The sequence below is a fragment of the Enhydra lutris genome, unplaced genomic scaffold (genome assembly GCF_002288905.1).
Source record: "Enhydra lutris kenyoni isolate GAN:26980312 unplaced genomic scaffold, ASM228890v2 scaffoldscaffold18, whole genome shotgun sequence".
Lineage (NCBI taxonomy): Eukaryota > Metazoa > Chordata > Mammalia > Carnivora > Mustelidae > Enhydra > Enhydra lutris.
The window spans coordinates 7803458-7946533 of NW_019154102.1; the positions used below are offsets into that span (position 1 = coordinate 7803458).

Consider the following 143076-nt stretch of genomic DNA (forward strand, 5'->3'; position numbering starts at 1 on the left):
CTGAGGCCACATTCAGCTCAGGGTTCATTGATGGCAAACTCCTGGACTATACCTTAGCTTTTATTTGTTTGTTTTTAAACATCTCCTTTTAACAGTTAGGTTGTTTGCATTTTCACTACGTCAACCAATGCCATAGTTAAAAATCCCACCACTTGTGTTTTTGTTCGTGTGTGCCAACAGAATCTTAGAAGTAGAATTAATAATTTAAGTATATTTGTATTTAGCTCTAAGACAGGCACTGCCAAATTACCCTCTGTAATTGTTGTATCAGTTACACTTCCAGTAATAGTGTATGAAATTGTTTTCCCCTATACCTTTGTAAATCTTGATATTATGAAACTTTAAAAATTTTGCCCATCTGATGGGTAAAAAATAGTGTCTCACTTTTAAAAGTAATATTTTCTTCATTCCTAGTGATGCTAGGAATCTTTTCATATATTTATGAGATGCTTAAATACATTTTCTGTGAAATTTCCTATTAGTTTGCCTTTTTGTCCTTTGTTATTAATTTGTAGGAATTCTCATTAATCTTTCCTCTGCTTTATATGTCACAGAATTTTCAACTATTTTGTCACTTGTCTTTTAACACTGTTTAAAAAGTTTCGTATTTATATTTTTGGCCAACTAAAATTTTTACTTTGTGAATTCTGGAGTGTTGTGTCTTGTTTTAGATGTCTTCACTCTCAGGTTAGATGTGTGTTCCTTTTAATAGTATGCTTGACTAAATTTCTATCAGAATTTGAAAATAAGGTTTATGAGGAAAATAATGGTTTCTTTCTAACAAGTTATATGATTTTTTTGTCTTAATTTTCTGGCAACAGCTAAATCCGTGGTTCAAGTGTGGTAACTATCCTACTACTTATGCTCTTCAGTAGTTACTACAAGCTGTCAATGCTAAAATGGTAGCTCTACACCTAAAAACTGACACTGGGTTTAAGCTGGGCAAGTTTGAAAGACTAGCACTAGCATCTGAATAGAATTCCAAGGCAGAAAAATAGGTCATGAGGAGACTTCAAATATGAGTGAGACATCTTTGAGAATCTGAATTTGGGAGACATATTTTACCAGCAATATTGGTGTGTTAGTGGGGAAACAGGCCTGGAAATGGGAACAGATACACCCAGTCTGGGGGAATCTATAGTCACAGTTTTCGATCCTGTGAGATTATAACTTCTGTAGGTTCACAGTCCTTTACAGCAATTCTGAAATCCAGAAACCTCTGCACACCTGACTTAAAAAAAAATTATTATTGAAATATGACCTAAATGGCTGCGAGACTGTATTGAAAGTCTTTATCCCACTTAGTTTGAAAATGTTTTTCTGAATAAATAACGATGTAGTTGATTTTAAGTTGTTCTGGAGGGTATTGTATAGTATCTGGTATGTGTGCCTCCTTATCTCTTTACTTTCCTAAAATCCAAAAAATTCTGAATTCTGAAACCTATCCAGTCACAAAGATTTCTGTTGAGGGATTGTGAACTTGTAATAAATATCTTACCTGAAGGCCCCAGGTGGGATCATCTTTCTTTTCGTCTCTTTATGGTTTTGGTTTCACTTTCTAACATTATTTTTAACAATAATACATTTAATAAATGCATATGTATTTTTACTATATGGTCTCAATTTTTTTCATGATAGGGATATAGAAGATAACCTTCAAGAGGACCCATAGTAATCCTTGCCCTTGTATAATTTTCCCCTATATTAACTCAGAGCTGCCCTATGTATGCATAGAGAATATGGTGACATGTGACTTCTGAAGCTAGGCCATAAAAGACATTTCAGCTTCTGCCTTGGTTTCTTGGATTCTTGGCTCTGGAGGAAGCCAGCAGTCATGGCATGAAGACATACAAAGAGCTACAAGAAGAGACCCAGATGAGGAGGAATCAACTTGTCAACCATGTGGGTGACACACCTTGGAAGTGACTTCTCCAGCTCCAATTGAGCCTGTAGATGACTGCAGCCTTGGTCAACACCTCCACTGGAACCTCATGAGACACTGAGCTCACAGCTGCCCAACTAAGCTTCTCCCACATACACAACCCACAGAAACTGAGAGAATAATAAATAACTGTTGTTGTTTTTTTAACTGCTAAGTTTTTGGGTGATTGGTTATGCAGAAATAGATCAATCACTAAGGCAATGAATGTTAACCAATGAATAATTAATTAATTCCAAAACATCTACTGTTTGGAAATTGTTTTCTGCAGGGCCTCACACCAATGAATAGACTTACTGTGGTATTTGATCCCTGATGACATTTCCTTCATAATCGTATATGGACAAAATCTGGGATTTTATAATTTATCATACATAGTATTTAAATTTTTTCCCACTGTTCTTTCCCTTTTCCTCTTTGAGAGAACTGCTGATATAATCTTATTTTCATGAAACTCCTATTGTGTGACTAGTCTGATGGTTAGTAAGTAGTTTCGCATCAGTGACCTACTGCTGTGTAACAAATCACTCAAAAACTCAGTGTTTTAAAACAATGACAATTTATAGATGGTCCCTTTATGATGTTTTGACTTAAGGACTTTTTTATTTTATGATGGTGTGATAGAAATAGGGATTCAGTAGAAGCTGTACTTTAATTTTTGAATTTTGAATTTTTTTCCCTGAGCTGTGATATGATACTCTTGTGATGCTGGGTAGTGGCAGCCAGGCATGGCTCCCCATCAGCAACAGAATCACGAGGGTAAATGACCGATACTTACAACCTTTCTGTTCCCACCCAACCATTCTGTCCTTTACATTCAGTCTAGCATTAGAAAAATTACATGAGGGGTGTCTGGGTGGCTCAGTCATTAAACGTCTACCTTCGGCTCAGGTCATCATCCCTGGGTTCTGTGATTGAGCCCTGCATCAGGCTCTCTGCCCAGCAGGAAGCCTGCTTCTCCTTCTCCTTCTCCCCCTACTTGTGTTCTTTCTCTCACTGTCTCTCTCTGTCAAATAAATAAAATATTTTTAAAAAATTACATGAGATATTCAACACTTTATTATAAAATAGGCTTTGTGTTAAATGAGTTCGTCCAACTGTAGGCTAAGGCAAGTGTTCTGAGAGTGTTTTAGGTAGGCAAGGCTAAGCTAGGATGTTTGGTAGGTTAGGTATGTTAACTGCATTTTTAATTTATGGTACTTTCAACTTACAATAGATTTATTGGGAGTAACTCTATTGTAAGTTGAGGAAGATATGTACTGTTTCTCATGATTCTGTGGGCTGGCTGGGTCCATTCTCTGCTATTGGCTAGATTTCCGCATGGAGCTTTGTTTATCTGTGGGGTCTGCTGGAACTGAAGAGTCTAGATGGTCCAGTGTCATGTTTGGGACCTCAGCAGTGATAGTTGGAAAACTGAGACCTCTGTCTTCACATGATCTCTCATCAGTATCTGAACCCAAGCTTTTTCCCATGGTGGCTAAGAACACAGGTGGAAGCTACAAGGATTCTTGAGATCTCAGCTTCGGAACTTTCACAGTATCACTTCTATCACGTTCTAAAGGTGAAAGCAAATCGCCAGACCAGCTTAGATTCAAAGGAGTGGAGAAAGAGCCCCAGGTCTTTACTGAAGAAAGAGCAATATCGCACTACAAAAGAAACACAGTCTCAGGGAGAAGTGATTCCTTGGGAGACATTTTTATAATGATATACCACATGCTTCCTTAGGAAGAATTATGAATATTAATTTACAAGATTCCAGCAGCCTGGGTTCCTGAATATAGAGTCAGAAGATCCAGGATGAGCCATTCATCAACCATATATAAATTAAAAATCTACCTTGTGTTGGCCCTAGGGAATAAAAATATGTAATCCCTTACTTGAAGTAAGAAACAGATTTTCTTTTTTTTGTCTCTTCAAATTCAGTCCTTTAGAATTAGAAAGTGAGTATCTACATAGATAAAACACAGCAACAGGTATTTCTCAAGTGCCTTCTGTGCTTAGAATTCTGCTATTATCCCTGAGGCGCTTTGCTAGGAGATAAATACAGCAGCCTGTGTGAGTTATTGATGCTCTCTGCAGATGTGCCTATGGATCCCATACTCTTGGCCATAACATCTGCCCTTAGGGTATTTGATAGGGCATCTGAGTCCTATTTGGCTCCACCTGCCTTTCTGTTATACACTCTACCATATGGCAAAAATGGTAGGATTGAACTCTCATGCCTTAAAATAATTGGAGTAGGTGTCAGAAGGAGGTTATGGTATTATCTGTCTGTATTTTATGTGCAGAACAAAGTATTGAGCATTAGATTACAATGATCTGAATAAGATATGACATAGAATCATAAAACAGGAAGAAAGAAACACAAATCATCTAGCCATCCCTCTCATCTGACAGTTAAGAAAATTGAGACTTGGAGACATTAAATGACACACTCATGCTAAAATATCTATTTAGCAATAGACCTGAAAGTACAGTCTAAGAATTCTGACTTTCTATCTGATGTTCTTTTTTCTGGTGCCTTCCATTTTAAGACCTTATATCAGGTCTTAAAGGTCGCCTGGGTGGCTCGGTGGGTTAAGCCTCTGCCTTTGGCTCAGGTCATGATCTCAGGGTCCTGGGTCTCAGGGTCATTGGGCTCTCTGCTCAGCAGGGAGCCTGCTTCCCCCTCTCTCTCTGCCTGCCTCTCTGCTTCGTTGTGACCTCTCTCTCTCTCTCTGTCAAATAAATAAATAAAAAATGAAAAAAAAGACCTTATATCCGTAAGGAAGATTAGTGACAATATCTAAAATTGATGAAGAATTAACTTAATGTATGTCAAACATGGTGCTAAACTTGGAGTTTCTTAATGAATCCTCACAACAACTGAAAGAGTGGGTATTGTTAGTACTTCCATTTATAAAGGAGGAGAGCTTAAGTAACTTTCTCAAATTCTAAGAATAATAATTTCAGAGGCAGTTTCTTATTCAGGCATTCTTACCTTAGACACCATGCTCATAATCACTGTGCTAGTCCTACTGTGTGAATGAGGCTGACAATAATGTAAAATCTAGGTTATATGGGGGGCGCCTGGGTGGCTCAGTGGGTTAAGCCGCTGCCTTCGGCTCAGGTCATGATCTCAGGGTCCTGGGATCGAGTCCCGCATCGGGCTCTCTGCTCAGCGGGGAGCCTGCTTCCCTCTCTCTCTCTGCCTGCCTCTCTGTCTACTCGTGATCTCTCTCTGTCAAATAAATAAAATTAAAAAAAAATAAAAAAAAAATCTTTAAAAAAAAAAATCTAGGTTATATGGGAAATCTTTAGGTCCTGAGTAAGATACTAAGCTAGAGACAGAGGACATGCAGATGTTGGGTGTAGAACACAGAGCCTGGCTCATGGTAGAAGCCTAGGCTGAGTTTGAATGAATGTCCAAATATCCTATGTCCTGGTGAACTGACAAGTCAGTAGATTATACATTATGATTAGAATTTTTCTCTTGCACCGAAGATATGGCTGGTGATAGTCTGGTCATAAATTAATTAAGTATAGCTATTGTATGGGAAGGATAATAAATCTTCTTTTTCATATTCCACTTTATAAATGATTATATTTGTGGTCCATTCACTTATTCATTCACTTATTGTTTCATTCAAGAAATTGAGCATCAGTTTTGTGCAAGACATTGTATTAGACACTGAGCCACTTCAGGGTCACCTTTGGAAGCTGTAGAGATAATGGCTAAATCATGAAATAAGTTTGTTTTTACTCCTGTAAAATCCCAAATGGGTGTTTCTTGTAAATAGGTGGATCTTTTCCAAGTAATAGTTCATACTTCTAGCTCCTCTCAAGGCAGTTGCATGCATCCACATCAAGCTCCAGAAGGTGGAAGAGTATGGAGGATGTCACACATGTGAGACTTTCATGGGCTAGACATGGAAGTGGCACCTATATCTCAACTAACATTCATTGGACTAGAACTCAGATACGTGGTCAAAACCTAAGTGTGAGAGAGCCTAGAAAAAGTACATCACTGTATGTCCAGAGAACGGAGGGAATAGTGGAAAATGGGGAAAAAGACTGCAAAACCTTCTGACTTAACTCCACTTCTCTCTTAATTCATCAGCCCTTCTTTAAACGTATCCATTTTCTTGAATTTCACATAAATATTTATAAATTTGTTTTTTATTTTATAAAATTAAAAAGTTCTATTGTCAAATTTCTTTTGAAATCACATTCAACTCTTATTTTATAGATGAGAAATATGAGGTCCAGAGAGGTTAAATAACTTGTCTACCTTCCCACAGCTTGTAGATGACAGAGCTAAGATTACAGCTTGGGAGTTTCTTGATTTTCTAATGTATTTTTTAAAGATTTTATTCATTTATTTGGGAGACAGAGAATGAGATAGAGAGAGAGCATGAGAGAGGGGAAGGTCAGAGGGAGAAGAAGACTCCCTGCTGAGCAGGGAGCCAGATGAGGAACTCCATCCTGGGATTCCAGGATCATGACCTGAGCTGAAGGCAGTCACCCAACCAACTGAGTCACACAGGCACCCCCCATTCTGTACTTTTAAATAATATCAATATCTTTCCAAGTTATTATTATCTGTTTTATATTTTCACTTCCCACAGAACAGTTTGAATTCGTTTTGTAGAGAGCTCGATATGAAAATTATTTATTTATTTCACTTATTTTGTATTTCATTTTATTTTTCTTGTTCAAAGTGGTTCTCAATATAGCCTTTAGGTGGCATAAGTTAGCTAATCCAAGGCTGTCGTGCAGCTACAATAATTAGAGAAGGTTCAAGTAAAGTTTATGGAAAACAGGAGCTTTGAAGAAGTTATTGATTGGCTTATGCTATTTATTGTGGATCTCCATAGCATTTGCTAATGCTGTTTGCCTCACTAGGGTGTTCTGAAGACCTATACATTGATGTCTGGAAAGTATTTTATGTACCACCATAGGATGGTATTGCAGCACGATGCTTTGCCTTTGTTAGGGCAATAACAATGATTTTGAAATTGAATTTTCCCACTTGCTTTCCTTTTTCTCATTCTTATCCCTGGAGGGGTTGTAAACTCCTTTCCCAAGGTGTCAAGGAGAAGTGGCATTTACCTCGTGCTTCTTATGTTGACCGGCACTCTGGCAGTCAGTGTGAGGAATCCTAGGAAAATCTATTCTTTCTTGAGATTTAATTCAGTTCTGAAGACAATATTTAGCTAAGAAAAAAAAAATCACAGAAAAAGCAATTTCAAATCAAAACACTGAGTGATTATGTGAATAATTAGTCCCTCTGCTGTGAATATGTACAAACAGTCATCATACACCACGTTGGTGAAAATGTGTTGAATTGAGAAAGGAGATGATAAAATTTTCCTCTACTGTTCACCTAGAGTGCGCTCTTTGTCTTTACCCTCTCTGATCTTCCAAGTTCTGTGATTCCGTAAAGAGTATTGGAACCTGAATTGGAGTTTGAATACACTAACTTCATTTCTTCTGACAATGTCAGTTGCTAGGTTTATCTAATAATACGAAGTAGGCAAAGCTAACTGTTGATGTTCTTGGATTCAGCATTGTGGGTCCTTTCTCATTTTGGGTGGTATTCTTCCCCTCAGCTCATACCCGGCACCTAAAGTTTTTTTGTTGTCTTCCCATTATTCCTCACAAAATCCACTCTCTCAACCTTCACAATAAAGCATATGTAAGTGATGCCAACCTCAATTGTTCCTGATATCCACCAACTTTTAAATTTTAACTTATCTCAATCACTTTGTAAAAATGTACACACGGGCATTATAAAAAATCAAATGATAGATAAGAACATCCTAATTTCCATTTCCTGAGGTTTCCACTGTAAACACTTTCATGAAAATTCTTCCTTATACATTATATATGCATACATATGCACAAAAATGGGATATGAAGTTTTGTGGTGAAATTGAAGTCCTCCAGAGATTAGCCTAGTCCACCAACTATGTAATTTGCTTTGCTACTGGTAAGATACCTTGCATTACAGGCTCAGGAACTTAAAATACATTGTATCCAGGGACGCTTGGGTGGCTCAGTCCATTAAGCAGCTGAGTCAGTTAAGCGGTTGCCTTCCGGTCAGGTCATGATCCCAGGGTTCTGGGATTGAGCCCCGCATCAGGTTCCTTGCTCAGCAGGGAGCCTGCTTCTCCCTCTTTCTCTGCCTGCCACTCTGCCTGCTTGTGCTCTCATTCTCTCTCTTTCTGACAAATAAATAGATAAATAAATATTTAAAAATGCATTATGTGAAATTATCCTTTGTGAGTTAATGATATATCTATCTTTCAAATATTCCAAAATGTGAAAGATTATTTCTGATGCTCCATTTCTATTTTGGTATATCTTACTGTACAATGACACCTGCATTTGGTTTTTAGTGCCCCATTAGGAAAACTCACAAGTATGGTTCCTATTGACTGCATGAGGGAAAAGGGTTAGAAATTTTTGGGTATGAGTCAGTGAAAAAATGATTAAAAACATTTTGATTCTAGTCCATTGGTTTAGTCACTATTATGTCTTCTAGAACAAAGTTCGGCATCTTTTTTTTAATGACTATTTATTTGACAGAGAGAGACACAGCAAGAATGGGAATGAGAGTGGGAGATGGGGAGTGGGGGAGTGGGAGAGGGAGAAGCAGGCTTCCTGCTGAGCAGGGAGCCCAATGTGGGGCTTGATTCTAGGATCCTGGGATCATGACCTAAGCCAAAGGCAGACACTTAACAACTGAGCCTCCCAGACACCCCCAAACTTTGATATCTTGAGACTAAATTATGACTTCACTATTCCCCTATTAAATTTCAAAACTTTATTTAAATTTGTATATGGAAATATCTTCTATAGAATAGAATCCTGTACACTTGATCTCTTGAATACTTTTCTCCCATTCCAAATACCTGCCAATCATTTTTTTTTTTTTTTTTTTTTATCTTTTAGGTTTAGATTTTTCTTTCCTCTTGTTCTTATTCTAATCTGGACCAGCATTTTTTTCTTCTTATTTCCATTCTGAAGAATAGGGTTTTTCATCCAAGATAAACCATTAACTAATTAAACAGGTAAGCTTTTTAATAGTGTGCCTAGTACATTTCCAGGTGCTGTGAAGGTTATGGGAAGAGACAGTGTTGTTTGGCTGTTTAGCACTTGATCTTCAACTCAGGTTGTAGGGGTTTGTACATCTGTTTTACTAGCTGTGAGAATATGGGCACCTTTTCTTCTGTGGAGATGACAGTATGAGGAATTCCATCAAAGATTGTTTATATAATTAATAGAAATAATCTACCTAAACCATTGATCCCAGTTCCTGGTACATAATAGCCAATAGATGTTATTATTTTTACTTATAATTCTTATCCTTCATTATTATTAAAAGGTGTTTAACATGAAGACTATCTCAAGGAAATACATGGTTTAGCTGAATTAATATTCATATATAAAGACACAGAGAACAGGGGCACCTGAGTGGCTCAGTAGGTTAAAGCCTCTGCCTTCGGCTCAGGTCATGATCCCGGGGTCCTGGGATCGAGCCCCGCATCAGGTTCTCTGCTCAGTGGGGAGCCTGCTTCCCCCTCTCTCTCTGCCTGCTTCTCTGCCTACTTGTGATCTCTGTCTGTCAAATAAATAAATAAAATCTTAAAAAAAACCCACAAAGAACAGAATAAAATAACAAAATTGAGTGACATAGATTGTGAAATTGTCAGTAAGAACTCTAACTAAGGAGGAGTTCATGAAGAATGCAGGGAGTTAGCTGAAACTTAAAGGTAGGTTTAAGTCTGCAAAGAAGATAGACAAAATGCCTTTTTGTAGACAATATATGTTAAGGTTAGTTTTTCTTGAATATCAAGACTTGGGATCCTTCCATCTTTTACGGATAAGCTACTTATAGTTGTAGATTCTGGCAAGACCAAGAACACTGTAGCTTCAAGGCCCCAGGGTTTGATGAATATGTGCTGTGGGGATTAATAGAGCAGATGAATGAGTAACAGAAATGGTAATTAAGCAATATGATAGGACAGACTGTGGCATAACAATGATTAATGGGATGTCTCAGGTGAGCACTGAGGCACAAGGCAGAATTGAGAGCTCTTGGTGTACCAGAGAAGTGTCATTAATCAGCATTACATCATGCTTGAGAGTAGTTTATTGAAATTATAAAATAGGTACTTAAAATAACATTAAAAGCACAATTTTAAACATGCACAATTGATTCTAGTGAAATCCTACGCCAGAAATGAATTCCAACATTTCAGAGGACTGTACCCCAAGAAAAAGAAAAAAAAAACACCTATGCTTCTCAAAGCTGAAAGTAACCCATCGACACGGTGTGGCCCTGCCAACTTTACCTTCTTAAAACCATTCTTTTCATTGGAAACTACAGTAGAGACCAGCAAAAACAGAAACGAAATTTTGGCAGTGCTTCTTCCTCCCTCATGTGCCTTGTAATGTCGCCCAAGCTGTCAGCCAAGACTGGCTGTTTCTTCCACACCAGATCGCCAGGGAGTGTGTAAAGGAAGGGGTTCTGGACAATGAACAAGCATCTGTTGAATTTGGGACAATCTATTGCAACTACACATCAAAGAAAAAAGATGGAGTTTGGGGATTGATGGTCCATGAAAGAGATCAGGTCTTTCACCTTGAGCTGCTATTGTGGGTTCATCCCAGTAGGAGTACAACTCAGCATCTAGCATTGATAATCAAGTGGTTAGACAAGAGGTCAACACCCAGAGTCAGATTTGGGTTGCTACTTAGGAACTCAGGATCCAGAGAAGAGCTAGAGTTTGGAGAAGGCTTTTGGACAGAGAAGGGAAGAAGAAGCAATGTAGTACAAAGTTGATGGCACTTGATTTGGACCAAAGAGGGGGCTAGAATATTAGGCCGTCAGAAGCTAGGAAAGAGGCATGAATATGTTCTCCCTCAGAACAACCAGAGGTAACCAGACCTTGATGTTGCCTTGATTTTGGACTTATGGCTTCCAGAACTGAGAGAATAAATTTCTATAGTTTAAAGCTATCAAGTCTGAGGTAATTTTGTTATAACAGCAACAGAGAACTAACAGCCTGTAGAGCTTGCCTCAAGAAGTAATTTTGAGTTAAGGGGTTCAGAAACTTGCTAACTTGCTGAACTCAGTACCCAGTAATAAGTCTCTACATTTCATTCTGGCAGTCTGGGTTTGTGAGGCCAAAGCAGAAAGGTTTGATATGGATGAATGGATGGATCACTCTGCCAGTTTTATTGCAGATCATTTTTTTTTTCTTTCTGAAATGGGTGGAAGGCTTTTATTTCACAACTCATGCCTATCAGCTTGCTTTGATAGCTGTCAAATTGGATGAGTTTAAATACTTTGATGAATAGTTAAAATACCAACTTAAATGCAAAATTTTTTTTTCATCTGTTAAAAGAACACAATTCTAGAAACCACAGACAAGGGCTTGGAGCTCTGGTTTCATTAATTTATTCATTAAAGTATATAATAGGCATACTCAAGGGCTCTGTCTTCTTGGGATTCGCATTTCATGCGATGAAACTAAACTTCCATTTAGTACAGTAAACTTCATTTACTTAGTTTACTCTTCCTTCAAGTTCCCCTCAGTTGATGTATAAAGATTCAGGCTTGTAAAATGGATAAGGAGGACAATGATTTTAAAGAAGTATACTTTGCTCCATGAAAAGATTAAATCCATGGTTCATTCATTTATTTAGCGAGTATTTATTGAGAAGCCTTGTGGCAGACACCTTTTAATGCACTGAGGGTACAAGAGTGAACAAGGCAAACCTCCCTCATCAAGCTTAATTTCTATTGGGAGAGAAAGACACTGAACAGATAAACCAATGACAGGTTGTTTCTAACATTTATGACTTTTTTTCCCCCTAAGGAACCTGGTTCCTCTAAAGGCAACAACTTCCATTTGAATTCCTCCTTTCCACTCTTGAATGCAAATCTGTCCTTCATCCAACAACCAAAGTGATATTTCTAAAGCACAAACCAAGTCATTTCCCCCCTGACTTTGCCTGTCAGGGGCATCTCTTGCACTTAGAATGGAATCCAGACTCCTGCAAAGTTTTGCATTATCTGGCCCTGCCAACCTGTAACTTTTTTTCATGCCAGTTGCCCCTCTGCTCACTTGTTCAGCCACATTGCTTTTCTCTCTTTTCCTTGGGTACCCACCCACACAGGTAACTTCCTCTATCGGCAATGCTTTTCATTCCTTCCTCTTTCAAAAGGTCCCTCCTGTTATTCTCTATCATAGCATCTATTACAGACTGGAAATATATTTTTATTTGTTTTGTACTTGCTCCCTGCCAGTCTTCCTCTGATTTTGCTTATTTGAAACTCCCTGAGGGTCTGGGATTACAGTTGTGTACCAGAACCTAGCCCAGCACTTGAGACATAGAAACTATAGGGAAATATTTGTTGGATGAATTAAAAAAATGAGAAATGTAGTAGTGACTAGGCACCAATCTTTTAAGAAATCAACCCATTGCAGAGTTACTTAGATTATTTTTATATTAAATGTGTTGCTTTATACAATTGTTATCTTCTAGTCCTTTTGTGCCTATGGTTGTAGGTCCAGAAAGGAGAAAGTTTACTGGGGGTTAGGTGATTTGTTGCCTTCAGACATACTTTTATGTTCCTTCACAGTGACAATATATTGGTTAACAAATTGAAGACAGCCGTCTAATAAATACAGCTGGCTATTGACTATATGTATCACCAATAAAATAGGAGATAAATGAGATAATTCTTCAATATGTTCCAGTAAGCAGGTCTCCAGTTTATGAGCATTCAATCTACCCATGACCTTTGTACACTAAAGATTACTGACCCATTTTTGAACAATGACGGTTCATCTTCCTTCCCACTATGGAAACTTTAGGTGCTCTTAATGCTGCTTGAAGGAAGAGATGCTCACAAAGCCAAGTCCTCTCTATATAAGATCAAAGTTAGAAATCACTATTGCTTCACGTCCAATACGCACCAGCGCTGGTGGCTCAGAAGTGACCAGTGAAATCTCTGTCTCTTAGAAGAAGACTAGAGTCTGGTGGCTTGGTGTCATAGCTTTACCCATAGGGTACTGTACCCAAGGTCCTATATTTCAGGACTCTTCTACATTAAGTAGAATTTTGTGGGCTGATCTGGCAACCTAATAACCCTTCATGACATTGTTTTAAAGGAAGAATGCAACTGGAGTGCCAGATAATAAATCTTCAAGGAAAAATTTAGAACTTAATTCACCCACAAATAAGAATGAACTTCATTTTTTTTTTATTCTCTGGAGAGAATCTGAAACCAATTGTTTTGGAGTTACTGGGCCAGTTTAGCTAATTTGGAGTTACTTAGCCAAGAACACTTGATTTTTCTATTTTCTGAATTTTCGATAATGAATTATCCTTTTTATTAAGAAAAAATATTTTTTTGAAAGAGCAAAGACGTATAGGGAATACAATGACATAAATATCATAAATGACATAAGGATCCATCCCAGGGGAGGTGAGGATAGGAAATGTGCACATTGCTGGGAATCACTCACACATGATGCTGGGAATCTGTGGTGGAGCTCTCAGTCTCAGCCTGAAGAGGAATGGACCTGAATGAGCAGATTTGAAACGAGAGTTTACACTGATGTGAACAGCTTCTGTTTGAAATTTTGGTTTCCATTCTTGATCGCAAATCTATCCTTCATCCAGCAGCCAAAGTGATATTTCTAAAGCATAAACCAGGTCACTTCCCCCTTGGCTTTGGCCTCAGCTTTGATCCTTCTCTTTGGAAGATGAGTCTAACTCTTGAAAGCATATTATATTCTCTGTTAGACAATGTAGAGGGTGGCCAGAGGATGAGCTTGCAGTAAGACTTAGAAATTGTCAAGTTGTCATGTGAAAACCAACCTGGACCCACTTTCTTCTCCTCATTTCTGTTCTGGGGCTGCTAAAGTCCAGATATTGCCAGTTTATACTAGGCTTCTCTTCTTTCCATCATTTATTCTAGATATTCAGAGAAGGAGTATAAGTATGTCACATAAAATGTAAAGGATTAAGAACATTTTTAATAGTTTGTGTATGTTCAGCACTTTATAATCTACCAGGTGTTTTCTTTTTAGGAATTTAAGAAAAGTAAGTGTGGTAAATACACATAACAAAAAATTTTTCATCTAACCAGTTTTAGGTGTAGGGTCTAGTCAATATCAAATAGATTCCAATTCTTGTGCAGCCATCACCACCCTCCATCTCTACAAATTTTCTCATCTTGCAGCACGGGAACCCTGCACCCATTAAACAACAATTTACCAAGTGTTTCCTTTTCTTGTGTATTATTTCATTTTTCATGCTCTTCTCTCTAGCCCTGAAAGTGAGAGGGAAGGTAATACTAGCTCTGTAGAGCACAGTGGCTAATGGGGAAGGCCCTGGAGTCAGGTTATCTGGCTTAAACTTCACTCATTAAGTATTAACTGTTAACAGTACAGAACCTGTGTTATGAGATTGTTGTGAGGATTACACAGGGTTATTCGTAAAGTGTTTAGAACATTGTAAACACAGAAATGCTGTCTATAATCACCCACATTTTGCAGATAAGAAAAGATTCAGGGGTGCCTTGCTGGCTTATTCAGTTGAGTGTCCAGCTCTTGGTTTTGGCTCAGGTCATGATCTCAGGGTTGTGAGATCAAGCCCACTGATGGACTCTGTACTGGGCATGGAGCCTGGTTAAGATTCTCTCTCCCTACTTGCATTCTCTCTCTCAAATAAATGAATAAAAAATCGTTTAAAAAAAAAAAGTAAGACCCAGAGAACTTATCTAACTAAAGCAATTTACCTAACTAAACCCACAAAATTAATAAATAGCAAGTGGACCCCTAAACTGTGGTTGATTTAGTGTTCTTTCCTTTCTCTCAGTCAATAATTAATCAAGTCCTAGCTCAAAACCAACACAGGCAGCATGCAATAGTCCAGATTTTAGGCTAGCAAAAGGAAATGATTTCACTTGAGCCTTATTTTATGATTTTTTAAAAAAGTAGGTTCCACACCCAGCATGGAGCACCAACTGAGTGAGCCAGGCACCCTTATGTTTTGACTTTAGAGTCAAGGCCTTGCAAACTTCCTTATCAGCCTTGGAATTCCATTGGAGGTACTACACATGACCTTAAGGCATGTTGGGAATCCAGGAGAGCAAAAGCTGGAGATGGGGAAATTAGAGAAAAGGTGGATGAAGATCAAATAGGAGTGAGGTAAATTTAGTCCAGTTCTAAGCTAGGTGCTAGAGGCCCAAGGGGAGCTTCTTTTGAGGGGACTGGCATTAGGGAATGCTTTTGAATTGCAGAAAAGCAACGGTGAAGGAATCATGCAAAGCTATGTTAAGAAATATTTCTCAAAGTAAAGTGAGAAATAGGATAGATTCCAGACCTAGGCACAGGTGTGTGTGTGTGTGTGTGTGTGTGTGTGTGTATGCGCGTGCGCACCCAGGATTTAAGGCAGGATTGTCTCCTCACCTTCCTGCCCCACTCAGTACAAGTGCCCTGGGAATGAGGGGGAAACAGCAGAACCCTTCCTAGGCAGGCAGAAATGGGCAGAAAAGGGAACTGGTCATCTTATAGTTTAGGAATTGCTGAGGGTGAGAAAGAAGTTCTGTGATTAATAACATGATGAAAGAACCTGAGGCTTGGCTTTAAGTCATAAGATCCCTACCATTTATTTCCAGATTCCACTAGTGCACGAATTAAAGGCTCTTAGTTTTAGTGTTTCTGGCAGCAAGGTGGGGGAGTCTTTGTACAGGTGGATGCATCCTTCAGAACTGGCAAGAGGCTAGGACAGGGCAGAAGATAATATGGGTAAGATTTGCAAGATAAGCTACATACTTCCTTATGCTATTTCTTGTTTTTCCCTTAGGGCCCACCACACCTCCCTTTTCTCTAGTACTTCCAACCTCTTCTCCATGGCACATTTTTTTGTGTATAAGCATGTTCAAGTTTCTCATATAACTAAAAATCAAAGAAATAAAACCAACAAAATAGCCCCTCATCTTTAGCTCTCTGTTTCCTCTGGTTGCTGTTCTTGATTCTTGACTGTCTTCATTATCACATATGCTTCTAACCTCTTCATTCCAGGAAACTGTTGCTACAAAAAGCCACACAGTTCTCTGCAATCCTGAATCCCATGGCCACCATTTCTCCTTTTGATGATAATGACCAGGTCTCTGTTTGCTTTTCACTGCTCTTTCCTCATTACCCAGTAGCACACACCTGGCACATAGTACATGCTTGATAAATATTTGTTGAATCAAATCGACCTCTCTGTGGCATCTTATACTTTATCATTCTCTCTGTTCTTCATCAGGCTTCTTTCTTGCTTTCCTTCCCATGTGTACCTCAAAGTCAACATTTTCTGAGTTGAATTCATTCTCTCTGTCCCCAACCTGCTTCTCCTGTGATTCCTTAGCTCAGTGAGTAGCACCCACCATGCACCCAACTGTTTAAGCCAGAAACCTGGAACTGGGCTCATTCTTTGTTCTTCCTCATCTCTCACTCTTAAATCATGAAATCCTACCAATTTTAACTCCTTAATAGCTCTCAGATCCATCTTTTTTTCTCTAACACCATTGCCATCGGCAAAGTCCAGGTCACTGTCATCTCCCCCTCCATTATTGTGGTGGCTTCCTCATTGTTCTTTTTGGCCTCTGGCCTTTTCAGACTCTTTGTCTCATCTTTATCCTGAATGAATAACTTACAGTCATCCCTCAGCATCACTTCCTTTAGGAAACTTCTCTAAGTCCACCCTACCCCTTTGTGTTAAGATATGTTGAGTGTGTCTATTATGTGTGTTCCAAGCACTTAATCTTCCTGTTATAATTTTTTATTTAATTGCTCAATTATCTAACTAACCTACTAGATTGTAAATGCTCTGTTTTGCGCTGCTGTACTTTTAGTACCTAGTGCGGAGCCTACAGTGCATAGTATGTAGTAGCACTTAGCACATAATAGATACTGAACAAGTATTTGTCCAATGAATCAGGGAAAAGATCCTCTAAACTGAAGAAGTACCATTTTGTACTTCATCTAAAAATAAACAAGATCAGTAGTTTAGCAAATAAATCTATGGTTGTGTGCAAACCTCCCCCTCTCAGTTCATGGGGTTGATGAACCTCAACTATGTAAGTTAAACCTTATTTTCCAAAGAAAAATATTCAGTGTGAATTGCAGTGTCCTAATTTTTGGTGCTCCTGGCAACCAGCAGCTGCAACAAACAAAATTAGCAAGGAAACAAAGGTAACAAAACCTCATTTATCTACTGGAATCTTTTCCGTTTAAATCCGTAGTCTTAGTTCAATAATTAAACTACAAATTTGTTAAGATTCGTTGCTTTCCAAGTCCATCACATGCTTAGGCTGATTTGCTTGTCTCTTTCTGCTGGGAAACTATCTGTCTCTAGAGTGGCCCAGAAAACAAATCTTTTCCACGTTAATTACTCAATGATTACAAAAGGTAAAATAAGAGTTATGTAATAGAGGGCTTGTTTTCCTCCTGGACTACTTGGTAGTGAGCATGCATACTTTTCCTTGGGAATGCTTACAATGATGTTATTTTACGAATGGTAGAGTTTCTTCCTGTGGTCCTGTGAATAAGGTACTAATTTCCACCTTCCTATCTCCATCAATTAATTAAATTTGTCCAAATCCTTCTGTACCTATAATTAAAATTTTGGACTATTTGCTATGTTTACAGGATGTGAGAATTGCCAAAGCAGTAGGAGTTGTATTCTAGGTCCTCAGTACTTTTGGGAGCATGGGATCCAAACCCTCATGAAGCACGTGGGATGGGTTGTGAGGAAGTAATTGTAACCAAAACCTCATAGGCAGGGTACCTTCCTACTAACCATCACCCAGTAAATATTGAATATTTCAACTCTAAGAGTGAGTTTCTTACAAACTGAAAAGTTTTTTTCTACTTGAGTTACAATCTCTAGAACTGTGGTTGCATCTTTAAAATACTTTTATAATTTTTAAAATACTATAGCATGTATAGATATCTAGTTTAAAAGGAATAATTTGATTCTTTTCTCCCCCCTTTCTTTTCTTTTCTTTTTTTTTTTTTTAAGATTTTATATATTTATTTGACAGAGATCACAAGTAGGCAGAGATGCAGGCAGAGAGAGAGGGGGAAGCAGGTTCCCCGCTGAGCAGAGAGCCTGATGCGGGACTTGATCCCAGGACACCGAGGTCATGACCTGAGCCGAAGGCAGATGCTTAACCCACTGAGCCACCAAGGCGCCCCCCCCTTCTTTTCTTTCATAAAAAATTAATAGTGTCCTGGGATGCCTGGGTGGCTCTTTGTTCTCCCTCTGCCTGCTGCTTTCCCCCACTTTTGCTCTCTCTTTGACAAATAAATAAGTAAAATCTTTAAAAAATAGCTAAAAATAAATTAATAATGTCCTTTTTTTCATCAACATAATATGAGCACACAGTTTGAAAAGTCAAATAATATTATTAAAGTCTTAGAGAAAACCCAGTTATTTTCTTAATTCCTCCGGGCTTCATTGTCTCTTGTCCATCGGGGTGCTCCTGCCTCTCTCCAATAACTATTTTCAAAATCTTCAGCCTTTTAATTCAGTATTTATTTCTAATATCAAAATACTTTGCAGATACTGCTATTGTTTGATATAATATTTTTAGGTATTTCTTATTTTGGCTTTAAAAAAAAAGATTTTATTTATTTACTTATTTGAGAGAGTGAAAGTGGGAGGAGGAGCAGAGGGAGAGGGACAAGCAAACTCTGTGCTGAGCATGGAGCCCAATGTGGGGCCTAATCTTATGACCCAGAGATCATGACCTGAGCTGAAATCAAGAGTTGGACATTTAACTGACCAAGTCACCCAGGTGTTTCCCCCCACCTTTTTTTTTTTTTTAAGAGAGAGAGAGAGAGAGAGCAAGAGAGTGTGGGGTGGAGGAGCAGAGGGAGAAGGACAAGCAGCAAGAGTAATGATGGGGGCAGAGGGAGAGGAGAGAGAGAGAATCTCAAGTAGACTACCCACAGAGTATGGAGCTTGACCTGGGGCTCGAACCTATAGCCCTAAGATCATGACTTCATTTGAAATCAAGAATAGGATGCTTAACTGACTTAGTCATCCAAGCACGCCTTGGCTTTCTTACAGCTCCTATCTCCATTCTATACCTTCCAAAATAGTAAAAATCACAATTTTTGGCTGAATCAATATTCAGTGATTTTTTTTATAACTGTTATGTAGTTATATTTGTATGTAATTGGTATGTATCTCCTATATAGTTTATATTGTGTATAGATAATAGTATAGTCACACTATGTATAGTTTATACTATATATATTGTATTTAGTACAATATCTGTATATATTTTGTACTAATATGTAGATTATACTATAAACTATATTACATATACTATACATAGTATATATATGCTATACAGTTTAAACATACTAAAATATAGTATATATATATATATATGTATATATAGTATATATCTGTTCTTTATACTATAATTGCTCTTATAAAATTTTTAAGTTTTTTTGCAGTTAATGTTTCCTTTATATTTTGATTTGCTTAGTTTTTACATTTTTTAATCTATGGTTTATTCTTTCCTCATGAAGTGGCTCTCAATACAGCTTTACACATGATAAAATCTGTAAGATAACCTACAAGTTCCATTTGTTTCCTAGGAAAACCCATCCAACCACCTTTCATGTTCCTTTTCCAATCAGGATTGGTTGATTTTTAAACCTATTGTACATCTGGTTACTAGAACTTGTTTTGACACCATCTCAAGAATTCCTTCTCAAGAAATTTTCTCTGTACTATGCTGAATCATCCTTTTTCTTGGTTTATTCCAGCATTTTAGAGGAACACATTTCTCAGGAGCTTCCAGAGAAAGTGTGCCTAGGAGTTTGCATGAGACTTTGTAAGTCTGGAATTCGTTTTATTTTAACCTCATGTAGTTTGATGTTGAAAATTATTTTTTTTTCCAGAATTTGTCTTTTATTAAAATTAGAACTTTTCTTCAAATATCTGGCAATTCTTGGCAATTATTCTTGGTTTTTGTTTATATGGTTTTCTGTGGGACAAGCTCCTTCCTTCCTTCCTTTTTTCTCTCCCCCCTTTTTTCCCTTCCTCCCTTCCTTCCTTCCCTCTGTCTTCATTCCCATTTTCTCTCTTTTTCTCACTCTTTCTTTCCAATGTTATTTATTACTTTGACAATTAAAATTGGTTTTAAAAAATAAATCAATTTGAAGGAGAGGAAAAAGACCTGATCACATAAATTTACAGCTATATTTAAAAAAAATATTTTTTTTAAGATTTTTTTTATTTATTCATTCAACAGAGAGAGATCACAAGTAGGCAGAGAGGCAGGCAGAGAGAGAGAGGAGGAAGCAGGCTCCTCACCAAGGAGAGAGCCCGATGCGGGGCTCGATCCCAGGACCCTGGGATCATGACTTGAGCTGAAGGCAGAGGCTTTAACCCTCTGAGCCACCCAGGCACCCCTAAAAAAATATTTTTAAGTTATATATACACACACATGCATGCAAATATACAAATATACACACAAATGTCTATATATGCATGTAAATGTGTATACATATACATCTATATAATATTTTTCACATATAGTAAAATGCAAGATCTTTTTTTTTTAGATTATTTATTTATTTATTTCGACAAAGAGACAGCGAGAGAGGGAACACAATCAGGGAGAGTGGGAGAGGGAGAAGCAGTCTTCCCTCCGAGCAGGGAGACTGACAGGGAGAGAAAGAGAGAGAAGGGGAGAGAGAGAAAACACAAGCAAGGGGAGAAGCAGACATCCACTGAGTGAGGAACCTGTTGCGGGACTTGATCCCAAGACTCTGGGATCCATGACCTGAGCCCAAGGCAGACATTTAACAACTGAGCCACCCAGGTGCCCCAAAAAACAAGATCTTAAATGGACAATTGATGAGTTATGACAAAAGTATACCGTGTACAACTAACACCTCAATTAAGAAATAGCATATTTCCATGAACCCAGAAGTAGCCTTCGGTTTGGGAGCTTTTAAAGACAAAGTTGAAGGGTGCCTGGGTGGCTCAGTTGGTTAAGTGTCCGCCTTTGGCTCAGGTCATGATCCTTGGGTCCTGGGACTGAGCCATATGATGAGTTCCCTGATCAGCAGGGGGTCCGCTGTTCCCCTTCTCCCTCTGCCCTTTCCCCCACTTGTGCTCTCTGTCTCTCTCAAATAAATAAATAAAATCTTAAAAAATAATAAAGACAAAGTTGGAAAATAATTTTAACTAAATATATTTAGCTTTATCACTCTTCTTTTTGAAAACAGCATTGGGGCGCCTGGGTGATTTAGTTGGTTGAGTGTCCAACTCTTGGTTTCAGCTCAGGTCATGATCTCAGAGTCATGAGATTGAGCCCTGTGTCAGGCTCCACACTTGGGCTTGGGGGCTCTGCTTGAGATTCTCTCCTTCTTCCTATGCCCGCCCCCCACTCCTCTCACATGCTTTCTCTCAAATAAATAAATAAATCTTTAAAATAAAGAAAAATAAAACAGCATTAACAAAGATATACAGGGGCACCTGGGTGGCTCAGCTGGGCATCTGCCTTCCACTCAGGTCACGATCCCTACATCCTGGGATCGAGTCCTGCATCAGGCTCTCTGTTCAGTGTGGAGTCTGCTACTCCCTCTGCCTCTGTCTTTTCCCTTACTCATTCTCTCTCTCTCTCTCTCTCTCAAATAAATAAATAAAATAAAAAAAACAAAGAAATACAGAAATGTTTTTAAAAAACAATAAATTATATAGCTAAATAAACTTTTAAATGCTTAATAGAAGAGATATGACATTGTTTTATTTAGACATTATTTTTTCTTTATACCTTAGAGTTAACATAAAAGATTACCAAATTCACTAACTGACTTTGTATTGATTGTATTCTATTAATATTGTATCCACTTATTCTCAAATTTCTGTCATCTTTTTTGTATTCATTAATTTTGGGGGGAGGAGGTTGATTTTTTTTAATATAGGGATTTAACAATTCTATACATTACTCAGTGCTGATCAAGATAAGTGTACTCTTAATTCTTTTCACCTATTTCATCCATTGCCCCAACCACCTCCCCTCTGGTAACCATCTCCATAGTTTTCCATAGTTCTTTATAGTTAAGAATCGCTTTTAGTTTGTCCCTTTTTTTCCTGTATTCATTTGTTCTGTTTCTTAAATTCCACATTTGAGTGAGATCATTTGGTATTGGTCTTTCTCTGAATAACTTATTTCCCTTAGTGTTATAACCCCCAGCTCCATCCATGTTGCAAATGGCAAGATTTCACTTTTTTATGGCTGAGTAATATTCCACTGTGTGTATGCATGCATGTGCGCATGTGTGTGTGTGCACACATTCCTTTTTATCCATTCAGCTATTGGTGGACACTTGGATTGCTTCCATAATTTGGCTATTGTAAATAATGCTGAAATAAACATGGGGGTGCATATATTTTTTCAAATTAGTGTTTTTATATTCTTTGGGTAAATAATAGTAGAATAACTAGATTATATGGCAATTCTATTTTTAATTTTTTGAGAAACCCCTATACTGTCTTCCACGGGCTGTACCAGTTTGCATTCCCCCCAAACGGTGTATGAGGGTTCCTTTTCTTTTACATCTTTGCCAACACTTGTTTTATTTTTTTGATTTTAGCCATTCTGACAGGTATAAGGTGAGATCTCCTTGTGGTTTCGATTTGCATTTCTCTGATGATGAGTGATATTGAACATCTTTTCATGTGTCTGTTGGTCATCAATGTTTTCTTTGGAGAAATATCTGTTCACGTCTTCTGCCCATTTCAATTGGGTTATTTGTATTTTGATGTGTTGGGTTGTATAAGTTCTTTATATATTTTCGGTATTAACCCCTTCATTGATTTTTTTTTTTTTTGCATTATTATTGTTGGTGTGGGACTCTGTTGACACTTTGTTTTAGGTCTGCAGTCATTTGAGATTTTTTTTCTTTCTCATTTCAAAGAGAAAAGTTAATTTGGGTAGTTACTACATTTCTGGTTAGAATTCCGTTTTTCTTGGAGAGGATGTTCAAGAGACCTGATTTGTTTCTCTTACTCCAAGTGCTTTATCTTACATGATTATGTTAATTGTCTTATGGGGCAGGATTTTTGTACTCATTCTGTAGAGTACAACAGAGTAAATGAAACCGAAGTCACAAGACCAATGCCACTGGGTTTTAACTCAGGTCTTTTCAACTCTCGGACCTTTGCTTTCCCATTGGAAAATTCAACTCTCTGACCTTTGCTTTTCCCATTGGAAAATTTGGAATTGTCTAAAATGTCAGTAGTGCTAAGATTGAGAAATCACAGCTTAAATGCTTTAGGAAGTTTAGGGCAGTCAGTTTCCTTAGGTGAATAATATTTCCAGCATACGTCATGCAGGTTCTCATCAGAGATTCATTTTGAAGACTTCCTTTTTAATTTTCTTCAGTGACTGTCCAAAATTACACCTGAACATTTTTTCTTTTTGATAGAACACAAAAGACAGAAGCCCCCTTTTATAGTTACAGGTATTTACTTTGGCATTTAAAACAAGGTGTTCATTTTTGAGGCAGTTCCGATAGTACGTTATTTGTAAATCTTAACTATCATTTTTTTTCCTGTTTATTCAAGGGACTTCATAAATCAGTGAATAAAGAAAGGTGATCACATTTATAAAGCTAACACAATAGACTTGTACTTAACTTGAATCTTTTTTTTTCCAAAATGCTTTTGGATGAAAAATATATTCTCAGCAAAGTCTTTTTAAAACTTGACTATTTTAAAGAGATTCTCAGCATGAACACAACACAACATTTGTTCAAGAACTGATCCAGCATATATGCCGAAAACTCTCAAGTTGAGAAACTCAACTAGATCAATTTTTCATTCCCTCTAGTTGAACTTCAAGTACTAATAAACACTATAGCATGAAAACATGAGGCTATTTTAGGTTAGGAGTTGCTTTGTAGTCTTGGTGAAAGGTTTTATTATGTTATTTTTTTCTCGTACTTAGGGTTTAAACTAAGATTAAAAAAAAAAATAAAAGAAGGAGGAGAGCTGATGCTTTGTTCTGAAGATTTAAAAAGAGAAAAGGGAGGATTTGTGTCCACTCTGTACTTGCTGATTAATGCATCTTAAACTCCAACCAAGCAGATGACTTCCAGACATCCTGAGAAGAACTGGAGTCTCTGTAACCTTCTCATGTTGCCTATGCATATGGCCTTTAGAACATGGGAGTGCATTCTATTATTATTTAAATCAAATATTTATTGGCTACATATTCCCCATAAGGTGTGGGAAATACGGAGAATGATAAGATGAAATCTTTGCATTTAAGGGATGCATACATTAAAATATAGTCACTTTCCAAACTAGAACCTAATAACTGCAGAAAGAACAGGACAGGCAGTTTCTGTTCCTGACATCCTCTTTCATTTTCTCATGTAGTCTGTCCTGCTTTGAGCTGTGGGGTAAATTCTATTCTCCCAGGAATGTGCTCTGCATGACCATCTTGCTTCTGGTGTGCTAGAAACACACTCTAGCTCTTGCATATCCACATGGACACTGGGGTTTTGTGTCTGTGGCTAGGCTTCCTTGACTTGGTGATTGATGCAGACCATCTTTTCTGGATTACTGACCTCTGTAGTTTGCCTATCTCTACAGCCTGGCTTAATTTTGTTCCTTAGCAGCTTCTGGAAGATGACAGCCTAAATTGGGCCCACAGCACCCCTACCAGTGCTGAGAAGCTGACACTTCCTGATAATCCTTTCTCCTACTTTTGTCACACTTTTGCTCCTGCCGGGAAGGAGGTAGGACTTCAACTGAACCTTCTGCAAAATAGAGATTTGAAAAAAAATTAATCTGAGAGAGTCATGCACACTGTGGAGTAAAGATGGGGAGATTTCATAGAAGTTTTGCTGTAGCCCAGGATCACGAGATGAAATCCAAATTGGTGGCAATAAAAGAGATTGATGGTAGAGATGTTACTAAGAAAGAATTATTTATGAGGCCCTTGGGTGGTTCAGTTAGTTAAGTGTCAACTCTTGGTTTTGACTCAAGGGTTGTGGGATAGAGTCCCCTGCTCCTGGCTCAGCATAGTCTGTTTGGGATTGTCTTCCTCTCCCTCTACCCTGACCCTTGCTCACTCTCTCTCTCAAATAAATAAATTAATTGATAAATATCTTTAAAAATTAAATTTAAAAGAAAGGAAAGAATGATCTAGACTGGATGGAAGGAGAAAAAGAGAAGTTTTTGAATTGTTGGGAATGCTAGATGTAAAAATAAAAAATTTTGCTCTGAAGGTTAAAACTAATCCCCTAGAGAAAACATGAGAAACTTCTGAGGGATTATACCCCACTAGGGTGAAAAATGTCCCAACTTGCCTAGTACTGAGAAGGTTCTCTAGAAATGCAACTTCAGGTTTCAAAACCAAGATGGTCCTTGGCACAACAGGATGAGTTGGCTACCCTATCCCCAACCAGTGTCAACATCACATAGCGTGGTGTTGAATAATAACTTTTATCTTTTTTTTTTTTTTTTTTTTTTGGTGTGGGCTCTTTTTACATTCCAAGTCAACTTTATATGGGTCATCTTGCACAGGCATTTCAAACAGCTGTTGGGAATTTAGTCAAAAAATTGTGGGATTTTATGACTGGGAGAGATGGCCACATATGAGTGGCAGGTGCCTTTGTGAGTATAGCCAAACTTCCTGCTTCCATTTTGCTGAGAGGCAAATTAAAAAAAGTAAAATCTTTCCTTTCGATGTATTTTCAATTCTCTCCCACCAACTCCTTAACTTTGCGCCCCACCCCAAAAAAATCAGAATTCAATTTGTATGGCTTGAAATGTTTTGCTTTTTCCTTTATGGTTTCTTTCCTTATACCGGATAATTTAATAATTACTGACATCGCTCAAAACAGGAGTCAGAGGGAGAAAGAGAAGACAAGGTTAGGAGGGAAAAAGAATTCTGAGAGTGAACAAATTGATTGCTGACTGCTGAATTTGGCTGTGCAATATCATGGACAAATAATCTCTCTGCTCTGAGATACAGATGAAGAGCTGATGAAGAGCTCAAAGGACTTTGAGCAACAAGAATAGATGCTGTACATTCATATACTGATCCTTATGCATTTATATGAGAGGGCTGGGACTCAGAGTACCATCCAGAACTAATTTACTTTTAACAGAGATGTTGTGTCAACAAACTTGTTTAGGTTTCCAGTCACCTGCAGTCTGGAAGCAATAAACCCATAGTTTGCTTCTAGGGGCTGACATATGAACATCAGGGCAAAATGAACACTGAAAGTTTGATATATGGAATGACATAGAAATAAAAATATAAAAACTTGCCAAAGTAACCAAGAAAGCATAGTGGCCTATTTAATGTAGGGGGAAATAATTCTAGACATCTGTTATTATTTTATAATTGATAGTTTAAAGATGACCCTAAATCACCAAGAAGAAATCAAATACATTTAGCATAATTTGTTTGAGACCCAAGTGAACTACTTAATATCTTAGAAAGAGTTTGTACCAAACCTTTACATTAACAAAGTCTTCAGTTATCTGAAAATTGACTTTTGTGGAATACTTTATTCCAGGAACTAACAATAAAGGAAATGTCACTACATGTTTAAAACAAACAAATGGAGAAAACTAAGTGAAATTCAGAACTCTATGCTGGGATACCAGGGACCCTGAATTTGTGAGAAAATTGACTCGCAATCTCCATATTTAGCTGGGACTGCACAATGGATGCCAACTGTAGGACAAAGCCGGATCTTGTAGACATTCTGTTGCCCTGACTGCCGGCAGAGAGCCATCACAAGCTTCAGTGCAGTCCCAAGGGGCGCATATATTAAAGAAAAAACAAGAGCCATGCTCCAAAATGGCTTATTTAAAATGCAAAGGATAACAAGAGAGCTACATTCGGGGGAAGCCCAGCTCTCAGAAACAGGAAAGTAATACCAAATCTTGGTTAAAGTTGCTTGCTCTTGATCTAATTAGCTAGGGATTGAATTCAGCATGAGAAGTCAGAATGTGGGTTAAAAGTGAAGGAAAATGTTATTTTTCCTCTTAGGTACCAGCCTGGCACCTCAGAATGTAGTAGCAGACAGCACATGATGAAATTGCAAAATTGTGAAAAACACCATGGCTAATTGAAAAGGGTTTCCAGGGATATAATTTAGTCCAGATGCATGATAAAAGGCATTTTTATCTTCTTTGGTGGTAACCTCTTTGTAATAAGATATGGGCACATTTGTCATTAAAGAAAAAAAAAAAGAGAGAGAGAAATGAATAATACAGAATGCAGTGGAACAACAAATATGTTCTCACCACTTTTGAAATACTATTCCTACCTAGCATTGATCTGCTATTGTTTTCTTTCAAATTTCTTTTCTTGTTTTTCTGAGATGGGAGATTTGTGGGAAAAACATACATAAAAGAAGGAAGCCAAGATCTTTTGCTTTTATTTAACTTGCAAACCTTTAAGAAAAGGGTAGGACTTTTTAATGAAGTTGTATTACCCATGGATGGCATCCCCCACTGGATATGCACCCTTGACAGAACATGTCTGCATATAGCAAGATTTTTTTTTAAAAGTTAGAGTCAACTAGCCAACATATAGTACATCATTAGTTTCAGATGTAGAGTTCAGTAATTCATCAGTTGCATATAACACCTAGTGCTCATCTCATCACCTAATATCCCATCCCCCTTTCCTTCTACTTCCCCTCTAGCAACCCTCAGTTTGTTTCCTAGAATTAAGTCTCTCATGGTTTGTCTCCCTTTCTGATGACTTTCCATTCAGTTTCCCCTCCCTTCCACTATGATCTTCTGCACTGTTTCTTATATTCCATATGATAATTGTCTTTCTCCGATTAACTTATTAGCTGTGTAAACAAATTTGGAATTTAGGGAATCATCTATGTCACACAAGAGTGAAGGTTTAGAACCCATTTTTTAATGGGGCCTCCCCAAATTTGGTGGTATAGACTGTCTGAAATCCATGCTATCCTCTATGTAGTCCCTTTGACTCTTCCTTTGTGTATTCTGTTAATTCGGTTGCCACCTCTGCATTCAGAAATGCTCACAGTCAGAACCGAGTGTGGACTGATGGCCTCAGGAATAGAGTTACACTGCCCACAAAGTGCAGGGCACATTTCAGCAGAGGGCACCCAGCCCTTCAGGTCCTGCCCTGCCAAAGCCCAACAGTTATGTAAGGTTCCCATGCCCAGATCTCTGCCAAATTTGGGGATTCTGTGAGTTTCTCATTAGCTCATTGCAGAATGAAAGGAGAAGCAGGTAGAGACCATGCCAAATTAGGGTTTAGTAGAGAAATGCAATAATTGTTTGTGGCCATCCCTCAGTAGAGAGGACCCACATCAGCATCACTGGTCAGGAATCTACAGAAAAGCCATGGGTGGGGAAGGCTGTAGTGGGGGTGGTGGTGGTGGTACACATCACCTACAGTTGGCTTTATCTTCTATGACTGACACTTAAATGGCAGAGCTCATTTGATGCTGTTCCAGGCTCACTGCTGGGTGTTTCTAACTGTGTATTTTAATTAATGTTTTTATTGTACTTGGGCCCAGAGGCTGTTTCAACAGACCAGCATATATTTAGAAGTCTCTGAATAAATAAATGTAAAGCAAGGGAGAACTGACTCTGCTGGAATGATGAGAGTGATTGTTTCTAAAGAGATAGAGGAAGGTTTCAGACTCTGCTGCTTGAAATTAACCCCTCTGCAGTATCATGGCATGTCACCTAAACACACTCTTTGGGTGTAATGGCGTGGCTTCAGGATCTTACCCAATGTCTGGCTTTAGAAGTCTATACTCTGGGTCTTGAGGCAACTGGGGATACAGTAGAATTTATTGTGTCAATTTTGACTTTAAAAATTTAGCATAGAAATAATAGGCAGGTTGGGCTGGCCGTGATAGCAAATTTCTGAGGTGACATTTATTTGGACCAATGTAGATCTCTTCCCACTAGTGGAGAAAGGAAGTAGTTGGAATGGGCTAGTTCTTTTGTCTTCCCTTACTGTTTGCTCTTGAATTTTTGCTTTTCCTTTTAAAAGGGGCTTTTATCTCTTCTCCATACATTTTAAGTCAGTAGCACTTTTAGGGAGTGGATTTAATTCACTTTAGCCAATCTTTACTGAGCACCTCTTCATTCAAGGCAGGAGCTAGACTTTGTAGGAGGATGAGATGTTTACAAGTTAAAGAAAATATATTTATGAGATACATCTTGCTTCTGAATACATGCCAAATGTGGAGTAGATAAAAGCGTCTTCCCTATCTTGTCAGGATCCCTTATTAAATTCTCTAGTTGTGATTTTTTGGGGATCCAGAGAGCTTGTGAAAGTTACTGAAGAGCTATAAGCCTAGGGTGTTAGCAGATTGCTTGGCAATAGTAATGAGGTCTGGTCTGGGACAGAAGAGTAAGGTTCCGCAGTGTGTCTGGTCATGTGCCATCACTTTTGCTCATCTTTTCTCATCTTCCTTCTCTTTTCTCCATCTTCAGGGGTCCAAATTTTTCAACATGCTCTTAATTAGAGGTTCTTTTTAAAAAAGATTTTATTTATTTGAGAGAGAGAGAGAGAGAGAGAAAGACTGTAAGCAGGGGAGGGGGGACAGAGACAGAGGGAGAGAATTTCAAGCAGACTCCACACTGAGCATGGAGCCCAATGCAGGGCTGGATCTCATGACCCCGAGATCATGATCTGAGCCAAAACCAAGAGCCAGATGCTTAACCAGTTGAGCCACCGAAGTGCCCCGAAATTAGTGGTTCTTGACTCTGGTTGCAAACAGCACTGAAAAAACACCGATGTCTGGACCTCACACCCAAACCAATGAAAAGCACTGCAGGGATTCAGTTGTGCAGTTGGGGTTGAGGCTACGGTACCCCTTGCCCACTGTCAGTGATTCTCTTCCATGTACAGTTTGGCAAACTTGCTTTCAGGTTACATTATCCTTGTTCCTTGATTTTAGGAACTAGGCAAGAACTTCACTAGGCAACTATTTATTCCAGGTTATTTAATTGGCTCAGGTTTCCTCTTCATTCCTCATTTACCTTTTTCTAGATAGAGTTAATTTTCTTCTTTCTTTTACTCCATTCTCCTCCCTGTTTTCTCTTTGATTACTTTTTTTTTTTTTTTTACAAGTCTTCTTTTTCCCTGACCCTGACTATAGGTTTTCTGAGGACTTGAAGAGTATATATTTCATACTTGGCTTTGTCAATAGACACGACATGTTAAGTTGTAACATATACCATAGATTTAATAATAGCTTAAAAACAAAACAAAACAAAACAGCTTTTTTTATTAAAAAGAAAAAAGAACAAGAAAAAAATATCACTACATTAAAAGCACACCTTAATTTTAGGTCATGGCATGCTTTCAGAAACATTAAAATCTGAAAATCATAGAATAGAGAATAACATTTTAAAAAAGATTTTATTTATTTAGTTGACAGAGAGTGAGGGATCACAAGTAGGCAGAGAGGCAGGCAGAGAGAGAGGGAGAAAGGCAGAGAGGAGGGAGAAGCAGGCCCCCAGCTGAGCAGAGAGCCCAATGTGGGGCTTGATCCCAGGACCCTGAGATTATGACCTGAGCCAAAGGCCGAGGCTTAACCCACTGAGCCACCCAGGTGCCCCGAGAATATAATTTTTATTACTATATTGTATGAGAGCAAAATTTTACCTGTTATTTTTTGAGTCTTTTTGCACTATGAAAAAGGTACTTTTTAAACCAGAATATTACAAATTTTGCCTTAGAAAAAAGGATTTTATTTATTTTAGCGAGATATAGAGAGCACAAGCAAGGGGAGGGGCAGAGGGAGAGGGAGAGAGAGAATCCCAAGCAGACTGTGCTGAGCACAGAGTTCGATGTGGGACTCCATCCCAGGATCCCGAGATCATGGCCTGAACCAAAATCAAGAGGTGGATGCTTAACCAACTGAACCACCCAGGTGCCCCAAATACTGCCTTTTTAATGATCAATTTTCCAATGGGATGCTGGGCTAGGGAAGGTTTTCTCAATCTCAGCACTACTGACATTTTGGACTAGACGGGTCTTTGTTGTGGGGGCTGATCTGTGCATTGCTGGACAGTTAGTAGCATCTCTGACCTCTACCCACTAGATGCCAATAGTATCCTCTCCTTCCAGTTGTTAGAACCAAAATGTCTCCAAACATTGCCAAGTATCCTCTAGGCAGGGGACAGAATTATTCCCTGTTGAGAACCATTGGGCTAGTGAAAAGGATATTTTGGGAGTGGCAGCTTGTATCAGTTAGTGTTCAGTTGCAGAGCACAGACCCTGCTCTCGCTAGCTTAAGGTGAAATGTATTAATGACAGGGTATTCAGTATTCTACAGAACTGTTCTGTGGGCTGAAGAAACAAACTCTAGGCTGGTGAGCTTCCAGAAATAAATCCCAAAGCCACACCACCACTGAGCCATCAAAGGAACAGCTGTGCTTGCCTTGATCTGGAGGCTTCCTGTCAAATGGAGAAGCTGTGGTCAGCAAGTCACTTCTGCTAAACTGGGGAGTTAGCACTCCATCTGCAGGATGAGGCTTCATGTCCAGCCTCTCTCTTGTTTAACTCAGCCTCCATTCACATTCTGAAAGTGAATCTGATGATGGAGCCTATGTTTTACCCAGAACCCTAGTATCAAGGAAGCCATGGAAAAAGACAGAAAGCAGTTTTAATTTACCAGCTTCCTGTAATACACAGGAAGGCATTCCGGGAGGAAGTTGGAGTGGATGTTAAATGAGTTCATCTGTAGGGTTCTTCTTGGAGATCTTTTACTCACACCACTAGACAACCACCTATTCTACCTCATTGGGTTGTCCCAGGTATCCTCTTCACTCCTTATTTACGTTTTTTTTTAGATCGAGTTGATTTTCTTTCTTTTACTCCATTATCCTCTCTATTTTCTCTTTGATTACCATTCTTTTCAAAAATCTTCTTTTTCCCTGACCCTGACTATAGGTTTTCTGAGGACTTGAAGAGTATGTATTTCATACTTGGCTTTGTCAATAGACATGACATGTAAAAAGTCTTCAGTGATGGACTGTGAGCTGAGGCCCTAGGATGCTCAACTAACACCACCTGTATTTCTAGCTACACAAGATGCTATGGGAATAGATATTTGGGGGGAGGGGCTTGTATATTTGAAGTCTGGAAGAATAGACCACCAATTAACATAAATAATCATATTGTCTGATTTGAACTAAATGTTGATCAGTAGCCTTAAGCTCAAGAGGATAAGAATTAAGCTATGCTTTCTGTCTCTGAATTATAAACTTTTCCAATTTCAAAAAAGATAACTCCTCAAGGCTGGACATAATAAATGATTGCTTGCCATATATCATATATCTCTTTTCTAGTTTATTGCTAAAAATCCTAATTATTAATTAGTTTAAACTATGGAATTTTGACCCAAAGTTAAAATTAAGTCAATATCCTTGGGAGAAGTGAAGATATATGAGTCATTTACTCTTCAGTGTAGAGTTGCTACATAAAATGCAGGACAACCAGTTAAATTTGAATTTCAAATGAACAATGGCTAATTTTAGTGTAAGTATAATTTTACTATAAGTAGGTTCCAAATGTTCCATAGGATATAGTTATACTAAAAATTATTTGTGGTTTATCTGAAATTAAAATTTAACTGGATGTCCTGTATTTTTATTTGCTAAGTCTCATGTGAATCAGCTGATCAAGTTATTTCTTGAGAGGGTTGGGAGATGAAGAAAACATGAGGGTAACGGACTCCTGAGAGAAGTAAACATTACCAAACTGGGCTACCTACAGAAAGGAAAGGGGGCAACTAAAAATAATCGGGCACTTAAACTGGTCCTGGTGGTCACTGACCATTCCCCTATACATGCAAATAAAGCCCTATGTCAAGATAAATCTCTATTTCTTCTCTGAAAATCTAGTCACTATCTTAAAGCAATTGGATCCTGTCCCATTGCAGCATTCGTTGCCCCAGTTGGACAAGCCAAACTTCGAGGTAAGCGGAAGAGATGAGCAGCTCAGACACTGGATACCTTAGAGCCTTGTAATCTTGCTTGCACAACCCTCCAGATTGCATGGTTCTTGGCTTCAGAGCAGCTGGGCACAATTTCAATGCACATCTATGGAGACCATGTCACAACAACAAAACAAACCAATGTAGCTGCAAGTTACGTTAAGGGCTTGAAAAAACAAGTCAACAGACTTGAAGACTGCTCTGGGAGCCCCTCCCAGGGAGTTAGTCTTTGGCAGAAAGGGAGTTACTGTGCCTCCTTTTTTGACTTTTTTTTTTTTTTTCCCGGCTAAGATGATTGTATACGATCTGCAGCTTGTCCCTTTCAAAGAGTTTTTGTTTTTGTTTTTGTTTTTGTTTTTGAGGTAATGTCTATTTGCTTTATTGTTGATGAGCATTAGATCTTCCTCAGGTGCAGAGTGTCCTGTACTGCATGTAAGTTTCTTGTCCTAAGAGATGGTTTCCCTACTACAGATGTTATACCCATGCAGTGATACATCCTTTCCTCATGCTGCTGTGGGTCACAGATACATTAAGCCAGATTTTCCAAATATTCTGATCCTTCAGTCACAGCTTGGTTGAAAACTGGTTAGTCAAGGAGAACTTTATACACCTTGCAGCAGTATCTCATATGACAGCTCTGAACTAATCTGTTGGAGACATCTTGCTCCTTACAGAGAGGACATGAGTACATACAAATTAAGGCTGGTAGCACCCTCCACATTCCTGACCTGAGAACAAACTGGCTACTTAATATTAGTGGAGCAGGCCCAGGAGTCTAGGTGGATTGGAGTCTTGCCAGTATCAGGAAACTTCTGTGCTCATGTATTTTTTATTACTGATTTTTATGAAAGTTTATGTGCCATTAACATCAGGGTGTGTGGGTGAACACACTGTGAGGAAGTTGGTGAAGAGCAGGAAAAATTAAATATTTTGGAGGGAATATTCTTAGCTGTTCAATGTAATCTCTTTAAAAACAAATGTAAGGTATGCTTTATTTTGCATCTTGAATCTTTTTATGTGATTTGCATATATCCTCAGACTACTGTATTTTATCTAAAAAAATTAGCCTCAGATATACAGTACATTATAACATCTCTAATTTTTACCTTGTTTGGTAACTGTAAGCTTCCGTTTGTAAGAGAATAATAACAAAAACAGCAAAGCCATTCTAATTTTCCTTATTTTTCTTTGGTTGTCTTTTTTTTTTTTTTTTAAGCAAGCCTCTTTCTGACTCATATCCTGGGCTATCTCAATTTGTGCATGTTTCCAGAATTTGGTTTTTATTGTTTTTTCATTTTCTCTATTTTCTCTAGTTCTTCCTTTTCCTGTTATTCATTCCCCAAGTCCCATTTCCACATAGCCCCCCTTTTCTGTACCACCCCTCTAGCTCTTTCTGTAGAGACACAACTTTCTTTGCTCTTTCATCACAGAAATTTCATGAAATTCTGCTCCAAATCCCCTCAAACTATGTGGAACAGATTGCCCTGGCTCCTGGGAACACACCAGCGAGAGGCATAGAATGACTCGGAGTTGCAAGCATGAAAGGGGATGGGTTATGATCTCTCTTAGGTCCATTCCACCCTTAGGATGCCATGATTCTATGAAGAGATGCTCCTGGGGTTAGTGTATCAGGTATACTCTTTTTGTGCGTTTAGCTTCTCCAACTTAAATATTATAGTTTGAAGTTAAGTTATGCTAAGCTGAAAAACAAACAGACAAAAAAATTTCCAAGCCATAAAAAAGTTGGCTCTTTTCAGAGAAGCCAAAAAAATCAATATTGTTAGATAGCCTGAAATCCTTTTATTATCTGAGAGGAGATTAACTCACATGGCACACTGTAGAAGGATGAACTTCTAATGCAGTTAACAGGTCTTTCTCTGGTACACCTTGGCTCTCCCAAACTGTTGGTAATTTTAAATCCTCTCAGGAACACTAGAGGTCATTGATATAGGTAGCATTACAAACCCTCCCTTGGGTTGAGATCTTTATTTGGAGTGAGAAAGCTGCTGCCTATATGGAAACCCGCCCAGTATGGGAGCTACTAAAAAGAAATACTGCAAAATTATGTCACAAGTGGTGAGCATAAATTCAAATCTACTCATTTTGTTGAGTCAAAATAATATTTGTTACATAGTGCACCTACTCTATTCCAGCCACACTGTTACTCAGTGGTGAACCAGGGTGAGTAAAGCCAGACATAAGACCCCCACCTTCATGCAGTATAGCATCCAGGGCAGAGGAAGACAGGCAATAATCACATAATCACAGAAATATATTTAAAATGGTATCAGGAATAAATGCTAAAAAAAAGGGGATACATGGAACTATTGGAACATAAAATAGGTGGGTTTGACATAGTTGTGAGATGGGAAGAGGTCTGAAGGAAGAACAGATGTTGGTTTGAGAGTGAGGTGAGCAGTTGCCTAGGGCCAGGGTCCAAGTGCCAGAACTCTGTGACAGGAGGAAGACAGAGAGAGAGCTAGTGTAGTGGGAATAAAGTGAGGATGGGCAGCAGTGGTGTGTGGTGGGGGGCAACACAAGGTTGGGCAGCAGAGGCCAGATCATTCAGAGACTCAAAGGCCCTGTTATAGATGATTTTTGTCTTTAATTCTAGAAACAGTGGGGAGCCACCGAAATGCTTTGGGGGTAGGATGATGCTTTGTGGGGAGAGGTGTTCAGACTTTCATGTCAAAAATATTTATTTTGATGTTATACTAAGCATTGCACAAATTATTAGAGGACCTCAAATATTTATTTTATTTTTTTAAAAGATTTTATTTATTTATTTGACAGGCAGAGATCACAAGTAGGCAGAGAGGCAGGCAGATAGAGAGAGAGGTGGAAGCAGGCTCCCTGCTGAACCCTATGGGGGGCTCGATACCAAGACCCTGGGATCATGACCTGAGCCGAAGGCAGAGGCTTTAACCCACTGAGCCACCCAGGTGCCCCGACCTCAAATATTTAAAACTGAGACATGTTTTCTTTTTTAAAAAATTTTATTGTGGTTGGGACACTTAACATGAGATCTATATACTTAACAAATTTTAAGTGTACAATACATTATTGTTGAATATAGACACAATATTGTAGAGCAGATATCTAGAGCTTATTCATCTTACTTAACTGAAATTTTATGTTTGTTGATTAATAACTTATTTCACCCTTTCCCTATCCCCTGGTAACCACCCTTTCAGTCTTTGATTTCATGAATTTGACTCATTTATATATCTCATACAAGTAGAATTGTATAGTATTTGTCTTTCTGTGTCTGGCTTATTTTACTTAGCATCATGTCCTCAGGGTCCATCTATATTGTCAAATATTACAGAATTTCTTTTTCTCAAGACTGAATAGTATTCCATTGTATACCATATTTTTTATCCATTTTATCCATTTATTTGTCAATGACTTTGGTTGTTTCTACCTCTTAGTTATTGCGAATAGTTCTTCAATAAATATGGGAGTGCTCATACCTCTTTGAGATCCTAATTTTAATTTTTTTGATATAAATTCAGAAGTGGCATTGTTGAATCATATGGTAGCTCTATTTTTAATTTTTTGAGGAACTTCCATTGTATTTTTCATAGCAGCTGCACCATTTTGCATTTGTACCAGCAGTGTTTAAAGGTTCCAATTTCTTTCTTTTTTATTATTTTAATTAATTTTTTATTAGCATATAATGTATTATTTGCACCAGGGGTACAGGTCTGTGAATTATCAGGCTTACACATTTCACAGCACTCACCATAGCACATACCCTCCCCAATGTCCGTAACCCAACCATCCTCTCCCTACCCCACCCCCACGCCCCAGCAACTTTTAGTTTGTTTTGTGAGATTAAGAGTCTCTTATGGTTTGTCTCCCTCCCAATCCCATCTTGTTTCATTTTTTCCTTCCCTGCCCCTCAAACCCCCCAACCTACTTCTCAAATTCCTCATATTAGAGAGATAATATGATAATTGTCTTTCTCTGATTGACTTATTTCGCTCAGCATAATACCCTCTAGTTCCATCCATGTCATTGCAAATGGCAAGATTTCATTTCTTTTGATGGCTGCAGAGTATTCCATGATATATATATACCACTTCTTCTTTATCCATTTATCCATTCATCTGTTGATGGGCATCTAGGTTCTTTCCATAGTTTGGCTATTGTGGACATTGTTGCTATAAACATTCGGGTGCATGTGCTCCTTCGGATCACTACATTTGTATCTTTAGGGTAAATACCCAGTAGTGTGATTGCTGGGTCGTAAGGCAGCTCTATTTTCAACTTTTTGAGAAACCTCCATGCTGTTTTCCAGAGTGGCTGCAGCAGCTTGCATTCCCATCAACAGTGTAGGAGGGTTCCCCTTTCTCTGCATCCTCTCCAGTATCTGTCATTTCCTGACTTGTTAATTTTAACCATTCTGACTGGTGTGAGGTGGTATCTCATTGTGGTTTTGATTTGTATTTCCCTGATGCCGAGTGATGTGGAGCACTTTTTCATGTGTCTGTTGGCCATCTGGATGTCTTATTTGCAGAAATGTTTGTTCATGTCTTCTGCCCATTTCTTGATTGGACTATTTGTTCTTTGGGTGTTGAGTTTGATAAGTTCTTTATAGATTTTGGATACTAGCCCTTTATCTGATATGTCATTTGCGAATATCTTCTCCCATTCTGTCAGTTGTCTTGGTTTTGCTGACTGTTTCTAAAGGTTCCAATTTCTATGCATCTTCTCCAACACTTGTTTTATTCGCTTGTTTCTTTTTTTGTAATAGTGATTCTGACAGGTATAAGGTGACATCTCATTATAGTTTTGATGTGCATTTCCCTGATAATTAATGATGATGAACATTTTTTCCATACACCCATTGACCATTTGTATGTCTTCTTTGAAGAAATTTTTATTCAAGTCCTTAACCCATTTTTGAAATCAAATTATTAGGTTTTTTTTTTTTGTTTGTTATTGAATTATAGGAATTCTCTCTCTATATTTTGGAGATTAATCCCTTATCAGATACATGCTTTGCAAATATTTCCTTCCATTCTGTGGGTTGCCTTTTCCTCTGTTGATTATCTCCTTTGCTATGCAGGCTTTTAGTTTGATGTAATTAGTCCCACTTGTTTATTTTTGTTTTTATTGCTTGTGCTTTTGGTATTATATTTATGAAATAATTGCTAATACCAATGTCATGAAGCTTTTCCTTTATGTTTTCTTCTGGGAGTTTTACAGTTTTAGGTCTTACGTTTAAGCTGATTTTTCTCTATGATATAAGATAAGGATCCAATTTTATTATTTTGCATATGGATATCCAGTTTTGTCAACAATGTTTGTTGAAGAAACTATCATTTCATATAGTGTATTCTTGGCACCCTTGTCAAAGATCAACTGGCTGTATGTCTGTGGATTTATGTCTGGGATCTATTCTGTTTTATTGGTCTGTATAACTGTCTTTATGCTAGTACCATAGCGTTTTGCCTACGATAGCTTCATAACATATTTTGAAATCAGAAAATGTGATGCTTCCAGCTTTGTCCTCCTTTCAAAGGATTTATTTGACTATTTGTGGTCTTTTGTAGTTTCATATGAGTTGTAGAATTGTTTTTTATATTTCTGTAAAAAAGGTCTCATGGATTTTGATAGGGGTTGCATTGAATCTGTAGCTCATTTTAATACTAAGTTTTCTAATCCACGAACACAAGATGTCTTTCCATTTGTTTGTGTCTTGTTTGATGTCTTTCCTTGATGTTTTGTAGTTTTCAGTATATAAATTTTTCCCTTCTTTAGTTAAGTTACTTTGGTATATCTTTATCTGTAAAAATGTGGTTAATACAGCCCAGAGTGAAAATGATAAGATCGAGAAGTGGATAAAATTATTTTGGACCTGTTTTTGCATTTTTAAGTATATCTTATCAGCATTTAATATGAGGTCCTGTTCATGATAGGCATGCTTAGTTTTCATTCTTTTCAAATCAGATTTTTACTTCATCTTATTTTAAGGTGAGTGAAAAACTAACTGTTGGGGTCAATATGCTACTTGGAAAGGAATAGCTAGGAAAAGGTTGACTTTTCACATTTAGTCCATAAGTAACCCTTTTATTTCTGCCTATAAATAATATGGATACTTGTTTGGGATGGCTACTGACTATTTAGTTCATATTACACTCACTTAATAAATTATATTGAATTATAATTACTTGATTACATTATTTCATAATTTGGTAGTGAATTTAATTTGTAATTTATGACAGTGATTTATAATTTGACAGTTTAGAAAATTTTGAACAGCTTAAAATACAAGAAGCTGTTGCCTATCATGATCATTCAAAAAAATTCAGATTTATTTCAAAAAGGGTTTACCTGAGGTTATAGTTAATTTTCCATTGGTAAAATGGGTAGAAATTATTGGAAATTTTCATTTATTCTTAAAGGAAAGTAACCCCATTTGTAATCTTCGAGGGTTGTTTCCAAACCAAGTATAATTTCCCCTGATAAGTTATGAGAGTTAACTAGAAAAAGTGATAAGAGATGACTAAAAAATACAGATGCTAAATGTTTCATCAAAAAGAGCAGTCTTCCAGAGAAAAAATTAAAATTCTTGAGAAATATTAAAATAAGTGCATAGCTATAATTCTTAAACTGGATGCAGTCTTACCTTAATTATCATAAAATTATCTGGCGAAATTAAATGTGGAGCGGCTGCATGAGGATTATGAGCATTGAATTATTCTGTTTTAGATCAACAGTTCCAAGACATACTATAAAAAGAAGAAAAACTTAGAGGCATGGGGTGGCTCAGACAGTTAAACATCTGTCTTTAGCTGAGGTCCTGATCTCAGGGTCCTGGGATCAAGCCCCATGTAGGGCTCTCTTCTCAGCAGGGAGTCACCTTCTCCCCCTGGCCCTCCCTTCTGCTCATGTTTTTCCCTCTCTATCAAATAAGTAAATAGAAATCTTAAAAAAAAGAAAAATCTATAATTTGGTATATAGAATGAAACTCTTATTTTTAAGTTCTGGGAAATAATTTATAAATCAGTCTCATGCATGTTGTTTACGGTTGTGTATATTAAGCTTAGTCAATATGGCGTAATGGTCAAGAGGGCAGGCTCTGGAACTTGACAGTTTAGGCTTAGAAATTCTTGCTTTCTCATTTATTAGCTATAGGACATGTGAACAAGTGGGAAAATTACTTAACCTCTTCCAGTCCTGGGTTCTTCACTTCTAAAATGGGGATCATAATAGTCCTACCTCATAACTGTTCTCAGGATTAGATGTGTTAATACAGCTAAAAATTTCTACCTGTTGTTGTTGTTGTTGTTGTATTATTATTATTAATTCAATGGATCTAAAAATCCTTCCTGTTGTTATTGTTGTTGCTCTTGTTATTACTATTATTATTATTAGCTACAGGAGAGAATTTTCTGGCCTATTACAAATAGACTTCTCAGTTTAATATATAGTTGGTGTTTGGAGAATATTCTTTCCTATCTATATCATTTTCTATGTCTAATTGATCTTCATGAGGGAGTTCTAGACAGCTTTGTGTGTGTGTGTGTGTGTGATCGGTTGCTAAGATTAAAAAATATAGCTTACTATTATATTAGGATAGGAATCTAATATTGCAGGTATTAAAGCAGTAGGAACACACAGAGAATAAAACGAATTATGAGAAGGTATTTATAACTATGTGACTTTGGTAAAGAACTTTCTCCTGTATCTTGGCTTGTTTAAATTTTTTTTCAGTCATGTGAAATGCTGGCATTGGACTAACTCCCTAATTTCCTTCCTAAGCTTTAGATCTGTAATACTCTTCCTCTGGTCTGAAATGCTCTCTTAATACATCACTTTTTTTTTTTTTTTTAAAGATTTTATTTATTTATTTGTCAGAGAGAGAGAGAGAGCACAAGCAGATAGAGTGGCAGGCAGAGGCAGAGGGAGAAGCAGGCTCCCTGCTGAGCAAGGAGCCCGATGTGGGACTCGATCCCAGGACGCCGGGATCATGACCTGAGCCGAAGGCAGCAGCTTAACCCACTGAGCCACCCAGGCGTCCCTTAATACATCACTTTAATGATGTCTTGCATCCTTGGACACTTATAAGATGGTCCAGTGTAGAGTGGGTCATCTCTTTTTAACCCATTCAGGTTTGTGAGTGGAAACCACAGTCTAAGGGGTAAAAGCATCCAGAAGTGAAGTATGCAATACAGTATGAGTATTAAATAACAAAATGATGATATAAAGAGGGAATCACCCAAACTCCTTCAGTACTTAATGTTAATAGGCATTTACTAGCTTCTTACTGGGCTGAAGTTTCTTTTCTTTTCTTCTTTTCTTCCTTCCTCTCTTTCTCTCTTCCTTCCTCCCACCCTCCCGCCCCCTCTTTCTCCCTCTTTCTTTCTCCCTTCCTTCCCTCTCTCTCCCTCCCTCCTTCTTCCTTCCTTCATTTCTTTTTTTTTTTTTTTTTTAAGATTTTGTTTATTTATTTGACAGAGAGAGATAACAAGTAGGCAGAGAGGCAGGCAGAGAGAGAGAGGGAGAAGCAGGCTCCCTGCTGAGCAGAGAGCCTGATGCGGGGCTCGATCCCAGGACCCTGAGATCATGACCTGAGCTGAAGGCAGAAGCTTAATCCACTGAGCTACCCAGGTGCTCCTCTTTCCTTCCTTCCTTCCTTCCTTCCTTCCTTCTTTCTTTCTTCCTCTCTCTTTCTTTCTTCCTTTCTTTCTTTCTTCTAAGGAGGTAGAAGTTTATTGAATCCACCACAAGGGAGCGGAGGGCAGGACAGCAAAGGAGAGGCTATCTGTCAGAGCCGAAGTTTCTTTAGGTGACATTCCAGATAGAAGCTGCTGGAAATTTTTACCTTTAACTTTCATCTTTACTACTCTGTCTTTTCTCCATTTACAAAACTCTATGGCTTAAAGGACTATTTGTTACAATTGTTGAGTGTCACCACCATCAAGGACCCACCATTTTCAAGCTACTCTTCTGGGTGTTGGGTCAATATTTGTTAATGTTCTAAATGCCAAGGCCTCTTGAGAACCTAAGAGGAATGTTGCTTAGGCAGGGAGAGGGGAAGGGCAGATTGACTCCTGGCCCTGTAGCTGTACAGCGAATTCTGGAGGTCTGGGCTGAATGTCTCCAAAAATGTACCACTTATTATCATGTTAACTGTTACTGTGTTGGTGCCTGCCTCTCTCTCAAGCTGCTTTGAAATATTCTTTCATGTCAACACTGTGGAGGAGAGGGAGAATTCTTCTCTTTGAATTTGAAGAGAATTAAGGAAATCATGGAAGTGTAGGTCTGTGAGGGCACGATGAGGCAAGCCATCAAGCTCACAGTGAGGGCTCAGCAAGTTGTTTCATGTTTTCCATTCATAGCTGCCTCTTCTCTGTCAACAATTTTGAAGCACCCATAAAACAAAATAGGCTCATTAAATATGAAGGGGTAAGTGAAGTTGGCAGTTGTACCTATTCAAATGGGCCTTCCTTTTTAGATATTTACACTTCAGAAAAATGAACAGATGATGGATGAATGGTTGCTTATCAGTGGCTGCTCATGGCCTTACTGTGGGGTGAGGGTCAGTCAGGGTCTGGATGTGGACATTTTGCTCCAGATTTAGCTCTAAAATGGTCCAATGTCATAGTGGAAAAGTAGGATGGCCTTGTCACCATCATTTCATTCACTAAGTTTGAATATAAGGTTGAAGACTGTCTCATGTTCTTTTCTAAACAATCAAAGGTATTTCTTCATGACTCTTCCTACATGGACATGGGCTTAGTTGTACCATCTTCCTGACAGGGTCAAGCAATAGTTCTGACCTGTGGACCACCTCAACCCATCCATACACTCTCTGCAATGAAATTTTCTCTTCAGGGCGCCTGGGTGGCTCAGTGGGTTGGGCCTCTGCCTTCCGCTCGGGTCATGATCTCAGGGTCCTGGGATCGAGTCCCGCGTCGGACTCTCTGCTCGGTGGAGGGCCTGCTTCCTCCTCCTCTCTCTCTCTCTGCCTGCCTCTCTGCCTGCTTGTGATCTCTCTCTGTCAAATAAATAAATAAAATCTTTGGGGAAAAAAATTTTCTCTTCAAATTTGGCTCTTTTCCTGAATGTACAACAACCACATTTTAATGAGCTGAGGAGGCAGTCAAGATACATAAGAGATAGTTTTAACTCTCAAAATCTTAGTAAGTGAGGTAACAGGTGATGATATTCAGTAAATATCAATTTGAGCTGATCCTCGAAAGATAGAAAACATTTCTACACTCTTTGGTCATTCGAATAGTTTGAGCAAAGGCGCAGAGATGTTTCCAGTCAGTGGACACTGTTTTTGGTCTTTATTTTGTTTGGTGTGAGTAGCCTTTTTGACAACTTGCTTCATCTAGTTTTCTTGGCTTCTGTGTTATCACATTTTACTAGGTTTTCTCCTGTTATTCTAACAGCTTTTTTCATTCTCACCCTCAGGTTTCTATAACCATATAAGATCCTCCTGATGCCTGGTCTGTGGCTCTATGCAGGTTCCTCTCTTAAAGGTCGGACCTATATATCTGCTGTGCACGCCTGCATTTTCAACTCTTACTTAAATACCTTATGTCCAGCATGACCAAAACTGAACTCCCCATCTTTTCCCCACTTCTGCATTCCTCAGTGTTTCCCGTCTCAGTGGTTAATGTACATCCAGTTATTTAAGTCAGAAACACAATCTTTGATTCCTCCCTCCCTATCACTCTCCATATGATTAACCATCATGCTCTTTATATTGTCGCTTATTAATATTTCCTGAATATGCCCAGGTTTCTTCATCTCCACTGCCACTTCCTTGAGTCAGCTGACCATCACCTTTTGCTTGAATGACTGCAGTAGCATCTACCTTTGATTTTTCCTCCAACTAATTCTAATATGAGGAATGGAAGATCACTCAGTTTGACTGTAATGTAGGATATAAGAAGGACAAGAGTGAAAGATATGAAAGAATGATGGTTGGGTGCTTTAGGTTGGCTCCTTGAACACAAATTCTGAAATAAAGATTCCAGTGCAAGAAGTTTATTGGGAGGGGCACCTGGGTGGCTCAGTGGGTTAAAGCCTCTGCCTTTGGCTCAGGTCATGTTCCCAGGGTCCTGGGATCAAGCCCTGCATTGGGCTCTTTGCTTAGCAGGGACCCTGCTTCTTCCTCTCTCTCTGCCTGCCTCTCTGCCTACTTGTGATCTCTCTCTGTCAAATAAATAAATAAAATCTTAAAAAAAAAGTTTATTGGGAAATGCTTGTAGGGTTAACCCTTGTGAGGGAGTCCGGGAAGCAGGACAGGACAGAGGGACAAGTTGAGTCAAAATGAGGTTGCAGCAGGGTGATCAGCTAATCCCACATGCCACATAGAAGTTGGTGTAACTGTATAAAATTGTCCTGAATTGATACAAGGGGGCTGGGCCTTTGTATTCCCATAGTAATCACTTATTAAATGTGGTCTGCCTCCGGGGGGGAAACAAATCTTGGGCCGAACAGTTCCTTTTGGTCAATGGCAATTTCTGGGGAAGAATTAAACTCTGACTTGTCAGAAGCCAACATTGCTAGCATCTGGGGGATGCTAACTGAATGCTTTGGTACTGAGAGGAGATCTGGGTGGCATACCACAGCATCCTTGACACTACGTCTAGTTCATGCCAGACTGAGGAATTTATACTTTATTTGGTAGGCCTTGAGATACCATTGAAGGTATTTTCTCAGAATAGTAATGTGATTCAGACCTACATATAGGAAGATTAATCTGGCTGAGGTGATTAGATTAGACTGAAGATGGAGAAACTGGAGACAGAGAAGACAAAATCTTTTGAAATAGTCCAGGTAAGGAAATAAAGGCCTGAGCAAGGGTGTTGGCATTGGAAATGGGAAAGGCAAGTGGTTGGTAATAAGGAGATAAGGCAATGCTAGAATTTGCAGGCCCTGGTGACTGGTTTAATATGGGAAGTATGGAAGAGTAAGAGACTCAAAAGTGAATCTAAGGTTTTGAGCCTAGATGAAATATAAGAATAATGGTGCCAGTAATAGAAGTTTAAGAAGAATATAGACATGGTGGTAGATTTCTTGAATTTGCAATATGGTAGCCACTCAAATAGAAGTGGCCTACAGGTAACTCGAAACTTTTTTGGGAGGACAAAACACGCTAAAATAAAAAGTTATATAATGATATGAGGATGGTCATGCAGCTGTCATGCAGCAGTATAAGTATTAAATGGATAAATAAACAGTTAATGCTAAGGGAGATCAGAGAAGAGAGAAGTCCCTGTGGCCAAGAAGTCATCATGGAGGAGCTGGGTTTTTGAGTTGGTAGATGGGGGTGGGGGGTCTAGGACAGAGGGAGAAGGAATAACAACATTCTAGGTGGGGGCGATGGTTTGATTAGAGGCAGAGAGGGAGGAATATATACTACATGTTCATGATATTGTAAGAAGACCACTTTGACTAGAGGAAAGGATTCATTGAAATACTGATTTAAAAATTATACAGTTGATTGTGGAAGGACTTGAATTACAGGCTGAATGACAGGGAGGTTAGAGGAATCCAATTATTTTTTTTTTTAAGATTTATTTGTTTGAGAGAGAGAGAGAGTTGGGGGAGAAGAAGAGGGAGAGCATCTTCAAGCAGACTCCCCAGTAAGCATGGAGCTAATGTGAGGCTGGATCCCACAACCCATGGGATCATGAACTGAACTGAAACCAAGAGTTGGATGCTCAACGGGCAAAGCCACCCAGGCACTCCAGGAATTCAGATTTCTTTTAAAACTTTGTCTCTGTTTCTAAAATTTGGTTCTATCTACTGCTGAATGTAGGTGTTCATAAGCCACAGAACTAGAACTTTCAACTTGAGAGATACTCTCTGTGATTTTTCACACCCAAGTGGTTCTGATGTAGAAGACTACTGGTCATCGACATTCTTTTTTGGGAGATTATATGAGGACACATTAAAGGAAAGTCCACCCTGAATGTATTTCTGTGGCTCTTATATTCACAGTCTCTGCTTTCACGAAGTGCAAAGAATCTGTGGCCTAATTGGTCAGCTGGTGTACTGGCTCACCCTGAAAAGTAAATATTGTGTATCTGCAAGTGGAAAGTCAGTATGTGTAATCTAGCTGCCTAGTCACGCCTGCTCCAAACACTGTTGAAAACTTTGACCAAGGGCTATAAAACTGTCAAGAGCTGGAGCCCACGTTTGCTTCCACATCAAATAGCTTGTAACTGAAGCTATTGGGAAGACAATAGGGCATACATTTGACTTGCTGAGATCCCTTGTTTATTACAGAAGCATCTGGCAGAGCTAAATAGCTTTGAATTACATCATTTTTCATTTCTTGTTTTTTATTTATCCTCTAGTTGAATTTAACATCGAAACTTGCCCCACCCTCTTCTAAGTACACTCATAGAATGAAAAGAATATCTCGATATCATTGCTATAATTTCAAAATGGAATCTTCAGATTGGCACTTGGACCATTAAAAAATAAAACAAAACAGAAATTTACTTGGTGCCTTTGAACATATGTTTAAAAATTTCACCTTCATCCAAGGTGATCAAGGGCTGCTATGAGACTTCCACATTGCCATTTTGTGACATTCACAGAATAACTTATTTCCCATTTTTTTTCCCATAATTTCATCACAGAGTGTTTGAAACATCTCTTGGGAAGGGGATGAAAATTACTGCTGAAGGCACTAATTCTTTCTTTCTTTCTTTCTTTCTTTCTTTTTTCTTTCTTCCTTTCTTTCTTTCTCTCTTTATTTCGAACAGGAAGTGAATGGTGTTTGTTGAAGCCACATGGTTACTTTCAGAATAGCCTGCTAGATTTAGAACGAGTGATGGAGAATATGCCATTGATGTGCGAGCAGTTACTTCTGTTAAGGTAAAGTAACCCAGGCATGTCTGTAGCTTTTTGTACAGCTAATAGCATGAACTTTCACTCAACAGAAGAAAACATGTCAAATCTTGAGCAATTAAAAAACAAGGCACTTGTGTACTTTATTAAGTTGCAACTGGCATTCAACAGCTCTGCATTAATCTCTAAGAAACAAAGGAGGATTTACTCTTTTTATCTATTGCTCAACCTTGCACAACTGATTTTATACTTCAGGTCACAGAAATGTTTACTGCACCATAAAGACTTTTTTTATTCTTATATATTTAATGGTGTCCTTTAGAGACTTGGTCTAAAGGGGGGTACAGTTCAGTGATCCAAAGAAGAATCATATAAGAGTTATGTGTGTTGTGCTTTCAATTCTAATTAGAAATCTTATTTGTTTAATGCTTTACTTACTCCATTTAGATCCTTAGTGAATCCAGACTAATTTTCACAGCTACCTTAGACATCCCTTTTAGGAACTTTTCACTTCCTCCTATTTACCTTGGCTAGAGATGTGGAAGAGTCATCTCCAGACCCATGGTGTGATTTTGAGGGTACTAAGAATTCCTTGTTTCCCAAATTAACTCTCATAGTTTTGTTTGTTTGTTTGTTTGTTATACTGAAGTATAATTTACATACAGAGTTATATTGGTTTCAGGTGTACAGCAAAATGATTTGATGATTGTATATGTTGCAAAATGATCACAAGAAGTCTAGTTAACATCTGTCACCATACGCAGTTACAGATTTTTTTTCCTCTTGTGGTGAGAACTTTTAAGATCTATTCTCTTAATAACTTTCAAATATGTAATAATTTTTATTAGTAATATTCCTTTAAAAGGCACCAAAGATCTTGATGCAATTTGTTTATTCATGGTATCTACTAGTCTCATCCCTAGTAGACAGGGTTTTGGCTTACTAACAGGTTTTTTTAAAAACAAACACAGAAAATACAAATGGCCATACAGAATTAGCCACGGATCAGTAATGAGGTGGTAAGGATATATATAATCTATATAATATAGATTATAACTCTATAATCTGAGTTATAGACCTTGCTCTACCACTTCCTACGTGTGTGGCATCTGTTTCTTATTTCTCTGAGGCTCAATTGCTTCCTCTTTCAAATGCGATGAAAATGTCCATATCACAAAATGAGGTAATATTTGTAAAGCACATCAAATGTCTAGCACAGCATTAGACCACAGAGTATGGCGTATAATAGGTACTTAGTAAATGTTAGCTCTCCTTATTACTATTTAGATAACCTAGGCATTAAAAAAAAATGCTTTTCTTGGAAAAGGCTAACATAGATTTGCTGACACTAAGGTATACCTTGAAGATGTTTAAAAGATATGCCTTAGATTTTTAACTGAGGTACTAGCCTAAATCCCATTTTAGGAGATTAATGTGAACTGACCAACACCTGAATCCTTGCTCCCAAACCTCACTTAAAATATATGAATCCAAACTGCTCTGGCAGCTTCTGCCTCTTGCATCTACTTATCTAATGTGTGGCACCTCTTACCTCTGTTGTTGTGGTAGCCAAAGTTTGGACTTTCCCCCTGGTACTCCAGTTCCAGAAAGTTTGGCTTTGTTGTGCCACCTCATCCATCCAGGCCTGACTCTCTGTCCTGAGATCTGTTTTTTGGCTTTGTCCTACCAGATCAACATTGATGGACCCATCCCATGGGCTCCATATATGACACTAAGGTGTTGAAGTTCTCAGTTAATGGGACTGGTAGACTCTATACCAAAATACTACTGAACAGGCACTCATATGGAAGATTCTGGTAACCCACTCCCAGATTCGGGACTCAGCCTTTAGCTTTAGTTTAATGCCTGGCTGTAATTATCTATCATATTCCCAAGTCTCCTATGGCTTCCTGGAGTTTGCTTTGAATTTTTAAAAAAGAACTTTTTTTTAAAAAAAGATCTTATTTATTTATTTGTCAGAGAGAGAGAGAGAGGGAGGGAGACCTGTAGAGAGATAGAGAGTACAAGCAGGGGGAGTGACAGGCAGAGAGAGAGAAGCAGGCTCCCAGCTGAGCAAAGAGCTCCTTATAGGACTTGATCTCTGGGATCATGACCTGAAGGGAAAGCAGAGGCTTAACCGACAGAGCCACCCAGGCATCAGGATTTTAGAAGTAAAAAAGAACTTCTTAATCTGACATGAAACTCATTGTAAAAAAGGTAATAAATTGCAGATATAGGAAAGCAGAGAGAGGAGAATACAATGTTGTTTCAGTCCTATCCCAGAAATAAGCAGAGTTAACATTTTGGCATACTTTTTTCTTCCCATACATATATTTATGTGATTGAGACAGTATCTCCTATTTTCTGCTTAACACTACATCATAAACATCCCCTGCTCCATATAAGTCTTTTTTTTAAAAGAGATTTTATTTATTAATTTGACACAGAGAGAGAGATCATAAGTAAGCAGAGAGGCAAGCAGAGAGAGAGGGGGAAGCAGGATCCCTGCTGAGCAGAAAGCCTGACTCGGGGTTTGATCCCACAACCCTGGTTTGATCCCACAACCCTGAGATCATGACCTGAGCCGAAGGCAGAGGCTTTAACCCACTGAGCCACCCAGGCGCCCTGACACTTACATATTTATTGAATGACTAAACAAGTATTGAAAAGGTGACTTGCCCTCTTTAAAAATAAATAAATGGAAATGTGGAAATAAGGATTCTACTTACCCCTGAACATAAGAAGTACACTACAGAAAAGGGATAGAGAATTTTGAGAGGGAAATAAGGGTGGGGGAGGTTAAGGGAGAGTTTTCCTATACCAGTACCTGCCTTCCCACCTAGGTTAATGATATGCATGCAAAAGGCCTAAAGAGCAAGGTGGAGGGAAAGCAAGAAGGCAAGCTGGAAAGCAAACAATATGCCTATCATCATCGTAAGATATACCACTCTGCTAGGAAAACCCAAGACAAAAGAATTATTAGACACAACAGTTCAAAGCACATTGCATCTGTCAAAATGTCCATCATCTTGTATAAAAATGTACCATTCTAAGAGAGAAAAGGGAAACTTTAGCAAAGTCACTCAGGAACAAGAGCTTACTTTGTCTCCTTCATCCAGTCAACTCCTCTATCTGAAAGCCATTTCGCTCCATGCTAAGGATTGTGTAAAAGGACAATAGGGAGGTCTTTTTCATTGTCAAGGACAGGTACACTTTGAAGATGACACTCAAAAGAGGTTAAAATGAGTCAACAAATGATTGTTGGACTTATGCAAGGGCATCTGAAGCTCATGTTAAAGCTACACATACGAAAATCTTGATCTCGGAGAATTCAATTTTAACCTAGGGGAAGTGTGGGACAGAAGGAAATAACATGCAATATTGATTTCATTCCAAAGAAAATTTAAGGGGGTAGAGATCTACCTCAAGACGATTAAGTTAATGGATGTTCTGGGGATGGTCTTTGCCAATCCAAACAACTACCTACACTGTGTATTAGAAGGACAATAACTAGAATTTAAATAAAAATTTGAAGAGAAAAAAAGAAAGATAAGTGTAATTTGGGACAAAGCGAAAAAATGTGACTCAAAAAATGATGTAAGATATAGAAGTGGTGCTAATTCCATGCAGGCTATTACATTTGTAAGAATTGTATTTTCTGGATGCACTTTAGGAAATATGTGAACATTTAGGGAGATGACAGGTAAATGGCTGGGTGTATGTGTGTGTGAGCATATTTAAATGGTAATTATTACTTCTGTACAATTTCTTAGATATCCTTGAAAGGAAAGCTTAGAAACCATCTGAGAAGAGCTGATCTAGAGAGAAGTAGCATGGCAAATTTGAATCAGCCTGCCCAGGTTTATGGCCTGGCTCTGCCTTATACAGGTCATGAGACTTTGCACAAGTAACTTAATCTCGCAATCCTGTTTCCACTTGTGTAAAAGAAGATAACAGGGATGCCTGGGTTGCTCAGTCTAAGTGTCTGACTCTTGGTTTCTTCTCAGGTCACGATCTTAGGGTTGTGGATCGATACCTGTGCTGGGCATTGAGCCTGTTCGGGATTCTCTCTCTCTCTCTCCCTCTGCATCTTCCCCTGCTAATGCTGTCTCTCTCTTTTTCAAAAAAAGGCAGGGGATAATAATAACAGGTCACAGGATACTTGGAGCATTAGAGACACTATATCCAGGAGACATAAAAATATATGCCTACATAAAAACTTGTATACAAATGTTTATAGCAGCATTATTCATAATAACCAGAAAGTGGAAACAACCCAAAAGTCCATCAGCTGAAGAATGGATAAACAGAATGGAGTGTAGCCAGAGGATGGAATATTATGTGGCCATAAAAAGGAATGGAAAACTGCCACATGCTACAACAGGCATGAATCTTGAAAAATTATATAATTCCATTCATATTAAATGCCCCAAATAGGGAAATTAATAGATATAGAAAGTAGATTAGTGATCATTTAGAGCTGGGGGATGGGGTAAAGGAGAGGGTAGAAAGATGATAGCTAAAGGATATAAGGTTTCTATATGAGCAGGTGAAAATGTAAAATTGACTGTGATGATGGTTGCACATATCTGTGAATATACTAAAAGCTAGTGAATTGTATACTTTCAACAGATGACTTGTATGATATATAAATTATATCAATAAAACTGTTAAAAAAATTTTAAAAAGAAACAAAAATAGAGAAGGGATACAGAAAAAAATAAACGAAGCTCCAAGTAAAGCTAAAAGTAAATCTGAGAGAAAATTATTCTCAGTGGGTGCCTGGGTGGTTCAGTTGGTTAAGAATCTGACTCTTGACCTCAGCTCAGGACATGATATCAGGGTCATGAGATTGAGCCCTGCTCCACGCTAAGCATGGAGCCTGCTTAAGATTCTCTCTTCCTTTCTCTCTGTGGCCCTCCTCTCAGCACGTCCCCATGAGCATGCTCTACACCCCCCCAAAAAGGATGAAAAGAAAATTATTCTCTTTTCCAGTGGAACACTCCCATTCCTAGAATAAAGAATATACTCATTTGCTAGCTTCACCACTGAGGCAGAAACTGCTAGCTAGTGACCAAACCCATTTTCTTATCTTCCTGGACACAGCCAGACTCTATTTCCCAGCTTTTCAAAGGAAAATGAGCATGGTGATAGAAGCCACTTCCAGGCCTGTCCCATAAAAAGTTTTCACATTCCATCCATCATTGATCCATCTTTTGGTGTAGATGAGCACAGTGACCTTGGAAGACATTTGAAGATGACAGAGCCCCCAAATGAAAGGAGTTTAGATTTCTGAATCTCTGCTTGTAAACAATCGCCTGCCTATCACGTTATGGGAGCCAGAAACCTAGCTCTCTCACTGTCTATGTCCAAGCCATTATTGAATTCATTGTCTCCTATGTGTATTGAATTTGTTACCTTCTCTTCATGCTCTCCACCAACACTTTGTCCAAGCGAACACATCTTTTCTCGGGCTCCTGGCATAACTTTCTAACCTGCATCAGTTCTGGTCCTCTTCCAGTTTATCAAAACTTGTTTTTCTTTTACTACCTACACTGGTTCTGGATGCTAAGATGTTAGGACACATTGTATTGTGATAGGACCATTGGATTGGCCTTGAACCTTTGTGCATGCTGTCAACACAGAGGGTAGTAGGAATATTTCTGAAATCAGACAGGAACTGAAATTAACTATATATAGAAGTGACTGTGAATATATATCTCCCACTAAACTCAAACCAAATGCACCCTCCTAACTTAATTTTCCCAGGTTATATTCCCAAAAATGCTTGTGACCACTCCAGTGCCAACCACCATGAAAAGAAATATGATGTGATAAAGGAGGAGGGGCAGGCAGGAAGCAGGCAGAGGCTAAGCAGAAAGAGCAGTCCTAATCAATTCAACTAAAATGTATTACTCTTGCAAATTTTACAAAAATATGACCATGTGAACACATTGCTAGGTCTATTCAGGACCTTCGAAGAGACTAGTGTATGGGAAGGGCCTTAAAGATTTAGCTTCATTAGCTTCTCTGAAAGTTCACCTTTGAAGGGCAACCAGTTTTGTGTGTGTGTATTTTTTTTTAAAGATTTTATTTATTTATTTGACAAAGAGAGAGAGAGAGCACAAGCAGGGGAACAGCAGTCAGAGGGGGAGGGAGAAGCAGGCTCTCTGCTGAGCAGGGAGCCTGATGAGGAGCTCGATCCCAGGACCCTGGGATCATGACCTGAGCTCAGGGCAGATGTTTAACCCAAAGCCCTGAAGGGCAACCAGTTTTTTTTTTTTTTTTTTAAAGATTTTATTTATTTATTTGGCAGATAGAGATCACAAGTAGGCAGAGAGGCAGGTAGAGAGAGAGGAGGAAGCAGGCTCCCTGCTGAGCAGAGAGCCTGATGCGGGGCTCGATCCCAGGACCCCGGGACCATGACCCGAGCTGAAGGTAGAAGCTTTAACCCACTGAGCCACCCAGGTGCCCCGAAGGGCAACCAGTTTTTTTTTTTTTTCCTAGCCTTTTTAATTTAATTTTTTTAAATAAACATATATTTTTATCCCCAGGGGTACAGGTCTGTGAATCGCCAGGTTTACACACTTCACAGCACTCACCATAGCACATACCCTCCCCAATGTCCATAACCCCACCCCCTTCTCCCAACCCCCCTCCCCCCAGCAACCCTCAGTTTGTTCTGTGAGATTAAGAGTCACTTATGGTTTGTCTCCCTCCCAATCCCATCTTGTTTCATTTACTCTTCTCCTACTCCCTTAACCCCCCATGTTGCATCTCCACTTCCTCATATCAGGGAGATCATATGACAGTTGTCTTTCTCCGATTGACTTATTTTGCTAAGCATGATACCCTCTAGTTCCATCCACATCGTTGCAAATGGCAAGATTTCATTTCTTTTGATGGCTGGATAGTATTCCACTGTGTGTATATATACCACATCTTCTTTATCCATTCATCTGTTGATGGACATCTAGGTTCTTTCCATAGTTTGGCTTTTGTGGACATTGCTGCTATAAACATTCGGGTGCACGTGCCCCTTCGGACCACTACGTTTGTATCTTTAGGGTAAATACCCAGTAGTGCAATTGCTGGGTCATAGGGTAGTTCTATTTTCAACATTTTGAGGAACCTCCATGCTGTTTTCCAGAGTGGTTGCACCAGCTTGCATTCCCACCAACAGTGTAGGAGGGTTCCCCTTTCTCCGCATCCTCGCCAGCATCTGTCATTTCCTGACTTGTTAATTTTAGCCATTCTGACTGGTGTGAGGTGATATCTCATTGTGGTTTTGATTTGTATTTCCCTGATGCCGAGTGATATGGAGCACTTTTTCATGTGTCTGTTGGCCATCTGGATGTCTTATTTGCAGAAATGTCTGTTCATGTCTTCTGCCCATTTCTTGATTGGATTATTTGTTCTTTGGGTGTTGAGTTTGCTAAGCTCTTTACAGATTTTGGATACTAGCCCTTTATCTGATATGTCGTTTGCAAATATCTTCTCCCATTCTGTCAGTTGTCTTTTGGTTTTGTTAACTGTTTCCTTTGCTGTGCAAAAGCTTTTGATCTTGATGAAGTCCCAATAGTTCATTTTTGCCCTCGCTTCCCTTGCCTTTGGCGATGTTCCTAGGAAGATGTTGCTGCGGCTGAGGTCGAAGAGGTTGCTGCCTGTGTTCTCCTCAAGGATTTTGATGGATTCCTTTCTCACATTGAGGTCCTTCATCCATTTTGAGTCTATTTTCGTGTGTGGTGTAAGGAAATGATCCAATTTCATTTTTCTGCATGTGGCGGTCCAATTTTCCCAACACCATTTATTGAAGAGGCTGTCTTTGTCCCATTGGACATTCTTTCCTGCTTTGTCGAAGATTAGTTGACCATAGAGTTGAGGGTCTATTTCTGGGCTCTCTATTCTGTTCCATTGATCTATGTGTCTGTTTTTGTGCCAGTACCATGCTGTCTTGATGATGACAGCTTTGTAATAGAGCTTGAAGTCCGGAATTGTGATGCCACCAACTTTGTCTTTCTTTTTCAATATTCCTTTGGCTATTCGAGGTCTTTTCTGGTTCCATATAAATTTTAGGATTATTTGTTCCATTTCTTTGAAGAAAATGGATGGTATTTTGATAGGAATTGCATTAAATGTGTAGATTGCTTTAGGTAGCATAGACATTTTCACAATATTTATTCTTCCAATCCAGGAGCATGGAACATTTTTCCATTTCTTTGTGTCTTCCTCAATTTCTTTCATGAGTACTTTATAGTTTTCTGAGTATAGATTCTTAGCCTCTTTGGTTAGGTTTATTCCTAGGTATCTTATAGTTTTGGGTGCAATTGTAAATGGGATTGACTCCTTAATTTCTCTTTCTTCTGTCTTGTTGTTGGTGTAGAGAAATGCAACTGATTTCTGTGCATTGATTTTATATCCTGACACTTTACTGAATTCCTGTACAAGTTCTAGCAGCTTTGGAGTGGAGTCTTTTGGGTTTTCCACATATAGTATCATATCATCTGTGAAGAGTGATAGTTTGACTTCTTCTTTGCCAATTTGGATGCCTTTAATTTCCTTTTGTTGTCTGATTGCTGAGGCTAGGACTTCTAGTACTATGTTGAATAGCAGTGGTGATAATGGACATCCCTGCCGTGTTCCTGACCTTAGCAGAAAAGCTTTCAGTTTTTCTCCATTGAGAATGATATTTGCAGTGGGTTTTTCATAGATGGCTTTGATAATATTGAGGTATGTGCCCTCTATCCCTACACTTTGAAGAGTTTTGATCAGGAAGGGATGCTGTACTTTGTCAAATGCTTTTTCAGCAGGGCAACCAGTTTTATACAGTAGCCTGTAATTGGACTTGTGATGTGCTTTGGAATCTCACAGGCTCATGGTGTTAACCATATGATACAACTTTACATAACATCTTATGTGTCTTTGCATCTATTTCAGAACCATGTGTCTTGGATGTGGTTGGTCCCTCACTTGTGAGGTAGGTGATTCTTGAAGAGGAAAACTAGAGTAGAAGAAGAGAAAGATAGAGTAAGAAAGAAAAAAAAAGATGGAGAATAAAAAAAAAGTCAGGAAAGAGGTTCATGTGATTTGAAGCCATTCGGTCAGTTATGCATCCTTCAGGTGTCAGACTCATCACGCATTGAGCTGACCTCAGTCAGCAGATTTGCATGCCTCCTCCAATTCCTTTCAGTCACTTGAGTCTACTGGGGCTGCATTTGAAATTTCTAGCTCACTGACAGAAGCCTTCTGCAGGCAGTTATAAGTGGGTGTGGTGTTAGTGCCCCTGGGGCAACCCCCACAACAGAGTTGGAAGTTAGTAGATAAATGTCCCAGCCTAGGCAGCTAGGCAGCTTCTGGTGGAATGCTTTTGAGGTAAGTTCCACAAGATTCCTCAGAGGCTCCCTAGAGGAAATGTGTACCAGTTGTCTATAGTAGTGATTTACTCATTAACTCATTTATTGGCATCTCTCCTCTCCCTGACTCATTTTCCCCACTTCCTTGCCTGTTCTTTCTGAGTTAACCTCTCAAACTATCCACACTCAATTCTTATGTCAGGTTCTGCTTTGGGGGCAACACAAACCAAGACACCTGGTTTATTTTAAATCACAGGCAAGTAATTTACCACTCAAAGAGAGAAATGTAATCTAAATATTAAAATACAAAAACATGGAATACAGTTTTTAAAGGAAATAAACAATTTGGAGATACCAAGAAAACGCAACAAAATTATTTATTTGTGTTATATACATCTGTTTAAAAATAATGCTGAGATTCTGCAGAAACTAATTTAGTATCTATGGGAAGATAAAAAAGAACTGAATTCTTGCATTCAGGTCTTTAAAATTCTCTTGCATTTGTATTCTGACTCTGGCTTATTAAAGGGGTCTGTGCTCCATTAACATACACATGCGCTTACAATATAAACAGCTTAACTAGACATCTGTGTTGACTACATACAAGAGGCAGTTAACTTTTAGCCTTGTTTCTGTTCAACGATCTTGATATTTTAGTCTGCTGGCCAGATGAAACAAGATTGGTTTTTTTGGTACCAGATGTGTCACAGTTTGGGTTTGTATTTTGCAGGTGCTCCCCCCAGCTGGGAGGATGGAAATGTGCCATCTTTCTGAGATGATGATTTGGGATAGAAATATAAGTCTGTTAAAAATAATTCGACATATTAATGGAAGGTTTTGTCCCTTGTGGGCTTCTTATGCGTACCATATGAGCAGACCAGCAGCTGTTCTATATTTTAAAAGAAGAGTTAGAAAGTTAGAAGCATACACAGCTATTCAAAACATAAGCAACATCTTGGAGTCATGGAAACAGGATTCAACAATAAACTTGTATTTGTGAAGCTTCCCAAAAATAATAATCCCACTGGGCTGTGTTCAGGTGGTCTTAGGATACTGAACAATCTTCCTATTTCCATCATTTGGCTTCACTAAAACATTTCCCTTGTAGAGGCGAAGTGGTAGAGATGACTTTATTTATTCGATATGGGGATTTGTTTCCAACTGATTTCTACCCTTCAATATTTATATTTTTAAATTACAGTTTTATTTATTTATTTTTAAATTTTTTTTATAAACATATAATGTATTATTAGCCCCAGGGGTACAGGTCTGTGAATCGCCAGGTTTACACACTTCACAGCACTCACCATAGTACATACCCCTCCCCAATGTCCATAACCCCACCACCCTCTCCCTAGCCCCCTTCCCCCGACAACCCTCAGTTTGTTTTGTGAGATTAAGAGTCTCTTATGGTTTGTCTCCCTCCGATCCCATCTTGTTTCATTAAATTACAATTTTAAAAGCCCTACTTGTTTTTGTCATTTTTATTTAAACACAGTGTGAACAAACTAAAAGCCCCACCGAGGACTGAGTTGTTAATAAAATGAGGCATCTTATCTTACTCTGGGTGATGATGTTCATTTTTTGTTCCTTCAAAAATTACCTAATGTTAGAACGCACCTTAGAGTACATTCATCAAAACCCATGCCCACATCTCAGGTGAGGTAACTGAAGGCCACAGAGATTAAGTGGCTTGATCAAGGTCACAGAACCAGATAATGGGAAATCCACAAACAGAATGCCTAGCTATTTGTCAATAAAGTGTTTACTTTAAACCGTGAAAAAAAAAAATCCCCTAATGAATATTAACCAATGTCAAGGAATGGCAATAATCTACACAAAAACCCCTAAGTTTATACTAATCCTATGGAAGGAAGGACTCTGCAAGTGTTTTGGCCCAGCTTCTGAACCAGGAGAGTGTTAGCCTCACTCCCTCTTCACCACTGTTGCTCTCAAAGCTCCCCCCAGGCAGAGAGCTACATCTGGATCTTTAGTAATAGACTTTTTCTTTTGGGAATTGCTGTCCTCTCCAGTATAGTAAGGTCTACATGATTGGTCCTTGACTTTGAATTTCTAGAGTTTAGGAGTATTTCGTGTAACACGATGACTTCTTCCTCTATGGAGTTTTTAAAGAGAACAAATCAGCTAAAGTTTAAGAAAGTAAATGAGAATCAGGTTGGCATCTGTGTTATTTCAACACAATTGCACGTAACAGCAGTGGTGACAACTGGTCACAGCAATCAGCAAAGCTGGTCCACGATTTGGGGTGGATGCTTTGCAGGAAAGAAAGCGATTGCTTGTTGGTGTTGAAATTTGGAGTATGGCCAATGAAAAGAACTTAATCTAAATCAGAAGAACTGTATTCTAGGCACAGCACTGTTGCCTAACAAACTGTGACCTTGAGCAAGTCAAAAATAAAATGACCTGACTAGGTGGCATTTGAATTTAGAATCCTGTTATAATTATTGTTATTAAAAAGAAGTGCACGTAATAAGAGGTTTTATGTTTAGAGGGAGTGGAGATAGCAAGTTGTTAAAGAAATCAGTTAAGAGGGAAGTTTTGCAGCTGAAGGGAACTCATTTTGGCGGGGGGCAGTCTTAATAACCAAGAGGCCTTTCCTAATCACTGTCAGAATGGAACTGTCCAGTTATAGAGTGCGGAAGTTTCTGAGCCCAGGAATGGTTAACAGAATGGTGAAGTGATGGAAATGATCAGTTGTGTATTACTGAAACTTACTAAGAATATACATATTTCTGGGGAAGCATGTTTGGAAGTGTGGGAACCCATGGCTGGACTTTTTTCACTGGTGAAACAAGGCAAAATGACTTTTCATTTAACATGAGTATTTCTGTTTCAGTATCCGTGAAAAGGAGCAAAAATAGGCATAATTTAACAGACCGAATAGCAAAAAAATTATTTTGAATTGTAATTTAAAAATTTATAGCTAGGGCGCCTGGGTGGCTCAATTGGTTAAGCAACTGCCTTCGGTTCAGGTCATGATCCCAGAGTCCTGGGATGGAGTCCCACATCGGACTCCTAGCACCATGGAGAGTCTGCTTCTCCCTCTGACCTTCTCCCCTCTCAGGCTCTCTCACTTTCTCTCTGTCAAATAAATAAATAAAATCTTTTTTAAAAAAAGTAAAAAAAAATTATAGCTAAATTGGTCGTTGGCCCCAATTAATGAACCCACAGTGTAAAGATCTATTTTGGGGAAGGCACTATGAATTTTCTCTTCTACCAATGTCCAGTGCTCCCAATAGTTACTGGACACAAGGAGTGCTCAGATGCTTTAAAAAATTTGGCAAATTGAGGTAACTTATCTGTCAGTGCAGCCCAGGGGTAGGGATTAGTAACAGTTGTTAAAACTGGAAAAGCTCCTTCTTTCAATATCTCAGTTTTATGGATAAAGAAAGCTAAGTCTTACAAGTGGTTAATGTTAGAACTGGTTCTTTTATAATACATCACGCTCTTAAACGTTGGAAAGGATTACTATAGAAGTTGCTAAATAAATGTTTGCCTCTGAATAATAATGATTCTGGGATGTATTTGTCTTGTAATTCCCATCTATGAGAGCTGGTTTAAATCAGTGATTCTCATTGAGAAGGGGAGGAGGGAGTCATGTGTAGTTCGAAAACAAAGCAGATCTTTGTCTTACTGGTTTGGTTTGTTTTTAGTGAAGATGTTTACTTTATTTTGAATTTCAAATTACATTAAAAAGAGAACAGGAGATTTTTCTGTTTACTGAGGATGGTTGTACCTGTAAGGGAAATCATGTGTTAGCTTTCCAAATCTCTTTCCAGGATTTTGCTTCTGAGAATGAAAAATATTTTTTTTTCACTAGCTAGTTTTTTTTTTTTTTTTTTTTTTAGTTAAAAATGAAACTAAAAATGGGTGATTTAGGTTGTGAAATTAGTGGATGAGTCATCTAAGAATCAGTTTCCTTTTTGTACCTAAGACAAAAAGGAATTACAGGTGGAAAGAACATATCAGCTTCTGTTCCTCAGCTGATGAATGTGAAACAGGGAAACTGAAGGACTCCATAAAAATCTGCTCTTTGCTTCTTTTCCTGGTTTTATTCATGCTAGGACCTGTATCCCCACTTTACACATGCCTTAGAATGCAAATAGTGTATATCCTCCCTGTAAGGAATAAGGAGTTAACAATTCCTTTAGAATAGAGAACATCTAAAGAAGGACCAAAGCCATCATAAGCATATTCTAAACCAACATTGGAGCTAGACATCTTGACGCCATGACCCCCTGCTTCCAAGGAATAACATCTAAGTCCTTGTCTTTGTTCTAACTGGTTTCTGGATGCCTAAGAGGACACATACACCAAACCAAAATCCTCACCAAAAACCTCCAAACCCCAAGCAAAGACCAGACTCCCACCTTTCCTTTCTGAGTCTCCCAGACACTCCATCTGTATCCGCTCTCTCTATGTTTTCAGTAAACTCTGCTCTCACTCCCTGCTGGCTCACTGCAAGGACCCTCTTGGCTTGTCTTATGGGACCCCATTCTGGCTCCTTAGACCTGGCCTGCCAGCATCAAAAGGATAAAATGTGGTATGTCTACACTATGGAATATTATTTAGTCATAAAAAGGAATGAAGTACTGATACATGTTACAATATGGCTGAAACTTGAAAATATCATGCTAAGTGAAAAAGCCACAAAAGGGTACCTCTTGTATGACTCTATTTATATGAAGTGTCCAGAAAGACAAATTCAAAGACAGAAACTAGATTAGTGGTAACTCCTGCTACTTTGTGGGTTGGGGAATGAGACGTTACTGCTAATGAATATGGGGTGTATAATGGGTATGGGACTAGATAGTGCTGATATTTGCATAACATCATAATATACTAAATGTCACTTAATTGTACACTTTTAAATGAATTGTATTGTGTACTTCACAATTCATAAGGGAATCGCATCAGTGACATTTCATTGTATCAACCCTTCCAATCTGTCTCTGATTTGTGAATAGGGCTAGGCTTTGGGATGAAAGTGCAGCCATTTTGCCTATAGTTTTAGTTTCTTTCCTTTTTATGATTTCTTTATTTATTTTAGAGAGGGAGGAAGGGCAGAGGGAGACAGTCTTAAACAGACTCCATGCTGAGCAGGGAGCCCAACATGGGAATCAATCTCACAACATGGGACTGAGATCATGACCTGAGCTGAAACCAAGAGTTGGATGCTTAACCGACTGCCCCAGGCAGATGCCCCTGCAGTTAATGATTTCTGTATCTATCTATCTATCTATCTATCTATCTAATTATTTTATTATTATTATAAAAATGCAGTTTAAAAATTCTTATATATTATAACATGTTTTATATATTAATTACATAACACAGAAATAATTTATATATTTATATATTTACATAACATATAACATCAAATATATTATTCCATAATGTATAGGATATAATTATATAATAGTAATATGTAATTCTACAATATTATATGAATGCTTAGAGGTGGGGGTGGAGGGCCAGGGCTTATATATAAATATTTCAGAGAAATTTCTGTTTCTTCTTCTGTAATCCTTTGCAGAGTTATAGATAAGAAACTGTCTTCTTACTTAAAAGTGAAAGTTAGAAGAGGTCTTAGACTTTCTTCTTAAACTCTCTCCATTCCCATCACTGATTTGAGAACTGTGTCTATCTGTAGAAAAATCAATAGACTGATTAAAAACAGAAAAGTTTAGTTCAAGCCTTAATTTATCTGGACTGCAAGTACTCTTGTGGATGGAGTGACGGGAATGCCCTCACCAGCCCTGCTGTGTTGAGGTTGCTGTTCATTCTGCTTCTTTGTATGACTCTTGGCCATATCTGTTCTCTCATCTCTGTTTCTATGCCCCTTTAACAAAAGCCCATCCCCTGTTCACATAAGAAGTTTGTGTTTTGTTTCTTGATTTCTTGGTGAACTTACTTTTTGACAATTTCTGCACATTTAGTCAACACTTTGAGAAACACCTGTTTCAGGGCTGAGCTTGCCTGGGTGTCAGAGGTTACTCATATGTGTTTTGAAACCGGATGTAAGAGAAAATTGGCTGCACCCTTCTTGTGGCATGATTTTAGCAGTCTTCCCTCCCCCCTTATCTCCTAGATTATCTATTAGAAAAAAACCAAATGGTCATTCTTGTTCTAGCAGCTATAATTAATTTTTTCCCAGACAAAATTATATTGACTGTTACTGGTTACACTTAAAAAAACCTCCAAAGATAGAGTGATCCTCTAAAAGAATATTTATTTTTATTTAAAAATATGATACATCAAAGTGAAGCAGTTACACTTTAAACAAATAATACATAAAACCTTTCCTTTGAATTCAGAGGGAGGGCGGTTTGCTTTAGTTCACGGTCACTCTAGATGATAAGAATAAGAACCGTTCTCATTTTCTTCCTCTGTGAGCCTCACATATAAAGATGAGAATTTTAGTTAAAAGTAAATCTCTAGAGTTTTAATTTTATTCAGAAGCTAAAATTTCCTCAGTACAATACCTATTAATACCTATTCTTCATTTTGCTCTACATCTTGTGGAAGACCTGAATTCAGGGATGTACTTATATTTACTGAGTGTTATAGACTGAGCTTTCTGTCCTCCCCGAATGTTGAAATCCTAACTTCCAATGTGATAGCATTACAAGTTGAGGCCTTTGGGAGGTAATTAGGTCATAAGGGTGGAGGCCTCATCAATGAGATTAGTACTCTTATAAAAGGGACTTCAAGAGAACCCTCTCACTCTCTTTCTACCATGTGAATATACAAGTCTGCAACCCAGAGGACAGTTCTCATCAGAAGGTGACCATGCTGGAACTTTGATCTTAGACTTCCAGCCTCTAGGCTGGAAGAAATAAATTTCTGTCATTTATGAGTCACCCAGTCTATAGTATTTTATTACAGCAGCTTGAACTGACAAATACATTGAATTTGCTTCTTCAGGTCAACTCCAATATAGTTTTAAAATAATTTGTTTTCTTATCCCTCTGTGATGTCTCAGTATAATAATTGTTCTATGGATAATTTATTCACTTTGGGAATTTTGCTTACTTTTTTGTTCACATTCATAATAAAAAATTTCTGACCAAATTTAAAATATTCAACAGAAACCAGCAAATATACAATAATTGTTTATTACTAAGTTAGTAATAAACAACTGTGTTTAGACTGATAATGAAAATAAAAACAACACAAATATGGTAGATCCTCATTTTCTAAAGAAATATATCTTTATTGACTTTTTCCATTTTCTTACAAAGCAGTTAAAAAATTCATTCTTGAACTTGCATGCTGTTCAGTGTTATGATGGTTGCCTCCTTATGAGACTGTCAGTGGAGCTGTGGTAAGTTTCCTTATGCACCACAGAAGATAATCATTGCTTTGTCCCACTTTGACAGAAAAGAATCCAAGTTTCATTGGCTAGGGTATGCTTAGCTCTCTTGAAGAAGACCAGTTTAGTGGATTAATGTCTAATTTATATACAGTAATAAAGACAAACTTTGAATCTTTACAGATTAAATGCCCACTTTATACCATGGTGTAATTGTTTGAATTATTGGTGAGTGTACAGCATATAGATGTAGATGTACTAGATACGTCTATAAATAAAATAGTGCTTTATGGTAACAATATTCTTTGGCTGATTTAAATGCCTATAGTGGACTCTTTGAAAAGACTAAAATGAAAATGGCCCCACTATTATTGTCAGTCTTAACACTGAGCTTGTGCGGAAGGTTCCTATATTGTTCACGGTTAGCATCTCCAGGTCCACGATATATTCTCTTGGTCCTGATAGCGACTTCACCAGCACAAGCATTGCACTTACAGGACTTGTTTGCTAAAATAAAAGAAAAAAGAGGGAGGGAGAGAATAATTTTTCTTGAACTGAAGTTTCTATTATTTAAGAGTATACCTAGTCCTATAAGAATTAGGGGAAGAATTTTGAGGGTAGGATAAAAGTCACTACTTAATTCCTTCTTGGTTTCGACCTTCCTTGGTTCTTTCCCCCTTGTCCACACAGTCATTAGTTCCATGTTACTGGGACCTGCTTTCTTGATAGCTCTGTGTTTTCTGTTCATCCCTCTCTGTTAATGTTTCTCTTCACTTTTACTGAGTAGTACCAGCCTTTATAAAGACTGTAGTTCAGGTGAAAATCTGATAATTTTTTTGAACAAGTAAAGAAAGTTACTACCTTTCACTTCTTAGCATTATGCATTTGTTTACATTCTAGTAGCCAAAGAAACATGTAAATAGTTAATTTCAATAGAACATAGCAAATGCTAAGATACATGAGGTTATGTAGGGTATACATAAAGAAGACACACAAAGGTGAAAAATACATGGAAAAAGAGGAGGAAACTTGAAGCATTGAGGGGAGACTTTTTAATGTCTGAGGAGAGTCACCAAATATAATTGGAAGTTTTATAAAGAAGTATGTTCAGGAGAAACTCATTCATTTTGATGAAGAATGTAATGGGTACTGGAGAGTAGATAAATTGGAGGAGCAGGCAGGCAGGCAGATGTGTGAATCTGAGTGCCAGAGGAAAGGAGGGGTACAGACAGTGGGTTAGGATTTAACAGTTAATGTTCAATGGGTGGACATTTAAACCAGGGGAGAAAATGTATATGTGGTAAGACTGGAACTAGGAGAAGCCACTATTTAAGGAGTGGGCAGAGAAGAAGCTATTGAGGGAAGCTGAGAAGAAACAGATGATGAAGTGGGAAACAGATGAATGGCCAGCAGTATCCAGAAGAGTAGTAAGGCTGAAGGAGACTGGAACTGAAAAATGCCCTCTGGAGGTGGCAGTATGGATGTTATTGGTGGCTTTTTTCAGAGCAACTTCAGTAGGGTAATGGGAACAGAAGATTGAAGGGTGACTAGGAAGTAAGAATCCAAAGACTGTGTTTATAGGCTGTGTTTTAGGAAACTTGGATGGGAAGGGAGAGGAGAGAGAGGGCAATATGTATAGGGAGGCAAGTTGAATATGTAGGAGGTAGATGGGAGTTTGATGGAACAAAGTTCTAGAGGAGATGGAAGCCATTGTGAAAGGTGGTGAATTGGACTTGATTGACAGAAGTAAAACCTCATCTTTGGAAAACTCAAGGGAGAAGGTAAGAAGGAGGACACATGAACCTAAATTTGTAAGGGATGAGTGGAAAGTTCAGGTAATTCATGTTTCTTGGCCTCAGCTGTTTCAGGAGAGTAGGAGATGAGGTCACCTACTTAAAAGAAGGGTCCAAGCTGAAAGGATGTCCAGACTGAACTCACTTTCCTCTCTATACTGGCTCCTTCTTCCCTATCTTAATAAATGGCTCCATAATCATTTATTGTTGCTCACAACAGAAACTTATGTTGCTTTGGTGCTATCTTGGTGCCTCCTCTTCCTCCACCTCACCATAGCCAATGATTCACCAAGTCATGTAGTTCTTCCTATATCTTCATAAATCTCTCCACTGTTTGTGGACTCACTGCTACCGCTGTAGTACCCCATTCTCTTGAACTACTAACTGGTCTCTTCATTTCTATTCTTGTCCCACTCCAATCCAGGCTCTGCAGTGTAGCCAGCCATCATTTTTTTAACATGACAATCTAACAGCCATTCCTCTACCTGAAACCTTAATATGATCTTTAAGGTATTCTGTGATCTGCACCCTGCTCATCTCTCCAGGATCCTCTCAAGCGACTGCACTGGCAGTACTTGGGAGTTTCAGACCAACTGGATTGCTTTTTACTCCTTCCATTTGCTAGTCTTCAACTGCCGGTCTTCAGCTTAAGTCCACTTCTTTCAGAGGCTTCCGGACCACTTCTATCTTCTTAGCAGTTGACTGGGTAGGCACTCATGAGCACTTGCAGCAATTGTAATATGCAGCATACTTGAGAGCACTTGCTCAGTGTCTTGGCCATGAGCTCCACTGGGGCCGGGATTGGCTTGGTTTTATTCACTGTTCTATCTCTAGGACCCAGCATGGTGCTTGACCCTTGAAGGTAATAGTAATACCTTGAAGGTGCTAGTTGAATTTATTCATTCATTTAAAAATATTTTTTGAACAACTGCTCTGTGCCAGGTATATTCCTTGTGCTGAGTATAGAAGAGTGAACACACAGGTTAAGTCTGCTCTCATTATACCCACACTGTAGACCATACAAGAAAATAGGCTCAATAAGGGGTAGATACTGGGTGGTACGGATGGGGAGAATGGTATTCTACCTTCAGTTTTATGTACTACTTCTTTACACTATGTCCTCTTTTCTAAGGAAGAAGTTTTTCTCAGTATTCTCTTAAAAGGAATATAAATAAAATTCTATATTCTGTAGATCCTTCAAAGATCAGGTCCAGTATCATGACCATCAAGAAACATTCTTTAACTCTTCCAGCCAACATTAGTTCTTTGATGTCTCAGACCACAGAATTAAACAAACACAAAATTGCTCCCTTTCTCCCCCCATAGATATTAACTTTTGCCACATGTAATATTTAAAGCTCTTTAAAGTAAGGAAATATGTATTACATGCACCTGGCATGGGACTGAGCATACAGTAGGAGCTTAATTTAAGTCTGATGATTGATTTTAATGCATCAAATACCCTCTACACAAGTGGATTTTCAGTAGAAAAATTTTGTAGGATTTAACCCAACTACTTCTTCAATTATGTGATAAGAAATTATCTTAAAATGACTTTTTATTTCAAATAGTTTTTGTTTCAAATAACTTAATATTTAACTCTGGGATTAGCAAAATGGCCAAAGTTTTATATCGTTCATGGAAAAAAAAAAGATTTTATGTGAGAAAAACACTGTGAGAATTTATATTTGAAAATATCTAGTCGATAAATGCACTGATATGAATCATAAAACTTTTGAAAGTGCTATGTTTATTGCAAGAAAAATAACATGCTGGAACTTTGCTTAACTGTTGATTATGCTAGTAATTTTATTTTCTTAAATAATAGCTAAAAGTTCAAAGTGGAAAACTATTTTAAAAAAAGATTTTGAGATGAACCTATTCTATTGCTATGGGTTACAAATAATGTTATTTGTTTGGGCTAGAATTATTAAACTGGCATTATCTGAACTGCATGAAATTCATTTAGAGTAAACTTCTTACAAATATCTAGTATATCTCAAATTTAAAGCATCAAATGTTAAAGAAGTTTATTCTTAGCTATTAGAAAAAAAGAACAGTAATAAATTTTGGGTTGGATTTTTCTCTTCAGAAGTTGGTCATGAGAAATTAATCATTTCTAATTTACTGGCAAAGAAGCAGAATCACATAATTCTGGAGTTGGAAGGGAACTTAATATATCAAAGAACGGGATAAACATGTAAACATTAAAAATCTGTAAACTTTACCACAAGGATGAATTTCCCAATTTATTTTTCATGTTCTTAAAATGAAATATTGACTTTAAAATTTGATTAAAAATGAAGAGTGCCCAAAGGAGTTTTGAGAAAATTGTAACTTGATGAATAACATCCTTAGCGTGAAACAGTTACCGGAACCCTGCAAACTGCTTGGTGGGGTGCCATCATTTGCACATGAAGTGGTGAGCCGTATTTAAAATATGTCAGAATTTTCACCTAAAATGACCTTGCTGAGATGTTGCCTGGGGCCTGGAAGGCTGAGGCACTGGAGTCAGGGAGATCTGCTTGGAAGCCCTTAGAGGGATGAGGGGGTACAAGAGCCAGTTTAAAGGAAGAGAGGCAGGGGCAAGGGGAAGCAAAGATAACCATGAAAAAAGAAATGGCAGAATTGAGAGAAAGATTTCATATAGGCAATGAAAGAAATAGAAAACTCAAAGGTGACCTCACATTGTCTGCCTGGAAGTTTGCAAGAAGGCTGCAACTATTGGCACATTTGGCACCGGGGGTTGGGGTCATTGCTCAGAGGCTTCTAGGTTTTGGTTTTGGTGTGAATGTAAATCATCTTGCAGATGTAACAACAAGGACTTTATGGTTTTTGAAAAGCTCTCCAGGCATTATTTTTTTCTATGTACAATGAAAGAACTATCACTGATTTGTGGTATATATTGGGAGTGTGTATGTGTGTGTGTAGGCTTGTGTTCTACTGGTCACACACTACTCCATTAGAGTCTTCAACTTGGTATCTGAGTGACTTTAGAGAAGCTACTAAATATGTGTCGCACTGTTCCACAAAAATGGAGAAGAAATATTAGTATCTATCTGACAGTGTTACCAGGAGGATCCAGTGAGATAACGCACACAGGAAGATCTTACACAAACTCCTTAAATGTTAGCTTTCCTTCCAAGTGAATACTGCCAAACCACAGCAAACTTGCACCTGTCCTAATAGCTACGGCTGCCCGCAGGGTACTACTCACTCTTAGGTAGAACTCTCCATTTTCATTTCCAGATTTAATCCGAAAAGTATTGATGGTGTTGGCATAAATGGTTGTGGCCTGTATCTGGAAGATGTCTGATGGCACAGACCTATCCGATCGGATGCTCATGTACTTGTAGACTATAGACTGGGGAAGTTCTCGGCACACCGCACTTGAGACTGGGCAAACACATCGGCTGCAGAGAAAAATAAAAGTATTTCCCAGTTTAGCGTGGTATAAGACCAGAAGCTTCTCACTTTCAAAAGCTCTGATTTTTCTTACTTCTCTGATGTTAGAACGTAGGGATCTTGACAAGGATTTCGCGGGTAACAACGGAAGCCACCATGGTAATTCCAACACATTTCATCTTCCCGACATTCATTTGTGGTCTCACACTCGTTTATGTCTATAAACACATAAGATTAAAGAATTTACTGATGTGAGAAAATTGTATAATACTTTGTAGCTTCACTTCTTGTGCTCTGCTTCCCTTGGGCCATGTAATCTCGTCCCAGAGCATCAAGTCTCCACCCGCATGCCTTGCTTACCAAAAGCACACCTCTAGGCTTTACCTTTCTGGGAAGCTCCTGAGTCACTCAAATGCCCTCTCCTTTGGTTTTGCTTGCTGCTTTCCCAGTGAGAAGGCCCTCCCCACCCTAATGATAAAAATCTCATCTAACCGGCACACTTCAAGGCCAAATTGAGATGCCTCTTCCTTCCTCAGCCTTCTAACCCTCCAGGCAAAATTTATTCTAATTGTTCAGTGCACTTATCCATCTCTTATTTAAGTCCATTTTATCTTATAATTAACTATTGCCATATCTATATTCTTAACTAAATTACAATCTCCCCAAGGGCAAGAATTGGTGTCTTTCACTTTTATATAAGCTCGGTCAATGGCTAATGTCTGGCTTTGAATTCAACAGATGAACAATAGGTGCTTGATAAAAAGATCATAAAATGACACATATACACAAATCTGCCTGGAATGACTCAGCTACATCTGTCCTCAATTAAATGCAACGAACTCAGGTCCTACTCAGTCTCATGTCTAAAAGCACATTAAACTTAGCCCAGATCCCCTATACAACCTGAATCTGTCTGGATCTCTTCCACCTTGGGTGGCATAGCTATTTAGAGACAGTGTGGAAGAAGGTGAATTAAAGAAGGGGCTGTGGTGAGAGGCAAACCAGGGAAAGGCCGTGCGAGGAAGCCAGAAAGGGAGAGAGTCCCAGAAAAAGAGGGCTGTGAGAAGGCCAGGCTGGACACAGACTGGTTTGGGACTTGGGAATTAGGAGCCTCCAGATGACATCTGAGAGAACACTTCCACTAGAGAGCCATTATATTTACTATTACAACAGCAACAATGTAAACTATATTAATATTCATATCCCTGTCTACCTCCCTTTACATTTGAATAATGATTTAAATTTTATCCATTATAAGGCTTTTCTGAATCTTTCCGCCTCAGTTAACCAGACACTTTCATTCATTAATTTACTCATTTCATAAGTGATTTACCAAATCCCTGCTGCAAGCCAGGAATGGGCTAGCTGCTGGAGTTAAATCTGTTTTTCCTATCAAAATTCTCATACCCCATGTTCTTTTTGGGGGGGTCTTTTTGCTCTCTTCTTTGCATTATTGAAATCTGCATGTTTGTCTTAACCTTCTTATTAGCTTATAAACCCTTTAGGGCAGGACTATGGTATCCATGTTTACATCCCCTTATCACCTAGCACCAATGCACTCAGGGGCACCTGGCTTTTAAGAAATATAAAATGAACTAAGTTGCTCTTCACACAAATCATGTAGACATAGGTGAGAGAGATATTATCTCTACTTGACATGGAGGAAAAACAAATAAGGGTTAAGTAAGTGGCTCAAGTTCATACAGGTAGTAACAGGCATCTTTCCACTGTAAGGTAGTACATCTTCCTAAATGAAAATAATTCCATGCTTTTTCTTCAGAGAAAAAAAAAATTCTTTTAGTTTCCAAACTGGCCAAAGCTATCTGGAACCTAAGAGGAGACTGGAAAATTTCCAAGAGTTTCCAAGGGTCAGTTATACAAAGTGTCTTCTTTTGGACTGGCTATGGCTAAAGAAAGAATTTAGATCCCTTAGAAGAATCGTAATTGACTTGTCCTTTCAATATTCTTGACTTCTCTGAAAAATAAAGATGCTGTTAGCTACAAGTTAAACTAAGACTGGTTTGTGATATAGATACCAAGAAAGGCAAAAGGAAACGTTATGTAATAATTTGATTACTTCCATTAATTTAGAGGCTGGTATAATCAATATCTTAATCCTTCTGGAATGTTTTTCAGGAATTATCAATAGTATTGAAATATTTTATGAATGTGTGTCTGTGTGTATGTGTATTCTCTGTCTCTGTTTCTCTGTTTCCTTCTCTGTGCCCCCTTCCACCCAAACACACAGAGTTTTCATTTTTGCAAGGTTGTGGAAATGAGCACAGTTATTTCATCCTCAAAAAAAGCCTTTTGGTTTTACTTTAGTCTATGAATGAGTTTGGGAAGAGATAATTTTGGTGGAGAAAACCAATTGCTTTGTACCTTAAAAGAATGTTAAGTCTCTCTCATAAAAATGTTTCGGCTTAACTAAACATTCTGGAGCAGCATATCTTCAAGATATGACACTCATGAATCCCTTATTTGCAATTCCAGTGCATTTTACTCCTTTAATTGTAATGGATAATTTTCCATACACATAGAGTAGGCAGGTAAGATTCCACTGTATGTTAACTTACTTCTGTCTTTTGCTGAGTACCAAATCCACTTAGGATCAGAAACACAGAGACATGTATTTGAAGGACTCCAGGGAAATGGGTTAAGATATCCCATTGGCTAACATTTTCCTCCATGTAATATTCATTTTAAAGGTTTCAGGCTCAGAAAATAAAATCACTGGAATGCAATGTTTTTCCACAATTAGCATTAGAGTCTCTAGGAACCTGGAAAGGGGTATAGAGGTGTTCATTGTGCAATGAATGGCATTCTGATTATGCTCATACTTAGTGGTTGGAGTCTAGTTGAATGATCATATGCATACTATAAAATCCCAGGTCCTGGGTGTTCCTCCGAGTTAATATTCTCCTGTAAAATCATGATATAGACTGAGAATCCCTAGTGTCTCCTTTCCTTGATTTTTTCCTTTCTTAAAGGATTTTACTGCCGTTGTTATGTCTTTTCTGAGTTCTGATTAAAGGGGACTTTCTAGGGCAGATTTGCTACTAATCACTTGTGTTGCTAAGTAAGTTTTATGAAAACACCTTGGATTATAAGGCTTTATAGTTTACAAATAATTTTTATGTATGTTATCTCATTTCATTCTCACAACTCCCTTTTCCAAATGAGAAAGCTGAGGCTTAGAGATGTTTGATAATTTGTTCAAGATTATACAGATAGAAGGTGTTACAGCTAGGACTCAAAAAAATTTTTTCTGTCTTCAAGTTCAGTTATTTTCCCCACTCTTTCACTGCTTTATGTAAATGTAAGTGTCTATTCTAGCTTTTCTAGGATTAAGTATATTTTGATTTTATCTGAGCAGAATTTTCCCTGTTAAAAAAATCTGAAACTACATGTAGCATTGAGGTATGTAGGTATGAAGACCACCTGAATGTTTATTTTAAAACTAGACCCTAGGATATTAGCTATTTTTGGATCAATAGTTTTTTGGTGAAGAATTTAAGCACATTTAAATATACACGAGGCTGATTTTCTCAGCACCTAAATTACTACCCAGTTTATAATCTTGGTGTTTTAGAGGATATGAGACTGGTTTGAGGTTTGCCTAACCCACATATTAATTTTATTCTCTAGACTCAAACTGATGGTGAAATATTTTAATAATTTAATCTTTTTGGTCAGGTGATTAGAAGATGTGTATGATAGAGATTATGTAGGCTATATAGAAGAGGTATCAATATTTTATTAAAATTTTTTGTACCTTAAGAAAGAAAAACAATTACTTTAAGTTTTAAGAGGTCAGTGTTCAGGTGCCTGGTGGCTCAGTTGGTTAAGCGACCGCCTTTGGCTTGGGTCATGATCCTGGAGTCCTGGGATCAAGTCCTGCATAAGGCTCTCTGCTCCGCAGGGAGTCTGCTTCTCCCTCTGACCCTCCCCCTTCTCATGCTTGCACTCTCTCTCTCTCTCTCTCAAATAAATAAATAAATAAATAAATAAATCTTTTAAAAAGTCAGTGTTAACTGAATAATTCCCTTTTTATGAGATGTGCATATTACATATGAACAAAGGAAAAAAGAGCCCAGATTTTATTCAAGAGAGAAAAAATGAAAGTCTATGGTAGAGAATCTTAAAAGTTTCTCCCTGCTTTTTCTGGTTAAAAATGAACACTTAACAGATATGAAAACAATAAACTCACCCTGACAGGTTCTACTTCTCACCACTTGGTATCCCTGGGGGCACATACATGAGAATTTCCCAGGTTCATTGACACACTGATACTGACACAGGTAGCTTGAGGTTCTGCATTCATCAATGTCTGTTGAATCAGACAAGAGCAGGGACACAGAGTTGAAAAACTTACAGGTCACTACTTTGGTAATCATTTTAAAGATAAGGTAAGAGGATAAAAATACTGCAAACTTGAAAACAGAAATATAATACTTTGTAAGATGCTTGAGGGAAAATTCTGTAATATCAGCTCATTTCCTCTAGAACTTCACCACACAAAGAGTTTTTTTTACCATCAGTTTTAGTCAATCACTGATGAATGTTTGGCAAATCTTGGACCTAACCATACCGACTGAGCAGACTGAATGAATTGGGAATTAAGGGGAAGAATGCTTTGCATTTCTCAATTGGTGATGTCCTTGTAGTTTGCTCAGACGTGCAGAAGCAGCTGTCCAGAGCCAGTCCCTTTTGGTTTTGAGTATAGTGGCATGATATGAGGCCTCCCTGGGTGGGGTATGACCTTCGTGGCCCCAAGTAAAGCTGGGAGGAAGTCAGAGACCTCAAGTGTCAATGGCATCCCCCTCAGGATGTCTTATGCCTTCTGAATTGCACAGTGGAACATGCATGGGCAATGGACTCTGAAGGTCATCCTTCCAATTAAATGGGCCTCTTTTTACTCATGTGGAAAGTGAAACCGAGGCAACTTAATAAATGTGTCCAAGTCACACAGTGGCAGGAGGAAGACTAGAGGACAGGCCTCTTGGTTCATATTCTAACGTTTCTGACATGTGATTATCTCTCTTCAAATTTAAATGTGCATAACAGCCTCCGGGGATTCTTGTTAAATGCAGCATCTGACTCAGTAGGTCTGGTCTGGGGCCTGACATCTGTATTTCTCTCAAGTAGAGACAAGGAGGTGTCAGTGCTGCTGGCCATCAGATCACTTTGAGAAACAAGACACTGGAACACCCCTTCTAATTATTCGACTCAGCCTACATCTAATACTTCAGTTATTTTGTTCCTTCTCCTTTCTCTTTATAATATGCTAAAAAGGCAATGTTATAATTGAACTTAATTATCTGGATTTTAAAATAGAATTTCCATGGTGAAAGATTTGTTTTCATAAACAGGTACAAAATTGGATAAAGCAACAGCAATTATACAGATTGAACTGTTATTACAAATTATTTGGAAAATATTTTACCTTCACAGTTGAGCCTGTCACTGCTCAGCTCATATCCTTGATTGCACTGACAGATGAATGAGCCAAGAATGTTGTAGCATTGCTGAGCACATTGATTGCTAGCATCACATTCATTTATATCTGAAAGGAAACATTGTATGCATTTATATATCTATGTCTTAAAACATATCCTTGCATTTTTGTACCTATGCCATCTAATGATAAGTGAATGATTCCTGGGTTGGATTCTTTGCCCTGCAGAAGCTCACTGGAGAATATCCATTCAGGTTTCATATTTGTTGGAATAACTTCAAACGTCTATCATGCACTTCTTTTAGAAATACCAGAATATTTCTTTCTGGGAATGACAGTTTTGTGTTTGATGAATCTTTCCAAAAGAATTTAATGATTCTAATAAATATACATTCCAGTATCTATTTTCTTTTTATTGTTGTTCAGATGCGAAGTGCCAAGTCTATAAATAATTGATAGAAGACATTCATATTGATACAGTCTCTCAGCATGCTGTGGTGAAGATTTATCTGTACTATTTATTACTTTTTAAATGGGTTCTGTTAAATTCCATTACAATTATAACATAAGCCATTGAGACGCATACAGATTTTTGCAATGCTCTAAGGCACTGAAAATATTGTGAAAAGGCATTTTTCCTGCACTAGATTCTTTCCATGTCATGCCAATCCTAAAACTGTGTGCTATGACACTGCATTCTGAAAGAGGAGAAGAAGCATGTAAAAATCAGATGCACTTTCAGTGAAAATTTATGTACTTGGACTTACAATAACCCATTGGCACCTTCAGCATTTATATCACACACTGTTGACTAATCAGTGTGTGTATATCAATTGATTTGTAGTTTTTTATATCTTTGATACACCCACAGAGGATAAGTAAAACCAAGGTTAACAAAGTTTTCCATTCACATCTTGATGTGTTTTAAGAAACAGATTGGTTATTGTCTTTTCAGCTTTATGTAGGGAAGATAATGCCAGTTCACTCAAGAGCACAGAAAACTGGAAATATTGCAACATGCCCTGATGTTTGTTTTGAAGACAGAAATCAGTCAGTATGGCAGTTTCCCCAAATCTTACCTACGCAGGTATAGTTGTTTGCGGCCAACTGAAATCCCGGACTGCACTGGCAATAAAATGATCCTGGTGTGTTCACGCATCTTTGATGGCAATATGGAGGGATGGTGCATTCATCTATGTCTAGGTTATCAGGCACACAAAGAGAACCACGTTATTGACTATCCACAGCTGTTAGCTCTTTAGTTCTCACTGGAACATTATCTAGAAAACCTAGCTGGAGAAAAATCTCATTTTCAAGGTAATTCTCTCCCTCTCTTTCTAAATTAGGGTTTGCTTTTAAAAAATATACTTTGGTTTGCATTCTGCAGTTGAGTGAGATGTTAAAAACAAAGACTTCATAAAGCTGGTTGAGTGGGTTGAGATTTAAAGACAGAAAAACAATGAAGACTATTTCACACACACACACACACACACACACACACACACACACACACACACATATATATGAATATGTACGTCAGTTTGGGGATCTAAAAGATTATCTATAATTACAGAAGGGAAAAAGGACTATGGAAGAATCAACGGATGTAGCATAAAAATAAGAGAAAGGAGGCGTGGCCTGCCGCTCAGCTGGTGACGTTGGCCAAGTAATATAAACATTTGGCTTCTTGGTTTTTTTCTTTTGTAAAATATGGATAGTAATGCTTGCTATGTGTATCTTACGACATTTCTGTGAGAACCAAACGAAAGAACACTGTGGAAGGAGTAGGGTGCTAAACAAATTACCTCTTGAGAGTGCCCTTTGACACTCTGGTGAAATGTTCCAGGCTGTGTTCTTCTCAGATAAATATTTTCAACTATAAAATGGTCAGTTGAGAATGTGTGGAGTAGGATCAACATCTTAGAAGCATAATAAAATTTCATTAACTCTACACTTTGTGACAACTCTAACATGGCGTGTGTAACTTAAAATAACAATTATGCATGTACAAAGTAAGACAGCAGTGACACTACCTTATGGTAAAAAAATGAAAACAAAACAATACTTTATGCTGAGTTCCTCTGACTGAAACTATGCTCAAGTGGCCTCAGGGTAACCTGGGATGACTCTTTGTTCCGGCACTTACTAGCATGGTCTTAACCTCTCAGAACTTCCATTTCCTCTTCTTGTAAGTGATAACACAACAATGTGGTAGGCTTTTGGGGAGGATAACATGAAATTATATAGACAAACTTCCTTGTAAAAAACAGGTAAAAATAAATGGCAGCTATTATTAATAGACTGCCAAATATATTTGATTTCACTTCAATATTGAAATAAAAGGTAATGACATTGACCTAGCTTTCCACCTTATTTATTGAGGTGTCTGCTCAGATGTCATCTCAGGGAGGCCACCTCTGTCCACCCATATGAAATGGCTTCTTCTGTCGCATCTGTCCTTTTTTTCTGCTTTGTAACCATTTTTCTTTCTTTGTAGCCACTGACACTCCTTCCCATTGTGTTATGTGTTTATTTGCTTCTTATCTGTCTCCCTCACTATAATGCTTGGCAAATAATACCTGTCTCCTCTTTAGGTGAAGGTAGAAATTTTTTTGTCTGTTCACTGCTGTGTGCTTAATACCTGGAACAGGGTCTGACATAGTAGGTGCTCAATAAACACCAGTTGAGTGAGTGTAGACTTTATACTAATAAGACCAGTTTTAGCATAGTTCTTCCTACTACCCAGTATTATAGCCAGTTGCCACTATTGACAGCTAATTTGTATAAATGGTCCCTCTAACAGTTCCGTGAAGAGCGTGATTCTGTAAAATGTGTTTGTTTACCATGAAGGCCCAGCACTTAGAACAGTATCTGGTACACAGTCAGCGCTCAGTAAATACTTGATGGATAAATGATGCCTGTCTTCTCAACCAGTGAACATCCAGTGAATCACTGTTATTTTCAAGCACTGTGTTTGGCACTATAGTTTTATAATGATGATAAATACATAGAGTACATATTATTGCATGGAATGATAAGATCAATAGTAGAAAGCTATACAAGGGACAGAAAGCACCATTCTGCTCAAGGTGTGATCTGCTGACTACTCTTGGTCCATGTACTATTTGGACCAGTCTGCAACAAATAACTACAGAAATTGAGGATATGTGTTTAGGAATAGCCATTTGTGTTACCACAACATTTTTACGGTACTGTATAATAGTATTGACCTGCAACAGACTGGAAATTAAAAAAAAAAAAAAGAAAGAAATTTAGGTTTGTCATTTAGGTTTGAGAAGTAGTGAGGTAGAGGAGGGAGTAACTAATCACGGCTGGGTAAATCATGGAAGACTTCCCAGAGGAAGTGACCCTGAGCTGGGATTTGGAAACTGAACAGGAGTTTGCCAGGGCTGCATGTTCCTGGTGCTGAAAGAGCTTATGTAGAGGCACTAAAGTGTGAAACTGTGTGATGTATGTGGGGAATTATAACTAGTGGACAAGCCTGCAGTGTAATATTCTGGGGGGAGAAAGGTGTTGATACAACAGAGCTGGGCAAGAATCTGATGGAAGAAGACCTTAGATGCTCTGTTGATGACGTGGATTTGGTTCTGTGGGTAAGCGGAACAGCAGGGATGTCACATAATTAAATCTGAATTTAAGAACATTTCCTCCTGCTATATCATATAGGGCTACGGTCATACATTTTATTCCCTTTAATTGTTCCCATAGTAGGTTGAGTTAGTTCTTTTTCTGTACTTTTTACACCCTCAATTGTTTATTTTCCTGACTAATCCATCAGGCAAAACTTTGGTGCCTGTGGTGTTTTCTACACAGTCTTCTCCTAAATCACAGCTTCAGTCACACCAGGCCTGGGCCTTCCTCAGAGGCTGAGCATTCACCCCAGTACCTGGGCAAAGCCCCGTGGTGAGCAGAACTGGGACAGGGCCCATGACGAGCTCAGTGTTGACGTTCCTGACATCAACAGTGAATATTCTCAGGCGAAAATTAATGCTAGCTTCCTGTCCCCACACTCTTATCCTCTGTTCCAAAGAGGAAATAAAGACTCCTCACTGATGTATGTTAAAAGGTGGTATGTAAATCACTATTAATATCATATAGATAGAATTGACACAGGGAGTCAGTAAGAAAGTTTTATTCCTATTGCAGGATGAACCTCTTGACTGAACTTAGAACACATTTACTTTTTACTGTTTACTTCTCATTTGCCAGTCAATCTCCTCACACTGTGTTCTTCCAGTCATTAAAAAATGCACAGAGCATCTACTTGGCAGGCACTTTTCAGGTTCTGGGGAAACAGTAGTGACATAAACCAGACCTGACCCCTGCCCTCAGGTAGCTCAAGTAGAGCTCTCAAGTGGAGGCATGTGATGGACTTGGCTTTGCCTTCCCAGGACTGCCCCCATGTGCAGCATAATGAATATTTAGTATGTGTCTGTTAACTCATCACACAATGATAGCACACAGCTCTTCTACCCAGGACTCATCCTAGCTCTAAGCACTCCCACGCATGAGCTCCTGAGTCTGTAAGTCATTTGTCCAAAGCCTCAATGTGAGTCAGGAGTAGAGCTTGGATTTGAACCTCACCATGTGCCCTATAAGCTATGCTGTTTTATGAATCAGTGAATGAAGGTCACATAATCAATGTTGTGGTGCTACAGCCTCCAAACAGCTAATTTAAAATTATTTTCTTGGTTGCTTTTGTGGTCCCATTCATACTCCAAATTTTTGCTTTTGCTTAGTCTAACATGTAGGCAACACTTTGATATCCAAAATACGTTCACCCTTTAAAGTTAGCTCTTTCTTGTTAATGTGGAAAATGGACCAGGAGTCAATGAAAGAATAAGCAGTTGTTAACTATCCCTCTCCAAATAAATAGGAGTGCTTTGTTCTGAATGACTGAGGTTTAAACAAGTAAGAAGTCTAGAACAGGATCTGGGTTATTGCTCTGCTGTACTTACCTACACACTGCTCTCCTCGCTTCTGGTACCCCGGGAGGCACTGACAGGTGAAGGAGCCTCGTAAATTGATGCACACTTGGTCCGTTCTGCAGTTGTGAGTCCCGGCAGTGCACTCGTCTATATCTGGTAAAGATAGCCAGCACAGAGCTTGAGTTGGTTGTGCAGAGTTGGTTGTGCAGATGTTACTATTTCCTCCATTTAAAAAACCCCGAAGGAGTATAGTTGACACATAAGTGACATTAGTCTCAGGTGCACAAACATAGTGGTTCGACAATTCCATATAATACCTCATACTTACCGCAAGTCTAGCAGCCATCTGTCACCATACAATGATACTATTGCAGTACCATTAACTACCTTCCCTCTGTTGAATTACCATCATACTTCTTCTAAAGAAAGAAAATTTTTACTTTATTCTTAAAACAATACTCTGTAATTTTATTATATTAGAAATGTTTAAAATGATAAATGATTTCAAGTGTTCAGAAAATAATTTCATAGGAGCCATGCTAACATTAGCCATGCCTGCTTTGGCTCACTTTATTTTCAGAAATGAAACATCCAAGACATAGCTAAAGACAGTGTATTCTCATCTCTTTACCCACCCACATACCACTGTCCTGGTAGGTGTGAATCCTTCCCTGAAATGTTTTTATACTTTTATTATAAATCATCCTTTAGAATATACAGTGTATCCATTAGAATATACAATGTTGTTTTATGTGTTCTAGTGTAAATTGTATAATACTTGCTTTTTCTACCCAGTATACTGCATTTGAGATCCTTTATGTTGACGTCTCTAAAGATCTGTCCAGATATAAATCAAACTTTAATACTGCGCATTTCCTGTTGCTTTTTTTTTTTTTTTAACTTTAATTGCAGGGTTGCCTGGGTGACTCAGTTGGTTGAGTTTTGATTTTGGCTCATGTCATGATCTCAGTGTTGTGGGATGGAGCCCTGAGTCAGTTTCCACGCTCAGTGTAGAGTCTCCTTGAGATTCCTCCCCCTCCCTCTGCCCCTTCCTCCCATATACCCCCCCAAACAAAGAAACAAATAAATAAATAAATCTTAAAAAAATAAAAACAAAACAAAAACAAAACCCTTTTGGAGTGCCTGAGTGGCTCAGTCTGTTAAACATCTGTCTGCCTTTAGCTCAGGTCATGATCCTCAGCTGGGAGCCTGCTCTCCCTCGGTCCCTCTACCTCCCTGCTCATGCTCTCTTTCTCTCTTTCTCTCTCTCAAATAAATAAATAAAATCTTAAAAAAAAAAAACCCAAACAACCCCTTTCATTGCAAATTTCAAGATACAAAGGATTCAACTTGATCATATTCCTCTAGGAGAGATAGACTGGTGTAGTTTAAAATACAATATTTTCTCCAAGCACTTCATTTCAGTTTAAAAAAGATATTTCCCTAAACCAGTTCTATAATTTACTAAATGTGCCCTAAGGAGTAGGTAGATTATAGTTTTAGAAAAGTAAAATATGCTTAATCATAATATAATGAATCTGTTATAATGAATTTCTTTGGGTTCAAAATGTGATGTGAATTAGTGCGTGTGCATTCATATTATAGTAATTTATAAGTGAACTTTAATTTTGCCTTTTCAACATTACCTTTGCATTCAATTAACTCTCTCCCATTATGAAGTTAAATAGGTGAATTAGGAAGATGAAAGGCTTATGTGATTTTGGCATTCTTCAACAACTGAAGAGTCTAAGCTTTGTTAAAAAACATCCTCAAACTTGGAATTCCTAGATGACAAATTTTGCATGAAAACGAAGAGCCTTAGATCATCACTGTGGCAAACCCAGGGTGGTGCTTTGGAACAGACAGTGGGCTAACATTCAATACAACAGATGAGCCGTCAGTAATTAGAATGTCTTCCTCAATTCCTGCCTTCCCTTAAAGAAACTCAGAGAGTGGTTCCTGCTGTGTTGCCTTTCAAGTCTATTTCCAGGGAGAGCTGTTGCACCAATGTAAAAATGTAGGAGGTTCCTGTCCTATCGTAAGAGAGTTGTCCTCACATATCGGTTTGGAATGATAACAGAGATTCTTTCCAAAAGAAAGAGGGAGGGAAGATGAAAAATACTCAAGGGATGTATGGCCGTTTATTGGATAATACCCTATAAAAGCATCTACTTAACATGATTCTTTGAACCTGGTTTTAAAGTTGTGGTGAGCTTTTTGTGTTATTGTTTTTTTATTTTTGTTTTGACATCCATCATCATCATCATCACTATTTTCAAATCAGTGATTCTAACTCTGTCCTTTTAAGGTACTGTGCAGAAGTGCCACAATCTTGCTTTGAAATTATCTGCTCTTTTTTTGTGTGTCTTATTATATTCTCATATGCACTTGATGAAAACATTTCTACTGGGGTTTCTTTCAGAGCTTTATGACTCGCTAATGCAGAAATGACAGCAGAATTCCTATTGTTTTATGTCAAGAGCATCTGCCAGCATTTGCAGTGATAACAGCCCTGAGAGATACCGAAATGTGAGATTCAGATGTGGCAAGTTTCCTCAGTACATGCTGGCAGGAGATCAAGGACCGGGGCTGGCTGCTGCATTTTCTAAGGGAGGCCTCACCAGCGACTGTGGCTTTTCTTTCCGAGACCTCGCTGCAAAACCCCCTCCACCCCATTGCATTCCCGATGTCCTACAATTTCCTTCCTACTTTCTTATTCAGTTCTAAGGCTCTTTGATAAATAGGCTAATATTTCCAGTGGACTTAATATATCATTAAATGGTTTATTTATTTATTTTTTTAAAGGTTTTTTGTTTGTTTGTTTGTTTTGTTTTTTTTTTAATTTGACAGACAGAGATTGCGAGTCGGTAGAGAGGCAGCCAGAGAGAGTGAGTCCCAGAACCCTGGGATCATGACCTGAGCTGAAGGCAGAGGCTTTAACCCACTGAGCCATCCAGTAGCCCCTTATATAGGTTTTAAACATAAAAACTGTGCTACCTGGACCTACCCCTTCTTAAGAACCAGGTCCGTTGAACTTCTGAGAAAGATTATCGAATAGAAATATTAGGCGAGTTAAAATAATTCAATAATAAAAAAATACCACTGCCTCCACTACCAATATATTCTTTTCCTTTCTCTATCAAAACAAACAGACAAACAACAAACAAACACACAAAACTGCTCTAGGACTCACCACACCTAACATTGACTGGTGATATTTTTAACACACTTTGTACATACTTGGACTCACTTTAATTTTTAATTCTTTCGGATGAGAAACTTCCTGAAATTCAATAAAACACAATTGCATGAAATCCCCTCCAAGAAATTATTCCAAAGGAGTTGAGTGCAGGCTTTGTCTTATATCCTGAGCTGGATCTGCTAGGAAATGAATGGGCTACATTTTCATTTACAGCTTCTCCAACTCAAACTGAGACAATTTATCTTCTCCTTTGCTATTAGCAGTTTATCTAATGCTGAAGGATACATCGACAGGATTTCTTTGAACTATCTTCGATTATACTACCAATTCATACCGTTATTTAAACAATATAATTTTATTATTTTAAAAGTTGTACTTTGAGACCCTGTTATTACTCACTCACAGAGCATATGGCATATGAGACAGTCATGTAAGAATTGTTACGCATTGTTAAGTTCTCTTACACTTTTTTTTTTTTTTTAAGATTTTATGTCTTAAATAATCTCTACACCCAACACGGTGTGCTCAAACCCACAACCCTAGATCAAGAGTAGCTTGCCTCACTGGCTGAGCCAGCCAGATGCCTCTACGCTTTTCTTTCCTACTTGAATGCATTTCTATTAGTCTTAAACATCAGGAGGTTAATGTGATAAGTCACTAAAACCTACATCTATGTCAGAGACTCGAAGAATATCCATCCACTTGTGCTGGTGTATCAGAAGACCTGGTTTCCCCAGGTTTTTCATTCTATGAAAGGCCTCTGTGTTGGGAGTATCTTAAATGGCAAAAGCACTGCTTTATTCATAAGGGAAAGGACTCAGGTCAGCCATGATTTTCATGGTAATCTAGGAAAAAGTACTCCAGGAGAGGTGGTTTTTTTTTTGTTTTGTTTTTGTTTTTGTTTTGCTTTTTAACGATCTATAATTTATCATCAAGAGTGAAGCTTACCATGTTCTTAAGCAATTACTTAACACATTCCCTAGGCCCTGCCTCAAGATCTTTGAGGATAGTGTCTATGTCTTACTTTTTTCTGTACTCCTGATGCCTAGCAGAGTGCATGAACCATTGTGGGTTTCCAATTACTGTTCAATAAATGGATGAGTGAATGAATGAATGAATGATAATCATTTGCTGGAACCCATGCCTGGACTTTGAGAGAAGTAGGATCAGTGTTTTATCTTATGGAACTAACCATTTCCAAGGAAGGGCGATGGGCAAGATGTGAGAAACAGCAAAACCAGCAAGATGTCTGCACACGGAAACTGTAGGAAAACAATGATGTTGTGAAGTGCAGAAATGAGGAGGCATAAGGCAGCATTGGAGGCGAGTGGCTGTGGAAGGTTTGCTGCGCCTGGGGAGTTTTGAGCTGCATTTTGAAGAAGGTGGGGAGGCTATTTCTAGGCAGGAGGCAGGCTGCAGTAGAAAACATCTGATGAAACAAACGTGGTCTGCAAGACAGTTGGGAGTCAGCATGGCTGGAGGGCCTGTGTGTGAGGAGCCCGCTGCCCAGCCTGCTTGAAGGTGCTCATAAAGTAGGAGCTCAAGTAAAAAACAAAAATTCAGGACCTTAAAGGTAGGATTGGAATTTGAATTGGACACCACAGGGAGCAGCTCTGAACTATGTAGACACAGCTTAATGTAAACATACCCAAAGAACAAAATAATAGAATGTGCTTCCTAAAATATCACAACACGTAAATCAACCCACATTTCATCATTCTAATGCATTAAGAATAGCTAAGGGCAGTATTTGGTGATTCCCTCATTTTTCAAAAATGTGCCCACACTCTCCCTCCTAGTGATTTATACTGTTGTGGGTCCCTTTCTTGCTGACTTTGGCACCAACCTTTCTTCAATAATGCAGTCTGATCTTTGCTCAGCTCTCGCTCCTAGCCTCTTCATCATGCTGACCCCCAGTCTACGGAACTGCTTATTTGGTTTCCTCTCAGAAGTTAATGGAGGCAACTGTGTCCACATCTCTGTGGTGTCCATTAAGTCCCTGCTTAGGCCCTCATTCTCTATGTTTTTGGCTCCTTCCCGTCATTCTGACTCATATTTCCCAAACCCCTGACTCATGCTGCTTTCTCTCTCTTATGCAACATTTTAATCTCTGCAATGTTCTTTTCATCATTTGATAACTTACCACGACATGGACATTCAGCATGTTTTCACGGGCAAACATTTTCTGTACCTTAAATGCTCTAGGTGACCATGTAGACTTTGCTGCTTTAGGTTTAAAGAATAATTCAGAACTACTTTTGGAATAATCCACCACTGACAAGGGATGAGAACATACTGAAATAGGAGGAAGGGACTAAAGTGATTTTGCATCTGTCACTGTCCAGGTGATCTTGGAACATGGCATCAAGTCTTTTTCTCTGTTCCCCCATCTGTAAAATAGGCTATCCATCCTTATTGATGCATGGATTTTTTAAAAAAAGTTCAGAGTCTTGAAAATATATCTTTTTGTTTCCAGACTGTACACTCTTATAGTAAAGCAGCCACACCTTTCCTAGTTCTGTGAGGAGCACTGTGCATGCTTTGTGAATATTACTTGATGGCGCTGTCCTTTGAGCGCCTGCGGTTAAAGCATAGGCAGTGGTTAAATTCAAGTTGCTGTTTCTTCATCTGTATGGATTTATAATCTTATATATTCGGCAACCATATTAATTTAACCTCATAAATGGAGTAAAGGTAGAAAAAAGAGGTCAGGGATTCATGTTTGCTGTGTGAAGGAGCTACTTTATTCCTAGCCCCTTCCTTTCTGTTCCCTTCCCTCTCCCCATCTTTCTTTCTCCCTTTCTCTCTCTCTCTCTTTCTTTATTTATTTTTCTTTCTTCCTTTCTTACTATCTTTTCTCTCCTCTCTCCTTTCTTCTTCTCTCCCCCATCTCTCTTTTTTTCTTTCACATTCTTAACAATTTAGATAGATACCTATCTGCTCAGAATGATTGGTCCTAATCCTTTCTAGTGACAGAATAATAAATTAGTTCCCAGGACTTTTTTTTACTTTATAAAACTTTTTAAATAAAAGGGACTCATTGGGTAAGGATCTTCTTGTTATTTTGGGTCTTTGTTTTATTTTTCGGTATAATCTTGCAAAGTAGGAACTATCTCAAAAAGTGCTGAGAGCATTGCTGTTTTACTACTTCCTCATCCATTCATGGCTCTTAGTAATCATAATTGGAGTATTTAAGACAGTAAATTATATTGCTTAAGTTTTGACTAGGAAGGAGGTGTGTGATATTTTATATAACTTCATATACAAATCTATTAAAATTCTAAAATTAGCTGGGATAAAAATAGATATTAGCAATAAACATCTATTATTTGATTAGAAAATTCGATCTGCAATCCTCTGATTTAATCCTGATAACAGCTTTGTGGAATAAGTGGTCACATCATGCACAATTTATGGAAGAGGCAGGAGGACATCACTGAAATGTAGATTCATGAGGTGACCTGCCCAAGGTCACACAGAGCAGCAATTCAAATCACAGATTTCCATTTTGCCCCTAAGTTTAGGTCTCTGTAAAGACTTCTTTCCTAAGAGTTCTGGATAGCAGACCTTTAATTGTAGTTTTATGTATGTATATATATTTAATTTTTCTTAGAAGAAAAGAGAGGGTGGTTCATCTGTAGTGCCTTGATTCCTCCCTTGTGCCTTTCTTCTACATTAGAATAACATTCACAGCTCTCCAAGTCTTCTGTTTCCCTCCCCAGTCCTTAGCCAATTATCAACAATTTTTGTCAAAGACTTTCTATTTCCCTCGCTGCTTCTTTCATAGTACTGGAATCAGATTTATCTGGGCTAAATGCCCAGTTCTAGTTAGCTTTTCACCCTTCTGAAATTAACAGCTAGAATTCACCCAAGCTAAGCAGTTCTAGTGGAGAAAATAAATACTGATATTAAGTAACAAAAGAGAACTGTCTTCATCTATGGCCAGCAGTAGATTTATAGTTCTAGATTCTTATCTGTTCTGGCAAAAAGGACTGTTAATAATTTGGTGTGTTTTAAATGATAAACAAAAATATCACCAAATCAACACACATCAGCCTCCCTGATAGTTCATTTCTTTGTTTTATAGAGTGGTGAATCCAGTGCCCTGGAAGTCCCTGTCACTGCACTGTGTTCTCTCAGAACCTTGAAATATGCTGCTCTCATATGGAAAAATCATGCGACATGTACTTGGAGTTTCTTTTCCAGCAATGATGATTGATTTGCACTGCAGATCGACCTTTTCTCACCCAGTCTCCTTTGTGGCTAGTGGTGTTCATTTGCAAGATGACGGGATGAGGTTAGACATACAGTTCATGAACAAGGGGGAGAAAACCAAGTGGCACACAAGGTCAGTTCAACTTGTGACTCATCTTTACTACACACAGACCAAAGGCACCAATTGCTCATAGGCTAAAACAGAACCAGTAAGGAAACAAAGGCCTTAATTATTCTTCAGCTCTTTTTGCACACTGGCAAAGTGAAGCTTAATGCTTTCAGAATCTTCAGGAAAAACATTTTCTACTGATAAATGATTGCTGATCGTTAAGAGTGTTCTCTGGCATCTTTGTGAATGTGTCATTCCCAGATAAACTTCCTTTTTTACTTCTTTTTTAAAAAAATTTTATTTATTTGAGAGAGAGAGAGCAAGAGAGAGATGGAAAGGATGAGTGGGGGTGGGGCAGAGGGAGAAGCAGACTCCCTGCAGAGCAGGACCCTAGGATCATGACCTGAGCTGAAGGCAAGTCGCTTGACCAACTGAGCCACACAGGTACCCCCTTTTTTTACTTCTTAAACTTAATTATCCATTACAAATATGTTTTGGGAAAGATGACCTTGGTATTTGGAGTGATATTATAACCAGCCATCAATCCACAACCCTGTGGAGGTAGGACTGTATTTTGAAACAAGTAGCGTCATTAATCTTTGCTTAAAGATTGAATTAAAGATGGTCTGTGTGAAAGTTGAAGCCGAGTCTACACGAGCTGGGGACCAGCTTCCAACCTGATGGCCTTCACGGGAATTATGATCCCATCTTATTACGGGAGACCTCTGAACTGACATTTAGTTTTCTGGTGCCTTACACCTCTTTGCCTCATTCCTCCCAACCACCTTCCATCCCCAGCTCCAGATCAAACCCCCGGAGAGTGATGAACTGAATGGACACTACATTCAGCTGAGTCCACCAGGCCCTGCCTAAGCACTGGGACTTGATTTCTGGCCCCCTCCCTGAGCCTTGCAGCCAGATTAGTCAGTCTCCCTAGCCCAAAGCACACACATTCTTGGCTTACTCCTTCAGGCCAATCATCGCTTGAGGTCGCACAAGCCCCTGGCTATGGCAATGCCAATTATAACAAGCATGGCTTGGTGGCCTCCTAATTGTATGAAACCAATTACATTATACTTGTTGTTCATTCAACAATAAACAGCTTTTGTGCCCACTAAATTGGGGCCCACTACTAAATTCGCTGAGTGTAATTTGGCAATACTTCTCCAAATCATTAACTGCTTAAGGCTTTTTAAATAAAGCATATCTTTGTGCTTCTTGCCTTCAGAGCATGTTACCTCCTTGTGTATATTTTCTTACCCATTTCATTACATCTTACTTATGATGTTTCTGCACAATGTTTCTCCATATGCCTCAGGGCCCTTATGTTTTTCTGAATTCCAAATGAAGTAGGTTGAAGGAGGGGTGGAACTCACCAAATTTGCACTAAATTCCTTTCTCTCTTTTTTTTTCTTTCTCTTTTTGATTCAAAATTCCAGCAAAATGAAAAGCAATGGAAGGATAAATATGTGAGTAAATCTAAATGAATATGGACTGTATACAACAAGAATAGGAAGGTCTTTTGGGATTTATAAAATATTTATAATTAAAATACATGAGAATAATAAGTTGGCAGGGAGGAAAATAGAGTTTAAATACTTGGCGGTCCTTGCATCATTAGGGAAGAGGTAAAACTACTAATTTATTTTAGACTTTGATAAATCAAGGGTGCATGTTAAGTAGCCCCTAGGGGAAAAAAAAACTAAGGGAATAGTAAAAGCCGAAAACTACAAATCTAATATGGGGGAGAAAGGAATAATATAAAATGGTCCATCATTTTAGAGAGAAGGCAAGAGAGGAAAGAAAAGGAAACTAAAATATGCAGAACAAATAGAAGACAAATAGTAAAATGGCAGTTTAAACCTAATCATAGCAATAGTTGCATTAATGTAAACAGATTAAATGCTCTTACTAAAACCCCAAATTCTCAGATTGATTACAAAAACAAAACCCAAATATGCTGTTTCAGGAGAAACAATGTAAGGATGGAAAGAAAGGATAGGTTAAAGAAAAGAAGATGAAAAATGTACTATGCCAACACTAATCAAAAGAAAGTTGGCTTTGTAATACCAATATCAGACAAAGTTGACCTTAAGGGGAAAAGGATTACTAGAGAATAAAAAATACTATGTAACGATGAAAGTTTTGGTTTACCAAGAAAATGCAGAAATTCAGAATTTAACTACAGTTAATCACACAGCCTCCATATAGACAAAGCACAGACAGGCAAAACTAAAGGGAAAATGAATACGTGCAATTACACTAAGACATTTTAACATACCTCTCTTAGTAACCAAATGAAAAAACATATTTTCAGAAATGAATAGAAAATATGAATAACATGATTATAAACTCTGAACTACTTGACATGATATAGAACACTGTATAGAATATAAAACCTATTCAAGCACTGAGAGAATGTTAAAAGAAAATGATTACATGCTAGCCTTAAGGAAAGTCTAAATACATTTCAAAAATTACAATATACAGAATTTTGTTCCCTCATTACACTGCATATATGATGGAAATGACAATGACCACAACAAAACTAGAAAAATCCCCTTCTTTCAGAAAAGAGGACCTACACTTCCAAACAACCAATGGTACAAGGAAGATAAAACTGAAATTTAAGACGTTAAACTGAATGAAATGAAAATATCCTGTATGACCTTGTGGGGAAAAAAATGCCAGCCCTCAAGAAGGAGTATAGTCCCTCCTACTCTCTTTACATCTCCTTCTCTTTGTCCCCACTCTATTCAGTTTACAAGAGAAGATTTTCAATTTTCTGAGATTTGTATCTGAGATAGTCTGTTATGAAAGTGAACTTGAGGGATTTGAAGGGCCACTTAGAGAAGAAAGAAAAAGTCTTGAACTTGTCTTTTCAAAGGCAGAATAAATGGGTAGACATTTAAGGAACACGGATTTTAGATTGGGGTTAAGAGAAGAATATGGTCATTGGACTCTTTAATATATTAGGAAGTAGCGAGGTGCCTATCACCAGAAATACGCAAATGGTGCACTGTGGATCTCAGTAGCAGGTGGCGATTTGACCAGTCGTCTGTGTTGAAAAATGATGCTAAGGTGCTGCATGCAAATATGGCTGAATGTTAAGTTTTGAAACTGGATGATGCATGTTCAATGTTCATTGTATTGTACATTTAATTCTGAGTTTGAAAATGTTATTTAAGGGAGCCTGGGTAGCTCAGTTGGTTAAGCATCTGCCTTTGGCTCAGGTCATGATCTGAGGGTCTTGGGTCATCTGAGGGTCATGGGCTCAGGGTCTTGGGATCAAATCCCACATCGGGCTCCCTGCTCTGCAGGGAGCCTGCTTCTCCTTCTGCCTCTCTCTCTATCTCTCATGAATAAATAAAGTCTTAAAAAAAAGAGAAAGAAAATATTAATCAAAAAGTTGAAAAACAGGGCACCTGGGTAGTGCTCAGTTGGTTAAACCTTGGACTCTTGGTTTTGGCTCAAGTCATTATCTCAGGATTCTGAGATCAAGCTTGATCCACGTCTCACTCAGCTTGGAGTCTGCTTGTCCCTCTCCCTCTGCCCCTCCCACAGTTCTCCCTCTGTCGAATAAATAAATAAAATCTTTAAAAAACAATTGAAAAACAGGGGTGCCTGGATGGATCAGTCAGTTAAGCGCCTGCCTTTGTTTGGCTCAGGTCATGATCGTAGTGTCCTGGAATCAAGCCCTACATCATCAGGCTCCCTGCTCAGTGGAAAGTCTGAGTCTTCCTCTCACTCTCCCTCTGTGTTCTCTTTCTCTCAAATAAATAAATTAAATCTTAAAAAAATTGAAAAACAGTTGCTGTCTCCACCTGAATAGAGAAAGTTGTAAGGATTCAACAAAATGAATGAATACGTCTACATTCTCCCATTTGACACATGATGCACATACATATATCTTTGTACTGTTGTGATGTTTACTTTTATACCTTCATAATTTATCCTCTAACATCTGAAAACCTTGCTTTATAATAAAGTATAGCAAGGAAAGATCTTACCTTAAGTGGTTATTTATTTTATCCCTCTTCCTTGAGCAACATAGCAGTTAAAAACTAGACTTCTTATTCCTTGTTCTGTATGAATGATTTTTTCAGGAAGGAAGACTCTGCAGCTTTCATCATATTAAGGCATAAGGTTATTCAGTGACTAAAATGTTAAATTTGAACAACTATCAGCTTGTGTCCAAATCTTTCATATACCATTAAACCAGGAGAGATTTAACTTTTGGTTTTGTTTCAAATTGACACTATGGTTGCCATTTTCCCCAAGTTATTCATGAATTTGCATACATATTTGAATTTAATTTGCTGATAAATTGTGTTTGACATATGTAGGCTATGGGATATCCCCCACCCGTCTATGTTAAAACACTTTCAGCGTTGTGAGGTAATACCATTCAAATAAGTCCTATGAGTTCAAGGAGTACCTAAAGGCAATAGGGAACTAAAGAAAATACTGTTCAATGAAACTATTGACCCTGTGAGTGTTTCAATCCTAAAGATTTCTCAAGCTAACATATAAAATAGTCTTTGGATTTTTAAGTGAATTGGGGGCATTTTACCTTACATTTCCATCAGAGACAAAATTATGTTTGGACTCTACATTCTCTGTGCTCGCTTCAGCAGCACATGTACTAGAATTGGAATGATACAGAGAAGATTAATATGGCCCCTGCATAAGGATGACTCGCAAATTTGTGGACTGTATATTCTCTGAGATCTCTTTCAGTTTTCAAAATCTGAAATTAAAGCTCATTTTACTGAATTCCTGAATGCTGTTGTAAAAAATACTCATTTTCCAGCTCCTACCTCTTCTTCCCTCTCTACCTTAAAATACTGGATCCTGGGAAACCTGAAAAACATGCTCTTGCCTTTTGGGGACCATGATCATGTGTCTCTGTTTCTTCTTCCCTTCTTTTTCTTTTCTTTTTTTTTTTTTTTTAAGATTTTATTTATTTATTTGATGGAGAGAGACACAGGGAGAGAGGAAACACAAGGAGGAGGAGTGGGAGAGGGAGAAGCGGGCCCCCTGCTGAACAGGACTCTGGGATCACGACTGGAGCCCAAGGCAGATGCTTAACGACTGAACCACCCAGGCACCCCTTCTTTTTCATTTTTCAACAGTGGTTTCTGATCTGTAGAATCAAAAGAGGGTCTAAAAATGGACTCATCTTTCAGGATTAAATGGCTTTGTTAGTAGAGTGGGATAAATAGAAAGTTCTCTTCAGTGTTTAAATGCACTACTGTGTACCTGTAAAGTTACAAACTTTCAGGAATTTAGAGTTGCTTAAAGCCTGTTTGGCAGCATAAACTAGAAAAAAATCTCATGGGGAAACATGCCCTGTACACAGTTTCTATGTCTGTAGAATACAAAGGAAGATGGACCTGTGCCAGTTATACAGTTGATATGTTAAAGGTAAATGCCAAACTAAGTCAGTATTTAAGAGCATTTCTTAGCATGCATAAACATAGAAGAAAAAAAAGACTATGTTCTTAGATCTGATACACACACACACACACACACACACACACATATATATATACACACACACACATATATATAATGGTTATTGCACAGAGCATATCCGTAGAGTCTATCATATTCCAAGTTTTCAGTTTAGAAGAAAATGGAAAAATTGAGCAATTCATATTGTTAATTTTAAAATTAGCCTGGAATTATTTTTCCCTAGAAATGTAATAATTTGCTTATGGAAACCTTTAAATTAAAATCTTTGGCTTCAGGCATGTGTGTGGTTAAGGGGGATGACTGTGAGGTGGCCAAGGAGGTGTGGGGATCTCTTTCAGAACTACAACAATCATACTATTTTCTCACTGCACACAATTTTAAAATTCTAATTTTTTTTACTTGAGATGATTTCTTTAGTTTCTTGTGCTACCTTTTTTCTAACCTTATTATGCCAAGAATTTATTATACCAAGAATCGATGGGAGGACTTGTCGATCTTTTTAGAAAGTCTGAGAACCACAGAATAACTTTTTTTTTCTTCTGCAACTCACTGACAGAATGCTATGAACTGTAACTGAGACAGAAGAGTGGGAAGATCACAGGCTTTAGCATCACTGATCTCAGTTCAAACCCAAGCAACACATTTTAGGTGTCTGTTCAGGGCAAGTTCTTTAACCTTTCCAAGTTGCATTGACAAAGTCTGTGAAGAAGAGATAATATCGATTTCATACTATTATCGTGGCTACTAACTGAAATAAGTCACCTCCCAAATGGCACTTGCTTGACACTAAGTGCTCGAGAAATTGTACTTAACACATTGTGAAATGGCTATAAGTCGGTGTACATCAGGTTGGTATTACTGCTGTCTGCAGAGCAAAGGAAGCAAAAAACTGCAGAAAGTCGGGTCTTTCAGTATAATTTGCTATTCATTTGTATGTAATTACCATCTCATCTTTGCTTCCTTGCCCAGTGTCATATTTTGAATGTGGTCCGTTATGACTGAAATCCAACCGGGAAGAACATCACAGCTTTGACTGACTTCCCTTCCTTTGGTGTATTCCAGATGAACAGATAGGAGAATAGGCCAAATCAGCCTTTCTTTTTAAAAGCTATTTCTTATTAGGGAAGTTGCAAACATTCAAACAAAAGACATACGACAAGGCAAAAAGAAAAATGTAGCATCTTTTGCATTTCATAATATTTTGCCATAGGAAAGGACCGTTAATACTATAGGACCCCCTTCATAGCAATGGAGTATTAACGTTTATAAAGACTACTTGGCAAACATAGCTTAATTGGAGCTCTAATTAGAACCTATAGGAACTCTGAGAAAGAACTTTTGTGTGAACAAGTTCCAACTATGAAAAAGCTATGAAGATACAAATTTCAGCAGCAATTTTTATTATATTGGCTATGTCAAGGACATTATGGTCATCATCTTTCAAGGCAGTGATGAAGTTAGAAATCAGAACTAAAGGACAGATGGGGAGTATTTTCGAATGTAGTGGAAATAACTACATTTAAAGTTAGGACAAGTATTTCTGGTTGTTTATTCATAAGGACAAGACTCTAAGATGAAAACATCGATGTCTGACTTTTTGAATGAGCTGGGGTCTCCACAAAACAGAGTGGAAGATAAAGATGGCAAGGGCACCCTGCTGAGCTCCCAAAGGGTACACAGGAAGATCATAGAACTGGACCATAGCACTCACAAACCATTGTGGACATAGCAGGGCCAAAGACCTATCCAAGGCGGTTAACTTTCTAGAGAGAGCAAGTTTGTCGCTGCTGCTCTTTCTTAACAAGGAAATAGCTGTCCCAAAGTCCGCTGGACAAGCTGCTTTCTGTAGTGATCTTACATTGACCAAAGGAACCTGGGAAAAGAAGCGCAAAGAAGGTGGGCCCGAGCTGAACATTGAAAAGGAATCTTTGTGCTTCTTTTCCTAGCTTCCTTTGGTCAATGTAAGATTGCTACAGAAAGCAGCTTGTCCAGCTGACTTTGGGACAGCTATTTCCTTGTTAAGAAAGAGCAGTAGCGACAAATATGCTCTCTCTAGAAAGTCAACTGCCTTGGATAGGTCTTGAATAGCTGCTCCCAACCACCGCCTTAACTAGAGCCATGTTAAGAGTGAAGGTGTGCCCTTGGCACTTTATCTGGTTCAGGGTCCTAAACACATTTTGCTCCAACTACTGATTTCTGGCATTCTTCATTAGGAAACCAGCTGCTGAATAACCCTAGGTACACATCAGTGGCCTATATAAATTTTATGGCTGCAATTTGTTGAAGGTACCAACTGAGCTCTCCATTGGGTCTGATGCATAAATTCTAGCACCGTTAAATTACAACATGGCAAAGCATAATAAATAACACTCAATGCTTCCATAGTATTTATACAATTGTTATTATATTTTTTTACAAGACTAAGGAATGCCATGCCAAATAAGGTGAGTGTGTAGAACTTCTTGTAGCTTCTACAAAGGCTGAGTTGAATTTTACTTTCAAATTAGTCTTCCAATAAGTTTTAGTACGAGCTTTAAGATGGAACAAACCTCAAGTAGTAAAAATCCTTTAAGAATTACAGTTATATTCTGGGTGGATAAAATCATAATGACCTAGAACAATGCACTAAATGCTGAGTGAATTTTAATGCTGATGTTTTAAACTTTTCTTTGAGCTAAGATATTTCCCCACTGCATTTTGTTTGGTAAAAAATGTGATCTGTGCTATTTTTAGAATAAAATTCATACTTAATTTGCCTCTGTAGCACTAAGTAGAGAATAAAACCTGTCCTAATTACCTACAATGAAATTATCTAACTGGACTAACAAAGTTAGGATTCAGAAATGTTTTGAAAGTAAATGATGTGTTTCCCTCCTCTGTGACCAAAGAGAGTGGACTTCATTTAGATTTGCAGAAGTTTCATGTTTGTATAGGACATCTTTCACTTGGTGCAGATGAAAACTCATTATGTCATTTTCCAGTATCTTCAGGATGAAATCCAAGCTTTCTAAATGTGATATGCAAGGCCCTTCATGATTTGATCCTTGCTTACCACCATGTACTACACACTGAATCATACAAAACACTTACTCCCTTCTTCTGTCTTTTCCTTAGGACTTTCACAAGGGCTATTCTCTGTGCATGGAACATTCTTTTTCCTTCTGTCCTTCCCTTCCCCCATTTGTTAAAGGCTAATTCCCACAACCTCCTTAGAATGAAGCCTGGTGTCACCTTCTCTGGGAAGTCTTTAAAATGAAACTCAAAATGTCACATTGTAATTACCGTCCCCTCCCTCTTAGACTGTGAGCTTTTCAGGGTGGGCATTATAAGCATTTTAATCTTTGTATTCTCAGCACCTACTGTGCTTTGCACACAATAGTTACTCAGGCTTCTTGAGTAGTCTTACAGCTATAAGGATATTTAGTGGTCTTGTCCCATCTCCAAAACTGTAATTTAAAAAGCAAGTGTTAAAATTTCTTTCCCCCATCTTATTCCCAAATCCAGCATAAAACAATAAAGTAAATCTAGGCAACTAACACATCATCCCCAGAAGATCCCACTTTTAAGGAGAAGTATAGGCATTACTACTGCTTATGGAGTGTTTTAGAATTGAAACTTAAATAGATCAATGAACAGGTGTTTTACCTTTGCAAAATTCTAGCTGTGGATAAGTCTTAAACACACACACACACACACACACACACACACACACACACACACTATCATGACTTAGTGAAGTGAGATCTAAATCCAGTTAAAATTCTTTTGGATTATTTCATAAGGTAAACTATATATTCTTATGTTTTTAAGTTCTTGCTTTATCAGCTTAGCCGTCCAGCTCCATTCCCAAACAGCCCTTCTAAAGCCCTCCTCCCCTTTTTGTACTCCATTTAAATTCTCATTTTTTAAAATTCTCATTTCTAATTAAGTAACTGTTAACTAGGAAATGCATGTCCCCTAGCCATGTTGGGAGAACTTTTTGCTCTCCTCTATTTGTAACCAGATTTTTCCTTGGTTCATGCTTATGTGCAAAATGGATGGTAGGGGACTTACTGGGGCAAGTGGGCCTTTGTAATTACCTCTTGCCATAATTTCCTGTAATTGTAAACCTCGTTATAATCAGGGCATGACTCTGCCTAGGTTACGTTCATTGCATTTCACAGCATCATAGCCTTAACCATATTAGAAATAAAAGCAATCCCTGTTAAAGGTCTATGTTCAGACATAGTTTATGGTTAGAGACTTACTCTATATTCCTTCTGCGATATATTATGACTAATGACCATTCTACAGTTTAATGGATGTGAACACGAGGCAGAAAGGCTGATTGTCCGTAAGATCACTTAAGGGCTTGTTTAGCTCCTAATTGGTTATTTCATAGGAGCTGAAATTACACTTAAATATTATTAATTGACTATTTTATGTTTACCTTTATAATATCTATGAATAAATACATTGCTAAACAATATTATAAACTGTTTATCCTACTTGGAGTGGAACTTGTTTAGAATCGTCTTCGACTCAGAATCTGACTCATCACTTATTTGCAAAATAGGTGTCTGTTAGAAATGACTTTAAACAAATTTTTATGATCCTGAAAATAGTCCTTGTGGATCAAACTCTTTTTATGCTTATTAGAATTGTTATTTTATGTACAGTACTTGAAAGTTAATGCAACTCTTTTCTGAGGAACTTATTCACTTTACAAGAAGTCGGATCTGCCCCATGTCCCATCCCAGCCCTATTAAGATGATTTAACACATTTAACCATATGTGTACACTTAAATTTTTCCTCTCTCATCCTACAACTTTTTGGAGGTAGCATTTTCATTATGTCACTCTTTGCTCAAAATCTTTTCACAAGTTATGACATTACTAAATCTAAATGGCTTAACCAAGAACTCAGGATTCATACAAACTATTCCCCTCTTTCCCTAAGCATTATTCTGCATATAGGGCATCTACCCAGCAAAGCCTGCCTTTTCTCTTCTCAGGATTATTTATATACAGCTCATCCTTAATGATCCAGATTACATCCACTGCCTCTGAAAAACCCGTTATGGCCCTTGATTGTAGGAAGCAATCCCTCCTCTGGACTCCCACCACTGCTTTTACCATTGACTCCAGGGGGACTGAGGCTCTCGACTAAAGTTTTTTTTTTTTTTAAGATTTTATTTATTTATTTGACAGACAGAGAGCACAAGTAGGCAGAACGGCAGGCAGAGGGAGAGGGAGAAGCAGGCTCTCCGCTGAGCAGGGAGCCCAATGTAGGACTCCATCCCAGGACCCTGAGATCACGACCTGAGCTGAAGGCAACCGCTTAACCGGCTGAGCCACCCAGGAGCCCCTCAACTAAAGTTTTGTTGACCTGAATTGTTAAGCTGATTATTTGTATCATTTAATTTTTTTTAAAATCCAACCTTACCTTATGCCTGAAAAGTCCTTGCAAGAAAGGGGATATGTCTAGGCATCTAGTACAGTTTGGATACATATTAAGTGAATACACGGATGCATGAGTTGATGAAAAATGCCTAAAAAATTTAACAAACGAATGCATGAATGGTGCAGATGTCAGAGTATACATGAGAAAATATATCCTAAATTTACATGAACAACTTGGGGTCTGGAGAGGGAAAGGTGGAGTTCTTTAAAGCCAAGGCTCCTGATGTTTAAATGATCTTTTAAAATAGCGGATCCAGCAAGAATGGCCAGAAATAGGCTTTTTTTAGTTCCATATTCCCTCAGTTGAGGCCTGCATGTTTGGGGATTTAAGATCAGCATGAACTTGTGGCGACAACTGACCACACAACGTTCCCCCTTTCCTTCTACCCAAGGAGGGATTGTGACCTCGTTCTCTGAGAAGCGGATTTCCTCCAAAGCATTCAAGAACTATCTCTCTGAAATACTAAATGAAATGCAAAATGGGGGCAGGATAGAAACAGTTTTGCTCAGAGAGCATGCATAAGTTCTGGGGGAAAAAAGTCATTGCTGAGTTTTATAATTTTTTTCTTTTAAACCTTTGAAAAAAAGAGATCAACTCTGGTTTCAGTTTAATTTAAAAAAAAAAAAAAAAAAAAAAACAACAACCCTACATGGCCACTTCTTCAAATTTGTTCCAGATGGATTTAGTCATAGAATGATTGATTATCCACTCAGTGTGAGCTATGTGGTTAAGCTCAGAAACCTACAACAAACTGGTTTGGAGCTGTGTTTCATGGTAAATGGCAGAAAGGATAATCCTTAAGCTGTCATTTTAGAGTTAGTGATGAGGAAAGAGGAATTTAGTGGGGCTACTTATGTCAAGAGAATGTATTAGCAAATGGATGGTTGAATATGAAGAAATCTTATGAGTGTAATACTGTTTTTTTTTTTTTCCTTCTCTGGACTTCACAGTAAGGGGAACCGGGGCTGCCAGTCAGATCTGGCAGCCCCGGTTCCCCAGATCTGACTGGCAGCCCCCTTGAAGGCTTCCCCAGCTCTTACTGCCTGCTCCGTGGACCAGACCCAGCTCCCCAGGATGCTCCAGGCCTGAGGCCAGATGCTGGCCTCTACCTGGAAGCTGAGGCACTCATTTATCCTAGCCTACTCAGTAGGCCCACAGAGGCTTTTATTATTGGTATCAGAGACACATGGGCAAATCTGGAAACTAATGCTGGGGAGAGTGAACCGAAGAGACACCATACTGCATTCCACACAGAGCTGTAACATGCAAACTTTAAAAGGCAATTTAACAACATTTCATTTTAAGGAAAAAAAAAACTTCCTTTGGATTTTAATTACTCCTTTTAATAACTGCATTAGCCTTTTATCTATTCTTTCTATCTGGTTAATTTACAATTTAGCTACTAGAATATTTTTTTTAGAAGAGATTGGATGTGGCTGGTGGCTTTCTCTACCTGCCGCCATTTGATTTTACACGTTCTCCTATATGTTCAATTTTTTTGGTTTCCATCTCCACTGATTTTTCTGTTTTTGCTCATACATCTTTTCTCTTTTCTTCTTTCCCTTAGAGGGATCGTCTACTCATTATTGTCTCCTTGTTGAAAAACAAGCCACTATTCATGTCTCTTAATCAAGATACTTACTCCTTAGAGTCCTAAGAAAATCCATGTTCGATTTTATGGCTTCTGAATGTCTAAGTCTTATGTAACCTATTTATTGTAACTTAGGTTATGCTCAGCACATGTCTCCTAGTAGACATTTGAGGCAAAAGAAAAGATGTAAACAAGTGTAAACATAAAAATGACAGTTCAAGGCATGGGTTTTTGACTAGGCTAAAGAAAGAAAAATGTGACCAAAACAGAACAGAGGTTTCTATGGGAGAGATGGAGAACATTTTCCATGACTCCCCAACAAACACACAAATATCACAGATGTCTAGGACAAAAGTTAACATGAAGCAAGAAGAATTTTTATTAAATTTATTCTATGTAACAAACATATAGGTGTATGCTAATCTGCAAGAATAAAGGTAGTTGTTCTGTTTGCTTGTAAAGTTTTTGTTTCATGGATATTGTTTATTTATAGAGTAGATTAAAGGGGTTTTTAATTATGGAGTTTCAGAATCAAAGGACATAGTCGTAATTAGTTAGGAGTGGTTTTGGAGAAGACTGGTAGTGTTTTAGAAGTTCCAACTCCATGAAGGAGAGAAGGGTGCTTTCATTCAGGAGCTGTCAGAAGAGCAAGGTTCTTACACGGTACTCTGCCTATTTCAACCACACCCATCAGGCTATGTATCTGAATGAGTCATCTAGTCTCCTGCACTGCTGGGGAGGTGGGTGCATTTTGCTTTTTAACTCCTATTCTGCTTTTCAAAACTGTTCAAAGTTCTAGATTTAACTCTAAATGTTTGGGCTGGAATCAATGGAGGGGGAATTTTCATTACAGATTGTGGTAGGCAGCTTCTGACATGGCTCCCAAGGATGCCAGACTTCTGGCATTCATACCGTTGAATGTGGACTGGATCTTGTGACTTGTTTCTAATGAACGGAATATGGCAAAAGAGCTGGGTTGTCACTTTCATGATTATGTCACAAAAGACTGTGACTTCAGTTTTAGTAGCATTCTCTCTCTCTTGCCCCCTCAATTGCTTACTCTGATGAAGAAGACTGCCGTGCTGTAAGATGGCCTATGGAGGGTTAGTTATATGTGGCAAGGAGTTGAAGGAGGAAGGACTCATGACCAACAGAGGCAGGAAGTAAATCCTGCCAACAACCACTAGTGAGGGAGCTAGGAAGTGGATCTTTCCCAGTGAAGCCTAGAGATGACGTCAGCCTTGTGAAAGACCCAAAGCCAGGGGATCCAGCTAAGCCACATCTCAATTCCTGACCCAGAAAAAATGTGAGATAATAAGGGTTTGTTGTTTCAAGCCGCTGAGTTTTAGGGTAATTTGTTCTGTGGCCACAAATAACTAGCGTGTAGACTTCCTTATGGTTTCTATGTGATGGATAATAATGCATACACTCAGGAAAGACTGGTTACTTTGGTTGTAAACCTAGATTGAGTCTGAGGTTGTCAATATCCCCAAATGCGAAATGAACAGACTTGTAGAACTTAAACAGATTGCTCTTTGCTGAAAGGTACTTAGGAAGGCAGGAAACCTTAATTCAGAATCAAGAAAACAGTACAGAGCCTTTAAAGTTTAGTGTTGGCACCTTTACATATTAAAGCAGTTTATATTAATACATGCAAAAAAGTATATTTACTGTGCACCAAAATAAAAATAACCTCTTTCTCTGCTGGGATTGAAATGGAGTCCTGGGCTATGACATGAGCCACAATAATTACCCCTGTCAGTGCCCGCAGAAAAGACTGCGGTGATCAAGCTTTAAAGCTTCAGTGATTTGGTCCAGACTTAAACAACCAGTACTAGGTGTGAACTGTTTTGTCAATAAAGCTTCGTGTCTTTAGAACTCTCTGGTTTTTTTTTTTTGTTTCTGAGTAATTAATGCTATTATAATCACAGAATGCACCTGCATTCTTCCCAGGGCAGATTTTAACTTGTTCTGGTATGTTTTCCTGGTAAAAATACCATCTGAAAGGCAAAGAAGGACTCCTATCGATACAAGCAGTTTAAAGGCCAGGCCCGTATCAATCAAGAGCCACAAAGCTACCATACTTCGAAAGCTTATAACCTAGACAAAGTGCACTCTCTTTACCTCTCTCTTAATTTCTCTCTCATTCCTTTAAAATTGTTTTGAGTAAGAGATGGGAAAGACAACTTCTTAATTTTAACAGCTGAGAAAACTGAGGCCCAGAGAGGCTAACCGGCTTAATACAGTCAGAGTCACTTAGGGGAAGACCCAGATGGGAACCTTTGTCTCTTGCTGAGTTTCCTGGGGTTTCTGCCACACTTTGCTGCCAAAGATTACTTTCTGGGATCCTCCTGAGCATTCAAGCATAAAAACATTCCACTACAGGAGAAAATTCTGTTAATTAGTAAGCAAAGGAAATATCTATGTATTACAGCTGTAGCTATAACAATGAAATTTACATGGGAGAAAATGAGTACTGACCAGAGGAGAAAAAGATCTTTTTGAAAAAACAAAAGAACAAATAAAACTCACCACATGCAAATTATCCAAATTATACCAAATTTTGCTAAAGGCAGAAAATAGAGGACGAAGAATCACTAGACATACTAGCTTCCTAGTGGGAAGCACAAACTTTCAACTACTGGAAGACAGGTTCTGTATATACATCCACAAAATCTGGAGGCTTTATAGAAATGTGAAATCTCAGGTCTCATCCCACACCTACTGAATCCAAATCTTCATTTTAATGAGCTCCCCAGGTAATTCGTGTTGCATTGAAGTTTGAGAAGCACTGGTCTATCACACATAGCGTACAGAAGATTCTCAAAAACATATTACACAGGGGCACCTGGGTGGCTCAGTGGGTTAAAGCCTCTGCCTTCGGCTCAGGTCATGATCTCAGGGTCCTGGGATCGAGTCCCACATGGGGCTCTCTGCTCAGCAGGGAGCCTGCTTCCTCCTCTCTCTCTGCCTGCCTCTCTGCCTACTTGTGATCTCTGTCTGTCGAATAAATAAATAAAATCTTAAAAAAAAAACATATTACACAACTGAATCGCAAATGTAAAGTCTCCACAAGCCAATTTTGTAAAAACAGTTAAACTGATTTGTTCAGAGTCACCCTTCCTTTTTTTTTCTTCATAAGGTTCTTTTTTGAGGAAAATATGCATTTACGTGTATGAACATAAGTGGAAAGTTGGTAATTGTAATACTGTTGGATGAGATACTTCAGTAGAACATATTTTCAATTAGTGTAGTCTACACTTGCTCATTGCCCTTAAAGTGCCTATCTTGCTCTCCTTTACTCTCCCTTCCAGTTCCATTCTACATCTTTTTTCCTATCCCCCATTCTTCTTACAGTTGCTCCTGACTCCCAGGGTAAGAGGAGATTCCTGGAAGAGAAGGTTATGGCTCAGCTGTTTGCCCTATCTTGCTTTTTTTCTCCACAAATGTGTGAATACAGTCCTGGCCTCTACCCTAACAGGTGTTCACTTCATTTTTTTTTTTTTTTTCTTTTTCCCTAGGTGACTGATTTTCATCCTGAGTGGTGTGTGGTGATTACAGGTAGTGCTGGGGGGAGAGTGTCACTGTTACTTGAGTCTCTCAGCAGAAGAGCTAGGGAAGTCCCATAACAGTCTTCACCACATTTCATCCTAATAATATTTGGTATATATATTTACAATCAGTTAATGAGCAAGCCACACTTAAGTCATGAATTTTCAGCAACTGCTGTTACTCAGTTGTGATCTTTGTGGATAAGAGGTTCAGTTAACTGTCACAGCAAAGAGAAATTATTTCTTCTCCTTTAAGGGAAAGTGGTGTTTTCTTTCTGCTGAGTAGTGGAATTGACATACCAATGATGTGTCATTTTTAAGAAAAATTTGCAAATGTAGCTCTCCAAATCAAGTACAAAGACGTGGTCTGAACTTGAATCTTCACTGATTCTTCTTTCCTAACTTGAGAACTACACTGAGTAATTAGCAGGTAGTTTTACCCACTTCTCAGGACCTTTATTTGATTTGCTTAAGCTCTTGAGAAAATTCAAAACACTACTCATATTTGATCAGATAATTCATGCAATCTTCCTTGTTGAGGTCTTCCTTATTTTCTCTTGTCACTATAAACTGTTCCCTTAGTACGAGACAAAAAACTGTATTTCACCAAGAAGAACCATGTATTTTACCAAGAAAAACCATGTTATGACTCTGTAACACTTTTGGTAATGTGTAATTCTGCCTACTCCTGACTTCGATATTATAACCAGATTTCCAACAATTCTTTAAAACTTTCTATTAGAACCCTAATACTGTTTGTCACTGGGTTTTTACACTGGCAATCAAATAGCCCAAGATCTTCTAATAGAGCAATATTCTGATGGTCTATTTGGAGTATTAACCATCTGTGACAGCTTGGTTTATTGAAAACTATGGCTCTGGCATGCTTACACAATCCATTTTCCCGCTTATATTGAAAAATCAATGAGAAGATTTTTTTTAGTTTACTTAGAGTTGAACTCTAATTTACAGTGGTTTTGTTATTTAACATTTTTTTTTTTTTTGAATGAGCTGTTCACCAAATAATCTTTCCTGGTATTTCATAACTATCATTAGCTGCTTAAATTGCACCATGATTAAGTTTCCTTCTTTCATTTAGTTTCTTTTTTTTTTTTAATCATCATCTTATTTATTTATTTTTCAATCACTGAAGAAGGAAGGTCATGCAACTGAAATTCAGAACAAAGCCCTGCAACTTTACCAGCTTGTGTGGGAGGATTTCCCCCCACCTCTGGCTACCTCCCTGGATTAGGGTTATTCTGATATGCCAGGTCATGAACTATTTTTACAAAAAGACCCACAGCTTTTACTGGGAAGTTTAATTAATCATGAATGACTGGAATTTTCTGTCTTGCTTGTTGAGTGGACTTTTATTCTGGGCTACCTTCTGACTATAAAATTTACCGAAGTCTGAAGAATGAAAGAGCGTGGGGATTCAGTGTCACACCCAAATAAGCTATTTTTTAATCCATTCTATGAGGTTCTACCTAAAAAGTTTATTTTGTTAAAAATTCTGTTGTTCATTGTAGAATACAGAGGTGGGTCAGGATGGAATCCAGGTAAATCTCCAAGAAGGATTAGTGAGGTGCTGTAGCAGGGTGCTGTAGAAATGAAGACAACAGGGCCTTAGAGGTCACCCCTAATACTTTTACTTTTATTCTGTTGACCCTGCCTCTACTCCATCTAACAAAATTATTTGTTGATTAAATAATGCAGTAGCTGTCCAAGGTGTCCTGATCCCCTGTGGTAGGTGAACACATGAATTGAGAAAGCAGTTTCCAATTTCGATTTTACAGAAATAATGAGAAAGTAACAGAATCATTTTAGAAACTTTATCAGCTTTGATTGGTTTGATTTGAATACATGTTAACTTCCTACCAAAAATGACGTTGCCTCATACATGTCTGGGCACGTGCCTGTATATGGGTATGAACCTGAGTAGGTGTCTGTGTGAGTATATGTGCATGGGTGGGAGTAAATGCAAGCCAGGTGAGAAAGAGGGCCTTGAGCCTGCCGAGTAAGATTTCTGAGGTGTCTTTTAACAACTTCTTTTAGAATGTCCTTTCCTCTTTTAGATGAGGTGTCTTCTGATACCACAACTGCTCAGGAAAAAACACGGATAAGGAGAGAAAACCATCTTATATAACATTCTCTCTTCAGGTTTCAAATTATGAAATGTGGTGATTAGAAAAAAATTCATCAGTGGGTTTAGTAAAGTTAAACAATGCCAGGTATGTCAACTGCTCCTGTATTTTGGGAGAATAATTAGAGTTGAACTAATTCTCTAAGAAGCCTCTTCAACAACAGTTTGAAGGATTCAATAGCAAACTCTGAAATACAGATATACTGCTCTTCATAATTACATCTGAGTAAAAATTTGGTAATTTTTGGTAAAAAAATTATTTTTTACTAATATTTGGTAAAAAAAAACCTGAGGTATTTAAGGTTTTTTTTGTTGGGTTTTTTTTTGTTTTGTTGTTTTTTACCAAATAGTAAAAATGTCAACCACAATTTAATGGCATGCTCATCTGTGACTATATGTATGGCAGGAGAACTCTGCTGCAAAATATTTCACAAGTAAAATCTAACCAATCACCATAGAACAAAAAAAATCTTCCTTAATCCAGATTGTGATAGACCCAGTTTCCAGGGAGGACACTGAATAGAATTCTGTGAGTTGTTTCCCATTTTGGATCATGTTCTACACCACTACTCAAGGGAGTAGGGTAGATTCCTTACAACACTCATAGCTGTTTAGGGAGCAAAATTTGTTTCATTACATTTGCTGGAATTTTTTGGGATTTAACAGTATGCACAGTGGTAGTTCCAATTCCCATAATGATTCTTATTTTACCTGGACATACATAAAAGCTACACACGCAGTTTTTGTAGATATCTCTGATTCCATTTCCTACTTGACACTCTTACTTCATCTACAGTTCAAGTATAAGCTAGTTATTAGCTCCCAAGGGGCCCTCAGTAAACTGGGTTCTTTCTTCCTGGGTCCCTGGGATCCACCGATTTTCTTTTTACCTCCCAAGCAATTCAGGTCTTCCTACCTTGGGAACAGAAATGCACTTCTTTAAGTCACCTACACCCAACTAAGTGATTTTCCTAGACTCTACCCTTCAGCATTTGAACAAAGTTAACTTGAAAAGGGTAATTTCTGGCTAGTAGTTGAGGAAAATGACCAATATGGATTGCTCTGAATCTTCCTTATTTTAGAGAGCTTTATCAAGGGCCTTGAGCTTGTTCACAGTATCAGAGAATTTATATATTTTCTAACATTCCCCTCAAACAACCATATTTTCATTACTCATCATTAGATTTCTGAGGAATTATATATTTGATACAAAGAGGCATTCACAATTTAAATGACTTTTCAGAAAGTAAAAAAGAATCTAGTATTTCTAATTACTAGTTTTGCTCTAGGGATAACAGAAACCTGTTTATTCACCAACGTTTATTAAAACAATCTAGGATATAAAGAATAGACTTTATAGCTTCTTTCAAGCTGCTTAAGCTTAAAATGGGAACAAGGTATCTAAGACCCCAATTATTAATGAGAAATTTGATAACATATATAGCTGGGAAATATACCTTATATACATTTGGTACTTAATAGCTCATTTACAAGGATGGTTTTAGAACTCAGAGTAAACTATAAGCCTGCGCTCTCTGATGCTTAAAAACCATTCATTTATTCGATTAGACACACACATGTGCACAAAAAACCACATTTGCTTAGTGTCTATTCAATAATAAATAAAACAGGACACAGTTCAGGAAGATATTTAGACAGAGTTGGAGGAACATATTAGTATTTTGCTAGGGAGCTACTGAAGATGGAACTGGTCATAGATGTTTGCTGTGCAGCTCAGCATCAAGTGTGTTTCTGTTTAGGTTTTCCTCCACCTACCACTTTGCCTTTCCTCATTAGCCTTCCTATCAGCAGCTCACTGTCTCTGGGGACTGTCCTGAGAAACCAGGGTAGAAGGAACACAATGCTGATTCTCACCTATTCTGCTTGGCTACACTGATTGTTACTTCCTCTACTGTTTGGATTTTAATTTCCTCATGACACCTCTCAACTTCCTCTCATCATTCTCTTTTAAACAGTCCATTCTAGGAGTGCCTGGGTGGCTCAGTGGTTAAGTGCCTGCCTTCAGCTCAGGTCATGATCCTGGGGTCCTAGGATTGAGCCCTGCATCAGGCTCCCTGCTCAGCAGCTCCCCTTGCTAGTGCTTGAGCTTGTGCTCTCTGTCAAGTAATAAATGAATAAAATCATTTTTTTTTTTTAAATGGACCTTTCCAGGAAGGAACCAAACTTTTGTTCTTGACCACATTTCTGGGGACATTTTTTTTTTCTGTCCAAATATAGATTTCAGTAAATTGGAAGGATACCTGTATTACAAACTGGTGACACTTTTAGCAGTTAGCTATGTACTTCTTTGTGAAGTCCCGTGTGTTACTTTGCTGGACTATTGTTGGTTTCTTTTATTGATTTTTGTTCACTGAAGGGTTGATGATGCCAAATTCTCTAAGAACAATGAGTACTCCTTCCTTCTATTTTGATTTTATCAAAGTGCCCACAATAGATAGTAGTTCTCAAACTGGATTATGTTTGTTGAGCATTAGCTGAATGGGTTTGTGTTCTATTTGATCAATTTCACTCGTGGTATTGCTTGGTTACCCTTCACTAGGACAGATGCACAATTATTTGAAAAGTAGTTCAAGGTTTAAAAATTGATTTTGCTCAAATCTTAAGTTTTTCAGTCTATTTAATACACATTTACATAACATTGGTTCACTGTCTCTCCCTCCTTTGAATCTGTAGGCATATGAAATTGACAGCAATAAGTTATCCATGCTGCTGCTGATATCTTGCCACTCAGCCTTCCTTTCATGTCATTACTTCACTTCATCTTTATTAAATGTTTACAAATTAGTTAGGTTTAAACTACAAGCCTGAAATTGTGGCTAAATGCTTGCAATGACAGCTGTAGTTTTCTGCCAATATTTGAATGCAGTTTTCTTGCTCAGTTTTGTTTTTGAGTGTGCAATTTGCAGATACCTCCTGGAAAAAGAAGCTTGCTAATGGATTTCAGATGTGGTGTGAAGTACTTATTTGTACATTCGTGCAAAATCAAACACATTTGGGACAAATTTTGTTTATTCTTTGGTTTCAAAGAATAGAATTGTGCCAGTAATTCAGCAAGTGTAAAGGCAATCCCTACAAAAGGGGCAACTTGTTGATTTCAAAGAATACAGTTTGAGACTTTCTGCTGGAGAAAGAAATAATGAGCCAGGAACCAGTGCACATTCCTGAAGTTACCCAGGCTTGCAATCCTACTCTCATCTGCTTCTTTCTGCTGCTTCGGGGAGAGGGAAATTCATTCCACAGATTAAGTGTTAACTAGTTGTTTTCTGTTTTTTTTTTTTTTTTTTTTAAGATTTTATTTATTTATTTGACAGAGAGAGAGAGAGATCACAAGTAGGCAGAGAGGCAGGCAGAGAGAGAAGGGGAAGCAGGCTCCCTGATGTGGGGCGCTATCCCAGGACGCTGAGATCATGACTTGAGTTGAAGGCAGAGGCTTAACCCACTGAGCCACCTAGGCACTCCAGTGTTGACTAGTTTTAACAAGGATCTCATCTTTGATGAGAAGTAAATCTTTGATCAAGTTTAAATAGAACAGAAGACACCATGGGAACACTCTTAAGTAGAGTGAGGTGTCAGCTGGGCATCCAGTAGTGGAAGGATCTCCTATCACTTTGGTAAATGAAAGATGCTTTAAGGCCAAACTCAGAGTCAACCTCCTCATTTGTGACTCTGCATGAACTAAACCTCAAGACAGCATTAACTCATCTTGCCAGTTTGTGCTGTGAGCATAAGGGGGATGCCTATAGAAGGTATAAATATCTCTTAGCACCAACCGTTACCACAGCCAGAGCAGAATTTAGAGTTTCACTGACAGTTCAAGACTGTTATGGTATTTCACATTTGCAGGTTTTATAGAGAGATGCACAGTCTCTTGTTTTCTTCTTTAGATGCTTCCTTTCACTCTAGACTACACATATCATACCCTACTAACTAGAACTCATCATCACTCATGTTTAGGAATCAGAGTCCTGGTGATGACAATAAGAAAGGTGAGAGAAGTAAAACAGAAATATTCTCTCCTAGAAACAGAATATATATTTTTGATGGTTTCTTTTTCCTACTTCACATTTTCCCATGTGTGAGGCGAACGTGATAACCACTACACTATGGAAACTACATTTTCCCTTGTAAAGTATTATGACCTTACCCTCTGATTTTTGTAGCTGAATTCAATTTTCAGAAGTTAAGATTAAGTTGGGGCATTGGTTCTCAAACTTGAACACACATCAAAATCACAGGATTGTTAAAACACAGATTGTTGAGCATCATCCCCCAGAGTCTCTGATTCGTAGGTCTGATGGGGTCCAGGAATTAGCATTTCTAATAAATTACTGGATGATGCTAATGCTTCCAGTCTAGGGACCACACACTATGGAAGGTAGTTATACAGCACAGTCTTTTGTGTGCAGAAGTGTGATCATACTGACCTCTTTCATTCTTTCACGTCAAATAGTTGCCATTCAATTTTTATGAAGCAAATTTAAGGACACTTCTTGAGTCCTTATACATATACATATACATATTGATCACAATTGTATATTAGAAATCTTTCTTTTTTTAAGATTTATTTATTTATTTGAGGGAGAGTGAGACAGTACATGTGCATGAGGAAGGGGGAGGAGCTGAGGGAGAGGGAGAGAAGAGAATGTCAAGCAGATTCCCCACTGAGTTTGGAGCCTGTAGTGGGGCTTGATCTCATGACCCTGACATCATGCCTGAACTGAAACCAAGAGTGCAGCACTTAACCAACTGAGCCACCTAGGTGCCTATATTAGAAATGTCTTAAATTTGAAGGGGCAGGGGGTGGGAGGTTGGGGGAACCAGGTGGTGGGTATTGGAGAGGGCACGGAATGCATGGAGCACTGGGTGTGGTGCAAAAACAATGAATATTGTAATGCTGAAAATAAATTAAAAAAATTAAATAAAAAAAATCTAAAAAAAATAAGATTAAATAAAAGAAATGTCTTAAATTAACTAGGCATTCAGTGACTATAGTAATTTGGAAAAGTAAATTATGAAACTGTGCTAGATTTTTCAGGAGAAAATCAGTCACTTCTACTGCACTGCATCAGCTTATTTAAAAAGTTATTAAGTTATCCCTACAACCTCGACCCCCATTTATTTATATGGCTTTAGAGAATTTTTAGATACTCAAAGGCAATTAACAACTAAAAGCAATGAAAAGCAGTAAGCAGGCTAAATACCCATTTTCCTTTCTGCTTGAAATATTTGTTTCTGTTAATATCCTAATTTACTCAATTATAGTCTTCCTTTTGCAAAATACCTATTTTCTGAGATCAGAGTTCTTCACTGGGTTGTATAATTATATGTAACAAAAATTGGGCATTTCCTCACAAAACTAACCAAAACAATGAGAAACCCTAATGACATTCGTAGAGGATCCAAAAAAAGAAAAAAACCCCAAAAAGATAGTGTTTGAAAGCTCTTTTGTTATGACAATGCCAGGTATGTTAAGCCACTTGATTACACTATAATTTATAAGTCCTCTTTTGTATATGAGATCATATAAGTTTCAAATGAAAGAAGTCAAAGAAAGACGTCCCTAGCATCTGAGAATCTGTACATGTTAGTTCAAGTTTCTCTTTTTAAAAGTACATGTATAGATAATAACTTCTTTCCTTTTCAAAATAGTATTTTAGTTATCCTTATGTTTATAAAGAAATGTGCAAAAGATAATAGGTGATCCCCAACAATGCAGAGCTTTTTAAACCCTGAGCATAATTTTTGTTGTTGTTCCTTTAAGCTTTACAAAAAGGCAATTTTTTCTCTTTGGCTTTTTAGTTGCTCTTGAATCACAGACAACAGTGATAAAAATGAAATCATTTAAAATACAGCTAATTTTTTTTTCAATTTGACAAACAAAATTTTATAGTTGAAGCATGATATTTAATTTGGCTGTGTGGTACATTTTTTCCCCCAGAAGAAATGTGGAAAGATGAGCTACCTATTGTATGACATGTATCTCAGTATGTAGGTGCTAATGTCTAGGTATTTGGCACATGCAAAGTCTAGAACAATGTGGAAACCTGCTTATTGACAAACCGGTAAGTGGGATCCGGACAACGGCAAGGGAAGTCCCTGTCCAGGTACTTAAAAATCAGTGAAGTTTGGTTTTTGAAAATTCAAAACAAATTAAAAAAAAAAAAACAATTTCACTGGACAAACAGTGCCATAATCTGAAAAAAAAAAAAAAATGGCTTTAACGTTGAGAAGTTCTCACTCTTGGCTGTGAGGAGCAAGAGATTCGGTTATTGGGGTGCGCTAGGGTGATCAACCACCCCAGTTGTTGAGGACAGAGGCATTTCCCAGAATGCGGAGTTTTCAGTTTTCGAACCAGGACAGTCTTGGTTAAACAGAGACAGTTGGAAACCCTGGGTTGTGTTTTCACATCTGTCAGTTATACTTTATATAATACAAGCCAGGTACTGTACTTGGCTTGAGTCCATAATCAGCTTCATTAGGCATTTGTATCAAGTTGATTTTTTTTTTTTTTAAGATTTTATTTATTTATTTGACAGAGAGAAATCACAAGTAAGCAGAGAGGCAGGCAGAGAGAGAGGAGGAAACAGGCTCCCTGCTGAGCAGAAAGCCCGATGTGGGGCTTGAACCCAGGACCTGGGATCATGACCTGAGCCAAAGGCAGCGGCTTAACCCACTGAGCCACCCAGGCGCCCCTCAAGTTGATTTTTTGATGTTGCAGTTTCTTTGGCAAGTTAGTAATAATACCTGTGAATCCTGACCAATTTTAGTAATGGCTTAACTATCAGCTATACAAAATATCTTATGTTTAATTTTTTGAAAGTTGAATTAAGTAAACAAATTCCTTTAAATTGAGCAATCAATACTTTCTCTTACTTGCCAGTCCCAAATGATATTTTTCTATGAGAATGAGGCTTTTAGAAAGTTATATATGCTTTTAAAAATCCTTTCTTAACTTGAACTAGTGATTTTGAAATCCATTGCCTTTGAGGAAGATACACAGAGACTAGGCAATAAAGTTGTAGAAAGATTAAGTGACCCATCAATGGGTTATAATATATTCCCCATTCATTCATCTCTCTTTTGGAGCAGATGAGTATCTGTTGGCTTTTATGTAGATGATAGCTCATAGGGAAACAGTTTCTAAAACTTTATTTATACATGACTCCAGGTATGTGACAGTACAATGATATTCATGTAGTTTTTGTGATGTAGCTTTGTCATGATATTCGTGACAGTTTTTATAGCTGTCAAGGATGGTGCCTGTCATTTGAAATTTTCAGTGCAAATTGCTCCCCCAGTATCACCCATGGTTGGCAAAAATTTTCTGAAAAAACTTCCTCAGTGTGAACTGATATTTGGAGGTAATGTTGCTTTTTAAACCTCTTGCTTTTGCACAACACTGAAAAATTCTGGACAAATACATGAAAAGGAGTAAAAAAAATCATGTTTTCACCGATTGTTAAAACACAGAAGGCTGGTCAAAAACATATTTATAAAATAGGGGCACCTGGGTGGCTCAGTCATTTAAGCATCTGACTCTTGATTTCAGCTCAGGTTGTGATCTCAGGGTTGTGAGATCAAGCCCTGAATGGGGCTCCATGCTCAGGGGGCGCCTGCTTGATTCTCTCTCTGCCCTCCCCTCTGCCCACTTTCTTTATGTCTTTCTCCAAAAATAAATAAATAAAATTTTTAACAATATATTTGTGAAATAGAATACACTTAAAATATCTACTGGTAGTTAAATTATTAGGCGCCATCTGTAACTGGTACTAGTGTGTTCAAAGGTACAATTGACTTTAACACCAAAGTACAGTAAAGATTTCAGCCATTACATGAAAAAAATCTCCTCAGCTTTAGGTTATGTAATGATAAACTGTACCTGTTGAAAAATATATGTGGAAAAAAGAAATAATTTTAATACAAATATGACTCATCTGCAGGCATTCATTTATTCCGATCCAGCAACCATGGTAAATGTGTTTGGATTGCTGGGCATAGTATGAAACATTTAAAAGGGAGTGGAGAACTTTATTAAAACAGAAGGCTCTTCAAACTCTACAATGATGTCAGAAATATAGGTCCTTGGAGCACATTATTGTTTTAAGCGGAGGTCCCCGCACTTTCACATTGGTTATAAAACATTATTTTGTGCTGCTGGCCTGGAATGAAAATGTCATACATCTGCAGGCAATTAGAAGAAGCTGGACTGCATGTTTGATTAGCTCAATAATAAACGGGCACAAGTGTGACTCCACTTATGTTAGTCAGATTCCCTAGACAGATTATCCTGTTGTTATCATATGAAATAACCCCCTTTTATCAACAATTAAGTAAATCCACATTTATGGGCACTTTGCAAAATTGTGAGGTGGGAAGAAATCCAACTTAAGCCTTAAGTCATCCAAAAAACTTTTAACCCTGCTTTCAGTGATACAGACCCCAATCCCAAATCTTAAAGAAATTGGTTGAATTATATAGAACAGTTGGGTTAGAAATACCCTGTGTGCACACAATCAGTAAGTGTGTTTTTAGCATCTATCATAAGCAAGGTATTTAATGGTTTTAGCTTATAACTAAAGAAAAAAATTCTCACAGAATTAAGAATTACAAATGTTTTAATCTGTGAAAAGTAATTTTGTAAGGTCTAAGTCTTTTTTAAAAAATTAAATAGATTTCATTTTCATTATTCACATTTTATTATGCAGTTTCTACTATAACCAAGTGAATCTTGTAAGTCTTGAATATGCTCTATCCTAGAACTTCTTCATTCAGTTCTAGGCATTGTTCTTGAATTCAACCACATTCACCAATGATAGGTATAAGCCACTTTGGAAATGACCCATTCATTTTTTTTTTTCTCCTAAGTACCATTAAAATATATAACTGGAGCATGAAAAATAATTCAGTATAGAAAAGTCAATACTTAAAAAAAACTTCAGTATCACTTTCCAGTTTCAGGAAAAACACCACCAAACCTTCCAATTCAACTAGATATTTAAATAACACAATTAAAAGTTGCTGTCTTAAATAAACTCAAGATACTTTTTATCAATATTCACTCAAACACATATACATAAAGTAACCTCATGAGGCTATCTCCTTGACATAATCCTTAAATTAAATATCGGAATATCAAGCAGATGCTGAAGCATTCATCATCATTATTGGAATTCTGACTCATGACAGTAACACAAAACAGATGCTAATATGATGCACCCTCTGAAAAGTGACACCATCATGGCATGGATTAGCTCTTGATGTGGGGTACTTAAAAATTTGAACACAAAATATAAAATATTAAAAGTCAGAGTATGATAGGTGTCCTTCATTTATAAGCCATTTCAAATCTATCTCATACAGTAGATAAAACTCCACACCAGTGCATAAAGGGCAGCATCTCAGGGAAATAGAAGATGCTTCTTTTCCTCACTCAGAACAGGTAGAAGGTTAAAAACTCCTGGACCCTTTCTGTTGGCCAATATGTACCAGGCACCTGTGGTATAAAATGGGGTCTACTCTGTCAGCCCCAGGGCTGTGCAAAAGGAGTCTGGGGCTCCTATGGTCTTGTCAGTAACGAGCTCCACACCAGGCAGACCTGAAAGGGTTGGCTAAGTAGGAAAAGCGCAACAAAATCTCATAGCACAGTCCAGTTAACTAATATCCTACACATCTTCAAAGCCCAAGATTCTTATCATTTTGTTAGCATGAGTCTACTACAGCTGTTTCTAGAATACACAGTGATGTGTACTCTTTGTGAAAATAAACAGAAAAACCCAAGCAGATGGTGCCATAGTGCAAGTGATATAAGAGAAATGTGCTCAGATGAGAACTGAAAAAGATAGAAATGTGGAGTGGGGGAGACTCCTCAAAGGTAACGAGAAACAGAAGTCCCATTTCTTTATTCCTCAGTGAGAAAAATAAATTAGTGGCAAGTTCAATGAAAAGAAAACTTGAGAACCCAAAGGAGGACATTTATGGAGTAGCTTGACGCACAATTTCTAAGTCCAAATGAATAACCTGACTGTTCTTCTGACAGCTGTTGACTCTGGCTCCGCCTGCCTGGGTTTGAAGGCTAGTTCTACTCTCACCACCTGTGTGACCCCTGATTCCCAAACTTGGCTGCAGGCTTGGAACCACGTGGGGAGCTTTAAAAAATTGGGAGGCCCAGAACCCATCCCCAGAGACTGTTATTTAATGGGGCTAGGGTGTGGCTTGGATGTGGAGGTTTTAAAAGCTCCCAAGTGACTATAGATGGTTGCCGCTATCGTTGAGAACCACTGATGACCCCTCTCTCCGAGCCACGGCTTCCTCATTTGTAAAATGAGGTCGATACAGGCAGCAACCAACTTTTAGGATTTTTGCGATGATTAAATGATAATTCAGGCAAAGCACTCAGCACCATGGCGTGTGGGAAGATCTCAGTAAACTGGAGCTGTTAATCCTCACCACGAGGTGCACTTGGACAAGAACGTTCTCATTAGCATAATAAGTCATGCTTACCTTGGCACACGTTATGCTCACTCTGTTCGTAGCCTGTTGCACACTGGATCCGGTGAGAAGGGTTGGAGGGGATGCGCTGAGGGTCAGCTGGGTTTCGCCGGATGACAAAGTTATTTCGGCCAGTCTGCACTTCCGGGCCTGCAACTGCAGCAGCGCTGGCCACGAAGCCGCCCCCGGGCATCACTCCACTGGCTGCCATGCCCGTGGCTGCCACGCCCCCAGCGCCTGTCCCTGACGAGGCGGCTGCATTGGCCGCTGCACCCACGCCTTCCGCAACGGGTGTTTCTTGCTGAGGCTGCTCATTATTGACAATAATCTGGGCTGTTTTAGGAAGGCAGAGGTATCCTCCGTAGTGATTGACACATTTCATTCCACCTTTGCAAGCGTCTGGGACAATGTCACATTCATCAATATCTGTGGTCAGCAATAAAATAAATCAGGAATCTTCTCAGAGGGAACACCAAACATGTAAATATATGCTCACGCCTTTTTGGTAGAGTACAAAGAGGACAGGAAGAGTGACATGAGATGGAGACAGAAAGCTATGTTCAGACGGGAAGTCTTTGAAGTTGGCTCACCTTTGCACTGCTGTCTTACAGGATCCCACTCATATCCATCTGTGCATTGCTGTGAAGAAAACATCAAAGATGGGGCCAGGAGACAGTTAATTGGTGTATCCACTTCCTAAGAAGTCACTCTAAAAGCTTCATTCCTATGACAACAATCCTTACTCTAGAGTCCCAGATAGATCATGAGGTGGATAGTTTAACATTCCCTAGATTTTCTCCCTCCCTCCCTTCCTTCTCTCCCTCCTTCTTTCCTTCCTTCCCACCTTCCTTCCTTCTTTCTTTCCTTCTCTCTCTCTCTCTTTTTTTTCTTTTGACAAATCTGTGCATTGGATCACTTCCAGGCTCCCTTCTCAATCACCAGCTGCCTCAACTCTTGTGTTGTATTTGGTACAGTTGCCCATCACCATCTCAGAATTCTTTTCTCTGTCTCAATACTGATCTTCCCTAATCTCCTTGAATGCCTGTTTTTTGCTTTATTTGCCCTTCTTCCACATTAAAAATTTTACCAAAAAGGAAAAAAAATCAACCAAGTTCCTTTATTTAGCCCTTTACTCTTCCCCTCCTCTCTCAATTCTCTTAGAGCATTCCAGCACCTGCCTTTCTTTACCTGTTCAGCTGAGTCTCAAGCCTCCCACTCACACCTTGGCCCACCTCCTAGCTTCAATTCCTACGAGTCCTCTCTAGTGGACTCACTAAACAAACCATCTACTGAGTACCTTCTCCTACTGGGCACCGTTCTAGTCCCTGGGCATGCAAAAGTCATGAAGACCTTGTCCTTGTCCTCAAGTGGCTCACGGATCAGAAGAGCAGACAGACAGGTAGACAAGTTGGAGCAAGATTTCAGGTGCTGTGACACATACATATATGTGGAAAGAGTGATGGACTCTGTCCAGGGCTGTGTGTGGGCATGACAGAGTGGAAGAGAAGGCTTAATGGGGGAAGTCACAAGTGAATTGGGTCTTACAGGATCTTTCCAGGGAAATGTGGGAATTCTAGGAGGAGGGACCATGAGAGCAAAGATGCAACACTGTTAAAGACAGAAAGAGCTGCAAGTAGTCTGAGTGGGGGCATGCAGTCAGAGGGACAAGAAGGAACCAATTCCTACCTTGAATGTCAGCGAATCTCAAGCTTTATGATCAAGCTTAAGTCACCCAGGGTGCTTATTAAAATGCAGACCCAAAGAATCAGATTCTGCAGGTCTGGGTAGGAGACTTGGAATCTGAATTCCTAACAAGCATCCCAGGTGATTCTGACAGGTTGCCTATAGGCTATTTCTTGAGAAATGCTACTATAATGTGATAAGAGGCCTCTGAATAATTTTATTTATTTACTTATTTTCCCTGAAGCATTTTTAAGCTCAGGAAAATATTTGACCAGATGCAGATTTGAGGAAGATGCTTCAGGAAAGATAGAGCAAAAGTAGAGTGAACAAACCAATACACTTGAATTCTTTTAATAGCGCTGAGAGTTGCTTATGCACACAACAGATTCTCGGCAAGTAAATAGCTGAATGGAGACAGCTCAGTTTAAAGATTTTAGCAGGATCTGAAACTTCACAGGGTGAAAACTATACTCACTTTATCTCTGAAGCTAATTCTTTCTAGTTTCTCCAACCTGCCCAGAGTGCAACCACCCTTCTTAGGACCTTGGATTATAACTGTACACTGACTTTTTCATTTATTTTCCTTTAAACTCTGCTGACTTCGTGTCCATGTCTGTATCTACCATGTTGGTGTGTAAGCCTTCCTGGCCTCGTGAATAGGTAAGGCTGTCTGGCTGTCCTCCATATCTCTGTGTGCTGCACACAGCCTCCAAGACAATCTTTCTTGCTCTCTTGATTGTATTACTCCTATATTTAAGACCTCACACTGACTTGCAGACCTCTCACCTCCCATTTCTGCCATCTCCAGTTTCCCCTCACCACCCAGCACCAGCCCACCTAAACCTGTCATCTCTTCAACTTGTCTTGGGTTGTTTTTACCCCTAGACTTTGATCATGTCACTTTCTCTGATTCCGATGCCTCTTCAGCCGTTCTAGATTAATCTGACATCATTACTTCTTTCAAGATTCAGCACAGAACTTGACCTCTTCCAATATGCCAGTGCTGACATTAATTACTTCCTTGCTTTTTCTATCTCTTTAGCATTTATATAATTGATACAATTATAATAATGCATACTTGCTTAGGAACTTTGTAGTTCAACAGTATTTTCCCAGTGTAAATTCCATGAGGTAAAGGTCTAGATTTTCTTAGTAAACAAATAAACTTAAGTTCTTTGGCTGGTGTAAGAACTGCTTATGCACATGGTAGCTACTTGGCAAGTAAATGGCTGAACGAACCCTAACTTTAAAATGGAAGGGGGATATGACGCTGTCTTGTGAATATGAGCTCAATTTTCCAAAAAGTACCTTTCAAGTCAGGCACAATGACAGTACACTGAATAATCTATTTGCTAACTAGAGAGGGCATGCAGATTGTGATAGGTATTTAGTTCCAGTACATTTAATACGGATCTGCTATTAAACAAGCCTAGACTGACTAGACCACTTGCTGGCTGTGTAGCCTTCAGCAAGTTAGATACTCTCTCTGATCTTCAGTTCTGCTATTGGTGAAAGGAAGATGATACCACTTCCCTCAACCTTTGCTATGGAAATGAAAGGAGATAGTATCCCCACAACGGGGTACTCACAGAGTAGTTATATTTTATTCTTTAACCATAAATTATTAGGCATACACAGTTCAAGAGACAATAGACCTAATTTTAGAACAAAAAGGATGTCATATCTGGAAAATCTGCTATAATAATAATGAACTCTAGTTAGAGGTCTTAAACTCTAGTGTTTAATCCACAGGGAACTTTCTCTGCTAAAGATAATTGTGATTTAGTTGATGAACCAAAGAGAAGGGGGTATAAGACAAGCAACTGTAAAAGCAATAAAATATTTTATTGGATGAATATAAAAATGGGTAGTTAATTTAACTTTAGCTCCTTAAGAAAGTAGTAAGTTTAGCCTGAATAACAAAACATTCTCATTTGAAGATAAACAGCACATGTACTCATTTCTTGTGCTTTATTTATCTTCAGCAGAGGAAGCATCTACATTTATCATTAAGTTAACAAAATATTTATGTGAAACCCTACTTGATTTATAGTTGATCTGAACAACAACAAAGAACATTTTCCAGATGAATACTAACATTTCGGGGATAATAGGATACCAAAAAGTGAGATAATGTTTATTATCAGAATTGACATTAGCTCACTTTTAGGAGTTTTATTTTCAAAAAATTTTCACATTCTTTTGAATAGGATTACTTCATTTTAAATTGGGAGCAAGTAGAAAAATATGTTTTTCATATTGTGATCCAGGACAAATGTCACTTGCCTCATGACACTGGTTAAAGACTAGAAGACACAAAACAAAAACAAACAAACAAAAAAAGAAAAGAGAAAACAGAGGTGTAAACAAACTCGCTGAAAGTGAGGTAAGTACTGCCCTCTGTTCTCACTACATCCATTCCTGATAGTCAGATGATATTTTCGATATTTTATTAAACATTGGTAATATCTATGCAATCAACTAATTAATCAAATATTACTTGGAAATAATCAGATGCAATTAATTAGAAAATGGAAAACCAAATTTCACACAATGCATTTTAAGACCACTTTAGCCAAGATGCATCCTTGTAGCACATAAATTCTACCTGAAAGGCATTTATATGAATTATCAGTTATACTATAAATGGATATATAGTTTTTATAAATCCAATAAGGGCCATTTACATGAGAACATAAGTCATATATACAAATGAGGTATGTGCTTTTGTAATGTTTTTTTTTATTTGACTTGTCTTACTCTGCAAGTTTTGGTTTTATCTGCATGTATATAGGAATCCAGGCTTTCCAATTCCTTACCCTCATTAATTTATTGGATGTGTTAGAAACATGTAGCTTACTTTGGTTTTTGTTTTAAAGGGGTCTCCTTTTTCAGTCTTGCAGAAATCATTACATTTTGGTCCCTATCTCAATTGGTGATCTAAATGAAATTTTGGAGGGACCACGGGTGATTTAAACAAATCTTAAATGTGAACCACACTAAAGCGTTGTTTAATTTATTACCCTCCACAGCCTGCAGATCACATACACTGGCAGGAGTGGATAAAGTCACCCTTGTGTCACCGAATCCCGCTGAACCGCACTTATCTCAAATTCCATCACCCCTTACCGTGTACGTGATGGTTTCTTCGGTGTCCTGTGACTTGACCAGCGCCAGAGTCAGCATAGTTAGGAAAAGGGCTTTCAACATCGTGAATCTTAAAGAAAACACAGGACAAACTGATGCTTAGTATCTGCTGCAGGGGAAATAACAAAACTTCAGCTGTGCAGTAATAAGCAAGGAAGGGCAGGAGGGAGAGGCTGAGGTTCCATCATACCCGATTTCCAATCTCCTTTCTCATTCCCCTCCCCCACCTCAACCTTGCCTGGGCCAAAGGAGGCACCAAAGACTGTAAAACGGCTGCAGAGTTACATTTCACTTTACTCCATCCAGCTGCGCTGAACATATACAAAGGATATTCAGCGAGGAGTTTCTACGGTTCCTACACAACAGGCTCCAGAAAGGGTGTGGAAGGGAAGAATAGAGGGTAATTAATTTCAAAGGAGATGGTGCATTTATTTATATGTGTGTGTGTGTGTGTGTGTGTGTATGAGAGAGAGACAGACACACACACATACAGAGAGAGAGAGAGGAGGTGGGGCAGCAAATCTCATATTCCTTGAACACTCAGGCTTTGCCTATATGCTCACCTCCAACTAGTGAAGTTCCTTGCACAGCTTAGCAGAAATACCTGTGAACTAATACAAATGACCTTGGCCTCAAACTTTTTTTAAAGCAAAACACCAAAACAAAACTCAAAGAACTATCTCCTCCCCTAGTAGAATACCTGCCCTTCAGAGTTCCTTCTCCTATCCCTCAAAGTGGGGATTTCCGTGCCATTCTCTTCGCGCAGTTTCGTGTGAAAGCCCCAGGTCGTGCGGAGGAGCAGCCCCAAGCGTCCGATTCTCGGTGCCTTATCAGTCCCTTGGTACCCGGCACGCTACCTTCAGGATCCGGCTGCCTAGAGCCAGAACCCGGGGACCACACCGCAGCCGCGTACTAGTTTCCAGGCGGCCGACCTGGCGCCCCGGGGGAGGTGAGGTTCCCTCTCCTAAGTTAACAGGCTGCAGCCCCGGGAGCTGCTCTGCGCTCCCGCTTTTCACCAGCTCCTGTGGAATCCAGGTGCGGCTTAAATCTCGTACATTAGCCCCCTGAAACTTTCAAAACTTCGTTTATGGGCACAGCCCAGTCGTCTGATTGTGGGCGCGCACGCACTTGCCCATCCAAACAGATGTCACCCCGGTACTCGCACATGCTGACAGATCGCATTCCGAGACCGCACACCTCCACCTCCCTCTCTGCCTGAGAGATCTTGCACAGTCCGGGGGCAGTTCTCGGGTACCCTGCACCCTTGAGGTTACCCCACTTACTTCCCTGCGCGCGGCCCGGCGGGCTCTGGGGGCGCCAGGGGCTCCTACCTGCGCGGCCGCGCTGCTCTCCGGTCCTGGGCAGCAAGGGGAGAGCGGCAGGGGAGGGCAGCCCGGTGGGTCTGAACTGGCGAGGTCTGGCAGCGGCCGCGGCGGCAGGAGGAGGAGGAGGAGTAAGGGAGGGAAAGGGGGAGGGCGAAGGGGGGCGGAGGAGATTGCTGAGGGAGGCGCAAGGGCTGAGCCGGGCGCCGCAGGCCGGGCGGGAGAGCGCTCTGAGCCGCCGGGTCCGCGCCCCCTCCTCCGAGTGCCCTCTCCGCCTTGGCGCCTGCCCTCCTCTGCCAGCCGTTCAACCCCAGTTCCCAGACACTCTGGAACCCCAGGCCAAAGATGGCATGCTTGGCATGTAAGGTCTTGGGTTTGAATCAGCCTTGGTGATGCTCCAGCCTTCCCGACAATATCTCATGCCCCGTAGAGGAAAAACATCTCTCCCAGAGAGCTGCTCAGGGTCCTGAGAAACTGGTTAAACATTTTTCCCCCCGATAAGTGAATCCTATTAATTAACTACCCCATTCATTGGACTGGTTGTTGTTGCCCTTTCTTTCAGATTATTTGTTTATTTATTTATTTATTTTATTTTTGCGTGGGGGAGGGTCTGCTTCCTCAAATGTAGAAAAAAGAGAATCCGTTCATTCAACAAGTATTTATGACCTACTATGTGACAGGGTTGGCAATGGACCACGTATAGCTCATGCTAACAAAATTGTGAAGTCAGGTTTGGTTTTGGTCTTGCAAACCTCCCCTGTGTATGGGCCCTTTTTCTTTACCTACTGCTTCTCTTCTCTCCACTGGTTCACTTGCGAGAGTCCCCAGTTCTGGTCATTCAAAGTTGCACATTTAATTTTCACCCTTCATACTAATGGTGGAATTTCGGGAATCTGGAGAGCAAAAAAAAAATTTTTTTTTCTGGCTTCTTCAAATCATACCACACAGATTGCTGTTATCTCTGAAGGCTCCAACTCTATGGTCAGATTAATAGTTTGCTTCCAAGGCAGTCATGTCTTCTAAGAAGCAAACAGCCAAATACAACTTCATGAATGAGACGATGTGCCAACTGAAGGTACTAAGGACTTTGACCCCCAGCAGGAGACAGAGGGTGGGAGAGAGAGGGTCAGCTCCTTCCCCTTTTCTGCTGGCCACCACTACCTGAAGATGGTAGACAGTGTAGGAGGCAGAGGCTGTTGGGTGGAGGCCTCTCTCCTTATCTCTGGGGTATGCAGTGGGTTGTCTAGACCTTGCCAGATTGGTTGCAAGCCACACAATATTGAGCAAGATCAAAGGAGCTTAATGGCCCTGAACCTTACATAAGTATGTGGGATTTTGCTAATGGTATTGAAGATTTTTACTACCAAAATTCAAATAAGTTTGTTTTCCCAGTCATTAATGGCCTCCAAACTTTAAAAAAAGAAAAAAAAAAAGAGGAACTTCACCTTTGTATAGTAAAAAGATCTGTCCACACATTTTCTTCTGTTCTTTTTTTTTTACTCTATCTTTGGCCCTCTCCCCAGAAAAAGTGGATTGAAACTCCCAAATTTCTATCTCCAGCCTGGAGCTCTTCTTACCTGAATATCCAGCTGCTGACATTGTTATCTTCCTCTGTACACCTAATGGGCATTTCAAACTTAGCAGGTCTGCTGAGTCTCACCCTCTCTCCTAGCCTACTCTATCTAGCTGCTTCACCATCTTGATTAATAGGAATTTCATCTTTCCAATTTGTTCAGCTCCAAGATCATGAGTCACCCTTGATTTCTTTTTTTCTCACACAACTTACATTCAGTCCTTCAGAAAATTCTCTTGGCTCCACCTTCAAAATATTTCCAGAATCAGACCATTCTTCATCACTTCTTTTGTTAACACCCTGGTCTGAGCAACCAGTGTGTTCCACCTGGATTATTATGATAGCCTCCTGCAGTTTTTTTTCTCAGCAGAAATTCATATAGATGGGTCCTAGAGTAGGTACTCTTTCATGTCTTGCTTCCCTCACTTAGCATGGTTCTGAGATGCATCCTTGTTGTTGGGTGCATTGGAAGTTCATTCCTTTTTATTGCTGAGTAGTATTCTAATGTATGGATAGACCCTGACTTGTTTATCTGTTTACTTGCTGATAAATATTTGGACTGTTTATGAATAAAGCTGTCATGTATGTTCATGTAGAAATTTTTGTTTGAATATATGTTTTTCTTTTAGGTAAATACTTAGGAGAGGAGCTGCTGGGTTATATGGTAAGAATGTGTTTAACTTTAAAATGAAATGCCAAACTGTTTCCCAAAGTGACTGTACCATTTTACATTCCTACCAGCAACATGCAAGATCCCATTTGCCCCACATCCTTGCCAAAACCCGGTATTGTCCGTCATTTATAGTGTTGGCTGTTATAGTGTGTTATTTAAGCGGCATCTTATTGGTGATCTCATTTCTAATGATGTTGAGCATTTTTTTATTTCTTTGTTATTTATTTCCTAATGTCCATCAATATATATTCTTTTGTGAAGATCTCATTAAAATCGTTTTTTTTTTTTTTTTTTTTTTTTAAGCAGAGGGAGGGTAGGGAGCAGGGGGAAAGGGAGAGAGAGAGAATCTCAAGCAGGTTCCATGCCCAGTGTGGAGCCTGACATGCGGCTTAATCTCACAACCCTGAGATCATGACCTGAGCCCAAATCAAGAATCAGATACTTACCCGAATGAGCCACTCAGGCACCCCATCCTTCCTATTTCTAGTGATAGGGTATCTCTTTACTAGTTGAAAAATAGTGAAATTGGCAATGGCTTTCTTGGGCTACTGATTCAGGGGTGAAATATCGTCCCACTCCAAATTAATCAGAACTAAAAGGAAGTACTTCTTTTCCATAGTTAGGGGAAAGGCCTTCCAAGCACACAGTGGAAGGGAACAATGGAGCCCTTTGCCTCAGCTGCCACTGGCAGCCATGTTAACACCTGGAGGTAAGCCAGCCTGATCATGAAGGTGGTACATGCTGTGGGTTGCCAACACGTGGACAGAACCTACATCCTGGATAGACTGTTCATAGGGTGGACTGATCCTAGGGCCCATGATACTTTTAGGGGTTCTCCACAATGTCTTATTTTCTTATAAAGTCAGAGGAAAAAATAAATGTCATCTAGCCTGATTAATAACATTACAGTCACGAAATACAATTTTTTTTCTTTATTTTCCTTTTTCTTATTTATTTGTTTGTTTGTTTGTTTTAGTGGAGGAAGGGGTTCATGAAGGCAAAAGTGCCCAGGGACCATGAAAGTTATAATGTGGCCCTGATTGTTGCACTTCCAAATCAGGCAAATGTGGACTCTGTTCTACCTCTGCACTCCAGTTTTGTGAGGTAATGTATTTTCCTATGATTCAAGCCAGTCTGAGTCAGGTGTTCAGTTACTCGCAGCAGAAAATGTACTCACTGCTAGCACGAGAAAGTCTCCTACTCTGGAAGCTCTGGCCCTTGTGATGTGCTATGTTTGCATCCCACACTCCAGAGTGGCAGGCTCTGAGTGTTTCTTGGGAGAGGCTGTTCTGAGAGATCCCCAGCCTTTCTGTCCTTGGGCAAGCTGAGTGTTCCAGCCACTTCTGCTTGGATCAGCTTCTAAGCTCCTCCCCATCAACCCCTAACATTGGTGTGTGTGTGTGTGTGTGTGTGTGTGTGTGATTTTTAAAGATTTAAGACTTGAACTCTCCCTTTAATTCAAGAAGGCAACTCTGCCTTCTCTTCCATTTGAAAAGTAACCAGTGACTAACTTTTATAAGGCGGCCCTCTGCTTCCTAGTTTACGAACTAGTACACTGTATATATTACAAAGAAAAATTTGTATTATATTTTCTTTAATATTTCCCTTTTTAAAAATTCCCTGAAAATAATTAGAAGTCTAAAGGACCCACAGGCTCTTTAATTAATTGAGTAATAGAGTCAACAAATCCTGTGGTTAAAACCTGATTAAGAATGTTCACTGATGTGTGGACAATTGGAGAGCGAAATATGTAAAAAACAAAACAAAACAAAAAATCCAAAACGAATTAAACAAAAAGGCAGTAAAGGTGAAACAATTACATAGGGATTAATGGCAAGGCGATCAATTCACCCCAGTTTACCCAGGACCTTTCGTTTTTGCACTAGCAGTTCTGTGTCTTGGGAAAGTGCCTAGTTCTAGACAAATTTAAATGTTTGTGTAGTGGAAAGAAAATAGGACACGTAGCCAGGAGTTCTTGCCTGGACTTTGCTATGCTCTAGCTGGGTAACCATGGCAGTCACTCAACTTCTTTGAATCAGTTCTGCACAAATGTTGACCAGGGTAACAACATTTATCACTGTTGTTATTATATTATGCTTAGCTATATTTGTCACCTTGTTTTGTTTGTTCCTCATTTATTACCTCTTCTTCTGGTAATTATATCCTGATTTTCCTTTGGAAACCAACCCTTACAGTGATAGGCCATGACCATCCCTGCCTACAGAATGCCACTAAGTATACATTAAGGGGAAACTCATAGGCCCTAAAAATAAGGGGAAGTGGCCCAATGCTGGTACAAGAATGTCAAGAGCAGACTTGGTTCTTAGGCTTAGTGATGTGGCAGAATTATTGTCTTCTTAAGTTGTTTCCATATGCTGATAAGAATGAGGATACAGAGAACACAGGGCCCATAATTCCACGCTCCCTGACTGGAAGGAGCCCATTGGACATGGGCTGTCAAGGCTTCTAGGCTTTAGGCCTGCCTCTCTGAGCTACAAGGCAGGCAGAGAGCTGGGGCATACCCCTTGAGCCCTTATTTCATTATATCCTTTGCTGGATGATTCTTTTATCCCTGAAAACACACACCATGGTTTGCTCCAGAGCTCTTCCAATCCTTATGATTTGCATGGAGATTATTTTTCCTGTGAGTCTATGGGTTTGCATGTGACCCAGGCTCTGCCAGTCCTAACATCAAATCTCTTATATCCACTGTGATTGGGTCAGAAAAGCAAACCCACCCTAAGACAACCCCCACTGAAGGGTCAGTGTGGCACAAGATCAGGATTCTAGAGTCTGGGTTCAAATCCTGACTGCCACTCACCGGTGTGTGAACCTGGGAAAGTTACCTAACCTGTCTGGGCCTCAGCTTCCTCTTATGGAAAATGGGGATGATGATGATTCCTATCTTGTAGAATTTTTATGAGTATTAAGTAAGAGAATGCACATAAAGCCCTTGGTACAGTTCCTTGCACATAGTTGTTGCCGCTATCATTATTATTAATACCAGAGATCTATCACTCATGGGTCTGTGCTGTGAACCGAGTCAATCAGATTCACTGTACAATAAGAAAAAAGAAGTTACTAAGGTTAACAATTGTCTTCCTATTTTTGTTTGTAACTATTTGTAGTTTATGGGATATTTAGAAGAAGCAAGTTCTGATAGTTTTATGAAACTGTAGTTTTATGACTGAGTCATGGAAATGTGTGGCTCCATACTGAGCATCAGTACTGTCCTGAGGTGACAGTATTTTTGGAATAAGTGGCTCTGAGATACTGGATATTCTGAATTTTGAACGGCTTATAAAATTATACTTCCTTACTGCTAATAAACAGTAACCGCTAACACATATTACTTACACTGTGTCAGGAACTATAGTAAGCAGTTCGTATGTGTCAAGTCAGCAGCACTATTATTATGCCTGTTTTGCTAAAAAGGAAATTAAGGCACAGAACAGTTCAGTAGCTTGCCCTGGTCATACAGCTAGTGAACAGCAGAGCAGGGGTTCAAAAGCAGGCGGTGTTGTGCCCAAGCCCCTGCTCTACATGCTCCTTTGTGTCACTTCCTCCCCACCATCAACTGAACTTCAGGATTCAGGGACAGAGCAGAGGCCTGGGTTGTGTCTTCAATGTAATGCAAGCACACAGATTCAAGCTGGGTTGAGCAGACTGCGGTTGAAGAGTGCAATAAATTCACTCTGCTGAATTGCTGTGAGCTCAAGGGAATCAGATTTGGGGATTTGAAGATCTGTTGGGTGGCGGGAGGGACCACAATTTCAGAAGAGATTCACAGATGTTGGTGAACATGCATCGTGCTTTAAGTCTCTGTATGCTTTAGAATGTGTCCCTGAATCGAAGATGTCCTGTCAGTGTGGCTCAGTTCTAAGAGTGACTGACTAAAGCACAGGCTAACTGTACCCAGCAAGAACCCACAGTGAGTATCCCTGACATTCTAGAGACCAAGACATGAATTGTAGAATTAGCCTACAATTTCTGGTCGTGTAGCCAAACCAGACAATATTTGGGTCCAGCTGGTTTGTAAAAGTATATTCCCTTATGAAGCTGTTGAAGGAGAAGCCAACACTGGAGCCAGAATTGGCTGTATAAGCCTTTGCCTTTCATAGAAAGAGTTCATTTGTTAAATACTAGTATTCTTAGTGACATGATAAAAATTGATCTCTGCCTAATGATGTCCTTGTAACATACTCTTTCAAGAGTAATGTTGATTAAATTATTTATTTTCTTGGGCTGCTTTCATATTGATGTTTAAAAATTCAATATTTTTGAATAGCTAGATTTACTGTTTTTATTTGTGAAAATATTCTCATGGTGAATACACATATGGATTTCTGATATGCTTGCCATTATTGAAACAAGTCCTTGGAAAAGATAGCTTCTAATACTCTTTTTAGTGCTAAGAGTCTTTGATTCTATCTTGTCTTTTGGAGTCTGGACCAGGCCAAGAGAAATTTCAGTGGGCTTTCAGCAGATACATAGTCTTTCCTAATACACCCACTTGATATACACACATATACAAACTGTTATAAACTTGTCACAGAAGATAATGTATATTTATTAAATTGATTGCTATAATACCCCAAACATTAAGCCATGTAACTTGTGGCTTGTGCTTTAGAAGAGAACTCATTGAAATAACTGGAAGTGGGATTGCAGCTCTAGCCTCAGAGAATATTGGCAAATTTACATCTATGTAACATTAATTTGCCTCAAGTATGTCATCGGTGAGTTCTTTATTTTAGTGAGTGCAGATGTATTCTCCTTCAGAATGTGTTTGGTGAAATGCTCTTCCTGAATGCCAAACTGACATGAGAAAACTTTCAGTCATCTGGAGCTTGTAAATTGTTCTGAAATTTTTGGAATTTTATTGAAGGCTTGATTTCATCATAGAGCAGAGAATACCTTGGATGAATAAAAAGCAAATCAATCAGAAATGATGGGAACCAGTAATTAAAATTTCCTTGGAGAGATAAAATGTATGATGTAAATCCACCACCTTGCAAAAAAGATTGCTTTCTAACAAGTTATCAGATCTTACAGAGCAACTTTTCAGATGCCGACACAGATGTGAAGCTTTATTTTGTTTTCGACTATGAGCTCCCCCCTCTCCTTTCAAACTTGAGTTTTCCGGAAACTTCATTTGGCTAATCAGGGCTGATGGGGTTTCAAGATGATTGCATTATGGAGAATGAAATTAAAAAAAATACCCCCTGAAAGTTAGTAATTTGATTTCAATATGGAACTTAAAGAAATGGATCATTACTCTCCCACTTTTCTCAGTTTGGAATCTTTACATAGTATTTTGTTGACTTTTAGAATTTCTATGTTCTACTTTCCAACTTCATTTTACCTTATGTGAATTATTTTTCCCTCACTCTGGATTTTTATTAAAATAGAAAGTCCTCTTTATCTGTCCTTTTGTGAATACTTAATCTTATATCTTGATACTGAACACAGATAACAAAATGGGTTTTGACATCTCCTTGAAAATATTTAAATTAACTTTTTAGGAAGCAATGGTTCAAACAAAACTGAAATGTTTTCATTGAAATCTAGAATTTAAAGAAATGTGTAATAATATTAGTAATACATATTTATGATTTTTTTCCTGTTAATATGTCATATCCTATACAAATGGAGCTGTTGAGACCAAAGCCTAAAATGGAATAGACACTATTGTTTCCTCTCTGCTCTTTGAGGAATTTTAAGGCATAAATTATTCTGGTTAACTATCTTTAACTTCTTTCTCAGTGTAGTATGTGGAAAGGCCAAAAAAAACCAAACCCTTTCTACTTGGAATTTATAGTATGCTGCTAATGCAAAAAAATATAAGGAATAACATATCTGACTTTTATTGTTGATTAAATAGGGCGAATGTGGAAACTCTATTCAAGGTAAGAGGTTGAAAGTTTACATATCCACAAGGGAGATATCACAGGGATATTGATTAGATTTAAATGTTGGTTTTTTTTTTTAAAACTCTGTTCAAACTTCAACTGTAGTTGATTTTTAAAAGGACCAAGAGTTATAAAACACTTACGTTTGTTCAGCTCGGTTGGAAGAATGGCAGGATGAGAAAGTCCAATCTGATTTAAGATTGATGTATTCATTTTATGGTGAAAAGGAAATAGAAGGAAAAGGGGGTCTTTGCAACCATCTGTGCCAACTCCCTCATGAAACTTGGAGCTTAGATAACTTGTCCAAGTTAACCCTAGTTAGTGGCAGAGCCAAGGACTAGAACCAGGTGTCTTGACTCCTTGTCTTGGGAGTGTTCCACCTCCCTGCCTTATCTCTCTATCTTCAGCCTCCTTTGTCTATTTGACATAATCTTCGTTGTCATCATCCATCCGTACAACACAAATTGAACATTTGACAGAGGTATGTTTCTAGGCATGGGGAACTGTTGGGTGGAACTGACGCATACATGTACAGAATGAAATGAGGGTTATCTCTCTTTCTTACCAGGCTGTGATCTTGAAGGCAGGGATTGTGTTTGTTCACCTCTCGCAGCCCACATTCCACATATATGCTCCATGAAACTTTATGCAGAATGCACTCAGCATCAGGATATTTCTCCACCTGTCCCTATGCAATGAATCCTCTTGTCTGTTTTGAGTTCTGTCCCATTGTCTCCTATTAGGAGCCTCCTCTCTAGTACCCACTTTGGACTGACAGTTCTCTTGGTCAGCCTGACTTTGATTTTGGTCTCTCTCTTAGAGATTACCTTTTATGTTATTTATGCTTAACACTATGCTCCTTAGGCAAGTGACCTAAATATCTCTCCCTGTTGCAAACTCCCAGGACACTGCCCCAGCCCACCCTAGTGCCCAGGCCACACTTGTCTGGGAGCTGACATTGATAGTCTTATCTTTGAACTGCTGAGAAAATGAGGATAGCCTGGCACTTGGTAGATACTCAATAGAGATCTGTCGAATGAACAGTAAAGACACTTCATAGCGTCACCTTTGTCTCTATCTTCTTCATCTTTTTATTGAACATTTAGTTTGGAGAGATGATGTTAAGCGCCCTGTGTGATATAAAATGGTTCATTGTTCATTTGATCCTACTCAGATACATAAATAAAACCTACTCTTAGTCTTGAACCTCCAGATAGTTGGCTTTAGATACTTGGAAAATTCTATAAATAACTGGTTATTTTTCTCTTTCTGTGTATTGTAAAGTCTTAGTTTGGATATAACTTTGTGCTATATTAAGGGATTATTTTCTCTTCTCTAATCAGTAATGATTGTGCTATAAACACCTACTGAGTTTCTTTCACTTAGTCTTCTTTCAAACACTTTCAGAAATTCTGGGTTGGAGCTAACTAATACCTAGCAGTTTCAAAATAATGTTTGGGGGCATCTGGGTGGCTCAGACTCTTGATTTTGGTTCAAGTCATGATCTCAGGGTCGTGAGATTGAGCCCCACATCAAGCTCTGCACTGGCTTTGGAGCCTGCTTGAGATTCTCTTTCCATCTCCCTTTGCCTCTCCCTAGCCCTCTTTGCCTCTCTCCCAGCCCCTGAGAATGCTCCAAACTCTCTCTCTGAAAACAAGGAGGAAAAAATAAATAAAAATGTGTGAATCAGTTATATTTTAGAAAAAACAAATGTATTTTTCTTCCACAGAAGTATATTAAAGGAGACAACAAAGAGTTTAAAAAATGACAATCTTGATTAGAATCTTCTTTTTCAGTGACTTCTAACATTTCAACATGAATTTATTATGTTTCTAAACATTCTGTAGTTTCCTTCTTCCCAATGACTCTTTCAAATAATAGTATTTTTGTGTTTTGAAAGTAATATATGCACAATGTGGACATTTTACAAAATATAGGAAAATATGAAGATGTAAATTAAAGTTATCCGTAATGAAATGACTTAAATGTTATCTAAAGAGAACCAGTTAATATTTTGTTGTATTTCTTTCCAGATATGTGTGTGTATATATATATATATATATGTGAGAATACATATATATACACATTATATATGTGTGTAAATACACACATATATACATACACACACATATATACATACACATATAAAAGTATATATGTATATATAATACTTATTCAGTCTTCTCTGATTTCTCTCTCCTCCCATATATATTCTAAGTATATATGCAAATATAGACAATGGTGTTATTTTGGAGCATATACATTATACTCCTGTACCAAATGTTGTATATTGTTTGTTCTTCACAACATTTTGCTTTATTTTGTTTGGTTTGGTTTTTATTTATTTGACAGAGAGAGAGAGAGCACAAGTTGGAAGAATGGCAGGCAGAGGGAGAGGGAAAAGCAGACTCTTCGCTGAGCAGGGAGCCAGATGTGAGGCTCAATCCCAGGACCCTAGGATCATGGACTGAGCTGAAGGCAGATGTTTAACCAACTGAGCCACCCAAGTGCCCCTCAACATTTTGTTTTAAGCATTTCTTCATATTTTTAATGTTTTGTAAAGCTTATCTTTTATTTTCTCTGTGAGCAATCTCTAGACTTAGGTTCTGGTCACTACTGAATTGGACTACCTTAATTTCCTGGATAATAATCATGCTCCACTTTCATGGGTTGAAATTTGGCTTTCACGGGAAAATCATCCCTTCATTTTATGACACTCACAGATTGGCTTAAATACTTGTCTACACTATAACAGCACCATATATATTTCCCTTTTCATTACACTGACCTATAGTTTATGATTGCTGTAGGCATATCCATCTGTGTATGTATTTCCCTTATGGGACCAAAAGCTTCTTGGAGGGGTCAGGTCATTTTTTTTTTTTAAAGATTTTATTTATTTATTTGACAGACAGAGATCGCAAGTAGGCAGAGAAGCAGACAGAGAGAGAAAGGAGGAAGCAGGCTCCCCACTGAGCAGAGAGCCCGATGCAGGGCTCGATCCCAGGACCCTGAGATCATGACCTGAGCCGAAGGCAGAGGCTTTAACCCACTGAGCCACCCAGGCGCCCGGGTCAGGTCATTTTAATTTTGATATTCTCAGCACTCAGCAGCATGGCTTTAGTTGGTGCTCCATATGTGTTTATTAAAGAAAAATGAAGAAAATGAGGCCCAGAAACATTACATGGTCCCAGTGAGCAGGATTATTCTAGGCCTCTTTCCTAGAGGACAGGGTTGATCTTAGTTTCTTTGTTACTGAAGTTACTGCTGACCACAGCAGGCCTACATTGAGAATAATAATTTGTTTTCTGGCCTTTGTAGCTGGTTTTTTTTTTTTTGTTTTGTTTTTGTTTTTTACTACAGGATTTTCAGTCCCAAAGTCTTTCCTCCTGGGTAGTCAGATCTGGAGGTGGAGGTCCCACAAGGGCTCATGAATGTGTCCTCCTCACTTCTGCTGATAGCTGCCGAGCCTGCAAAATGGTGTAACTCTCCTGGGAATGCAGTCTAAGGCCTTCTTTTGGGCACTGAAGCTCCCATGGTTGGGTTGGAGCCCTCAAAGTTTCCAAAGTGAGCTGTTTTCTGGAGCTTCCAATGCTCTGACACTGCCCTGGACCCCTGCAGAGGTAAGGGAGAGGTCTCTTACTTTCTCCTGAGCTACATTTTATCACATGGGCACCAAAGTGGCATTGCATTGGACATCAGTACTTACCCAGTCAACAGCAGGTAACAGTATCTTGAGTCTATTCTCTCATCGGCCCCTTTCTTGGGAATCAGTGTGTGAGGCTTTGGCCAATGAGACAAATCTGGGTGACAATATAATACTCAAGACACGCTGCTACCCTCTTTTCTTCCTCTCACAACTGTGTCTTTGGTATTGAATCAAACTGAGGAGGCTCCTCAGACTCCTAGTGCAAACCATCTTCCAGCAGGCCTGTGTTACCAGTTCACCAGACAAACTCATATGTCTGGATTTCAATGGAGAACTTGGTAGATGTATCTCTATATCAAATTAAACTTTGGTCTGCAAGGGTCTGCAAGGGTCTGCAAGGGTGATCCGTAGCTCAATGAAAGATAATGGAGATGAAAAAGAGTTTGAACTTCCAGCACAGGCCGAAGAACTTTTGAACACTTGCTAATTCTAGATTTCCTTTTCGATTTTCCTTGAAAAGTGTTGCTATTCTTGCTACATGCTGGCTTTTACTGGTATGCCTTGTTATTATTACCTTTCTTCTCTTCTCCATAGCATCTGCTATGTGTCTTTCTTCCCAAACATCTTTTAGCCCTTCATTTATTTTTCTCCTAGCTGCTGAGGAAAGCCAGATTTATTAAACCAACATCACTGCATTGACATGAAAGAGGTAACAACTGAGACACAGAAAATAAAGGTACCCTTGTCCCTTTCATCCTTACTCCTTTTTCTATAAATAGATTTGAAACTGGAGTTAGGCAAGGTAGGAATTAGTTTAAATAAAATAAAACATTTCAGAGTCTAGATTTTAGCCTAAGGATCATTTTTCAGGCTCTTCTTGTTTCCATATTCTCATATTTATCAAAATCCTGCAACATTAAGCAGTCACTAGATCTTTAATTCTTTGACCTCGTAGGCCATTTTTGTTCTTTTTTGACTGTACTTCAGAGCTAGAGGTTTAATCCTATTCTATTCTATAGAAGAAGAAATTTACCTGTAAAGAGACATACACACACAGTGAATAGCAGAGCCACGTCTGGGATTGTTTTCTTGATTCTTATCCTGTATAATATCCATCCTTTCATTCATTCTTCAGGACTTCTTAAATACCTGCTATGTTCCAGGCCATGGGTTGGATATCAAGGATACAAAGAAGAAAGCTCAGTCTGGAGCCCATCCTAATTTGGGAGATGAGACAGATAATGTTTAATCCTCTCCAGAGGAGTCAAAGGTATTTTTGGAGACACATAATATACATTTGTAAGGTGGTTATCCAGGTTTGAGAAATAGTTTATAATAACAGAGTAAACTTACAAATCCATAATATTGGGGTAAGAGTTAAGAGATTCAGATTTTTTTTTCTTCAGTGATAAGCTACCGTCAAACATACATTATAAGTATCTAAGCTCTCTAGGGGCAAGGGCTGTTTCTGTCTGACCACTTCTGTGTCTCTGCTTGCCATGTAATATGTTCTCAACAAAAATGTGTTGAATGAATTATTGAATGGTTAGTATTTTCTTGGAAGCTGTGGTATAGTTGAAGGCTCTCACAGAACACCATGAGGGTATTATCAAGAATATGGCTTCTTTCCTTCCATCTTCTGCTAAAGAGTGATTGGCTTCAACAAATGTTTATTGTCTTCCTTTTGCAACTCTTTTTTGCTACTATTTTTTTAATATTGAAAAGCCCAAGAGACTTCTTGTTTAACAGACCTTAGAAAGAGTTAATTTGAGTATGTTCTAGTCTTCCCAACTAGATTTCTTTAAATGCAGATATGTAAAGTGAGAGTTTATGTCTTTTTCTTTGATTTCCTACTTTGGACAACAGTGAGATTTTAAAGCACATAGGATGTTTAAGACATACCCAAACTCAAAACTCCTTTCCAAATGAAAGTGAATGTGTGTTTCCGTTATTTGCAAATGGTAATACATTAAGTTTGACTAGCTTCCAATCTGTGGAAATAATGTTTATGTGAGAAAGCTCCCAGTCATGTATTTGAAACTAATTAACAGACTATGTACTAAGTATACTCAGTCCTAAGCACTGGCTTTACCACCATGCCTCTAGGATATTATAGTCTGGAGGAGTGTCAAACACCTAAGCAGGCAATTATAACACAATGTGATGGGGCAGTACAGAGAGGTAAAGGAAGAGGCAACTATTCCACCTTGGGAGGCCATGGAAGGTTTGCTTTGGAAGGACAGACATCTAAGGGGAGCCTTGGAGAATCAATTGAGTTAGCCAGGGCAAGGGAGGAAAGAGCCCTTCACAAAAGCTCATAGAGCCTCCAGAGAAGCAGTAAACAGTTCATCTGACTGGGATAGAGAGAACAAAGAGGGGGGTTGAGGTTGGAGAGATAAACTGGGGTTAGATTATGAGACTTTTTTTTTTTTTTTTGGTGCCAGGCTAGGCAATTGGGACTATTCGGTACTATGTAAATGGGTTTTAAGTATATTTGTCTTGAACTGGTAAGTGTTGATGGATTTAGAAACAGAGGTTATATTTGACCTTGAAGAGAGCAGTTAATGGGAGGGATGGGAGTGGAAACCAGAATGCAGCAGGTTGAAGAATGGATAAAAAATGATGGTATAGAGACAGTGATTGCTGTCAAGAATTTAATTCAATTTATGAAACAGTTAACGTTGTATGCCCTTAAATGTATAGAATTAGTACGGAATTTTAGTTTGGTTACAATAAGAGAGGGTAGGATTACTATAATATATCTCCCTTGATGTATGCTAATTTTATTTTTCCCAGAGTACTATGAAGAAAATAATGTTAGGTGATAAAAATGTTTCTTCCAATAAGTCTTCATGATCAAGGTTAATGCCTTATACTTAAGAATTATGGTGCATAAGAGATCTGAGAAATTTCTACAAGGTTTTGTCTCATAGTGACTAATTGAGACAACTTAAAATAGATTATATTGTACGTGGAATCTAATTTAGAAATTAAAAAAAAACCTGAGCTCATAGATAAAGAGAACAGACTGGTGGTTGTCAGAGGCAGGGGTGGGGGGGGGGTGAAATGAGTGAAGGCAGTCAAAAAGTTCAAACTTCCCATTATAAAATAAATTAGACATGGGGATATAATATATAGCAAGGTGATTGTAGTTAACAATACTATATTGCATATTTTGAAGTGGCTAAGAGAGTAGATCTTAAAAATTGTCACTACAAGAAAAAAAATTTTGTAACTTTAAAATGGTGATGGAGGTTAACTAGACTTATTGTGGTTACCCTTTAGCAATATATACAATATTGAGCTATTATACTATACATATAAAATTAAGATAATCTCAAAAAAAATTTTTTTAAGTAGTCTCCATGCCCTACATGGGACCCAAAAATGGGCTTGAACTCACCAAGAACATCATGATCTGAGATTAAGAGTAGGATGCTTACTGAACTCAGTCACTCAGATACCCCTAATCTCAAATAATTTTTAAATAGTTACTGCTATAAATAAACCAGTAAACAGGAATTTAATTTTTGAAGATAAATTATTCATTTTATACAAGAATTCTTGACATTATAAAAGATACTGGTTGTAGGATTTCTTTGGCTCTTTTATACATGTAAAATTATTTGATTTATAAGAATTCCTCATTCATAATATTATACAAGGAGTGCACCTGTACTGTTAAGTGCCATCCTGCCTACCTTTCAATAAAAACTTTTTTTTCAGACTATAGCATTAAAAATTAAGCTAATAGATGATACTTTCGTTGTTAAAACTCTAATCAAGGTTGGATTTACCATGAAGTTAATGAAACTTCAGAACCCCCTCACTTGCATAGCCTTGTACCTAATTCTGGATTTCTAATTCCTAAGGTCTTGTACATAATTTGGTATTTATAATTTCAGACTCCTTTTCTTAAAGAGGGTCCCCAAATTATATAAGATTCAAACCAACAAAAATCTAGGTCTTCCTTGATATCCCTGTAACAGATAATCTCTAGAAAAAGAATCTCTGTAAGTATTTAAAGCTTCTTCTTTGAACTTTATCAACAAATTGGGAGAAGAGGCTATTGAAGGGAGAAGCACGCACGCTTAAATTTTAAAACAAGTGTCAATGAGTAGAGATATTCTTGGAAACTAACAAAGCAAAACATTTCTACAACGAAGTCATTTATTGTTATTTTTGAGGGGTATTGTTATCTAGTAAGACCACAATTTTAGGGGTCGCTGTGAACAAGTCTTAACTTAATCTACATAGCAAGACTGGGTAGGATCTATTTCTGCTTTGCATTGCACAGAGATGAGGAGACTGAGGCCTACAGAGCTAAGACTGATCTGGGTCTGCCCATTAAGAAAGCATATAACTGGGGTGCTTGGGTGGCTCAGTCATTAAGCATCTGCCTTAGGCCCAGGTAATGATCCCAGAGTCCTGGGATCGAGCCCCACATTGGGTTCCCTACTCAGCGGGAACCCTGCTTCTCCCTCTCCCACTCTCCCTGCTTCTGTTCCCTCTCTTGCTCTCTCTCAAATAAATAAATAAAATCTTAAAATAAAAAAAGGAAGGAAAGTGTAAAACTTAGTTGTATATTGTTCAAATGCTTATTATGTTCAAGTGGTTCAAATGGTGAGTTTTTTCTGTTTCATACCTGAACAGTTAACTCTTCACAGAAAAATATATCTAAAGACAAATTCCCTGTCCATAAAGGAACTATCAAGAGCTATGGCTGGCTTAGGGCATATTCATGACCCCACAGGAAAAGGGACTTCAAGTCTTGTTAAGAGTGACTCTGTCTATGGTGTCATTAGCATACACAAATGACTGCTTATTGCTTCTGTATATTTTAGATAGCTGTTTTACCTAAGGTATTTTATTAATTTCCCACCCCAGGAGAGCATTAAATCACTCAAAAACCACTGGTTGTCCATAATCAGAATCTTGTTAGAACACTGAAATGACCATCAGGAAAATAACTTCTGAAGAAAGGAGCCATAAAGCGATCGTCTTCTGACAGAATGAAATGAAAGAGACGGGCCTAAATTAACTATGGCCATGGGAAAAAGAAAAATTCAGTAAAAATATTCAATAAAAATACCCATGAATTGGGGCACCTGGGTGGCACAGTGGGTTAAGCCTCTGTCTTTGGCTCAGGTCATGATCTCAGGGTCCTGAGATTGAGCCCCACATGGGGCTCTCTGCTCAGTGGGGAGCCTGCTTCCTCCTCTCTCTCTGCCTGTCTCTCTGCCTACTTGTGATCTCTCTCTCTGTCAAATAAATAAATAAGATCTTTAAAAAAAACAGGAATAATTTGTATATGACACAGATACCTGTTGTCACACAAACAGCCTAAGATTTATTTTGTCACTAAAATACTTCAGTGTCGGGGTGCCTGGGTGGCTCAGTTGGTTAAGCAAATGACTCTTGATTTCCGCTTAGGTCAAGATCTCAGGGTTGTGAGATTGAACCCCATATCAGGTTCTGCGCTCAGCAGGGAGTCTGCTTAGGATTCTTTTTCTGTCCCTCCCTGACTCACACATGCCTATGTTTGTGCTCTCTCTCTCTCTCAAATAAATAAATAAATCTTAAAAACAAAAACAAAACACTTCAGTGTGCATGGGGCTTGTGGTAGACATAGCCAGAGTTCGGAATCTCATCTATGCTAAAGCCATCCAGGAGTATCTGAAGAACAGGTCATCCCATTTTTGTACCCAGCTGTCAAAGCATTTATATTACCAAAATGGAGTCATGTTATTCCATAGAACCAAATGGATGTTTAATTGAATCCTCCTGTGGTGACTGTGTTTTCAGGCCGATCCCTGGTCTCCAGAATTCTTTCTAGAAGCCTGGAAAGGGTTTCATTGTTTATTACAGGGTTTCCCCAGACTATTAAGGCCTCCCTTACTTTCCTCCCAGTCGAGCAATATTTTATTTTTAAAGAGCACCTGGTACTCTAAGCATAGTTTATTTTTATGTTTCAAATCTGAAATCTAGTTTTTAGAAAAAACAAATAAAGAGCTGAGATCAGGCAGAATCTACTAGTTTTAGCAACATTTTTAGGGTCTCTGTATTTATTAAATTACAAAAAAAAACTCTGTTAGAAATTTACCAGATCATTTTATAGCTGAAAGAGCTGCTTCTGAATGTTACATTTAATCTGAATAGCTGACAGATTTATCCTTTCAATAACCTCCCACTCCTGCCCTTCTAACCCCCTACCTCCTAATTTTGTCCTATTTAGTCATGAATAAATAACATTTATGATTACAGTATGTGATGGCCCTTGGGAACTGTGAGATGCTCTCAACTGGAATTTAAATTTCTACAAGCAATAATCTGATTTGTCAGATTTTGGGATCTTAGCCATGTATACTTAGCATTATTCAATCACCAGAGTCATATCTCTAGGAAAGAGCAGGTCTCACCACATAAATTTAGTTTCTGAATGAAAGCCAGCATGAGTTAAACAGACTCAGCTAATTGGGTCTTCACTATAAAGAACATTTCTTAGAAAGTTGTGGCATAATTGCTCATTATCTGTTAGAAAACTCTTTATTGCTATGAAAATAGAAAATATATGAATTGGGGTTACTTATGGGGAGGTAATCACTGGAAGGTTTAAATCATGCTTTAAATGTAACAGAAATCTTAGAATTTTGATGCTAGGGAAGCAAATTTGAAATGAAATTTAAGATATTTTTGTATTGATCAAATTTGTGTTCTAATTATAGCATGGTTTGCTCTGTTGAACAAAAATCTGCCAATACTTGTGTGAAAGTTGGAGCTGGATGATTTTAGGTGGAATTTAAGCCACCTGTTTCCCTGAATTTTTTTACTCTTTCATTTCCTCTTTCATACATACACAGTTATTTAGAGAATGGGTAAAATCAGGATTGGTCTTTAATTTCTAAAGGGTTTTCAGGGTCCTAGTAGAAATGCCACCTCAGTGGGTAGCTTTGTGGATTGAATAAATTTTCTCCAGGCAAGGGGGACCATGTAACTGCTGGGAATGAAGTGTAGGTTGTAATTCTTAGTTATTTGTTGATGTAGGCCTAATTCCAAACAATGAACTAGAGGTGAAAGTCCCTAGGTCCTATTACGAATCCCCATGGCCTCTTAGGTTCCTTTCGTTTTTCTTCTCATTACGTTATTAACTATATAATGTCAGGGGATACATCAAATGTCCATAATGGATGCCTAAAGTACAAACAATTTATAACTTGGGAAATTCTTCATTTTAGATGTAGGGGTCTCATATTTAATGTATACACACCAATACTGAGATAACTAGATATCTAGATAACTTTTTCTTTGTTAAGTTTCTGCAGATTTTTTCATTTCCCCCCAGATATTGGATTTTAATTTTTGACTTCTTTACACTTCTTTATATTAAATTTGTGGCCACATCAAATATGACATTTAAAAACAATTTCACCTGTGACTTCCACTACGTTCCCTAGTTGTATAGTCTTGTAGTGGACTCCACAGTCCTTCCTGAGCCTCCTCATGTTCCCTTTGGAAAGTGTTGGGCTCACCATAATGGAAAAGGTGAAGTTTTAAAAAGTGGCAGTGGTATTATCTCTGGTGTTATTTACACACTGTATTATTTTTCTAAATACTACATTTAAAATATTTTTCTTTTGAAGTTTTCGTTATACATGACTTTCGTACAAAATAAGAAAATAATGACAGGCAAAGAGACATAAATTTAAATCACCTCAAATCCTACCACTCTGAGGTAACAGAGTATATTACTCTGAGGTAACAGGTATTAATATACTTTTTTGGATGTGCTTTATACCCTTCAATATCTTTCCATGTATACACAGACATAGATAAATATATATAATGAGGTCATACTATGCCTACATACAGCACAACTGGTTTTTCCCATCTAATATTAATATAGACACATTTTTCCTGTCCACGATTAGGTATCTATGCTATCATCTAGTGGTTATTTAATGTATTGTAGATTGCTGTAGTTTATTGAGCTAATGCCTAATAATTGTACATTTAAATTATTTCCACCTTTCTATTGTCATAAAGAGTTCTACAGCCAGTATCCTTATACACAAATCTTGTGTATTTGATTGATCATCTTTCCAGGATGAATTTTTAGAAGCATCATTCCTGGGTGACAGAGTAAGCACATTTTAAAGCTTTTGATTTCTTTGCCAAATTGTTTCCCAGAGGGACACCTGGGTGGCTCAATCATTAAGCATCTGCCTTCAGCTCAGGTCATGATCCCAGGGTCCTGGGATCCAGCCCCGCATCGGGCTCCCTGATCCTCGGGAAGCCTGCTTCTCCCTCTCCCACTCCCCCTTTTTGTGTTCCCTCTCTCGCTGTGTCTCTGTCAAATAAATAAATAAAATCTTAAAAAAAATTGTTTCCCAGAAATATTATATCAATACGTACATAGTCCCTCCTGTTGACTATGAGTGATCTTTTGTCCTATAATATCCCTTTATTCTTCATCTTTGGCATTCTTACCATCGAAACTGACATCACGTAATTGTTCTGATTTCTATTTCATTGATTACTAGTGAGGTTGAATACCGTTTTATGTATTGTACAGCTGTGATTTTTTAAGGAGGATTGTCTATTTCACTGTTTAGCATATTTTTCTATTAAATCTATTTGCAGGATTTTATTTTTATTTATTTATTTATTTTTAAAGATTTTATTTGTTTATTTGACAGAAAGAGAGATCACAAGTAGGCAGAGCGGCAGGCAGAGAGAGAGGGAGAAGCAGGCTCCATGCTGAGCAGAGACCCCGATGCAGGGCTCGATCCCAGGACCCTGAGATCATGACCTGAGCCAAAGGCAGAGGCTTAACCCACTGACCCACCCAGGTGCCCCTATTTGCAGGATTTTTAAAAAGGCAATGACTCTTTATTAGATATGATACAAGATTTAAAATATTTTGTCATTTGGGGAGGAGTCAAGATGGTGGAGAAGTAGCAAGCTGAGACTACTTCAGGTAGCGGGAGATAAGCTAAATAGCTTATCTAAAGATTGCAGACACCTACAGATCCAACGGGGGATGGAAGAGAAGAAGAACAACAACTCTAGAAACAGAAAATCAACCACTTTCTGAAAGGTAGGACTGGCGGAGAAGTGAATCCAAAGCGACGGGAAGATAGACCGCGGAGGGGAGGGGCCGGCTCCCGGCAAGGGGCAGAGCAACGGAACACAAAATCGGGACTTTTAAAAGTATGTTCCGCTGAGGGACATCGCTCCAGAGGCTTAACCGGGGTGGAGCCCAGGCGGGGTCAGAGCAGCCTCAGGTCCCGCAGGGTCACAAAAGGATTGGGGGTGTCTGAGTGTCGCAGAGCTTACAGGTATTAGAACGGGGAAGCCGGCTACAGAGACAGAGCCGAGGAGTGAGCTCTAAGCTCGGGGTTACCTTGAACCGGTCGCAGGCTCGGTCAGCTCGGAGCGCGGCCAGAGGCCAGGGTGACGGGAGTAATTGGGCGCTGTTCTCTGATGGCGCACTGAGGAGTGGGGCCCCGGGCTCTCGGCTCCTTCGGGCCGGAGACCGGGAGGCCGCCAGCTTCATTCCCGCCCTCCGGAACTCTACGGAAAGCGCTCAGGGAACAAAAGCTCCCGAAAGCAAACCCAGCAAACCCAAGCGGATTACTCAGCCCGCCCCGAGTAAGGGCGGTGCAACTCCGCCTGGGGCAAAGACACTTGAGAATCACTACAACAGGCCCCTCCCCCAGAAGATCAACAAGAAACCCAGCCAGGACCAA

The 143076-nt window shown here is 38.5% G+C and overlaps 1 protein-coding gene across 2 annotated transcripts; it reads right to left on the bottom strand.

Moving 5' to 3' along the window:
* Positions 1-63309: 63309 nt before the first annotated feature.
* LOC111148014 (EGF containing fibulin like extracellular matrix protein 1) lies at positions 63310-121605 on the bottom strand. 2 transcript variants are annotated; one of them, XM_022504348.1, is made up of 11 exons: positions 121530-121605; positions 120181-120268; positions 115959-116007; positions 115381-115794; positions 79158-79280; positions 75258-75377; positions 74167-74286; positions 72931-73050; positions 68815-68938; positions 68533-68728; positions 63310-64029 (listed from the first exon to the last, which is right to left on the bottom strand). In XM_022504348.1, exons 2-11 carry the CDS (start codon positions 120259-120261, stop codon positions 63868-63870), a joined length of 1509 nt encoding a protein of 502 aa, XP_022360056.1. In that variant the 5' UTR covers positions 120262-120268; positions 121530-121605; the 3' UTR covers positions 63310-63867. The 2 variants fall into 2 exon arrangements, with proteins under 2 accessions (XP_022360056.1, XP_022360057.1); XM_022504349.1 differs by lacking the exon at positions 121530-121605 and adding an exon at positions 120484-120565.
* Between the last annotated feature and the right edge of the window lie 21471 nt (positions 121606-143076).

Coding starts and splice junctions, on each gene's coding strand:
- LOC111148014 (XM_022504348.1), bottom strand. CDS start 120,261: ATGTTGAAAGCCCTTTTCCTAACTATGCTGACTCTGGCGCTGGTCAAG. Junction 68,939..72,930: donor GAGAAGTAGAACCTGTCAGG/GTGAGTTTATTG, acceptor ATGTGTTTATAG/ACATAAACGAGTGTGAGACC. Junction 64,030..68,532: donor ATGGAGAGTTCTACCTAAGA/GTGAGTAGTACC, acceptor CTTTTATTTTAG/CAAACAAGTCCTGTAAGTGC.